Below are 144,179 nucleotides of genomic sequence, written 5' to 3'. Positions count from 1 at the left end.
TGCGAGCACAGGTACAGTCCTTATAGTCAACGAGCACTGGTGCAGTCCTTATAGTCAACGAGCACTGGTGCAGTCCTTATAGTCAGTGAGCACTGGTAGTTCTTATGGTCAGCGAGCACTGGTGCAGTCCTTATAGTCAACGAGCACTGGTGCAGTGCTTATAGTCAGTGAGCACTGGTGCAGTCCTTATAGTCAGTGAGCACTGGTGCAGCCCTTATAGACAGCGAGCACTGGTACAGTCCTTATAGTCTGCGAGCACAGGTACAGTCCTTATAGTCTGCGAGCACAGGTACAGTCCTAATAGTCAACGAGCACTGGTGCAGTCCTTATAGTCAGTGAGCACTGTTGCAGTCCTTATAGACAGCGAGCACTGGTACAGTCCTTATAGTCAATGAGCACTGGTACAGTCCTTATAGTCTGCGAGCACTGGTGCAGTCCTTATAGTCAGTGAGCACTGGTGCAGTCCTTATAGTCTGCGAGCACTGGTACAGTCCTTATAGTCTGCGAGCACTGGTGCAGTCCTTATAGACAGCGAGCACTGGTACAGTCCTTATAGTCAGTGAGCACTGGTACAGTCCTTATAGTCTGCGAGCACTGGTACAGTCCTTATAGTCAGTGAGCACTGGTGCAGTCCTTATAGTCAGTGAGCACTGGTGCAGTCCTTATAGTCTGCGAGCACTGGTACAGTCCTTATAGTCTGCGAGCACTGGTGCAGTCCTTATAGTCAGTGAGCACTGGTGCAGCCCTTATAGTCTGCGAGCACTGGTGCAGTCCTTATAGTCAGTGAGCACTGGTACAGTACTTATAGTCTGCGAGCACTGGTGCAGTCTTTATAGTCATTGAGCACTGGTGCAGTCCTTATAGACAGCGAGCACTGGTGCAGTCCTTATAGTCTGCAAGCACTGGTGCAGTCCTTATAGTCAGTGAGCACTGGCGCAGTCCTTATAGTCAGCGAGCACTGGTACAGTTCTTATGGTCAGCGAGCACAGGTACAGTCCTTATAGTCAGCGAGCACTGGTACAGTTCTTATAGTCAGTGAGCACTGGTACAGTCCTTATAGACAGCGAGCACTGGTAAAGTCCTTATAGTCAGCGAGCACTGGCACAGTTCTTATGGTCAGCGAGCACAGGTACAGTCCTTATAGTCAGCGAGCACTGGTACAGTCCTTATAGACAGCGAGCACTGGTAAAGTCCTTATAGTCAGCGAGCACTGGCGCAGTCCTTATAGTTAGCGAGCACTGGCACAGTCCTTATAGTCAGCGAGCACTGGTACAGTCCTTATAGTCAGTGAGCACTGGTACAGTCCTTATAGACAGCGAGCACTGGTGCAGTCCTTATAGTCAGTGAGCACTGGTAGAGTCCTTATAGTCAGCGAGCACTGGCGCAGTCCTTATAGTTAGCGAGCACTGGCACAGTCCTTATAGTCAGCGAGCACTGGCACAGTCCTTATAGTCAGCGAGCACTTGTGCAGCCCTTATAGACTGCGAGCACTGGTGCAGTCCTTATAGACAGTGAGCACTGGTACAGTCCTTATAGTAAGCGAGCACTGGTGCAGTCCTTATAGTCAGTGAGCACTGGTACAGTCCTTATAGTCTGCAAGCACTGGTGCAGTCCTTATAGTCAGTGAGCACTGGTGCAGTCCTTATAGTCTGCGAGCACTGGTGCAGTCCTTATAGTCAGTGAGCACCTGCGCAGTCCTTATAGTCAGCAAGCACTGGTAGTTCTTATGGTCAGCGAGCACAGGTACAGTCCTTATAGTCAGCGAGCACTGGTGCAGTCCTTATAGTCAACGAGCACTGGTGCAGTCTTTATAGTCAGTGAGCACTGGTGCAGTCCTTATAGTCAACGAGCACTGGTACAGTCCTTATTGTCAGTGAGCACTGGTACAGTCCTTATAGTCAGTGAGCACTGGTGCAGTCCTTATAGTCAGTGAGCACTGGTGCAGTCCTTAAAGTCAGTGAGCACTGGCACAGTCCTTATAGTCAGCGAGCACTGGTACAGTCCTTATAGTCAGCGAGCACTGGTACAGTCCTTATTGTCAGTGAGCACTGGTGCAGTACTTATAGTCAGCGAGCACTGGTACAGTCCTTATAGACAGTGAGCACTGGTACAGTCTTTATAGACAGCGAGCACTGGCACAGTTCTTATAGTTAGTGAGCACTGGTGCAGTACTTATAGTCAGCGAGCACTGGTACAGTCCTTATAGACAGTGAGCACTGGTACAGTCCTTATAGACAGCGAGCACTGGTGCAGTCCTTATAGTTATCGAGCACTGGTACAGTCCTTATAGTCAGTGAGCACTGGTACAGTCCTTATAGTCAGCGAGAACTGGTACAGTCCTTATAGACAGCGAGCACTGGTACAGTCCTTATAGTCAGTGAGCACTGGTACAGTCCTTATAGTCTGCGAGCACAGGTACAGTCCTTATAGTCAACGAGCACTGGTGCAGTCCTTATAGTCAACGAGCACTGGTGCAGTCCTTATAGTCAGTGAGCACTGTTGCAGTCCTTATAGACAACGAGCACTGGTACAGTCCTTATAGTCAGTGAGCACTGGTGCAGTCCTTATAGTCAGTGAGCACTGGTGCAGTCCTTATAGTCTGCGAGCACTGGTACAGTCCTTATAGTCTGCGAGCACTGGTGCAGTCCTTATAGTCAGTGAGCACTGGTGCAGTCCTTATAGTCAGTGAGCACTGGTGCAGTCCTTATAGTCTGCGAGCACTGGTACAGTCCTTATAGTCTGCGAGCACAGGTACAGTCCTAATAGTAAACGAGCACTGGTGCAGTCCTTATAGTCAGTGAGCACTGGCACAGTTCTTATAGTCAGTGAGCACTGGTACAGTCCTTATAGTCAGCGAGCACTGGTACAGTCCTTATAGTCAGCGAGCACTGGCACAGTTCTTATAGTCAGTGAGCACTGGTACAGTCCTTATAGTCAGCGAGCACTGGTACAGTCCTTATAGACAGCGAGCACTGGTAAAGTCCTTATAGTCAGCGAGCACTGGCGCAGTCCTTATAGTTAGCGAGCACTGGCACAGTCCTTATAGTCAGCGAGCACTGGTACAGTCCTTATAGTCAGCGAGCACTGGCGCAGTCCTTATAGTTAGCGAGCACTGGCACAGTCCTTATAGTCAGCGAGCACTGGCACAGTCCTTATAGTCAGCGAGCACTTGTGCAGCCCTTATAGACTGCGAGCACTGGTGCAGTCCTTATAGACAGTGAGCACTGGTACAGTCCTTATAGTAAGCGAGCACTGGTGCAGTCCTTATAGTCAGTGAGCACTGGCGCAGTCCTTATAGTCAGCAAGCACTGGTGCAGTTCTTATAGTCAGCGAGCACTGGTATAGTCCTTATAGTCAGTGAGAATTGGTACAGTCCTTATAGTCTGCGAGCACAGGTACAGTCCTTATAGTCAACGAGCACTGGTGCAGTCCTTATAGTCAACGAGCACTGGTGCAGTCCTTATAGTCAGTGAGCACTGGTAGTTCTTATGGTCAGCGAGCACTGGTGCAGTCCTTATAGTCAACGAGCACTGGTGCAGTGCTTATAGTCAGTGAGCACTGGTGCAGTCCTTATAGTCAGTGAGCACTGGTGCAGCCCTTATAGACAGCGAGCACTGGTACAGTCCTTATAGTCTGCGAGCACAGGTACAGTCCTTATAGTCTGCGAGCACAGGTACAGTCCTAATAGTCAACGAGCACTGGTGCAGTCCTTATAGTCAGTGAGCACTGTTGCAGTCCTTATAGACAGCGAGCACTGGTACAGTCCTTATAGTCAATGAGCACTGGTACAGTCCTTATAGTCTGCGAGCACTGGTGCAGTCCTTATAGTCAGTGAGCACTGGTGCAGTCCTTATAGTCTGCGAGCACTGGTACAGTCCTTATAGTCTGCGAGCACTGGTGCAGTCCTTATAGACAGCGAGCACTGGTACAGTCCTTATAGTCAGTGAGCACTGGTACAGTCCTTATAGTCTGCGAGCACTGGTACAGTCCTTATAGTCAGTGAGCACTGGTGCAGTCCTTATAGTCAGTGAGCACTGGTGCAGTCCTTATAGTCTGCGAGCACTGGTACAGTCCTTATAGTCTGCGAGCACTGGTGCAGTCCTTATAGTCAGTGAGCACTGGTGCAGCCCTTATAGTCTGCGAGCACTGGTGCAGTCCTTATAGTCAGTGAGCACTGGTACAGTACTTATAGTCTGCGAGCACTGGTGCAGTCTTTATAGTCATTGAGCACTGGTGCAGTCCTTATAGACAGCGAGCACTGGTGCAGTCCTTATAGTCTGCAAGCACTGGTGCAGTCCTTATAGTCAGTGAGCACTGGCGCAGTCCTTATAGTCAGCGAGCACTGGTACAGTTCTTATGGTCAGCGAGCACAGGTACAGTCCTTATAGTCAGCGAGCACTGGTACAGTTCTTATAGTCAGTGAGCACTGGTACAGTCCTTATAGACAGCGAGCACTGGTAAAGTCCTTATAGTCAGCGAGCACTGGCACAGTTCTTATGGTCAGCGAGCACAGGTACAGTCCTTATAGTCAGCGAGCACTGGTACAGTCCTTATAGACAGCGAGCACTGGTAAAGTCCTTATAGTCAGCGAGCACTGGCGCAGTCCTTATAGTTAGCGAGCACTGGCACAGTCCTTATAGTCAGCGAGCACTGGTACAGTCCTTATAGTCAGGGAGCACTGGTACAGTCCTTATAGACAGCGAGCACTGGTGCAGTCCTTATAGTCAGGGAGCACTGGTACAGTCCTTATAGACAGCGAGCACTGGCGCAGTCCTTATAGTTAGCGAGCACTGGCACAGTCCTTATAGTCAGCGAGCACTGGCACAGTCCTTATAGTCAGCGAGCACTTGTGCAGCCCTTATAGACTGCGAGCACTGGTGCAGTCCTTATAGACAGTGAGCACTGGTACAGTCCTTATAGTAAGCGAGCACTGGTGCAGTCCTTATAGTCAGTGAGCACTGGTACAGTCCTTATAGTCTGCAAGCACTGGTGCAGTCCTTATAGTCAGTGAGCACTGGTGCAGTCCTTATAGTCTGCGAGCACTGGTGCAGTCCTTATAGTCAGTGAGCACCTGCGCAGTCCTTATAGTCAGCAAGCACTGGTAGTTCTTATGGTCAGCGAGCACAGGTACAGTCCTTATAGTCAGCGAGCACTGGTGCAGTCCTTATAGTCAACGAGCACTGGTGCAGTCTTTATAGTCAGTGAGCAGTGGTGCAGTCCTTATAGTCAATGAGCACTGGCACAGTCCTTATTGTCAGTGAGCACTGGTACAGTCCTTATAGTCAGTGAGCACTGGTGCAGTCCTTATAGTCAGTGAGCACTGGCACAGTCCTTATAGTCAGCGAGCACTGGTACAGTCCTTATAGTCAGCGAGCACTGGTACAGTCCTTATTGTCAGTGAGCACTGGTGCAGTACTTATAGTCAGCGAGCACTGGTACAGTCCTTATAGACAGTGAGCACTGGTACAGTCTTTATAGACAGCGAGCACTGGCACAGTTCTTATAGTTAGTGAGCACTGGTGCAGTACTTATAGTCAGCGAGCACTGGTACAGTCCTTATAGACAGTGAGCACTGGTACAGTCCTTATAGACAGCGAGCACTGGTGCAGTCCTTATAGTTATCGAGCACTGGTACAGTCCTTATAGTCAGTGAGCACTGGTACAGTCCTTATAGTCAGCGAGAACTGGTACAGTCCTTATAGACAGCGAGCACTGGTACAGTCCTTATAGTCAGTGAGCACTGGTACAGTCCTTATAGTCTGCGAGCACAGGTACAGTCCTTATAGTCAACGAGCACTGGTGCAGTCCTTATAGTCAACGAGCACTGGTGCAGTCCTTATAGTCAGTGAGCACTGGTGCAGTCCTTATAGTCTGCGAGCACTGGTACAGTCCTTATAGTCTGCGAGCACTGGTGCAGTCCTTATAGTCAGTGAGCACTGGTGCAGTCCTTATAGTCAGTGAGCACTGGTGCAGTCCTTATAGTCTGCGAGCACTGGTACAGTCCTTATAGTCTGCGAGCACAGGTACAGTCCTAATAGTAAACGAGCACTGGTGCAGTCCTTATAGTCAGTGAGCACTGGCACAGTTCTTATAGTCAGTGAGCACTGGTACAGTCCTTATAGTCAGCGAGCACTGGTACAGTCCTTATAGTCAGCGAGCACTGGCACAGTTCTTATAGTCAGTGAGCACTGGTACAGTCCTTATAGTCAGCGAGCACTGGTACAGTCCTTATAGACAGCGAGCACTGGTAAAGTCCTTATAGTCAGCGAGCACTGGCGCAGTCCTTATAGTTAGCGAGCACTGGCACAGTCCTTATAGTCAGCGAGCACTGGTACAGTCCTTATAGTCAGCGAGCACTGGCGCAGTCCTTATAGTTAGCGAGCACTGGCACAGTCCTTATAGTCAGCGAGCACTGGCACAGTCCTTATAGTCAGCGAGCACTTGTGCAGCCCTTATAGACTGCGAGCACTGGTGCAGTCCTTATAGACAGTGAGCACTGGTACAGTCCTTATAGTAAGCGAGCACTGGTGCAGTCCTTATAGTCAGTGAGCACTGATACAGTCCTTATAGTCTGCAAGCACTGGTGCAGTCCTTATAGTCAGTGAGCACTGGTGCAGTCCTTATAGTCTGCGAGCACTGGTGCAGTCCTTATAGTCAGTGAGCACCTGCGCAGTCCTTATAGTCAACAAGCACTGGTAGTTCTTATGGTCAGCGAGCACAGGTACAGTCCTTATAGTCAGCGAGCACTGGTGCAGTCCTTATAGTCAATGAGCACTGGTGCAGTCTTTATAGTCAGTGAGCACTGGTGCAGTCCTTATAGTCAACGAGCACTGGTACAGTCCTTATTGTCAGTGAGCACTGGTACAGTCCTTATAGTCAGTGAGCACTGGTGCAGTCCTTATAGTCAGTGAGCACTGGTGCAGTCTTTAAAGTCAGTGAGCACTGGCACAGTCCTTATAGTCAGCGAGCACTGGTACAGTCCTTATAGTCAGCGAGCACTGGTACAGTCCTTATAGACAGTGAGCACTGGTACAGTCTTTATAGACAGCGAGCACTGGCACAGTTCTTATAGTTAGTGAGCACTGGTACAGTCCTTATAGACAGCGAGCACTGGTGCAGTCCTTATAGTTATCGAGCACTGGTACAGTCCTTATAGTCAGCGAGCACTGGTACAGTCCTTAAAGTCAGTGAGCACTGGTACAGTCCTTATTGTCAGTGAGCACTGGTGCAGTCCTTATAGTCAGCGAGCACTGGTACAGTCCTTATAGACAGTGAGCACTGGTACAGTCTTTATAGACAGCGAGCACTGGCACAGTTCTTATAGTTAGTGAGCACTGGTACAGTCCTTATAGACAGCGAGCACTGGTGCAGTCCTTATAGTTATCGAGCACTGGTACAGTCCTTATAGTCAGCGAGAACTGGTACAGTCCTTATAGACAGCGAGCACTGGTACAGTCCTTATAGTCAGTGAGCACTGGTACAGTCCTTATAGTCTGCGAGCACAGGTACAGTCCTTATAGTCAACGAGCACTGGTGCAGTCCTTATAGTCAACGAGCACTGGTGCAGTCCTTATAGTCAGTGAGCACTGTTGCAGTCCTTATAGACAACGAGCACTGGTACAGTCCTTATAGTCTGTGAGCACTGGTACAGTCCTTATAGTCAGTGAGCACTGGTAGTTCTTATGGTCAGCGAGCACAGGTACAGTCCTTATGGTCAGCGAGCACTGGTGCAGTCCTTACAGTCAACGAGCACTGGTGCAGTCCTTATAGTCAGTGAGCACTGGTGCAGTCCTTATAGACAGCGAGCACTGGTACAGTCCTTATAGTCTGCGAGCACAGGTACAGTCCTTATAGTCTGCGAGCACAGGTACAGTCCTAATAGTCAACGAGCACTGGTGCAGTCCTTATAGTCAGTGAGCACTGTTGCAGTCCTTATAGACAGCGAGCACTGGTACAGTCCTTATAGTCAATGAGCACTGGTACAGTCCTTATAGTCTGCGAGCACTGGTGCAGTCCTTATAGTCAGTGAGCACTGGTGCAGTCCTTATAGTCTGCGAGCACTGGTACAGTCCTTATAGTCAGTGAGCACTGGTGCAGTCCTTATAGTCAGTGAGCACTGGTGCAGTCCTTATAGTCTGCGAGCACTGGTACAGTCCTTATAGTCAACGAGCACTGGTGCAGTCCTTATAGTCAACGAGCACTGGTGCAGTCCTTATAGTCAGTGAGCACTGTTGCAGTCCTTATAGTCTGCGAGCACTGGTACAGTCCTTATAGTCAGTGAGCACTGTTGCAGTCCTTATAGTCAGTGAGCACTGGTACAGTCCTTATAGTCTGCGAGCACAGGTACAGTCCTTATAGTCAACGAGCACTGGTGCAGTCCTTATAGTCAACGAGCACTGGTGCAGTCCTTATAGTCAGTGAGCACTGTTGCAGTCCTTATAGACAACGAGCACTGGTACAGTCCTTATAGTCAGTGAGCACTGGTGCAGTCCTTATAGTCAGTGAGCACTGGTGCAGTCCTTATAGTCTGCGAGCACTGGTACAGTCCTTATAGTCTGCGAGCACTGGTGCAGTCCTTATAGTCAGTGAGCACTGGTGCAGTCCTTATAGTCAGTGAGCACTGGTGCAGTCCTTATAGTCTGCGAGCACTGGTACAGTCCTTATAGTCTGCGAGCACAGGTACAGTCCTAATAGTAAACGAGCACTGGTGCAGTCCTTATAGTCAGTGAGCACTGGCACAGTTCTTATAGTCAGTGAGCACTGGTACAGTCCTTATAGTCAGCGAGCACTGGTACAGTCCTTATAGTCAGCGAGCACTGGCACAGTTCTTATAGTCAGTGAGCACTGGTACAGTCCTTATAGTCAGCGAGCACTGGTACAGTCCTTATAGACAGCGAGCACTGGTAAAGTCCTTATAGTCAGCGAGCACTGGCGCAGTCCTTATAGTTAGCGAGCACTGGCACAGTCCTTATAGTCAGCGAGCACTGGTACAGTCCTTATAGTCAGCGAGCACTGGCGCAGTCCTTATAGTTAGCGAGCACTGGCACAGTCCTTATAGTCAGCGAGCACTGGCACAGTCCTTATAGTCAGCGAGCACTTGTGCAGCCCTTATAGACTGCGAGCACTGGTGCAGTCCTTATAGACAGTGAGCACTGGTACAGTCCTTATAGTAAGCGAGCACTGGTGCAGTCCTTATAGTCAGTGAGCACTGATACAGTCCTTATAGTCTGCAAGCACTGGTGCAGTCCTTATAGTCAGTGAGCACTGGTGCAGTCCTTATAGTCTGCGAGCACTGGTGCAGTCCTTATAGTCAGTGAGCACCTGCGCAGTCCTTATAGTCAACAAGCACTGGTAGTTCTTATGGTCAGCGAGCACAGGTACAGTCCTTATAGTCAGCGAGCACTGGTGCAGTCCTTATAGTCAATGAGCACTGGTGCAGTCTTTATAGTCAGTGAGCACTGGTGCAGTCCTTATAGTCAACGAGCACTGGTACAGTCCTTATTGTCAGTGAGCACTGGTACAGTCCTTATAGTCAGTGAGCACTGGTGCAGTCCTTATAGTCAGTGAGCACTGGTGCAGTCTTTAAAGTCAGTGAGCACTGGCACAGTCCTTATAGTCAGCGAGCACTGGTACAGTCCTTATAGTCAGCGAGCACTGGTACAGTACTTATAGACAGTGAGCACTGGTACAGTCTTTATAGACAGCGAGCACTGGCACAGTTCTTATAGTTAGTGAGCACTGGTACAGTCCTTATAGACAGCGAGCACTGGTGCAGTCCTTATAGTTATCGAGCACTGGTACAGTCCTTATAGTCAGCGAGCACTGGTACAGTCCTTAAAGTCAGTGAGCACTGGTACAGTCCTTATTGTCAGTGAGCACTGGTGCAGTCCTTATAGTCAGCGAGCACTGGTACAGTCCTTATAGACAGTGAGCACTGGTACAGTCTTTATAGACAGCGAGCACTGGCACAGTTCTTATAGTTATTGAGCACTGGTACAGTCCTTATAGACAGCGAGCACTGGTGCAGTCCTTATAGTTATCGAGCACTGGTACAGTCCTTATAGTCAGCGAGAACTGGTACAGTCCTTATAGACAGCGAGCACTGGTACAGTCCTTATAGTCAGTGAGCACTGGTACAGTCCTTATAGTCTGCGAGCACAGGTACAGTCCTTATAGTCAACGAGCACTGGTGCAGTCCTTATAGTCAACGAGCACTGGTGCAGTCCTTATAGTCAGTGAGCACTGTTGCAGTCCTTATAGACAACGAGCACTGGTACAGTCCTTATAGTCTGTGAGCACTGGTACAGTCCTTATAGTCAGTGAGCACTGGTAGTTCTTATGGTCAGCGAGCACAGGTACAGTCCTTATGGTCAGCGAGCACTGGTGCAGTCCTTACAGTCAACGAGCACTGGTGCAGTCCTTATAGTCAGTGAGCACTGGTGCAGTCCTTATAGTCAGTGAGCACTGGTGCAGTCCTTATAGACAGCGAGCACTGGTACAGTCCTTATAGTCTGCGAGCACAGGTACAGTCCTTATAGTCTGCGAGCACAGGTACAGTCCTAATAGTCAACGAGCACTGGTGCAGTCCTTATAGTCAGTGAGCACTGTTGCAGTCCTTATAGACAGCGAGCACTGGTACAGTCCTTATAGTCAATGAGCACTGGTACAGTCCTTATAGTCTGCGAGCACTGGTGCAGTCCTTATAGTCAGTGAGCACTGGTGCAGTCCTTATAGTCTGCGAGCACTGGTACAGTCCTTATAGTCAGTGAGCACTGGTGCAGTCCTTATAGTCAGTGAGCACTGGTGCAGTCCTTATAGTCTGCGAGCACTGGTACAGTCCTTATAGTCTGCGAGCACTGGTGCAGTCCTTATAGTCAGTGAGCACTGGTGCAGCCCTTATAGTCTGCGAGCACTGGTGCAGTCCTTAGAGTCAGTGAGCACTGGTACAGTACTTATAGTCTGCGAGCACTGGTGCAGTCTTTATAGTCATTGAGCACTGGTGCAGTCCTTATAGACAGCGAGCACTGGTGCAGTCCTTATAGTCTGCGAGCACTGGTGCAGTCCTTATAGACAGCGAGCACTGGTACAGTCCTTATAGTCAGTGAGCACTGGTACAGTCCTTATAGTCTGCGAGCACTGGTACAATCCTTATAGTCAGTGAGCACTGGTGCAGTCCTTATAGTCTGTGAGCACTGGTACAGTCCTTATAGTCTGCGAGCACTGGTGCAGTCCTTATAGACAGCGAGCACTGGTACAGTCCTTATAGTCAGTGAGCACTGGTACAGTCCTTATAGTCTGCGAGCACTGGTACAGTCCTTATAGTCAGTGAGCACTGGTGCAGTCCTTATAGTCAGTGAGCACTGGTGCAGTCCTTATAGTCTGCGAGCACTGGTGCAGTCCTTATAGTCAGTGAGCACTGATACAGTCCTTATAGTCTGCAAGCACTGGTGCAGTCCTTATAGTCAGTGAGCACTGGTGCAGTCCTTATAGTCAACGAGCACTGGTACAGTCCTTATTGTCAGTGAGCACTGGTACAGTCCTTATAGTCAGTGAGCACTGGTGCAGTCCTTATAGTCAGTGAGCACTGGTGCAGTCTTTAAAGTCAGTGAGCACTGGCACAGTCCTTATAGTCAGCGAGCACTGGTACAGTCCTTATAGTCAGCGAGCACTGGTACAGTCCTTATAGACAGTGAGCACTGGTACAGTCTTTATAGACAGCGAGCACTGGCACAGTTCTTATAGTTAGTGAGCACTGGTACAGTCCTTATAGACAGCGAGCACTGGTGCAGTCCTTATAGTTATCGAGCACTGGTACAGTCCTTATAGTCAGCGAGCACTGGTACAGTCCTTAAAGTCAGTGAGCACTGGTACAGTCCTTATTGTCAGTGAGCACTGGTGCAGTCCTTATAGTCAGCGAGCACTGGTACAGTCATTATAGACAGTGAGCACTGGTACAGTCTTTATAGACAGCGAGCACTGGCACAGTTCTTATAGTTAGTGAGCACTGGTACAGTCCTTATAGACAGCGAGCACTGGTGCAGTCCTTATAGTTATCGAGCACTGGTACAGTCCTTATAGTCAGCGAGAACTGGTACAGTCCTTATAGACAGCGAGCACTGGTACAGTCCTTATAGTCAGTGAGCACTGGTACAGTCCTTATAGTCTGCGAGCACAGGTACAGTCCTTATAGTCAACGAGCACTGGTGCAGTCCTTATAGTCAACGAGCACTGGTGCAGTCCTTATAGTCAGTGAGCACTGTTGCAGTCCTTATAGACAACGAGCACTGGTACAGTCCTTATAGTCTGTGAGCACTGGTACAGTCCTTATAGTCAGTGAGCACTGGTAGTTCTTATGGTCAGCGAGCACAGGTACAGTCCTTATGGTCAGCGAGCACTGGTGCAGTCCTTACAGTCAACGAGCACTGGTGCAGTCCTTATAGTCAGTGAGCACTGGTGCAGTCCTTATAGTCAGTGAGCATTGGTGCAGTCCTTATAGACAGCGAGCACTGGTACAGTCCTTATAGTCTGCGAGCACAGGTACAGTCCTTATAGTCTGCGAGCACAGGTACAGTCCTAATAGTCAACGAGCACTGGTGCAGTCCTTATAGTCAGTGAGCACTGTTGCAGTCCTTATAGACAGCGAGCACTGGTACAGTCCTTATAGTCAATGAGCACTGGTACAGTCCTTATAGTCTGCGAGCACTGGTGCAGTCCTTATAGTCAGTGAGCACTGGTGCAGTCCTTATAGTCTGCGAGCACTGGTACAGTCCTTATAGTCAGTGAGCACTGGTGCAGTCCTTATAGTCAGTGAGCACTGGTGCAGTCCTTATAGTCTGCGAGCACTGGTACAGTCCTTATAGTCTGCGAGCACTGGTGCAGTCCTTATAGTCAGTGAGCACTGGTGCAGCCCTTATAGTCTGCGAGCACTGGTGCAGTCCTTAGAGTCAGTGAGCACTGGTACAGTACTTATAGTCTGCGAGCACTGGTGCAGTCTTTATAGTCATTGAGCACTGGTGCAGTCCTTATAGACAGCGAGCACTGGTGCAGTCCTTATAGTCTGCGAGCACTGGTGCAGTCCTTATAGACAGCGAGCACTGGTACAGTCCTTATAGTCAGTGAGCACTGGTACAGTCCTTATAGTCTGCGAGCACTGGTACAATCCTTATAGTCAGTGAGCACTGGTACAGTCCTTATAGTCTGCGAGCACTGGTGCAGTCCTTATAGACAGCGAGCACTGGTACAGTCCTTATAGTCTGCGAGCACTGATACAGTCCTTATAGTCAGTGAGCACTGGTGCAGTCCTTATAGTCAGTGAGCACTGGTGCAGTCCTTATAGTCTGCGAGCACTGGTACAGTCCTTATAGTCTGCGAGCACTGGTGCAGTCCTTATAGTTAGTGAGCACTGGTGCAGCCCTTATAGTCTGCGAGCACTGGTGCAGTCCTTATAGTCAGTGAGCACTGGTACAGTACTTATAGTCTGCGAGCACTGGTGCAGTCTTTATAGTCATTGAGCACTGGTGCAGTCCTTATAGACAGCGAGCACTGGTGCAGTCCTTATAGTCTGCAAGCACTGGTGCAGTCCTTATAGTGAGTGAGCACTGGCGCAGTCCTTATAGTCAGCGAGCACTGGCAGTTCTTATGGTCAGCGAGCACAGGTACAGTCCTTATAGTCAGCGAGCACTGGTGCAGTCCTTATAGTCAGTGAGCACTGGTGCAGTCCTTATAGTCAACGAGCACTGGTGCAGTCCTTTTAGTCAGTGAGCACTGGTGCAGTCCTTATAGTCAGCGAGCACTGGTACAGTCCTTATAGACAGCGAGCACTGGTGCAGTCCTTATAGACAGCGAGCACTGGCACAGTCCTTATAGTCAGCGAGCACTGGCACAGTTCTTATAGTTAGTGAGCACTGGTACAGTCCTTATAGTCAGCAAGCACTGGTGCAGTCCTTATAGTCAGTGAGCACTGGTAGAGTCCTTATAGTCAGCGAGCACTGGCGCAGTCCTTATAGTTAGCGAGCACTGGCACAGTCCTTATAGTCAGCGAGCACTGGCACAGTCCTTATAGACAGCGAGCAGTGGTACAGTCCTTATAGTCAGCGAGCACTTGTGCAGCCCTTATAGTCTGCGAGCACTGGTGCAGTCCTTATAGTCTGCGAGCACTGGTACAGTACTTATAGTCAGCGAGCACTGGTAGAGTCCTTATAGTCAGCGAGCACTGGTACAGTCCTTATAGTCAGCGAGCACTTGTGCAGCCCTTATAGTCTGCGAGCACTGGTGCAGTCCTTATAGTCTGCGAGCACTGGTACAGTCCTTATAGTCAGCGAGCACTGGTAGAGTCCTTATAGTCAGCGAGCACTGGTACAGTCCTTATAGACAGCGAGCACTGGTAAAGTCCTTATAGTCAGCGAGCACTGGCGCAGTCCTTATAGTTAGCGAGCAGTGGTACAGTCCTTATAGTCAGCGAGCACTTGTGCAGCCCTTATAGTCTGCGAGCACTGGTGCAGTCCTTATAGTCAGTGAGCACTGGTACAGTCCTTATAGTCAGCGAGCACAGGTACAGTCCTTATAGTCAGCGAGCTCTGGTACAGTCCATATAGTCAGTGAGCACTGGTACAGTCCTTATAGTCAGTGAGCACTGGTGCAGTCCTTATAGTCAGTGAGCACTGGTACAGTCCTTATAGTCAGCGAGCACTGGTACAGTCCATATAGTCAGCGAGCACTGGTACAGTCCTTATAGTCAGTGAGCACTGGTGCAGTCCTTATAGTCAGTGAGCACTGGTACAGTCCTTATAGTCAGCGAGCACAGGTGCAGTCCTTATAGTCAGTGAGCACTGGTACAGTCCTTATAGTCAGCGAGCACTGGTGCAGTCCTTATAGTCTGCGAGCACTGGTGCAGTCCTTATAGTCAGTGAGCACTGGTGCAGCCCTTATAGTCTGCGAGCACTGGTGCAGTCCTTAGAGTCAGTGAGCACTGGTACAGTACTTATAGTCTGCGAGCACTGGTGCAGTCTTTATAGTCTGCGAGCACTGGTGCAGTCCTTATAGACAGCGAGCACTGGTGCAGTCCTTATAGTCTGCGAGCACTGGTGCAGTCCTTATAGACAGCGAGCACTGCTACAGTCCTTATAGTCAGTGAGCACTGGTACAGTCCTTATAGTCTGCGAGCACTGGTACAATCCTTATAGTCAGTGAGCACTGGTGCAGTCCTTATAGTCTGTGAGCACTGGTACAGTCCTTATAGTCTGCGAGCACTGGTGCAGTCCTTATAGACAGCGAGCACTGGTACAGTCCTTATAGTCAGTGAGCACTGGTACAGTCCTTATAGTCTGCGAGCACTGGTACAGTCCTTATAGTCAGTGAGCACTGGTGCAGTCCTTATAGTCAGTGAGCACTGGTGCAGTCCTTATAGTCTGCGAGCACTGGTACAGTCCTTATAGTCTGCGAGCACTGGTGCAGCCCTTATAGTCAGTGAGCACTGGTGCAGCCCTTATAGTCTGCGAGCACTGGTGCAGTCCTTATAGTCAGTGAGCACTGGTACAGTACTTGTAGTCTGCGAGCACTGGTGCAGTCTTTATAGTCATTGAGCACTGGTGCAGTCCTTATAGACAGCGAGCACTGGTGCAGTCCTTATAGTCTGCAAGCACTGGTGCAGTCCTTATAGTGAGTGAGCACTGGCGCAGTCCTTATAGTCAGCGAGCACTGGCAGTTCTTATGGTCAGCGAGCACAGGTACAGTCCTTATAGTCAGCGAGCACTGGTGCAGTCCTTATAGTTAGTGAGCACTGGTGCAGTCCTTATAGTCAACGAGCACTGGTGCAGTCCTTTTAGTCAGTGAGCACTGGTGCAGTCCTTATAGTCAGCGAGCACTGGTACAGTCCTTATAGACAGCGAGCACTGGTGCAGTCCTTATAGACAGCGAGCACTGGCACAGTCCTTATAGTCAGCGAGCACTGGCACAGTTCTTATAGTCAGTGAGCACTGGTACAGTCCTTATAGTCAGCGAGCACTGGTGCAGTCCTTATAGTCAGTGAGCACTGGTAGAGTCCTTATAGTCAGCGAGCACTGGCGCAGTCCTTATAGTTAGCGAGCACTGGCACAGTCCTTATAGTCAGCGAGCACTGGCACAGTCCTTATAGACAGCGAGCAGTGGTACAGTCCTTATAGTCAGCGAGCACTTGTGCAGCCCTTATAGTCTGCGAGCACTGGTGCAGTCCTTATAGTCTGCGAGCACTGGTACAGTACTTATAGTCAGCGAGCACTGGTAGAGTCCTTATAGTCAGCGAGCACTGGTACAGTCCTTATAGTCAGCGAGCACTTGTGCAGCCCTTATAGTCTGCGAGCACTGGTGCAGTCCTTATAGTCTGCGAGCACTGGTACAGTCCTTATAGTCAGCGAGCACTGGTAGAGTCCTTATAGTCAGCGAGCACTGGTACAGTCCTTATAGACAGCGAGCACTGGTAAAGTCCTTATAGTCAGCGAGCACTGGCGCAGTCCTTATAGTTAGCGAGCAGTGGTACAGTCCTTATAGTCAGCGAGCACTTGTGCAGCCCTTATAGTCTGCGAGCACTGGTGCAGTCCTTATAGTCAGTGAGCACTGGTACAGTCCTTATAGTCAGCGAGCACAGGTACAGTCCTTATAGTCAGCGAGCACTGGTACAGTCCTTATAGTCAGTGAGCACTGGTGCAGTCCTTATAGTCAGTGAGCACTGGTACAGTCCTTATAGTCAGCGAGCACTGGTACAGTCCATATAGTCAGCGAGCACTGGTACAGTCCTTATAGTCAGTGAGCACTGGTGCAGTCCTTATAGTCAGTGAGCACTGGTACAGTCCTTATAGTCAGCGAGCACAGGTGCAGTCCTTATAGTCAGCGAGCACTGGTGCAGTCCTTATAGTCAGTGAGCACTGGTACAGTCCTTATAGTCTGCAAGCACTGGTGCAGTCCTTATAGTTAGTGAGCACTGGTGCAGTCCTTATAGTCTGCGAGCACTGGTGCAGTCCTTATAGTCAGTGAGCACCTGCGCAGTCCTTATAGTCAGCAAGCACTGGTAGTTCTTATGGTCAGCGAGCACAGGTACAGTCCTTATAGTCAGCGAGCACTGGTGCAGTCCTTATAGTCAACGAGCACTGGTGCAGTCTTTATAGTCAGTGAGCACTGGTGCAGTCCTTATAGTCAACGAGCACTGGTACAGTCCTTATTGTCAGTGAGCACTGGTACAGCCCTTATAGTCAGTGAGCACTGGTGCAGTCCTTATAGTCAGTGAGCACTGGTGCAGTCCTTATAGTCAGTGAGCACTGGTGCAGTCCTTATAGTCAGTGAGCACTGGCACAGTCCTTATAGTCAGCGAGCACTGGTACAGTCCTTATAGTCAGCGAGCACTGGTACAGTCCTTATTGTCAGTGAGCACTGGTGCAGTCCTTATAGTCAGCGAGCACTGGTACAGTCCTTATAGACAGCGAGCACTGGCACAGTTCTTATAGTTAGTGAGCACTGGTACAGTCCTTATAGTCAGCGAGAACTGGTACAGTCCATATAGACAGCGAGCACTGGTAAAGTCCTTATAGTCTGCAAGCACTGGTGCAGTCATTATAGTCAGTGAGCACTGGTGCAGTCCTTATAGTCTGCGAGCACTGGTGCAGTCCTTATAGTCAGTGAGCACCTGCGCAGTCCTTATAGTCAACAAGCACTGGTAGTTCTTATGGTCAGCGAGCACAGGTACAGTCCTTATAGTCAGCGAGCACTGGTGCAGTCCTTATAGTCAACGAGCACTGGTGCAGTCTTTATAGTCAGTGAGCACTGGTGCAGTCCTTATAGTCAACGAGCACTGGTACAGTCCTTATTGTCAGTGAGCACTGGTACAGTCCTTATAGTCAGTGAGCACTGGTGCAGTCCTTATAGTCAGTGAGCACTGGTGCAGTCTTTAAAGTCAGTGAGCACTGGCACAGTCCTTATAGTCAGCGAGCACTGGTACAGTCCTTATAGTCAGCGAGCACTGGTACAGTCCTTATAGACAGTGAGCACTGGTACAGTCTTTATAGACAGCGAGCACTGGCACAGTTCTTATAGTTAGTGAGCACTGGTACAGTCCTTATAGACAGCGAGCACTGGTGCAGTCCTTATAGTTATCGAGCACTGGTACAGTCCTTATAGTCAGCGAGCACTGGTACAGTCCTTAAAGTCAGTGAGCACTGGTACAGTCCTTATTGTCAGTGAGCACTGGTGCAGTCCTTATAGTCAGCGAGCACTGGTACAGTCCTTATAGACAGTGAGCACTGGTACAGTCTTTATAGACAGCGAGCACTGGCACAGTTCTTATAGTTAGTGAGCACTGGTACAGTCCTTATAGACAGCGAGCACTGGTGCAGTCCTTATAGTTATCGAGCACTGGTACAGTCCTTATAGTCAGCGAGAACTGGTACAGTCCTTATAGACAGCGAGCACTGGTACAGTCCTTATAGTCAGTGAGCACTGGTACAGTCCTTATAGTCTGCGAGCACAGGTACAGTCCTTATAGTCAACGAGCACTGGTGCAGTCCTTATAGTCAACGAGCACTGGTGCAGTCCTTATAGTCAGTGAGCACTGTTGCAGTCCTTATAGACAACGAGCACTGGTACAGTCCTTATAGTCAGTGAGCACTGGTACAGTCCTTATAGTCAGTGAGCACTGGTAGTTCTTATGGTCAGCGAGCACAGGTACAGTCCTTATGGTCAGCGAGCACTGGTGCAGTCCTTATAGTCAACGAGCACTGGTGCAGTCCTTATAGTCAGTGAGCACTGGTGCAGTCCTTATAGTCAGTGAGCACTGGTGCAGTCCTTATAGACAGCGAGCACTGGTACAGTCCTTATAGTCTGCGAGCACAGGTACAGTCCTTATAGTCTGCGAGCACAGGTACAGTCCTAATAGTCAACGAGCACTGGTGCAGTCCTTATAGTCAGTGAGCACTGTTGCAGTCCTTATAGACAGCGAGCACTGGTACAGTCCTTATAGTCAATGAGCACTGGTACAGTCCTTATAGTCTGCGAGCACTGGTGCAGTCCTTATAGTCAGTGAGCACTGGTGCAGTCCTTATAGTCTGCGAGCACTGGTACAGTCCTTATAGTCAGTGAGCACTGGTGCAGTCCTTATAGTCAGTGAGCACTGGTGCAGTCCTTATAGTCTGCGAGCACTGGTACAGTCCTTATAGTCTGCGAGCACTGGTGCAGTCCTTATAGTCAGTGAGCACTGGTGCAGCCCTTATAGTCTGCGAGCACTGGTGCAGTCCTTAGAGTCAGTGAGCACTGGTACAGTACTTATAGTCTGCGAGCACTGGTGCAGTCTTTATTGTCATTGAGCACTGGTGCAGTCCTTATAGACAGCGAGCACTGGTGCAGTCCTTATAGTCTGCGAGCACTGGTGCAGTCCTTATAGACAGCGTGCACTGGTACAGTCCTTATAGTCAGTGAGCACTGGTACAGTCCTTATAGTCTGCGAGCACTGGTACAATCCTTATAGTCAGTGAGCACTGGTGCAGTCCTTATAGTCTGTGAGCACTGGTACAGTCCTTATAGTCTGCGAGCACTGGTGCAGTCCTTATAGACAGCGAGCACTGGTACAGTCCTTATAGTCAGTGAGCACTGGTACAGTCCTTATAGTCTGCGAGCACTGGTACAGTCCTTATAGTCAGTGAGCACTGGTGCAGTCCTTATAGTCAGTGAGCACTGGTGCAGTCCTTATAGTCTGCGAGCACTGGTACAGTCCTTATAGTCTGCGAGCACTGGTGCAGTCCTTATAGTCAGTGAGCACTGGTGCAGCCCTTATAGTCTGCGAGCACTGGTGCAGTCCTTATAGTCAGTGAGCACTGGTACAGTATTTATAGTCTGCGAGCACTGGTGCAGTCTTTATAGTCATTGAGCACTGGTGCAGTCCTTATAGACAGCGAGCACTGGTGCAGTCCTTATAGTCTGCAAGCACTGGTGCAGTCCTTATAGTGAGTGAGCACTGGCGCAGTCCTTATAGTCAGCGAGCACTGGCAGTTCTTATGGTCAGCGAGCACAGGTACAGTCCTTATAGTCAGCGAGCACTGGTGCAGTCCTTATAGTCAGTGAGCACTGGTGCAGTCCTTATAGTCAACGAGCACTGGTGCAGTCCTTTTAGTCAGTGAGCACTGGTGCAGTCCTTATAGTCAGCAAGCACTGGTGCAGTCCTTATAGTCAGTGAGCACTGGTAGAGTCCTTATAGTCAGCGAGCACTGGCGCAGTCCTTATAGTTAGCGAGCACTGGCACAGTCCTTATAGTCAGCGAGCACTGGCACAGTCCTTATAGACAGCGAGCAGTGGTACAGTCCTTATAGTCAGCGAGCACTTGTGCAGCCCTTATAGTCTGCGAGCACTGGTGCAGTCCTTATAGTCTGCGAGCACTGGTACAGTACTTATAGTCAGCGAGCACTGGTAGAGTCCTTATAGTCAGCGAGCACTGGTACAGTCCTTATAGTCAGCGAGCACTTGTGCAGCCCTTATAGTCTGCGAGCACTGGTGCAGTCCTTATAGTCTGCGAGCACTGGTACAGTCCTTATAGTCAGCGAGCACTGGTAGAGTCCTTATAGTCAGCGAGCACTGGTACAGTCCTTATAGACAGCGAGCACTGGTAAAGTCCTTATAGTCAGCGAGCACTGGCGCAGTCCTTATAGTTAGCGAGCAGTGGTACAGTCCTTATAGTCAGCGAGCACTTGTGCAGCCCTTATAGTCTGCGAGCACTGGTGCAGTCCTTATAGTCAGTGAGCACTGGTACAGTCCTTATAGTCAGCGAGCACAGGTACAGTCCTTATAGTCAGCGAGCTCTGGTACAGTCCATATAGTCAGCGAGCACTGGTACAGTCCTTATAGTCAGTGAGCACTGGTGCAGTCCTTATAGTCAGTGAGCACTGGTACAGTCCTTATAGTCAACGAGCACTGGTACAGTCCATATAGTCAGCGAGCACTGGTACAGTCCTTATAGTCAGTGAGCACTGGTGCAGTCCTTATAGTCAGTGAGCACTGGTACAGTCCTTATAGTCAGCGAGCACAGGTGCAGTCCTTATAGTCAGTGAGCACTGGTACAGTCCTTATAGTCAGCGAGCACTGGTGCAGTCCTTATAGTCTGCGAGCACTGGTGCAGTCCTTATAGTCAGTGAGCACTGGTGCAGCCCTTATAGTCTGCGAGCACTGGTGCAGTCCAGAGAGTCAGTGAGCACTGGTACAGTACTTATAGTCTGCGAGCACTGGTGCAGTCTTTATAGTCATTGAGCACTGGTGCAGTCCTTATAGACAGCGAGCACTGGTGCAGTCCTTATAGTCTGCAAGCACTGGTGCAGTCCTTATAGACAGCGAGCACTGGTACAGTCCTTATAGTCAGTGAGCACTGGTACAGTCCTTATAGTCTGCGAGCACTGGTACAATCCTTATAGTCAGTGAGCACTGGTGCAGTCCTTATAGTCTGTGAGCACTGGTACAGTCCTTATAGTCTGCGAGCACTGGTGCAGTCCTTATAGACAGCGAGCACTGGTACAGTCCTTATAGTCAGTGAGCACTGGTACAGTCCTTATAGTCTGCGAGCACTGGTACAGTCCTTATAGTCAGTGAGCACTGGTGCAGTCCTTATAGTCAGTGAGCACTGGTGCAGTCCTTATAGTCTGCGAGCACTGCTACAGTCCTTATAGTCTGCGAGCACTGGTGCAGTCCTTATAGTTAGTGAGCACTGGTGCAGCCCTTATAGTCTGCGAGCACTGGTGCAGTCCTTATAGTCAGTGAGCACTGGTACAGTACTTGTAGTCTGCGAGCACTGGTGCAGTCTTTATAGTCATTGAGCACTGGTGCAGTCCTTATAGACAGCGAGCACTGGTGCAGTCCTTATAGTCTGCAAGCACTGGTGCAGTCCTTATAGTGAGTGAGCACTGGCGCAGTCCTTATAGTCAGCGAGCACTGGCAGTTCTTATGGTCAGCGAGCACAGGTACAGTCCTTATAGTCAGCGAGCACTGGTGCAGTCCTTATAGTCAGTGAGCACTGGTGCAGTCCTTATAGTCAACGAGCACTGGTGCAGTCCTTTTAGTCAGTGAGCACTGGTGCAGTCCTTATAGTCAGCGAGCACTGGTACAGTCCTTATAGACAGCGAGCACTGGTGCAGTCCTTATAGACAGCGAGCACTGGCACAGTCCTTATAGTCAGCGAGCACTGGCACAGTTCTTATAGTCAGTGAGCACTGGTACAGTCCTTATAGTCAGCGAGCACTGGTGCAGTCCTTATAGTCAGTGAGCACTGGTAGAGTCCTTATAGTCAGCGAGCACTGGCGCAGTCCTTATAGTTAGCGAGCACTGGCACAGTCCTTATAGTCAGCGAGCACTGGCACAGTCCTTATAGACAGCGAGCAGTGGTACAGTCCTTATAGTCAGCGAGCACTTGTGCAGCCCTTATAGTCTGCGAGCACTGGTGCAGTGCTTATAGTCTGCGAGCACTGGTACAGTACTTATAGTCAGCGAGCACTGGTAGAGTCCTTATAGTCAGCGAGCACTGGTACAGTCCTTATAGTCAGCGAGCACTTGTGCAGCCCTTATAGTCTGCGAGCACTGGTGCAGTCCTTATAGTCTGCGAGCACTGGTACAGTCCTTATAGTCAGCGAGCACTGGTAGAGTCCTTATAGTCAGCGAGCACTGGTACAGTCCTTATAGACAGCGAGCACTGGTAAAGTCCTTATAGTCAGCGAGCACTGGCGCAGTCCTTATAGTTAGCGAGCAGTGGTACAGTCCTTATAGCCAGCGAGCACTTGTGCAGCCCTTATAGTCTGCGAGCACTGGTGCAGTCCTTATAGTCAGTGAGCACTGGTACAGTCCTTATAGTCAGTGAGCACTGGTACAGTCCTTATAGTCAGCGAGCACTGGTACAGTCCATATAGTCAGCGAGCACTGGTACAGTCCTTATAGTCAGTGAGCACTGGTGCAGTCCTTATAGTCAGTGAGCACTGGTACAGTCCTTATAGTCAGCGAGCACAGGTGCAGTCCTTATAGTCAGTGAGCACTGGTACAGTCCTTATAGTCAGCGAGCACTGGTGCAGTCCTTATAGTCAGTGAGCACTGGTGCAGTCCTTATAGACTGCGAGCACTGGTGCAGTCCTTATAGTCAGTGAGAACCTGCGCAGTCCTTATAGTCAGCAAGCACTGGTAGTTCTTATGGTCAGCGAGCACAGGTACAGTCCTTATAGTCAGCGAGCACTGGTGCAGTCCTTATAGTCAACGAGCACTGGTGCAGTCTTTATAGTCAGTGAGCACTGGTGCAGTCCTTATAGTCAACGAGCACTGGTACAGTCCTTATTGTCAGTGAGCACTGGTACAGCCCTTATAGTCAGTGAGCATTGGTGCAGTCCTTATAGTCAGTGAGCACTGGTGCAGTCCTTATAGTCAGTGAGCACTGGCACAGTCCTTATAGTCAGCGAGCACTGGTACAGTCCTTATAGTCAGCGAGCACTGGTACAGTCCTTATTGTCAGTGAGCACTGGTGCAGTCCTTATAGTCAGCGAGCACTGGTACAGTCCTTATAGACAGCGAGCACTGGCACAGTTCTTATAGTTAGTGAGCACTGGTACAGTCCTTATAGTCAGCGAGAACTGGTACAGTCCATATAGACAGCGAGCACTGGTAAAGTCCTTATAGTCAGTGAGCACTGGTACAGTCCTTATAGTCAGTGAGCACTGGTGCAGTCCTTATAGTTAGCGAGCACTGGTACAGTCCTTATAGTCAGTGAGCACTGGTGCAGTCCTTATAGTCAGCGAGCACTGGTAAAGTCCTTATAGTCAGCGAGCACTGGTGCAGTTCTTATAGTCAGTGAGCACTGGTACAGTCCTTTTAGTCAGCGAGCACTGGTACAGTCCTTATAGTCAGCAAGCACTGGTGCAGTCCTTATAGTTAGCGAGCACTGGCACAGTCCTTATAGTCATCGAGCACTGGTAAAGTCCTTATAGTCAGCGAGCACTGGTAAAGTCCTTATAGTCAGCGAGCACTGGTGCATTCCATATAGTTATCGAGCACTGGTACAGTCCTTATAGTCTGCGAGCTCTGGTACAGTCGTTATAGTCAGCGAGCACTGGTACAGTCCTTATAGTCAGCGAGCACTGATGCAGTCCTTATAGTCAGCGAGCACTGGTACAGTCCTTATAGTCAGTGAGCACTGGCACAGTCCTTATAGTCAGCGAGCACTGGTACAGTCCTTACAGTCAGCGAGCACTGGTGCAGTCCTTATAGTCAGTGAGCACTGGTGCAGTCCTTATAGTCAGTGAGCACTGGTACAGTCCTTATAGTCTGCGAGCACTGGTGCAGTCCTTATAGTCATTGAGCACTGGTGCAGTCCTTATAGTCAGCGAGCACTGATGCAGTCCTTATAGTCAGCGAGCACTGGTACAGTCCTTATAGTCAGTGTGCACTGGCACAGTCCTTATAGTCAGCGAGCACTGGTACAGTCCTTACAGTCAGCGAGCACTGGTGCAGTCCTTATAGTCAGTGAGCACTGGTACAGTCCTTATAGTCTGCGAGCACTGGTGCAGTCCTTATAGTCATTGAGCACTGGTGCAGTCCTTATAGACAGCGAGCACTGGTGCAGTCCTTATAGTCTGCAAGCACTGGTGCAGTCCTTATAGTCAGTGAGCACTGGCACAGTCCTTATAGTCAGCAAGCACTGGCAGTTCTTATGGTCAGCGAGCACAGGTACAGTCCTTATAGTCAGCGAGCACTGGTGCAGTCCTTATAGTCAGTGAGCACTGGTGCAGTCCTTATAGTCAACGAGCACTGGTGCAGTCCTTTTAGTCAATGAGCACTGGTGCAGTCCTTATAGTCAACGAGCACTGGTACAGTCCTTATAGACAGCGAGCACTGGTGCAGTCCTTATAGACAGCGAGCACTGGCACAGTCCTTATAGTCAGCGAGCACTGGCACAGTCCTTATAGTCAGTGACCACTGGTACAGTCCTTATAGTCAGCGAGCACTGGTACAGTCCTTATAGACAGCGAGCACTGGTAAAGTCCTTATAGTCAGCGAGCACTGGCGCAGTCCTTATAGTTAGCGAGTACTGGCACAGTCCTTATAGTCAGCGAGCACTTGTGCAGCCCTTATAGTCTGCGAGCACTGGTACAGTCCTTATAGTAAGCGAGCACTGGTGCAGTCCTTATAGTCAGTGAGCACTGGTACAGTCCTTATAGTCTGCGAGCACTGGTGCAGTCCTTATAGTCAGTGAGCACTGGTGCAGTCCTTATAGACAGCGAGCACTGGTGCAGTCCTTATAGTCTGTGAGCACTGGTGCAGTCCTTATAGTCAGTGAGCACCTGCGCAGTCCTTATAGTCAGCAAGCACTGGTAGTTCTTATGGTCAGCGAGCACAGGTACAGTCCTTATAGTCAGCGAGCACTGGTGCAGTCCTTATAGTCAACGAGCACTGGTGCTGTCTTTATAGTCAGTGAGCACTGGTGCAGTCCTTATATTCAACGAGCACTGGTACAGTCCTTATTGTCAGTGAGCACTGGTACAGTCCTTATAGTCAGTGAGCACTGGTGCAGTCCTTATAGTCAGTGAGCACTGGTGCAGTCCTTATAGTCAGTGAGCACTGGCACAGTCCTTACAGTCAGAGAGCACTGGTACAGTCCTTATAGTCAGCGAGCACTGGTACAGTCCTTATAGTCAGTGAGCACTGGCACAGTCCTTACAGTCAGAGAGCACTGGTACAGTCCTTATAGTCAGCGAGCACTGTTACAGTTCTTATAGTTAGTGAGCACTGGTACAGTCCTTATAGTTATCGAGCACTGGTACAGTCCTTATAGTCAGCGAGCACTGGTACAGTCCTTATAGTCAGTGAGCACTGGTACACTCCTTATAGTCAGCGAGCACTGGTACACTCCTTATAGTCAGCGAGCACTGGTACAGTCCTTATAGTCAGTGAGCACTGGTACACTCCTTATAGTCAGCGAGCACTGGTACAGTCCTTATAGTCAGTGAGCACTGGTACACTCCTTATAGTCAGCGAGCACTGGTACAGTCCTTATAGTCAGCGAGCACTGGTACACTCCTTATAGTCAGTGAGCACTGGTACAGTCCTTATAGTCAGTGAGCACTGGTAAAGTCCTTATAGTCAGTGAGCACTGGTACAGTCCTTATAGTCTGCGAGCACTGGTGCAGTCCTTATAGTCAGTGAGCACTGGTGCAGTCCTTATAGTCAGTGAGCACTGGTAAAGTCCTTATAGTTAGCGAGCACTGGTTCAGTCCTTATAGTCAGTGAGCACTGGTACAGTCCTTATAGTTAGCGAGCACTGGTTCAGTCCTTATAGTCAGTGAGCACTGGTACAGTCCTTATAGTTAGCGAGCACTGGTACAGTCCTTATAGTCAGTGAGCACTGGTAAAGTTCTTATAGTCAGCGAGCACTGGTAAAGTCCTTATAGTCAGCGAGCACTGGTGCAGTCCTTATAGTTATCGAGCACTGGTACAGTCCTTATAGTCAGCGAGCACTGGTACAGTCCTTATAGTCAGCGAGCACTGGCACAGTCCTTATAGTCAGCGAGCACTGGTGCAGTCCTTATAGTCAGCGAGCACTGGTACAGTCCTTATAGTCAGTGAGCACTGGCACAGTCCTTATAGTCAGCGAGCACTGGTGCAGTCCTTATAGTCAGCGAGCACTGGTACAGTCCTTATAGTCAGTGAGCACTGGCACAGTCCTTATAGTCAGCGAGCACTGGCACAGTCCTTATAGTTAGCGAGCACTGGTGCAGTCCTTATAGTCAGCGAGCACTGGCACAGTCCTTATAGTCAGCGAGCACTGGTGCAGTCCTTATAGTCAGCGAGCACTGGTACAGTCCTTATAGTCAGTGAGCACTGGCACAGTCCTTATAGTCAGTGAGCACTGGTACAGTCCTTACTGTCAGCGAGCACTGGCACAGTCCTTATAGTTAGCGAGCACTGGTGCAGTCCTTATAGTCAGTGAGCACTGGTACAGTCCTTATAGTCAGCGAGCACTGGTGCAGTCCTTATAGTCAGCGATCACTGGTACAGTCCTTACAGTCAGTGAGCACTGGTACTGTCCTTATAGGCAGCGAGCACTGGTACAGTCCTTATAGTCAGTGAGCACTGGTACAGTCCTTATAGTCAGTGAGCACTGGTACAGTCCTTATAGTCAGTGAGCACTGGTGCAGTCCTTATAGTCAGTGAGCACTGGTGCAGTCCTTATAGTCAGCGAGCACTGGTACAGTCCTTATAGTCAGTGAGCACTGGTACAGTCCTTATAGTCAGTGAGCACTGGTACAGTCCTTATAGTCAGTGAGCACTGGTGCAGTCCTTATAGTCAGTGAGCACTGGTGCAGTCCTTATAGTCAGCGAGCACTGCAGTCCTTATAGTCAGTGAGCACTGGTACAGTCCTTATAGTCAGTGAGCACTGGTAAAGTCCTTATAGTTAGCGAGCACTGGTTCAGTCCTTATAGTCAGTGAGCACTGGTACAGTCCTTATAGTCAGCGAGCACTGGTACAGTCCTTATAGTCAGTGAGCACTGGTAAAGTCCTTATAGTCAGCGAGCACTGGTAAAGTCCTTATAGTCAGCGAGCACTGGTAAAGTCCTTATAGTCAGCGAGCACTGGTGCAGTCCTTATAGTTATCGAGCACTGGTACAGTCCTTATAGTCAGCGAGCACTGGTACAGTCCTTATAGTCAGCGAGCACTGGTACAGTCCTTATAGTCAGTGAGCACTGGTACAGTCCTTATAGTCAGCGAGCACTGGTACAGTCCTTATAGTCAGTGAGCACTGGTAAAGTCCTTATAGTTAGCGAGCACTGGTGCAGTCCTTATAGTCAGTGAGCACTGGTACAGTCCTTATAGTCAGCGAGCACTGGTACAGTCCTTATAGTCAGTGACCACTGGTAAAGTCCTTATAGTTATCGAGCACTGGTACAGTCCTTATAGTCAGTGAGCACTGGTACAGTCCTTATAGTCAGCGAGCACTGGTACAGTCCTTATAGTCAGTGAGCACTGGTACAGTCCTTATAGTCAGCGAGCACTGGTGCAGTCCTTATAGTCAGCGAGCACTGGTACAGTCCTTATAGTCAGTGAGCACTGGTACAGTCCTTATAGTCAGCGAGCACTGGTACAGTCCTTATAGTCAGCGAGCACTGGCACAGTCCTTATAGTCAGCGAGCACTGGTGCAGTCCTTATAGTCAGCCAGCACTGGTACAGTCCTTATAGTCAGTGAGCACTGGCACAGTCCTTATAGTCAGCGAGCACTGGTGCAGTCCTTATAGTCAGTGAGCACTGGCACAGTCCTTATAGTCAGCGAGCACTGGCACAGTCCTTATAGTCAGCGAGCACTGGTGCAGTCCTTATAGTCAGCGAGCACTGGTACAGTCCTTATAGTCAGTGAGCACTGGTACAGTCCTTATAGTCAGTGAGCACTGGTACAGTCCTTATAGTCAGCGAGCACTGGTGCAGTCCTTATAGTCAGCGATCACTGGTACAGTCCTTACAGTCAGGGAGCACTGGTACTGTCCTTATAGGCAGCGAGCACTGGTACAGTCCTTATAGTCAGTAAGCACTGGTACAGTCCTTATAGTCAGTGAGCACTGGTACAGTCCTTATAGTCAGTGAGCACTGGTGCAGTCCTTATAGTCAGTGAGCACTGGTGCAGTCCTTATAGTCAGTGAGCACTGGTACAGTCCTTATAGTCAGTGAGCACTGGTACAGTCCTTATAGTCAGTGAGCACTGGTGCAGTCCTTATAGTCAGCGAGCACTGCAGTCCTTATAGTCAGCGAGCACTGGTACAGTCCTTATAGTCAGCGAGCACTGGTACAGTCCTTATACTCAGCGAGCACTGGCGCAGTCCTTATAGTCAGCGAGCACTGGCGCAGTCCTTATAGTCAGCGAGCACTGGCGCAGTCCTTATAGTCAGCGAGCACTGGCACAGTCCTTATAGTCAGCGAGCACTCGCACAGTCCTTATAGTCAGCGAGCACTGTCACAGTCCTTATAGTCAGCGAGCACTGGCACAGTCCTTATAGTCAGCGAGCACTGGTACAGTCCTTATAGTCAGCGAGCACTGGCACAGTCCTTACAGTCAGTGAGCACTGGTACAGTCCTTATAGTCAGCGAGCACTGGTACAGTCCTTATAGTCAGCGAGCACTGGTACAGTCCTTATAGTCAGCGAGCACTGGTGCAGTCCTTATAGTCAGCGAGCACTGGTACAGTCCTTATAGTCAGCGAGCACTGGCACAGTCCTTATAGTCAGCGAGCACTGGTACCGTCCTTATAGTCAGTGAGCACTGGCACAGTCCTTATAGTCAGCGAGCACTGGCACAGTCCTTATAGTCAGCGAGCACTGGTACAGTCCTTATACTCAGTGAGCAATGGTACAGTCCTTATAGTCAGCGAGCACTGGCACAGTCCTTATAGTCAGTGAGCACTGGTACAGTCCTTATAGTCAGCGAGCACTGGTACAGTCCTTATAGTCAGCGAGCACTGGGACAGTCCTTATAGTCAGCGAGCACTGGCACAGTCCTTATAGTCAGCGAGCACTGGCACAGTCCTTATAGTCAGCGAGCACTGGCACAGTCCTTATAGTCAGCGAGCACTGGTGCAGTCCTTATAGTCAGCGAGCACTGGTGCAGTCCTTATAGTCAGTGAGCACTGGTACAGTCCTTATAGTCAGCGAGCACTGGCACAGTCCTTATAGTCAGTGAGCACTGGTACAGTCCTTATAGTCAGCGAGCACTGGTACAGTCCTTATAGTCAGCGAGCACTGGCACAGTCCTTATAGTCAGCGAGCACTGGCACAGTCCTTATAGTCAGTGAGCACTGGTGCAGTCCTTATAGTCAGCGAGCACTGGTACAGTCCTTATAGTCAGCGAGCACTGGTACAGTCCTTATAGTCAGTGAGCACTGGTACAGTCCTTATAGTCAGCGAGCACTGGTGCAGTCCTTATAGTCAGTGAGCTCTGGTGCAGTCCTTATAGTCAGTGAGCACTGGTACAGTCCTTATAGTCAGTGAGCACTGGTACAGTCCTTATAGTCAGCGAGCACTGGTACAGTCCTTATAGTCAGCGAGCACTGGTACAGTCCTTATAGTCAGTGAGCACTGGTACAGTCCTTATAGTAAGCGAGCACTGGTACTATCCTTATAGTCAGCGAGCACTGGTACAGTCCTTATAGTCAGCGAGCACTGGTACAGTCCTTATAGTCAGTGAGCACTGGTACAGTCCTTATAGTAAGCGAGCACTGGTACTGTCCTTATAGTCAGTGAGCACTGGCGCAGTCCTTATAGTCAGCGAGCACTGGTACAGTCCTTATAGTCAGCGAGCACTGGTGCAGTCCTTATAGTCAGTGAGCACTGGTGCAGTCCTTATAGTCAGTGAGAACTTACACCTGCCCTGTACTAGGTGCAAAATAAACTCATCCACATGCTCATGCCCAGGTCTACACGCATATGTACTTACATGCCCTATGTTAGGATGCCGTATTGTAAACTTGCACCCCATTTCCGCCTTTTTGTTGGTGAGTGTTCCCCCATTGTCATCCCCATCCTGCCCAGACTCACCCTCTAATACTGCAGTAACATTCCGTTACTAATTGCACCTCAGCCTGATGTCAGGCCCGGCCAGGTTCAGGGATAGGACTAGAAGACATGGGTGATGGGACTTTAAGACATGGGTGATAGGACTATGAGAAGACATGGGTGATAGGACTATAAGAAGACATGGGTGATAGGACTATAAGAAGACATGGGTGATAAGACTATAAGAAGACATGGGTGACAGGACTATAAGAAGACATGGGTGACAGGACTATAAGAAGACATGGGTGATAGTACTATAAGAAGACATGGGTGATAGGACTATAAGAAGACATGGGTGATAGGACTATAAGAAGACATGGGTGATAGGACTATAAGAAGACATGTGTGATAGGACTATAAGAAGACATGGCTGATAGGACTATAAGAAGACATGGGTGACAGGACTATAAGAAGACATGGCTGATAGGACTTTAAGAAGACATGGATGATAGGACTATGAGAAGACATGGCTGATAGGACCATAAGAAGACATGGGTGATAGGACTATGAGATGACATGGCTGATAGGACTATGAGAAGACATGTGTGATAGGACTATAAGAAGACATGGCTGATAGGACTATGAGAAGACATGGGTGATAGGACTATAAGAAGACATGGGTGATAGGACTATAAGAAGACATGAGTGATAGGACTATAAGAAGACATGGCTGATAGGACTATGAGAAGACATGGCTGATAGGACTATAAGAAGACATGGGTGATAGGACTATAAGAAGACATGAGTGATAGGACTATAAGAAGACATGGGTGATAGGACTATAAGAGGACATGGGTGATAGGACTATGAGAGGACATGGGTGATAGTACTATAAGACACGGCTGATAGGACTATAAGAAAACATGGGTGATAGGACTATAAGAAGACATGGCTGATAGAACTATAAGAAGACATGGGTGATAGGACTATAAGAGGACATGGGTGATAGGACTATAAGAAGACATGGGTGATAGGACTATAAGAAGACATGGGTGATAGGACTATAAGAGGACATGGGTGATAGTACTATAAGACACGGCTGATAGGACTATAAGAAGACATGGGTGATAGGACTATAAGAGGATATGGCTGATAGGACTTTAAGAAGACATGAGTGATAGGACTATAAGAAGACATGGGTGATAGGACTATAAGAGGACATGGGTGATAGGACTATGAGAGGACATGGGTGATAGTACTATAAGACACGGCTGATAGGACTATAAGAAGACATGGGTGATAGGACTATAAGAAGACATGGCTGATAGAACTATAAGAAGACATGGGTGATAGGACTATAAGAAGACATGGGTGATAGGACTATAAGAAGACATGGGTGATAGGACTATAAGAAGACATGGGTGATAGGACTATAAGAGGACATGGGTGATAGTACTATAAGACACGGCTGATAGGACTATAAGAAGACATGGGTGATAGGACTATAAGAAGACATGGCTGATAGAACTATAAGAAGACATGGGTGATAGGACTATAAGACACGGCTGATAGGACTATGAGAAGACATGGTTGATAGGACTATAAGAAGACACGGCTGATAGAACTATAAGAAGACATCGGTGATAGGACTATAAGAGGACATGGGTGATAGTACTATAAGACATGGGTGATAGGACTATAAGAAGACACGGCTGATAGAACTATAAGAAGACATGAGTGATAGGACTATAAGAAGACACGGCTGATAGAACTATAAGAAGACATGGGTGATAGGACTATAAGAGGACATGGGTGATAGTACTATAAGACATGGGTGACAGGACTATAAGAGGATATGGGTGATAGGACCATAAGAAGACATGAGTGATAGGACCATAAGAAGACATGAGTGATAGGACCATAAGAAGACATGAGTGATAGGACTATAAGAAGACATGGGTGACAGGACTATAAGAAGACACGGCTGATAGGACTATAAGAAGACATGGCTGATAGTACTATAAGACATGGGTGACAGGACTATAAGAGGATATGGGTGATAGGACCATAAGAAGACATGAGTGATAGGACCATAAGAAGACATGAGTGATAGGACTATGAGAAGACATGAGTGATAGTACTATAAGACATGGGTGATAGGACTATAAGACATGGGTGACAGGACTATAAGAGGATATGGGTGATAGGACCATAAGAAGACATGAGTGATAGGATCATAAGAAGACATGAGTGATAGGACTATAAGAAGACACGGCTGATAGGACTATAAGAAGACATGGGTGATAGGACCATAAGAAGACATGGGTGACAGGACTATAAGAAGACATGGGTGATAGGACCATAAGAAGACATGGGTGACAGGACTATAAGAAGACATGGGTGATAGGACCATAAGAAGACATGGGTGACAGGACTATAAGAAGACATGGGTGACAGGACTATAAGAAGACATGGGTGATAGGACTATAAGAAGACATGGGTGATAGGACTATAAGAAGACATGGCTGATAGGACTATAAGAAGACATGGGTGACAGGACTATAAGAAGACATGGCTGATAGGACTATAAGAAGACATGGGTGATAGGACTATAAGAAGACATGGCTGATAGGACTATAAGAAGACATGGGTGACAGGACTATAAGAGGATATGGGTGATAGGACCGGACTATAAGAAGACATGGGTGATAGGACTATAAGAAGACATGGCTGAGAGGACTATAAGAAGACATGGGTGATAGGACTATAAGAAGACATGGGTGACAGGACTATAAGAAGACATGAGTGATAGGACTATAAGAAGACATGAGTGATAAGACTATAAGAAGACATGGGTGATAGGACTATAAGAAGACATGGGTGATAGGACTATAAGAAGACATGGCTGATAGGACTATAAGAAGACATGGGTGATAGGACTATAAGAAGACATGGGTGATAGGACTATAAGAAGACATGGGTGACAGGACTATAAGAGGATATGGGTGATAGGACCATAAGAAGACATGAGTGATAGGACTATAAGAAGAAGACATGGGTGATAGGAGTATAAGAAGACATGGCTGACAGGACTATAAGAAGACATGGGTGATAGGACTATAAGAAGACATGGGTGACAGGACTATAAGAAGACATGAGTGATAGGACTATAAGAAGACATGTGTGATAGGACTATAAGAAGACATGGGTGATAGGACTATAAGAAGACATGGGTGACAGGATTATAAGAAGACATGGGTGACAGGACTATAAGAAGACATGGCTGATAGGACTATAAGAAGACATGGGTGATAGGACTATAAGATGACATGGGTGATAGGACTATAAGAAGACATGGGTGATAGGACTATAAGAGGACATGGGTGATAGGACTATAAGAAGACATGGGTGACAGGACTATAAGAAGACATGGCTGATAGGACTATAAGAAGACATGGGTGATAGTACTATAAGAGGACATGGCTGATAGGACTATAAGAAGACATGGGTGACAGGACTATAAGAAGACATGGGTGACAGGACTATAAGAAGACATGGCTGACAGTACTATAAGAGGACATGGCTGATAGGACTATAAGAAGACATGGGTGACAGGACTATAAGAAGACATGGGTGACAGGACTATAAGAAGACATGGCTGATAGGACTATAAGAAGACATGGGTGATTGCACTGTGTATTGCAGATCTATCCGGCGGTCCTGCAGTCGGTAGCCCCTTTGTCTGCCGGCTGGACCCGGGCTCAGATCGCTGGCTCTGATAGGATTGTTTCCGTCTGTTTGCTGGGAAGTGGCGTAATGGCCTCAGGAGACAGTCATCAGCAGGAAGACAGTGACTGTCAGAACGGCTGGGAATTCTGTCCTGAGACATCACATCGTCTTTCCCCGGCTTTCCTTTCATGTTGTAAACAAGACGGGTGAGTAAGCATTTACTGCAGCAGCTCCCAGCCGCAGGCTGTCTCTGGTCCTCATCCAGGCCTGCTTGTTGTTGCTAATTATGCTGCAACGTACTGATTATCGGCAAGTTGTGCACACGTGAGCGGGTCCTGTAATGTAGGAAGCAGGATGGCAGCAGACTGGCGTTTGTGGGGTGACGATGGCCTCAGTTTCCCAAAATGAAGGCATGCCACCGCTGTTTAGGTGGGGGAGAGAAGCCAGGGATCTCTGTCATTGGATGAAGATTTCCTGGTCTCTGCGACGGGCGGTTTGCGTGTCCCCATGGGTGCCGCAAGCAGCCCAATGGTGAGTGAGGGATTCGATGCCTGCATCCTAAGGGGATGTAGTCACAATGCCAGCATTCGGGTTCCCGACGGTCTACATGCTGGCGCTGGAATCGTGACACCTTTGGAATGCCAGCGCCGGAATACCAACCACCAGGATCCAGAACTTAAGTATGCTGGGGTTAAGGTTAGGCTGCAGGGGGAGGGTTAGGGTTAGGCTGCGGGGAGGATTAGGGTTAGACTGCGGGGGGAGGGTTAGGGTGCAGGGAGGATTAGGGTTAGGCTGCTGGGGGGAGGATTAGGGTTACGATGCGGGGAGGATTAGGGTTAGGCTGCGGGGGAGGGAGGATTAGGGTTAGGATGCGGGAAAGTAAGATTAGGTTTAGGCTGCGGGGAGAGGAGGGAGGGTTAGGCTGCAGGAAGGGAGGCTTAGGATAAGGCTGCAGGAGGTTAAGGTTAGGGTGTGGGGAGGGAGGGTTAGGCTGCGGGGAGGAAAAATTAGGATTAGGCTGCCGGGAGGGAGGATTAAGGTTAGGCTGCAGAAGCAGAGGCAGAACTCTGGGAGGCAACGGAGTCAGCTGCCGCCGGGCTCCTGCTTTGAAGGGGGGCACCTCTCCTCCTGTTCCGTGTGTTCAGCGACATTAATCAATTAAGTTAATTGACCGCAGCCGGTATCTCTTCCGTAGCCGACTTCCCCGCTAGTCACTGCACCTTACAAATCACACGCTCTTTATTATAGACACACTGGTAGCAGACACCTTACTGATGAAGCTATTTGCTCCTTTAAAGGAAGCATGAGAATTCTAACTATATGAAGTTATTTCTCTGACGATTACACGTAACTTTAAATAGTTAGAATTCTCATACTTCCTATGCAAGAGCAGATATGTCCACCAGTAAGGTGCATGCTTCCAGTGTAATAGGTTGTGGGTTCTTATCCTGGGTATGTCACTTGCAAATTAATTGTCAGAGAAATAATCAGCATTGGGAGTGACTGAGCAGATCTATGTTGTGTGTGGCTGGACCCCTGCATAGATCTGCCTAGTTGCAACGGTTTTGTAGTAGCTTCATATAGTTAGAATTAGAGATTAGCGAGTTCGGTTTTACTCTGTGTTACTCGGATCTCAAAATGGCATCTTATTCGCTCACGGATGATATATAGGGGGGGTGCGCCAATATTTTTCTTGCCTCCGGGCAACTGGGATAAATTTACGCCACTGTGCAGGAGGCGGGGTTAGGGTTAGGCTGCGGGGAGGATAGATTAGGTTTAGGCTGCGGGGAGGGAGGATAGGGTTAGGCTGCAGGAGGGGAGGCTTAGGCTGCAGGGAGGAAAGATTAGGTTTAGGCTGCAGGGAAGGGAGGGTTAGCCTGTGGGGAGGGTTAGGCTGCAGGAGGGGAGGGTTAGGCTGTGGGAGGGAAGGTTAGGGTTAGGCTGCAGGAGGGGAGGGTTAGGCTGCGGGGAGGATTAGGGTTATGCTGCGGGGAGGAAAGATTAGGTTTAGACTGCCAAGGGGGAGGGGAGGATTATGGTTAGGCTGCGGGAGGGGAGGGTTAGGCTGTGGGGAGGATTAGGGTTAGCCTGCGGGGAGGGTTAGGCTGTGGGAGGGGAGGATTAGGGTTAGGCTGCGGGGAGGAAAGATTAGGTTTAGGCTGCAGGGAAGGGAGGGTTAGCCTGCGGGGAGGATTAGGCTGCAGGAGTGGAGGGTTAGGCTGCAGGAGGTTAGGGTAGGGCTGCGGGGAGGATTAGGGTTAGGCTGCGGGAGGGGAGGATTAGGATTAGGCTGCCGGAGGGGAGGGTTAGGCTGTGGGGAGAGAGGGTTAGGCTGCGGAAGGGTTAGGGTTAGGCTGCAGGGAGGAAAGATTAGGTTTAGGCTGCAGGGAAGGGAGGGTTAGCCTGCGGGGAGGGTTAGGCTGCGGGAGTGGAGGGTTAGGGTTAGGCTGCGGGAGGGGAGGATTAGGGTTAGGCTGCGGGAGGGGAGGGTTAGGCTGTGGGGATGGAGGGTTAGGCTGCAGGAGGGGAGGGTTAGGCTGCAGGGAGGAAAGATTAGGTTTAGGCTGTAGGGAAGGGAGGGTTAGCCTGCGGGGAGGGTTAGGCTGCAGGAGGGGAGGATTAGGGTTAGCCTGCGGGGAGGGTTAGGCTGCGGGAGGGGAGGATTAGGGTTAGGCTGTAGGGAGGAAAGATTAGGTTTAGGCTGCAGGGAAGGGAGGGTTAGCCTGCGGGGAGGGTTAGGCTGCAGGAGGGCAGGATTAGGGTTAGCCTGCGGGGAGGGTTAGGCTGCGGGAGGGGAGGATTAGGGTTAGGCTGCGGGGAGGAAAGATTAGGTTTAGGCTGCAGGGAAGGGAGGGTTAGCCTGCTGGGAGGGTTAGGCTGCAGGAGTGGAGGGTTAGCCTGCGGGGAGGGTTAGGCTGCAGGAGTGGAGGGTTAGGCTGCAGGAGGTTAGGGTTAGGCTGCGGGAAGTATTAGGGTTAGGCTGCGGGAGGGGAGGATTAGGATTAGGGTGCGGGAGGGGAGGGTTAGGCTGTGGGGAGAGAAGGTTAGGCTGCGGAAGGGTTAGGGTTAGGCTGCAGGGAGGAAAGATTAGGTGTAGGCTGCAGGGTTAGGGAGGGTTAGCCTGCGGGGAAGGTTAGGCTGCGGGAGTGGAGGGTTAGGGTTAGGCTGCGGGAGGGGAGGATTAGGGTTAGGCTGCGGGAGGGGAGGATTAGGGTTAGGCTGTGGGGATGGAGGGTTAGGGTGCAGGAGGGGAGGGTTAGGCTGCAGGGAGGAAAGATTAGGTTTAGGCTGCGGGGAGGGAGGGTTAGGCTGCAGAAGGAGAGGATTAGTTTGCGGGAGGATTAGGGTTTGGCTGCGGGGAGGAAAGATTAGGTTTAGGCTGCAGGGAAGGGAGGGTTAGGTTGTGGGGAGGGAGGGTTAGGCTGGGGGAGGATTAGGGTTAGGCTGTGGGAGGGAGGATTAGGATTAGACTGCGGGAGGGGAGGGTTAGGGTTAGGCTGCGGGAGGGGAGGGTTAGGCTGTGGGGAGGATTAGGGTTAGGATGCGGGGAGGAAAGATTAGGATTAGGCTGCAGGGAAGGGAGGGTTAGCCTGCGGGGAGGGTTAGGCTGCAGGAGGGGAGGGCTAGGGTTAGGCTGCGGGAGGGCAGGATTAGGGTTAGACTGCGGGAGGGCAGGATTAGGGTTAGGCTGCGGGGAGGATTAGGGTTATGCTGCGGGGAGGAAAGAATAGGTTTAGGTTGCGGAGAGGGAGGGTTAGGCTGTGGGAGGGGAGGGTTAGGCTGCGGGGAGGACTAGGGTTAGGCTGCGGGGAGGATTAGGGATATGCTGCGGGAGGAAAGAATAGGTTTAGGTTGCGGAGAGGGAGGGTTAGGGTTAGGCTGCGGGAGGGGAGGATTAGGGTTAGGCTGCAGGAGAGAAGGGTTAGGCTGTGGAGAGGTAGGATTAGGCTGCGGGAGGGGAGGGTTAGGGTTAGGCTGCGTAAGGGGAGGGTTAGGCTACGGGGAGGATTAGGGTTAGGCTGCAGGGAGGATTAGGGTTAGCCTGCGGGGAGGATTAGGGTTAGGCTGCGGGAGGGGAGGGTTAGGCTGTGGGGAGGGAGGGTTAGGCTGCGGGAGGGGAGGGTTAGGGTTAGGCTGCGTGGAGGATTAGAGTTTGGCTGCGGGGAGGGAGGGTTAGGCTGCGGGAGTGGAGGGATAGGCTGCGGGAAGGATTAGGGTTATGCTACGGGGAGTAAAGATTAGGTTTAGGCTGGGGGGAGGGAGGGTTAGGCTGCAGGGGGGAGAGTTAGGCTGCGGGAGTGGAGGGTTAGGGTTAGGCTGCGGGAGGGGAGGGTTAGGGTTAGGCTGCGGGGAGGGAGGGTTAGGCTGCGGGAGGGTTAGGCTGCGGGAGTGGAGGGTTAGGGTTAGGCTGCGGGAGGGGAGGGTTAGGGTTAGGCTGCGGGAGGGGAGGGTTAGGGTTAGGCTGCGGGAGGGGAGGGTTAGGGTTAGGCTGCGGGGAGGGAGGGTTAGGCTGCGGGAGGGTTAGGCTGCGGGAGTGGAGGGTTAGGGTTAGGCTGCGGGAGGGGAGGGTTAGGGTTAGGCTGTGGGAGGGGAGTGTTAGGCTGCGGGAGGGGAGGGTTAGGGTTAGGCTGCGGGGAGGGAGGGTTAGGCTGCGGGAGGGTTAGGCTGCGGGAGTGGAGGGTTAGGGTTAGGCTGCGGGAGGGGAGGGTTAGGGTTAGGCTGCGGGAGGGTTAGGCTGCGGGAGTGGAGGGTTAGGGTTAGGCTGCGGGAGGGGAGGGTTAGGGTTAGGCTGCGGGAGTGGAGGGTTAGGGTTAGGCTGCGGGAGTGGAGGGTTAGGGTTAGGCTGCGGGAGGGGAGGGTTAGGGTTAGGCTGCGGGAGGGGAGGGTTAGGGTTAGGATGCGGTAAGGAGGGTTAGGGTCAGGGAGAGGGTTAGGGTTCCTTTCCTGCTGAGCCCCTGTCGGCATTAAGACCTGTTGGGATGCTACTGTCGGGATTTAGACCAGCAGGATTGAATACCAACCAGTCCTAGGACACAGGTGGGATCACTACAGCAGCAGGAGGTGTCTACATGTATCACCATACAGCGCTATTACTGCTGCTTCCAGGGACGGGACAGGAATTCCCACCGCATCTAAATCAGGCCCCGTTCTTCTTATCCCATCCTGAGTTCTGCGCAGGAACGAGGCGCCATGCTCATCCGCCCGACCTCAAAAACACCGCCAAACACCAGAAAATAGATTTATTTCACTTAAAAAGATAAATACACAGAAATCTTTACAGTTTTGTTTTTTTTAACTTAATATCAAATATAAAATATCTTGACAGCGTTTTGACCTCTTTGGTTTTTTTTCTTTTTCCCATTAATGAGACACAAGCATGGAAAGGCGCGGAACTGTCCGGCGGCACGGTGCGGGTGATCTCAGTCTCTGCTGCGTGGAGTGGAGTAACGGTGACTGGGCCGCGCTCGCCTCATTTGCGCTGAGCCCTCTTGCATTCGGACAAGAGAAGAGTTTTGTATTTCCCTTGTAAAAAGTTTCTGTAAACAGTGTAGAATTGCTGGGAAGTGTGTACAGCGAGCGTCCGGGCTTCTCGCTGCGCCATGTGCGCTCCAGCCTGGAGGAAGTGGGGGAGGAAGACAGGTTACACACTGGAGATCAGTGCAGCGGTATATATATATATATATATCGTATTGTAGTTGTGTGCTATAAATAGGCCGTACAGGGGATGTTCTGTCCTCTATAATAATCCTACAAGATTCCTGTGCACCAGAAAACCTGAATGGATGTAATGTTTTATGCGGACGTCTGTAGTCGCACGTTCACTACATGCACTATTGTTCTCCTGGTCCCAGAATGTCTTCCTGTCATACACGTTTATTTCATCGTTCTTTAAAGATTATTACGCTTGCCTTCCTCACCGATGCCCGGTCCCTAGTTCCAGGGGCCGGGATTAGCTGGAACTGTCTTACACCCCTTTCACACTGCACAAATAACTCGGTAGTGACCTGGTATATTGCCGGGTCGACGCGGGTCGCTGTGCGATGTGAAAGGGGTCATTGCCGAATTCCAACAGCGTTGTGCCTAGGCGTGGCCTGCAACCATCGCAAATCTCATTCATCCGTAGCGGGGCCACACTTAGATCTCTAATAGACAGGAGCTCCAAGTGAATAGGAGATTTGCAATGGATCGCCATGGTTAGGCAGTGGCGGCTGCAGCACAGTCCAAAATTCAAATAGAGGAGCCGCCCCAGCTCTCATCAATACTATATGTAGCCTTTGGATATTTCAGACCCAAGTGCATGATTTTGCATTTTTGGCATTAAACTGTAATTGCCACACTCCTGACCATTCCTATAGTCTACCTAGATCCTCAATCATTTGATGAATCCCTCCTGGTATGTCTAACCTGTGTCATCTGCAAAAAGGCACACTTTCCCTTTAATGCCATTTGCAATGTCACCAACAAAGGTATTAAAGAGCAATGTCTAGATAAGCTACATCTACGCCCCCTCCCCCCGATCTAGTCACTGAGTCAAAAAAGTCAATAAGGTTTGTTTGACATGATCGCCCACCAGTAAAAATCCATGCTGTTTGGGATCCTGTAAGTTGTTTGATTTAAATTATTCCACAACTCTTTCTTTTAAGAGTGTTTCCGTTATTTTCCCGACTACTGATGTATGGCTGACTAGACTGTAGTTACTTGCTTCTACCTTGCTTCCACTTTTGTGCAGTGGGACTACATTCACTTTTTTCAGGTTCTCTGGAATTACTCCTGTAGCTGGTGAATAATTATGTTAATGGTACTACAGCATATCTTTAATATCTTTTAGTATCCTTGAATGTATCCCATCTGGCCCCATTGATTTACCTACTTTCAGTTTTGAGAGTTCTATTATTTTATTATGAATGTCCCTGCAACTAAACTGTGGCCCCTTTCCCTCTCCTTCTGCAGTCAACACTGAGCAAAAAGAATTATTTAGATGATCTGCTATTGCCTCGTCTCCCTCCACCAAATTCTCACTCTGTTCGCATATTCATTATAAAGATAAATTGTGAAATGAGAATATTTCGTTTTCAATTCTCACCCTTTCATTTCACAATTTTATCACTATTCACCATGCCTCTCTAATAAAAATAGTTTTTCGGAAAAGTGATATTTTTCCCCTGCAGCTGAGGTGTTTTTCTCACACTGCTCGTGCACATTTATCTATTTATGTTTTTATCCCCTGCTGGTCTTGCGGCGGCCGGGAATCAGCATAAACCATTGCACAGTTAAGCCCGGCCCCCGGCCAATAGAAGTCTGGGGGCAGACTTAAAACTGTAATGGTTTATGCTGATTCCCGGGCACCATGCAATCAGTGTGGCGGTCCCCAGGGAATCTAGAAGTGGTGTAGCCCGGAAATCTTCTGGGGTTGCCAGCGCCTGCAGTGCAGCTGGCCCAGAAGATTTCCAGGCATGCCACTTAAGCGGTTAAAGCAATTTTAGGGATGTCCAGCAATACGTTCCTGTCCAAATCCTGTCCCTGGCCTGGTGGTCTATAGATGAGAATAGTGTCCTTCTCCCCCATTTCTATGGTCACCCAGAGGGCCTCAGTTTTCTCTTCAATATTTTGTATTAAAGTAGCATTTCTGGGGGGGGGGGGGGTTCACATACCTTGCTACCCCTCCTCCGATTCTTCCCATTCTGTCCTTCCTAAATAAATTGTATCCTGGTATAGCTATGTCCCAGTCATGATTCTAAATGACTTTGTAATAGCCACAATATCAAGGACATGAGAACCCAGCTCCACCCCTCAAAGTGTCCAGCAGCATCTCCTCTCCGGAAACAAAAAAAAGTTGTCAAGTATGCCCCATGGAACCCGCAGGGGTGTACAGGTGCCCCCCATTGCCTCTGTAGGCGTGCACAGGTCTTCCCTTTGCCTTTTCAGGGGTATATAGGTCCCTATTGCCTCCTGCAGGGGTATACAGGTGCCCCCCTTAGCCCCTGCAAGAGTAAACAGGTGCCTCTACCCCTGGACACCTTTGACCTTCCCTTACATGTTAAATATTTGACAGCACTGCCCATATGCTGGCGTGCTAGGGTAAAGCACACTAGGATCAATGAGTGCCAGCTCACCTGCGTCTGGAACCTCTCTAGTACGTTTTTCAGTGTCCGCGTGTTGCTGGAGAATATATGTGATGACCAGTCCAGTCTGCACTTGGAGAGGAACGTCTTTACCTTGGGCGCCGAGGCGAGGAGAAGGGCGAGCCCTTGCTGGACCTCATCCGCCTGCTGCGGTGTCTGCGGGGGAAGCAAACGCAGGTATTAGGAATAAAGGAAACTGAATTAAAATACAATGAATGAGTACATGTGGTTTCCACCCTAGTGTACAGCGTGTATGGCCTAATGTACGGAAGCCGGATGCTCCGGCAGATCTCCGGTGTATGCGGAGGAGACGCACTCCCCCCTATTATTAACCTTTACGTCTATAGATAGTATACAGTGATCTGCAGAGAATAATCACACAGGCAGTGATATAACGTTACGTTGTTTTTCTATGGAAAGCTGGTAGTTGACTGTCTGCTGGTCTTTGATGTGGTGACGTCGAATGTCTTCCTGTCCCCATGTCACTGTCATCAGGGGAAGTAACGCCATTGTGGTAATTATCTCCAGCCGACCGTCACCTTCAGCTGCTTTTCTTACGTAAAGTCCTCCATTCACGCCAAGGAGCCCCAGCAGCTTTCCTGGGGAGGGCTGAGGGCACCTATCGCTTGTTTTCCCCTAATGTCCGCTGTGAGAACCTGATCTTATAAGTTCCACGTCACTAGTGGAGCTGTATACCCCACAGTCGTGTCCCCGGTGCGCAGTCATTGCGTGTTCTAAACGGGGTACAAAGCTATGTAAAGGGGTCTCATACCTGCAGCTTACGCCATTCCGCGTTCATATTCGGCTCCGGCACACTGACGCCTTCGTCGAAGTCACACGGGATGTTCTATATAGGAGAATAAGGAGGAGCCTATAACAATGAATTGAAAGCAGCGTAATATGAAATTTATTCTATACAGTTACTGAATGCACCTATCTCTATGGACCAGTCTTATAATGTACAGTACCTGTGCTGCAGGGGCTATTACACCAGGTCTATAGGATCAGTCTTATAATGTACAGTACCTGTGCTGCAGGGGCTATTACACCAGGTCTATAGGATCAGTCTCATAATATACAGTACCTGTGCTGCAGGGGATATTACACCAGGTCTGTAGGATCAGTCTTATAATGTACAGTACCTGTGCTGCAGGGGGATATTACACCAGGTCTGTAGGATCAGTCTTATAATGTACAGTATCTGTGCTGCAGGGGCTATTAAACCAGGTCTATAGGATCAGTCTTATAATGTACAGTACCCGTGCTGCAGGGGCTATTACACCAGTTCTATAGGATCAGTCTTATAATGTACAGTACCTGTGTTGCAGGGGGATATTACACCAGGTCTATAGGATCAGTCTTATAATGTACAGTACCTGTGCTGCAGGGGCTATTACACCAGGTCTGTAGGATCAGTCTTATAATGTACAGTACCTGTGCTGCAGGGGGATATTATACCAGGTCTATAGGATCAGTCTTATAATGTACAGTACCTGTGCTGCAGGGGCTATTACACCAGGTCTATAGGATCAGTCTTATAATGTACAGTACCTGTGCTGCAGGGGCTATTACACCAGGTCTATAGGATCGGTCTTATAATGTACAGTACCTGTGCTGCAGGGGGATATTACACCAGGTCTATAGGATCAGTCTTATAATGTATAGTACCTGTGCTGCAGGGGCTATTACACCAGGTCTATAGGATCAGTCTTATAATGTATAGTACCTGTGCTGCAGGGGGATATTACACCAGGTCTATAGGATCAGTCTTATAATGTATAGTACCTGTGCTGCAGGGGGATATTACACCAGGTCTATAGGATCAGTCTTATAATGTATAGTACCTGTGCTGCAGGGGATATTATACCAGGTCTATAGGATCAGTCTTATAATGTACAGTACCTGTGCTGCAGGGGCTATTACACCAGGTCTGTAGGATCAGTCTTATAATGTACAGTACCTGTGCTGCAGGGGCTATTACACCAGGTCTATAGGATCAGTCTTATAATGTATAGTACCTGTGCTGCAGGGGCTATTATACCAGGTCTATAGGATCAGTCTTATAATGTATAGTACCTGTGCTGCAGGGGCTATTACACCAGGTCTATAGGATCAGTCTTATAATGTATAGTACCTGTGCTGCAGGGGCTATTACACCAGGTCTATAGGATCAGTCTTATAATGTACAGTACCTGTGCTGCAGGGGCTATTACACCAGGTCTATAGGATCAGTCTTATAATGTACAGTACCTGTGCTGCAGGGGCTATTACACCAGGTCTATGGATCAGTCTTATAATGTATAGTACCTGTGCTGCAGGGGATATTACACCAGGTCTATAGGATCAGTCTTATAATGTATAGTACCTGTGCTGCAGGGGCTATTACACCAGGTCTATAGGATCAGTCTTATAATGTACAGTACCTGTGCTGCAGGGGCTATTACACCAGGTCTATAGGATCAGTCTTATAATGTATAGTACCTGTGCTGCAGGGGGATATTACACCAGGTCTATAGGATCAGTCTTATAATGTACAGTACCTGTGCTGCAGGGGCTATTACACCAGGTCTATAGGATCAGTCTTATAATGTATAGTACCTGTGCTGCAGGGGGATATTATACCAGGTCTATAGGATCAGTCTTATAATGTACAGTACCTGTGCTGCAGGGGATATTACACCAGGTCTATAGGATCAGTCTTATAATGTACAGTACCTGTGCTGCAGGGGGATATTACACCAGGTCTATAGGATCAGTCTTATAATGTACAGTACCTGTGCTGCAGGGGCTGTTACACCAGGTATATAGGATCAGTCTTATAATGTATAGTACCTGTGCTGCAGGGGATATTACACCAGGTCTATAGGATCAGTCTTATAATGTATAGTACCTGTGCTGCAGGGGCTATTACACCAGGTCTCTAGGATCAACTTATAATGTATAGTACCTGTGCTGCAGGGGATATTACACCAGTTCTATAGGATCAGTCTTATAATGTACAGTACCTGTGTTGCAGGGGGATATTACACCAGGTCTATAGGATCAGTCTTATAATGTACAGTACCTGTGCTGCAGGGGCTATTACACCAGGTCTATAGGATCAGTCTTATAATGTATAGTACCTGTGCTGCAGGGGATATTACACCAGGTCTATAGGATCAGTCTTATAATGTATAGTACCTGTGCTGCAGGGGATATTATACCAGGTCTATAGGATCAGTCTTATAATGTACAGTACCTGTGCTGCAGGGGATATCACACCAGGTCTATAGGATCAGTCTTATAATGTACAGTACCTGTGCTGCAGGGGGATATTACACCAGGTCTATAGGATCAGTCTTATAATGTACAGTACCTGTGCTGCAGGGGCTATTACACCAGGTCTATAGGATCAGTCTTATAATGTACAGTACCTGTGCTGCAGGGGGATATTACACCAGGTCTGTAGGATCAGTCTTATAATGTACAGTACCTGTGCTGCAGGGGATATAACACCAGGTCTGTAGGATCAGTCTTATAATGTACAGTACCTGTGCTGCAGGGGCTATTACACCAGGTCTATAGGATCAGTCTTATAATGTACAGTACCTGTGCTGCAGGGGGATATTACACCAGGTCTGTAGGATCAGTCTTATAATGTATAGTACCTGTGCTGCAGGGGCTATTACACCAGGTCTATAGGATCAGTATTATAATGTACAGTACCTGTGCTGCAGGGGGATATTACACCAGGTCTGTAGGATCAGTCTTATAATGTACAGTACCTGTGCTGCAGGTGCTATTACACCAGGTCTATAGGATCAGTCTTATAATGTACAGTACCTGTGCTGCAGGGGATATTACACCAGGTCTATAGGATCAGTCTTATAATGTACAGTACCTGTGCTGCAGGGGGATATTACACCAGGTCTGTAGGATCAGTCTTATAATGTACAGTACCTGTGCTGCAGGGGGATATTACACCAGGTCTGTAGGGTCAGTCTTATAATGTACAGTACCTGTGCTGCAGGGGGATATTACACCAGGTCTGTAGGGTCAGTCTTATAATGTACAGTACCTGTGCTGCAGGGGCTATTACACCAGGTCTATAGGATCAGTCTTATAATGTATAGTACCTGTGCTGCAGGGGGATATTACACCAGGTCTGTAGGATCAGTCTTATAATGTACAGTACCTGTGCTGCAGGGGGATATTACACCAGGTCTGTAGGATCAGTCTTATAATGTACAGTACCTGTGCTGCAGGGGATATTACACCAGGTCTATAGGATCAGTCTTATAATGTACAGTACCTGTGCTGCAGGGGCTATTACACCAGGTCTATAGGATCAGTCTTATAATGTATAGTACCTGTGTTGCAGGGGGATATTACATCAGGTCTATAGGATCAGTCTTATAATGTACAGTACCTGTGCTGCAGGGGCTATTACACCAGGTCTATAGGATCAGTCTTATAATGTATAGTACCTGTGCTGCAGGGAGATATTACACCAGGTCTATAGGATCAGTCTTATAATGTACAGTACCTGTGCTGCAGGGGGATATTACACCAGGTCTATAGGATCAGTCTTATAATGTACAGTACCTGTGCTGCAGGGGCTATTACACCAGGTCTATAGGATCAGTCTTATAATGTATATTACCTGTGCTGCAGGGAGATATTACACCAGGTCTATAGGATCAGTCTTATAATGAACAGTACCTGTGTTGCAGGGGGATATTACACCAGGTCTATAGGATCAGTTTTATAATGTACAGTACCTGTGCTGCAGGGGCTATTACACCAGGTCTATAGGATCAGTCTTATAATGTACAGTACCTGTGCTGCAGGGGGATATTACACCAGGTCTGTAGGATCAGTCTTATAATGTACAGTACCTGTGCTGCAGGGGGATATTACACCAGGTCTGTAGGATCAGTCTTATAATGTACAGTACCTGTGCTGCAGGAGATATTACACCAGGTATATAGGAACAGTCTTATAATGTATAGTACCTGTGCTGCAGGGGATATTACACCAGGTCTATAGGATCAGTCTTATAATGTACAGTACCTGTGCTGCAGGGGCTATTACACCAGGTCTATAGGATCTGTCTTATAATTTATAGTACCTGTGCTGCAGGGGCTATTACACCAGGTCTATAGGATCAACTTATAATGTATAGTACCTGTGCTGCAGGGGATATTACACCAGGTCTATAGGATCAGTCTTATAATGTATAGTACCTGTGCTGCAGGGGATATTACACCAGTTCTATAGGATCAGTCTTATAATGTACAGTACCTGTGTTGCAGGGGGATATTACACCAGGTCTATAGGATCAGTCTTATAATGTACAGTACTTGTGCTGCAGGGGGATATTACACCAGGTCTGTAGGATCAGTCTTATAATGTACAGTACCTGTGCTGCAGGGGCTATTACACCAGGTCTATAGGATCAGTCTTATAATGTACAGTACCTGTGCTGCAGGGGGATATTACACCAAGTCTGTAGGATCAGTCTTATAATGTATAGTACCTGTGCTGCAGGGGCTATTACACCAGGTCTATAGGATCAGTCTTATAATGTACAGTACTTGTGCTGCAGGGGGATATTACACCAGGTCTGTAGGATCAGTCTTATAATGTACAGTACCTGTGCTGCAGGAGATATTACACCAGGTATATAGGATCAGTCTTATAATGTATAGTACCTGTGCTGCAGGGGATATTACACCAGGTCTATAGGATCAGTCTTATAATGTACAGTACCTGTGCTGCAGGGGCTATTACACCAGGTCTATAGGATCAGTCTTATAATGTACAGTACCTGTGTTGCAGGGGCTATTACACCAGGTCTATAGGATCAGTCTTATAATGTATAGTACCTGTGCTGCAGGGAGATATTACACCAGGTCTATAGGATCAGTCTTATAATGTACAGTACCTGTGCTGCAGGGGGATATTACACCAGGTCTGTAGGATCAGTCTTATAATGTACAGTACCTGTGCTGCAGGGGGATATTACACCAGGTCTGTAGGGTCAGTCTTATAATGTACAGTACCTGTGCTGCAGGGGGATATTACACCAGGTCTGTAGGGTCAGTCTTATAATGTACAGTACCTGTGCTGCAGGGGCTATTACACCAGGTCTATAGGATCAGTCTTATAATGTATAGTACCTGTGCTGCAGGGGGATATTACACCAGGTCTGTAGGATCAGTCTTATAATGTACAGTACCTGTGCTGCAGGGGGATATTACACCAGGTCTGTAGGATCAGTCTTATAATGTACAGTACCTGTGCTGCAGGGGATATTACACCAGGTCTATAGGATCAGTCTTATAATGTACAGTACCTGTGCTGCAGGGGCTATTACACCAGGTCTATAGGATCAGTCTTATAATGTATAGTACCTGTGTTGCAGGGGGATATTACATCTGGTCTATAGGATCAGTCTTATAATGTACAGTACCTGTGCTGCAGGGGCTATCACACCAGGTCTATAGGATCAGTCTTATAATGTATAGTACCTGTGCTGCAGGGAGATATTACACCAGGTCTATAGGATCAGTCTTATAATGTACAGTACCTGTGCTGCAGGGGGATATTACACCAGGTCTATAGGATCAGTCTTATAATGTACAGTACCTGTGCTGCAGGGGCTATTACACCAGGTCTATAGGATCAGTCTTATAATGTATAGTACCTGTGCTGCAGGGAGATATTACACCAGGTCTATAGGATCAGTCTTATAATGAACAGTACATGTGTTGCAGGGGGATATTACACCAGGTCTATAGGATCAGTTTTATAATGTACAGTACCTGTGCTGCAGGGGCTATTACACCAGGTCTATAGGATCAGTCTTATAATGTACAGTACCTGTGCTGCAGGGGGATATTACACCAGGTCTGTAGGATCAGTCTTATAATGTACAGTACCTGTGCTGCAGGGGGATATTACACCAGGTCTGTAGGATCAGTCTTATAATGTACAGTACCTGTGCTGCAGGAGATATTACACCAGGTATATAGGATCAGTCTTATAATGTATAGTACCTGTGCTGCAGGGGATATTACACCAGGTCTATAGGATCAGTCTTATAATGTACAGTACCTGTGCTGCAGGGGCTATTACACCAGGTCTATAGGATCTGTCTTATAATTTATAGTACCTGTGCTGCAGGGGCTATTACACCAGGTCTATAGGATCAACTTATAATGTATAGTACCTGTGCTGCAGGGGATATTACACCAGGTCTATAGGATCAGTCTTATAATGTATAGCACCTGTGCTGCAGGGGATATTACACCAGTTCTATAGGATCAGTCTTATAATGTACAGTACCTGTGTTGCAGGGGGATATTACACCAGGTCTATAGGATCAGTCTTATAATGTACAGTACCTGTGCTGCAGGGGCTATTACACCAGGTCTATAGGATCAGTCTTATAATGTATAGTACCTGTGCTGCAGGGGATATTACACCAGGTCTATAGTGAAGTCTTATAATGTACAGTACCTGTGCTGCAGGGGGATATTACACCAGGTCTATAGGATCAGTCTTATAATGTACAGTACCTGTGCTGCAGGGGCTATTACACCAGGTCTATAGGATCAGTCTTATAATGTACAGTACCTGTGCTGCAGGGGGATATTACACCAAGTCTGTAGGATCAGTCTTATAATGTATAGTACCTGTGCTGCAGGGGCTATTACACCAGGTCTATAGGATCAGTCTTATAATGTACAGTACTTGTGCTGCAGGGGGATATTACACCAGGTCTGTAGGATCAGTCTTATAATGTACAGTACCTGTGCTGCAGGAGATATTACACCAGGTATATAGGATCAGTCTTATAATGTATAGTACCTGTGCTGCAGGGGATATTACACCAGGTCTATAGGATCAGTCTTATAATGTACAGTACCTGTGCTGCAGGGGCTATTACACCAGGTCTATAGGATCAGTCTTATAATGTACAGTACCTGTGTTGCAGGGGCTATTACACCAGGTCTATAGGATCAGTCTTATAATGTATAGTACCTGTGCTGCAGGGAGATATTACACCAGGTCTATAGGATCAGTCTTATAATGTACAGTACCTGTGCTGCAGGGGCTATTACACCAGGTCTATAGGATCAGTCTTATAATGTATAGTACCTGTGCTGCAGGGGCTATTACACCAGGTCTATAGGATCAGTCTTATAATGTATAGTACCTGTGCTGCAGGGGGATATTACACCAGGTCTATAGGATCAGTCTTATAATGTATAGTACCTGTGCTGCAGGGGCTATTACACCAGGTCTATAGGATCAACTTATAATGTATAGTACCTGTGCTGCAGGGGATATTACACCAGGTCTATAGGATCAGTCTTATAATGTATAGTACCTGTGCTGCAGGGGATATTACACCAGTTCTATAGGATCAGTCTTATAATGTACAGTACCTGTGTTGCAGGGGGATATTACACCAGGTATATAGGATCAGTCTTATAATGTACAGTACCTGTGCTGCAGGGGGTATTACACCAGGTCTATAGGATCAGTCTTATAATGTATAGTACCTGTGCTGCAGGGGATATTACACCAGGTCTATAGTGAAGTCTTATAATGTACAGTACCTGTGCTGCAGGGGGATATTACACCAGGTCTATAGGATCAGTCTTATAATGTACAGTACCTGTGCTGCAGGGGATATTACACCAGGTCTATAGGATCAGTCTTATAATGTACAGTACCTGTGCTGCAGGGGATATTACACCATGTCTATAGGATCAGTCTTATAATGTACAGTACCTGTGCTGCAGGGGGATATTACACCAGGTCTGTAGGACCAGTCTTATAATGTATAGTACCTGTGTTGCAGGGGATATTACACCAGGTCTATAGGATCAGTCTTATAATGTATAGTACCTGTGCTGCAGGGGATATTACACCAGGTCTATTGGATCAGTCTTATAATGTACAGTACCTGTGCTGCAGGGGATATTACACCAGGTCTATAGGATCAGTCTTATAATGTACAGTACCTGTGCTGCAGAGGATATTACACCAGGTCTGTAGGATCAGTCTTATAATGTACAGTACCTGTGCTGCAGGGGCTATTACACCAGGTCTGTAGGATCAGTCTTATAATGTACAGTACCTGTGCTGCAGGGGATATTACACCAGGTCTATAGGATCAGTCTTATAATGTACAGTACCTGTGCTGCAGGGGCTATTACACCAGGTCTGTAGGATCAGTCTTATAATGTACAGTACCTGTGCTGCAGGGGCTATTACACCAGGTCTATAGGATCAGTCTTATAATGTACAGTACCTGTGCTGCAGGGGCTATTACCCCAGGTCTATAGGATCAGTCTTATAATGTACAGTACCTGTGCTGCAGGGGCTATTACACCAGGTCTATAGGATCAGTCTTATAATGTACAGTAACTGTGCTGCAGGGGATATTACACCAGGTCTATAGGATCAGTCTTATAATGTATAGTACCCAGAGCCGGATTAAGGCTTCGGGGGGCCCGGGGTACGTAAAACAAGGGGGCCCTAAAGTCTAAAATTAAAATCATAACACACACACACACACACACACACACACACACACACACACACACATACATACATACATATATATATATATATATATATATGTGTGTGTGTGTTCCGATCAGCTGGCATTCCCAATCACAGATCCATCTGCCACGGTGCCTATTAGCATATGTAGCATACACAAACCGAACAAATGGCACTCAATGGTCTCACTATCCGCTAATAAAAGACAGCAGTCATGGCAATTTGCAACATTTTGGGCGTTTCATGCCGTCTTCGGGCAACCACTACTGGTTGCCTAACGACGGGTATTAAATGCCCGAAACGTTGCAAAATGCCATGACTGCTGTCTTTTATTAGCGGATTGTGAGACACACACACACTATATATATATATATATATATATATATATATATAAACATACATATATATATATAAACATACTGTACATATATAAATATATTAACACACAAATATATATATATATATATATATATATATATATAATAGACCCAGCTCATTAACTTAAACTGTAAGTAGCATAAAAGAAAGTTCAGACAGCCTTTCTTACTTTTGCACTGCTGTGCTGACGACGTGAACAGGAGGAGAGCCCGTTCCTCTCTCTCCTCCACCAGGTACTTCAACCTCCGTCCTCTACCCGCGCCGAGGCACGTCCAGGACCCCTCCTCCTTCCCCTGCAGCCTGCGCTCCATCCAGTCACGGAACCGCAGACTGCAGAATCACTTCTCATTGAACAGCTGAGCCGTCTGCAGTGCTGGCGGCTGCTTGACGGCTGTCAGTGGGGTGAGCAGCGTCGCAGATCGGATCGGTAATAGAGATCCGATCTGCGGCGGGTGGCCCTCTCACAGCGTGGGGCCCAGGGGTACTTACCCCCGGAGCTCCCCCCTTAATCCGGCTCTGATAGTACCTGTGCTGCAGGGGCTATTACACCAGGTCTATAGGATCAGTCTTATAATGTACACAGGGCCGTCTTTTCGTATGGGCTCAATGGGCTCTTGCCCAAGGGCCCCAGGAGTGTAAGGGCCCTAGGCTGATAGCTTAGGGTCCCCTCTTTCCAGAGGTACCAGATTTTTGAAAATCGGCCATAGGGAACCAGAGATATCAGACTTCAAAGCAGTGGTCCCCATCCAAGCCTGTTAATTGCTCTTCCCAGCCAGATATCTCAGGTTTTGTATGACTTAGAGTTTTTCTGAGGATACAGTTCAAAAGCTGGGACTCTTCACTTTCGGTGGACATTGGCAGCTTTTCTCTACTATGCCCAGATCCAGAGATATCAGCCTTCAAGCAGCTGGTCCCTACTCAAGCTCCACATGCCTAATATGCAGTTTTATATATTCGTTGGTGGATTGCTCTGGCTCCTGAACTCTGATCCCCAAGTCCCCAGTACCTCCTGACAGGTGAGACACTCTAATTTTTTTATCCCATTCAAAGCTAAGAAATCTTTTTCCAGGAACTTGAGATATCTGCAGTCAAGTAAGCTGCTCTCTCACCAGAAAATTATGAATATTAAGCCCACTCCACTATCCACCCCTCCCCTACGTATTAAACACCCCCTACCACCCTGGAAGTCATGTACCGGGGCCCCTTCATTCATCCCAATGCCACCTTCTACAGTTTAGTGTTCTCCCTCCCACCCCATCTCCCACCATCTGTGCAGTAAAGGAGTAATTAGCAGAAATTACAGCTCCAGGTCCTTCATGCTGAGCGGAAGATAGAACACCCCCTTTCCGCCCGCGGGACATCAAAGCTGCCGCTGATAGCACCCCCCCTGGAGGATGGGTAGGGGCCCCAGTGCATTGCTGTGCCCAGGGGCCCACACTGCTGTTAAGATGGCCCTGAATGTACAGTACCTGTGCTGCAGGGGGATATTACACCAGGTCTGTAGGATCAGTCTTATAATGTATAGTACCTGTGCTGCAGGGGCTATTATACCAGGTCTATAGGATCAGTCTTATAATGTACAGTACCTGTGCTGCAGGGGGATATTACACCAGGTCTATAGGATCAGTCTTATAATGTATAGTACCTGTGCTGCAGGGGGATATTATACCAGGTCTATAGGATCGGTCTTATAATGTACAGTACCTGTGCTGCAGAGGATATTACACCAGGTCTATAGGATCAGTCTTATAATGTATAGTACCTGTGCTGCAGGGGCTATTACACCAGGTCTATAGGATCAGTCTTATAATGTACAGTACCTGTGCTGCAGGGGGATATTACACCAGGTCTATAGGATCAGTCTTATAATGTATAGTACCTGTGCTGCAGGGGGATATTATACCAGGTCTATATGATCAGTCTTATAATGTATAGTACCTGTGCTGCAGGGGATATTACACCAGGTCTATAGGATCAGTCATGTAATGTACAGTACCTGTGCTGCAGGGGCTATTACACCAGGTCTATATGATCAGTCTTATAATATACAGTACCTGTGCTGCAGGGGATATTACACCAGGTCTGTAGGATCAGTCTTATAATGTACAGTACCTGTGCTGCAGGGGATATTACACCAGGTCTATAGGATCAGTCTTATAATGTACAGTACCTGTGCTGCAGGGGATATTACACCAGGTCTATAGGATCAGTCTTATAATGTATAGTACCTGTGCTGCAGGGATATTGCACCAGGTCCATAGGATCAGTCTTATAATGTATAGTACCTGTGCTGCAGGGGATATTACACCAGGTCTATAGGATCAGTCTTATAATGTATAGTACCTGTGCTGCAGGGGATATTACACCAGGTCTGTAGGATCAGTCTTATAATGTATAGTACCTGTGCTGCAGGGGTTATTACACCAGGTCTATAGGATCAGTCTTATAATGTACAGTACCTGTGCTGCAGGGGATATTACACCAGGTCTATAGGATCAGTCTTATAATGTACAGTACCTGTGCTGCAGGGGGATATTACACCAGGTCTGTAGGATCAGTCTTATAATGTATAGTACCTGTGCTGCAGGGGGATATTACACCAGGTCTGTAGGATCAGTCTTATAATGTACAGTACCTGTGCTGCAGGGGATATTACACCAGGTCTATAAGATCAGTCTTATAATGTACAGTACCTGTGCTGCAGGGGCTATTACACCAGGTCTATAGGATCAGTCTTATAATGTACAGTACCTGTGCTGCAGGGGCTATTACACCAGGTCTATAGGATCAGTCATATAATGTATAGTACCTGTGCTGCAGGGGCTATTACACCAGGTCTATAGGATCAGTCATATAATGTACAGTACCTGTGCTGCAGGGGATATTACACCAGGTCTGTAGGATCAGTCTTATAATGTATAGTACCTGTGCTGCAGGGGCTACTACACCAGGTCTGTAGGATCAGTCTTATAATGTACAGTACCTGTGCTGCAGGGGCTATTACACCAGGTCTATAGGATCAGTCTTATAATGTACAGTACCTGTGCTGCAGGGGGATATTACACCAGGTCTGTAGGATCAGTCTTATAATGTACAGTACCTGTGCTGCAGGGGCTATTACACCAGGTCTATAAGATCAGTCTTATAATGTACAGTACCTGTGCTGCAGGGGCTATTACACCAGGTCTATAGGATCAGTCTTATAATGTACAGTACCTGTGCTGCAGGGGCTATTACACCAGGTCTATAGGATCAGTCATATAATGTATAGTACCTGTGCTGCAGGGGATATTACACCAGGTCTATAGGATCAGTCTTATAATGTACAGTACCTGTGCTGCAGGGTCCATTACACCAGGTCTGTAGGATCATGCTTATAATGTACAGTACCTGTGCTGCAGGGGATATTACACCAGGTCTATAGGATCAGTCTTATAATGTACAGTACCTGTGCTGCAGGGGATATTACACCAGGTCTATAGGATCAGTCTTATAATGTATAGTACCTGTGCTGCAGGGGCTATTACACCAGGTATATAGGATCAGTCTTATAATGTACAGTACCTGTGCTGCAGGGGCTATTACACCAGGTCTATAGGATCAGTCTTATAATGTACAGTAACTGTGCTGCAGGGGATATTACACCAGGTCTATAGGATCAGTCTTATAATGTATAGTACCCAGAGCCGGATTAAGGCTTCGGGGGGCCCGGGGTACGTAAAACAAGGGGGCCCTAAAGTCTAAAATTAAAATCATAACACACACACACACACACACACACACATACATACATACATACATACATACATACATATATATATATATGTGTGTGTGTGTTCCGATCAGCTGGCATTCCCAATCACAGATCCATCTGCCACGGTGCCTATTAGCATATGTAGCATACACAAACCGAACAAATGGCACTCAATGGTCTCACTATCCGCTAATAAAAGACAGCAGTCATGGCAATTTGCAACATTTTGGGCGTTTCATGCCGTCTTCGGGCAACCACTACTGGTTGCCTAACGACGGGTATTAAATGCCCGAAACGTTGCAAAATGCCATGACTGCTGTCTTTTATTAGCGGATTGTGAGACACACACACACTATATATATATATATATATATATATATATATATAAACATACATATATATATAAACATACTGTACATATATAAATATATTAACACACAAATATATATATATATATATATATATATATAATAGACCCAGCTCATTAACTTAAACTGTAAGTAGCATAAAAAAAAGTTCAGACAGCCTTTCTTACTTTTGCACTGCTGTGCTGACGACGTGAACAGGAGGAGAGCCCGTTCCTCTCTCTCCTCCACCAGGTACTTCAACCTCCGTCCTCTACCCGCGCCGAGGCACGTCCAGGACCCCTCCTCCTTCCCCTGCAGCCTGCGCTCCATCCAGTCACGGAACCGCAGACTGCAGAATCACTTCTCATTGAACAGCTGAGCCGTCTGCAGTGCTGGCGGCTGCTTGACGGCTGTCAGTGGGGTGAGCAGCGTCGCAGATCGGATCGGTAATAGAGATCCGATCTGCGGCGGGTGGCCCTCTCACAGCGTGGGGCCCAGGGGTACTTACCCCCGGAGCTCCCCCCTTAATCCGGCTCTGATAGTACCTGTGCTGCAGGGGCTATTACACCAGGTCTATAGGATCAGTCTTATAATGTACACAGGGCCGTCTTTTCGTATGGGCTCAATGGGCTCTTGCCCAAGGGCCCCAGGAGTGTAAGGGCCCTAGGCTGATAGCTTAGGGTCCCCTCTTTCCAGAGGTACCAGATTTTTGAAAATCGGCCATAGGGAACCAGAGATATCAGACTTCAAAGCAGTGGTCCCCATCCAAGCCTGTTAATTGCTCTTCCCAGCCAGATATCTCAGGTTTTGTATGACTTAGAGTTTTTCTGAGGATACAGTTCAAAAGCTGGGACTCTTCACTTTCGGTGGACATTGGCAGCTTTTCTCTACTATGCCCAGATCCAGAGATATCAGCCTTCAAGCAGCTGGTCCCTACTCAAGCTCCACATGCCTAATATGCAGTTTTATATATTCGTTGGTGGATTGCTCTGGCTCCTGAACTCTGATCCCCAAGTCCCCAGTACCTCCTGACAGGTGAGACACTCTAATTTTTTATCCCATTCAAAGCTAAGAAATCTTTTTCCAGGAACTTGAGATATCTGCAGTCAAGTAAGCTGCTCTCTCACCAGAAAATTATGAATATTAAGCCCACTCCACTATCCACCCCTCCCCTACGTATTAAACACCCCCTACCACCCTGGAAGTCATGTACCGGGGCCCCTTCATTCATCCCAATGCCACCTTCTACAGTTTAGTGTTCTCCCTCCCACCCCATCTCCCACCATCTGTGCAGTAAAGGAGTAATTAGCAGAAATTACAGCTCCAGGTCCTTCATGCTGAGCGGAAGATAGAACACCCCCTTTCCGCCCGCGGGACATCAAAGCTGCCGCTGATAGCACCCCCCTGGAGGATGGGTAGGGGCCCCAGTGCATTGCTGTGCCCAGGGGCCCACACTGCTGTTAAGATGGCCCTGAATGTACAGTACCTGTGCTGCAGGGGGATATTACACCAGGTCTGTAGGATCAGTCTTATAATGTATAGTACCTGTGCTGCAGGGGCTATTACACCAGGTCTATAGGATCAGTCTTATAATGTACAGTACCTGTGCTGCAGAGGATATTACACCAGGTCTATAGGATCAGTCTTATAATGTATAGTACCTGTGCTGCAGGGGCTATTACACCAGGTCTATAGGATCAGTCTTATAATGTACAGTACCTGTGCTGCAGGGGGATATTACACCAGGTCTATAGGATCAGTCTTATAATGTATAGTACCTGTGCTGCAGGGGGATATTATACCAGGTCTATATGATCAGTCTTATAATGTATAGTACCTGTGCTGCAGGGGATATTACACCAGGTCTATAGGATCAGTCATGTAATGTACAGTACCTGTGCTGCAGGGGCTATTACACCAGGTCTATATGATCAGTCTTATAATATACAGTACCTGTGCTGCAGGGGATATTACACCAGGTCTGTAGGATCAGTCTTATAATGTACAGTACCTGTGCTGCAGGGGATATTACACCAGGTCTATAGGATCAGTCTTATAATGTACAGTACCTGTGCTGCAGGGGATATTACACCAGGTCTATAGGATCAGTCTTATAATGTATAGTACCTGTGCTGCAGGGATATTGCACCAGGTCCATAGGATCAGTCTTATAATGTATAGTACCTGTGCTGCAGGGGATATTACACCAGGTCTATAGGATCAGTCTTATAATGTATAGTACCTGTGCTGCAGGGGATATTACACCAGGTCTGTAGGATCAGTCTTATAATGTATAGTACCTGTGCTGCAGGGGCTATTACACCAGGTCTATAGGATCAGTCTTATAATGTACAGTACCTGTGCTGCAGGGGATATTACACCAGGTCTATAGGATTAGTCTTATAATGTACAGTACCTGTGCTGCAGGGGGATATTACACCAGGTCTGTAGGATCAGTCTTATAATGTATAGTACCTGTGCTGCAGGGGCTACTACACCAGGTCTGTAGGATCAGTCTTATAATGTACAGTACCTGTGCTGCAGGGGGATATTACACCAGGTCTGTAGGATCAGTCTTATAATGTACAGTACCTGTGCTGCAGGGGATATTACACCAGGTCTATAAGATCAGTCTTATAATGTACAGTACCTGTGCTGCAGGGGCTATTACACCAGGTCTATAGGATCAGTCTTATAATGTACAGTACCTGTGCTGCAGGGGCTATTACACCAGGTCTATAGGATCAGTCATATAATGTATAGTACCTGTGCTGCAGGGGCTATTACACCAGGTCTATAGGATCAGTCATATAATGTACAGTACCTGTGCTGCAGGGGATATTACACCAGGTCTGTAGGATCAGTCTTATAATGTATAGTACCTGTGCTGCAGGGGCTACTACACCAGGTCTGTAGGATCAGTCTTATAATGTACAGTACCTGTGCTGCAGGGGCTATTACACCAGGTCTATAGGATCAGTCTTATAATGTACAGTACCTGTGCTGCAGGGGGATATTACACCAGGTCTGTAGGATCAGTCTTATAATGTACAGTACCTGTGCTGCAGGGGCTATTACACCAGGTCTATAAGATCAGTCTTATAATGTACAGTACCTGTGCTGCAGGGGCTATTACACCAGGTCTATAGGATCAGTCTTATAATGTACAGTACCTGTGCTGCAGGGGCTATTACACCAGGTCTATAGGATCAGTCATATAATGTATACTACCTGTGCTGCAGGGGATATTACACCAGGTCTATAGGATCAGTCTTATAATGTACAGTACCTGTGCTGCAGGGTCCATTACACCAGGTCTGTAGGATCATGCTTATAATGTACAGTACCTGTGCTGCAGGGGATATTACACCAGGTCTATAGGATCAGTCTTACAATGTACAGTACCTGTGCTGCAGGGGATATTACACCAGGTCTATAGGATCAGTCTTATAATGTATAGTACCTGTGCTGCAGGGGCTATTACACCAGGTATATAGGATCAGTCTTATAATGTACAGTACCTGTGCTGCAGGGGCTATTACACCAGGTCTATAGGATCAGTCTTATAATGTACAGTACCTGTGCTGCAGGGGCTATTACACCTGGTCTATAGGATCAGTCTTATAATGTACAGTACCTGTGCTGCAGGGGGATATTATACCAGGTCTGTAGGATCAGTCTTATAATGTATAGTACCTGTGCTGCAGGGGCTATTACACCAGATCTATAGGATCAGTCTTATAATGTACAGTACCTGTCCTGCAGGGGATATTACACCAGGTCTATGGATCAGTCTTATAATGTACAGTACCTGTGCTGCAGGGGGATATTACACCAGGTCTGTAGGATCAGTCTTATAATGTACAGTACCTATGCTGCAGGGAATATTACACCAGGTCTATAGGATCAGTCTTATAATGTACAGTACCTGTCCTGCAGGGGCTATTACACCAGGTCTATAGGATCAGTCTTATAATGTACAGTACCTGTGCTGCAGGGGCTATTACACCAGGTCTGTAGGATCAGTCTTATAATGTACAGTACCTGTGCTGCAGGGGGATATTATACCAGGTCTATAGGATCAGTCTTATAATGTACAGTACCTGTGCTGCAGGGGGATATTATACCAGGTCTGTAGGATCAGTCTTATAATGTATAGTACCTGTGCTGCAGGGGCTATTACACCAGGTCTATAGGATCAGTCTTATAATGTACAGTACCTGTGCTGCAGGGGATATTACACCAGGTATATAGGATCAGTCTTATAATGTATAGTACCTGTGCTGCAGGGGGATATTATACCAGGTCTATAGGATCGGTCTTATAATGTACAGTACCTGTGCTGCAGGGGATATTACACCAGGTCTATAGGATCAGTCATGTAATGTACAGTACCTGTGCTACAGGGGCTATTACACCAGGTCTATATGATCAGTCTTATAATGTACAGTACCTGTGCTGCAGGGGATATTACACCAGGTCTGTAGGATCAGTCTTATAATGTACAGTACCTGTGCTGCAGGGGATATTACACCAGGTCTATAGGATCAGTCTTATAATGTACAGTACCTGTGCTGCAGGGGCTATTACACCAGGTCTATAGGATCAGTCTTATAATGTACAGTACCTGTGCTGCAGGGGCTATTACACCAGGTCTATAGGATCAGTCTTATAATGTACAGTACCTGTGCTGCAGGGGATATTACACCAGGTCTATAGGATAAGTCTTATAATGTACAGTACCTGTGCTGCAGGGGCTATTACACCAGGTCTATAGGATCAGTCTTATAATGTACAGTACCTGTGCTGCAGGGGCTATTACACCAGGTCTATAGGATCAGTCTTATAATGTACAGTACCTGTGCTGCAGGGGATATTACACCATGTCTATAGGATCAGTCTTATAATGTATAGTACCTGTGCTGCAGGGGGATTTTACACCAGGTCTGTAGGATCAGTCTTATAATGTATAGTACCTGTGCTGCAGGGGCTATTACACCAGGTCTATAGGATCAGTCTTATAATGTATAGTACCTGTGCTGCAGGGGCTATTACACCAGGTCTATAGGATCAGTCTTATAATGTATAGTACCTGTGCTGCAGGGGATATTACACCAGGTCTATAGGATCAGTCTTATAATGTACAGTACCTGTGCTGCAGGGGCTATTACACCAGGTCTATAGGATCAGTCTTATAATGTACAGTACCTGTGCTGCAGGGGATATTACACATGGTCTATAGGATAAGTCTTATAATGTACAGTACCTGTGCTGCAGGGGCTATTACACCAGGTCTATAGGATCAGTCTTATAATGTACAATACCTGTGCTGCAGGGGCTATTACACCAGGTCTATAGGATCAGTCTTATAATGTACAGTACCTGTGCTGCAGGGGATATTACACCAGGTCTATGGATCAGTCTTATAATGTACAGTACCTGTGCTGCAGGGGCTATTACACCAGGTCTATAGGATCAGTCTTATAATGTACAATACCTGTGCTGCAGGGGCTATTACACCAGGTCTATAGGATCAGTCTTATAATGTACAGTACCTGTGCTGCAGGGGCTATTACACCAGGTATATAGGATCAGTCTTATAATGTATAGTACCTGTGCTGCAGGGGCTATTACACCAGGTCTATAGGATCAGTCTTATAATGTATAGTGTGTGAGTATCGGCGCCAGGTGTGTGATATATACAATGACACATTCCCATCCCCGGCCTCTGGAGATATATTCCCTAACCTCTGACATTATAGGAAGTGGTGTGAGTGCCCGTACCCCCTGTGCCCCCCTGTGCCGCTGTAGGTTCTGCTCTATGGGCACTCCTGCCACTCACCATTAGCTTTTCCTGTTCTAGGGCAGCTCGGATTAGAGGATCCACGATATTGCAGGTAGTCGGGGCGGCGGACAGAAGCTTCACAGTAACAAGCAACATTTGTAGCAGGATAAGTAAACCTGTAACACAGAACACAGAGGAGCAATGTCACATGTAATCACGTGTGGCGTGTGTAATGACGTGTGATGTGTGTAACAACATGTGCAATGACAAGTAACGTGTGTAATGACGCATGACACGTGTAATCATGTGTGACGTGTGTAATGATACATGGCATATGTAATCATGTGTGATGTGTGTATTCACTAGGGATGAGCGGGTTCGGTTCCTCGGAATCCGAACCTGCCCGAACTTCATGTTTTTTTACACGGGGCCGAGCGACTCGGATCTTCCCGCCTTGCTTGGTTAACCCGAGCGCGCCCGAACGTCATCATCCCGCTGTCGGATTCTCGCGAGGCTCGGATTCTATCGCGAGACTCGGATTCTATATAAGGAGCCGCGCGTCGCCGCCATTTTCACACGTGCATTGAGATTCATAGGGAGAGGACGTGGCTGGCGTCCTCTCCGTTTATAGAGAAGAGAGTGAGACAGTAGAGAGAGACACAGTAGTAATTTTGGGGAGCATTAGGAGGAGTACTAGTTACTTGCTGAAGTGATAGATAGTGTGACTGTATATTATCTGACTTGTGGGGGAGACACTGACAGTGGGGAGCAGTTAGAGTCTGAGAGCAGGACTCAGGAGTACATATAACGTACAGTGCACACTTTTGCTGCCAGAGTGCCACACTGCCATTGTGACCACACTGACCACCAGTATAATATATATTGTGATTGTCTGCTTAGGAGTACTACTTGCAAGTTGCTGATAGTGTGACCAGTGACCTGACCACCAGTCACCACCAGTTTAATATATATATATATATATATATATATATATATATATAATTGTATATAATATATATATAATATTGTATACCACCTACCCGTGGTTTTTTTTTTTTCTTTCTTCTTTATACATACTACTATAGTAGCTTACTGTAGCAGTCTGCGGTGCTGCTGAGCTGACTGTGTCCAGCAGGTCCGTCATCAGTCATTACATAATAAATATATATACCTGTCCGGCTGCAGTACTAGTGATATTATATATATATATATATTGATTTCATCTCATTATCATCCAGTCTATATTAGCAGCAGACACAGTACGGTAGTCCACGGCTGTAGCTACCTCTGTGTCGGCAGTCGCTCGTCCATCCATAATTGTATACCACCTACCCGTGGTTTTTTTTTTTACTTGCTTCTTTATACATACTACTATAGTAGCTTACTGTAGCAGTCTGCGGTGCTGCTGAGCTGACAGTGTCCAGCAGGTCCGTCATCAGTCATTACATAATAAATATATATACCTGTCCGGCTGCAGTACTAGTGATATTATATATATATATATATATATATTGATTTCATCTCATTATCATCCAGTCTATATTAGCAGCAGACACAGTACGGTAGTCCACGGCTGTAGCTACCTCTGTGTCGGCAGTCGCTCGTCCATCCATAATTGTATACCACCTACCCGTGGTTTGTTTTTTTTTTCTTCATTATACATACTACTATAGTAGCTTACTGTAGCAGTCTGCGGTGCTGCTGAGCTGACAGTGTCCAGCAGGTCCGTCATCAGTCATTACATAATAAATATATATACCTGTCCGGCTGCAGTACTAGTGATATTATATATATATATATATATATATTAATTTCATCTCCTTATCATCCAGTCTATATTAGCAGCAGACACAGTACGGTAGTCCACGGCTGTAGCTACCTCTGTGTCGGCAGTCGCTCGTCCATCCATAATTGTATACCACCTACCCGTGTTTTTTTTTTTCTTTCTTCTTTATACATACTACTATAGTAGCTTACTGTAGCAGTCTGCGGTGCTGCTGAGCTGACAGTGTCCAGCAGGTCCGTCATCAGTCATTACATAATAAATATATATACCTGTCCGGCTGCAGTACTAGTGATATTATATATATATATATATATATATATATTAATTTCATCTCCTTATCATCCAGTCTATATTAGCAGCAGACACAGTACGGTAGTCCACGGCTGTAGCTACCTCTGTGTCGGCAGTCGCTCGTCCATCCATAAGTATACTAGTATCCATCCATCTCCATTGTTTACCTGAGGTGCCTTTTAGTTGTGCCTATTAAAATATGGAGAACAAAAATGTTGAGGTTCCAAAATTAGGGAAAGATCAAGATCCACTTCCACCTCGTGCTGAAGCTGCTGCCACTAGTCATGGCCGAGACGATGAAATGCCAGCAACGTCGTCTGCCAAGGCCGATGCCCAATGTCATAGTACAGAGCATGTAAAATCCAAAACACCAAATATCAGTAAAAAAAGGACTCCAAAATCTAAAATAAAATTGTCGGAGAAGAAGCGTAAACTTGCCAATATGCCATTTACCACACGGAGTGGCAAGGAACGGCTGAGGCCCTGGCCTATGTTCATGGCTAGTGGTTCAGCTTCACATGAGGATGGAAGCACTCAGCCTCTCGCTAGAAAACTGAAAAGACTCAAGCTGGCAAAAGCACCGCAAAGAACTGTGCGTTCTTCGAAATCCCAAATCCACAAGGAGAGTCCAATTGTGTCGGTTGTGATGCCTGACCTTCCCAACACTGGACGTGAAGAGCATGCGCCTTCCACCATTTGCACGCCCCCTGCAAGTGCTGGAAGGAGCAACCGCAGTCCAGTTCCTGATAGTTAGATTGAAGATGTCAGTGTTGAAGTACACCAGGATGAGGAGGATATGGGTGTTGCTGGCGCTGGGGAGGAAATTGACAAGGAGGATTCTGATGGTGAGGTGGTTTGTTTAAGTCAGGCACCCGGGGAGACACCTGTTGTCCGTGGGAGGAATAGGGCCGTTGACATGCCTGGTGAAAATACCAAAAAAATCAGCTCTTCGGTGTGGAAGTATTTCACCAGAAATGCGGACAACATTTGTCAAGCCGTGTGTTGCCTTTGTCAAGCTGTAATAAGTAGGGGTAAGGACGTTAACCACCTCGGAACATCCTCCCTTATACGTCACCTGCAGCGCATTCATAATAAGTCAGTGACAAGTTCAAAAACTTTGGGCGACAGCGGAAGCAGTCCACTGACCAGTAAATCCCTTCCTCTTGTAACCAAGCTCACGCAAACCACCCCACCAACTCCCTCAGTGTCAATTTCCTCCTTCCCCAGGAATGCCAATAGTCCTGCATGCCATGTCACTGGCAATTCTGACGAGTCCTCTCCTGCCTGGGATTCCTCCGATGCATCCTTGCGTGTAACGCCTACTGCTGCTGGCGCTGCTGTTGTTGCTGCTGGGAGTCGATGGTCATCCCAGAGGGGAAGTCGTAAGCCCACTTTTACTACTTCCACCAAGCAATTGACTGTCCAACAGTCCTTTGCGAGGAAGATGAAATATCACAGCAGTCATCCTGTTGCAAAGCGGATAACTGAGGCCTTGACAACTATGTTGGTGTTAGACGTGCGTCCGGTATCCGCCGTTAGTTCACAGGGAACTAGACAATTTCTTGAGGCAGTGTGCCCCCATTACCAAATACCATCTAGGTTCCACTTCTCTAGGCAGGCGATACCGAGAATGTACACGGACGTCAGAAAAAGACTCACCAGTGTCCTAAAAAATGCAGTTGTACCCAATGTCCACTTAACCACGGACATGTGGACAAGTGGAGCAGGGCAGGGTCAGGACTATATGACTGTGACAGCCCACTGGGTAGATGTATGGACTCCCGCCGCAAGAACAGCAGCGGCGGCACCAGTAGCAGCATCTCGCAAACGCCAACTCTTTCCTAGGCAGGCTACGCTTTGTATCACCGGTTTCCAGAATACGCACACAGCTGAAAACCTCTTACGGCAACTGAGGAAGATCATCGCGGAATGGCTTACCCCAATTGGACTCTCCTGTGGATTTGTGGCATCGGACAACGCCAGCAATATTGTGTGTGCATTAAATATGGGCAAATTCCAGCACGTCCCATGTTTTGCACATACCTTGAATTTGGTGGTGCAGAATTTTTAAAAAAACGACAGGGGCGTGCAAGAGATGCTGTCGGTGGCCAGAAGAATTGCGGGACACTTTCGGCGTACAGGCACCACGTACAGAAGACTGGAGCACCACCAAAAACGCCTGAACCTGCCCTGCCATCATCTGAAGCAAGAAGTGGTAACGAGGTGGAATTCAACCCTATATATGCTTCAGAGGTTGGAGGAGCAGCAAAAGGCCATTCAAGCCTATACAATTGAGCACGATATAGGAGGTGGAATGTACCTGTCTCAAGCGCAGTGGAGAATGATTTCAACGTTGTGCAAGGTTCTGCAACCTTTTGAACTTGCCACACGTGAAGTCAGTTCAGACACTGCCAGCCTGAGTCAGGTCATTCCCCTCATCAGGCTTTTGCAGAAGAAGCTGGAGGCATTGAAGGAGGAGCTAAAAGGGAGCGATTCCGCTAGGCATGTGAGACTTGTGGATGGAGCCCTTAATTCGCTTAACAAGGATTCACGGGTGGTCAATCTGTTGAAATCAGAGCACTACATTTTGGCCACGGTGCTCGATCCTAGATTTAAAACCTACCTTGGATCTCTCTTTCCGGCAGACACAAGTCTGCTGGGGTTCAAAGACCTGCTGGTGACAAAATTGTCAAGTCAAGCGGAACGCGACCTGTCAACATCTCCTCCTTCACATTCTCCCGCAACTGGGGGTGCGAGGAAAAGGCTCAGAATTCCGAGCCCACCCGCTGGCGGTGATGCAGGGCAGTCTGGAGCGACTGCTGATGCTGACATCTGGTCCGGACTGAAGGACCTGACAACGATTACGGACATGTCGTCTACTGTCACTGCATATGATTCTCTCCCCATTGAAAGAATGGTGGAGGATTATATAAGTGACCGCATCCAAGTAGGCACGTCAGAAAGTCCGTACTTATACTGGCAGGAAAAAGAGGCAATTTGGAGGCCCTTGCACAAACTGGCTTTATTCTACCTAAGTTGCCCTCCCACAAGTGTGTACTCCGAAAGAGTGTTTAGTGCCGCCGCTCACCTTGTCAGCAATCGGCGTACGAGGTTACATCCAGAAAATGTGGAGAAGATGATGTTCATTAAAATGAATTATAATCAATTCCTCCGTGGAGACATTGACCAGCAGCAATTGCCTCCACAAAGTATACAGGGAGCTGAGATGGTGGATTCCAGTGGGGACGAATTGATAATCTGTGAGGAGGGGGATGTACACGGTGATATATCGGAGGATGATGATGAGGTGGACATCTTGCCTCTGTAGAGCCAGTTTGTGCAAGGAGAGATTAATTGCTTCTTTTTTGGTGGGGGTCCAAACCAACCCGTCATTTCAGTCACAGTCGTGTGGCAGACCCTGTCACTGAAATGATGGGTTGGTTAAAGTGTGCATGTCCTGTTTATACAACATAAGGGTGGGTGGGAGGGCCCAAGGACAATTCCATCTTGCACCTCTTTTTTCTTTAATTTTTCTTTGCATCATGTGCTGTTTGGGGAGTAGTTTTTTGAAGGGCCATCCTGCGTGACACTGCAGTGCCACTCCTAGATGGGCCAGGTGTTTGTGTCGGCCACTAGGGTCGCTTAGCTTACTCACACAGCTACCTCATTGCGCCTCTTTTTTTCTTTGCGTCATGTGCTGTTTGGGGAGTAGTTTTTTGAAGGGCCATCCTGCGTGACACTGCAGTGCCACTCCTAGATGGGCCAGGTGTTTGTGTCGGCCACTTGGGTCGCTTATCTTAGTCACAGAGCTACCTCATTGCGCCTCTTTTTTTCTTTGCGTCATGTGCTGTTTGGTGAGTAGTTTTTTGAAGGGCCAGCCTGCGTGACACTGCAGTGCCACTCCTAGATGGGCCAGGTGTTTGTGTCGGCCACTTGGGTCGCTTAGCTTACTCACACAGCTACCTCATTGCTCCTCTTTTTTTCTTTGCGTCATGTGCTGTTTGGGGAGTAGTGTTTTGAAGGGCCAGCCTGCGTGACACTGCAGTGCCACTCCTAGATGGGCCAGGTGTTTGTGTCGGCCACTAGGGTCGCTTAGCTTACTCACACAGCTACCTCATTGCGCCTCTTTTTTTCTTTGCGTCATGTGCTGTTTGGGGGGTGTTTTTTGGAAGGGCCATCCTGCGTGACACTGCAGTGCCACTCCTAGATGGGCCAGGTGTTTGTGTCGGCCACTTGGGTCGCTTAGCTTAGCCATCCAGCGACCTCGGTGCAAATTTTAGGACTAAAAATAATATTGTGAGGTGTGAGGTGTTCAGAATAGACTGAAAATGAGTGGAAATAATGTTTTTTGAGGTTAATAATACTTTGGGATCAAAATGACCCCCAAATTCTATGATTTAAGCTGTTTTTTAGGGTTTTTTGAAAAAAAACACTCGAATCCAAAACACACCCGAATCCGACAAAAAATATTCGGTGAGGTTTTGCCAAAACGCGTTCGAACCCAAAACACGGCCGCGGAACCGAACCCAAAACCAAAACACAAAACCCGAAAAATTTCCGGCGCTCATCACTAGCATCTACATGTACAAGCCCTTCCCTGGAGCACATCCATGCGTCCACATGTACAAGCCCTTCCCTGGTGCACATCCATGCGTCTACATGTACAAGCCCTTCCCTGGTGCACATCCATGCGTCTTCATGTACAAGCCCTTCCCTGGTGCACATCCATGCGTCTACATGTACAAGCCTTTCCTTGGCGCACATCCACGCATCTACATGTAGAAGCCCTTCCCTGGCGCACATCCATGCGTCTTCATGTACTAGCCCTTCCCTGGTGCACATCCATGCATCCACATGTACAAGCCCTTCCCTGGAGCACATCCATGCGTCTACATGTACAAGCCCTTCCTTGGCGCACATCCATGCATCTACATGTAGAAGCCCTTCCTTGGCGCACATCCACGCGTTCACATGTACTAGCCCTTCCCTGGTGTACATACATGCGTCTACATGTACAAGTCCTTCCCTGGTACACATCCATGCGTCTACATGTACAAGCCCTTCCCTGGTGCACATCCACGCGTTCACATGTACAAGCCCTTCTCTAGCGCACATCCGTGTACAAGCCATTCCCCAGGGCAAATCTACGTGTCCACATGTACAAGACCTTACCCGGCGCACATCCATGCGTCTACATGTACAAGCCCTTCCCTGGTGCACATCCATGAGTCCATATGTACAAGACCTTCCCTAGCGCACATCCACATGCACAAGCCCCTCCCTGGCGCACATCCATGCATCTACATGTACAAGCACTACCTCGGTGCACAGCCATGCATCTACATGTACAAGCCCTTCCCTGGTGCACACCCACGCATCCACATGTACAAGCCCTTCCCTGGAGCACATCCATGCGTCCATATGTACAAGCACGTCCCCGGTGCACAGCCATGCATCTACATGTACAAGCCCTTCCCTGGTGCACATCCACGCATCCACATGTACAAGCCCTTCCCTGGTGCACATCCACGCATCTACATGTACAGGCCCTTCCCTGGCGCACATCCATGCGTCTACATGTACAAGCCCTTTCCTGGCGCACATCCATGCGTCTACATGTACAAGCCCTTCCCTGTTGCACACCCACGCATCCACATGTACAAGCCCTTCCCTGGAGCACATCCATGCGTCCATATGTACAAGCACGTCCCCGGTGCACAGCCATGCATCTACATGTACAAGTCCTTCCCTGGTGCACAGCCATGCATCTACATGTACAAGCCCTTCCCTGGTGCACACCCATGCATCCACATGTACAAGCCCTTCCCTGGTGCACACCCACGCATCTACATGTACTAGCCCTTCCCTGGTGCACATCCATGCGTCTACATGTACAAGCCCTTCCCTGGTGCACATCCATGCGTCTACATGTACAAGCCCTTCCTTGGCGCGCATCCACGCATCTACATGTACAAGCCCTTCCCTGGCGCACATCCATGCGTCTTCATGTACTAGCCCTTCCCTGGTGCACATCCACGCATCCACATGTACAAGCCCTTCCCCGGTGCACATCCATGCATCCACATGTACAAGCCCTTCCCTGGTGCACATCCACGCGTCTACATGTACAAACCCTTCCCTGGCGCACATCCATGCGTCTATATGTACAAGCCCTTCCCTTGTGCACACTCACGCATCCACATGTACAAGCCCTTCCCTGGTGCACATCCATGCGTCTACATGTACAAGCCCTTCCCTGGTGCACATCCACGCGTCTACATGTACAAGCCCTTCCCTGGACCACATCAATGCTTTCACATGTACAAGCACGTCCCCGGTGCACAGCCATGCATCTACATGTACAAGCCCTTTCCTGGAGCACATCCATGCGTCCACATGTACAAGCCCTTCCCTGGTGAACATCCATGCTTCTACATGTACAAGCCCTTCCTTGGCGCACATCCACGCATCTACATGTAGAAGCCCTTCCCTGGCGCATATCCATGCATCTACATGTACAAGCCCTTCCCTGATGCACATCCATGCATCCACATGTACAAGCCCTTCCCTTGTGCACATCCATGCGTCTACATGTACAAGCCCTTCCCTGGTGCACATCCATGCGTCTTCCTGTACAAGCCCTTCCCTGGTGCACATCCATGCGTCTACATGTAGAAGCCCTTCCCTGGCGCACATCCATGCGTCTTCATGTACTAGCCCTTCCCTGGTGCACATCCACGCATCCACATGTACAAGCCCTTCCCTGGTGCACATCCACGCATCTACATGTACAGGCCCTTCCCTGGCGCACATCCATGCGTCTACATGTACAAGCCCTTCCCTGGCGCACATCCATGCGTCTACATGTACAAGCCCTTCCCTGTTGCACACCCACGCATCCACATGTACAAGCCCTTCCCTGGTGCACATCCATGCGTCTACATGTACAAGCCCTTCCCTGGTGCACATCCATGCGTCTACATGTACTAGCCCTTCCCTGGTGCACATCCATGCGTCTACATGTACTAGCCCTTCCCTGGTGCACATCCATGAGTCTACATGTACTAGCCCATCCCTGGTGCACATCCACGCATCTACATGTACTAGCCCTTCCCTGGTACACATCCATGCGTCTACATGTACTAGCCCTTCCCTGGTGCACATCCATGCGTCTACATGTACTAGCCCTTCCCTGGTACACATCCATGCGTCTACATGTACTAGCCCTTCCCTGGTGCACATCCATGCGTCTACATGTACTTGCCCTTCCCTGGTGCACATCCATGCGTCTACATGTACTAGCCCTTCCCTGGTGCACATCCATGCGTCTACATGTACTAGCCCTTCCCTGGTGCACAACCATGCGTCTACATGTACTAGCCCTTCCCTGGTACACATCCATGCGTCTACATGTACTAGCCCTTCCCTGGTGCACATCCATGCGTCTACATGTACTAGCCCTTCCCTGGTGCACATCCATGCGTCTAAATGTACTAGCCCTTCCCTGGTGCACATCCATGCGTCTACATGTACTAGCCCTTCCCTGGTAATCATCCATGCGTCTACATGTACTAGCCCTTCCCTGGTGCACATCCATGCGTCTACATGTACTAGCCCTTCCCTGGTGCACATCCATGCGTCTACATGTACTAGCCCTTCCCTGTTGCACATCCATGCGTCTACATGTACAAGCCCTTCCCTGGTGCACATCCATGCGTCTACATGTACTAGCCCTTCCCTGGTGCACATCCATGCGTCTACATGTACTAGCCCTTCCCTGGTACACATCCATGCGTCTAAATGTACTAGCCCTTCCCTGGTGCACATCCATGCGTCTACATGTACTAGCCCTTCCCTGGTGCACATCCATGCGTCTACATGTACAAGCCCTTCCCTGGTGCACATCCATGCGTCTACATGTACAAGCCCTTTCCTGGTGCACATCCATGCGTCTACATGTACTAGCCCTTCCCTGGTGCACATCCATGCGTCTACATGTACTAGCCCTTCCCTGGTGCACATCCATGCGTCTACATGTACTAGCCCTTCCCTGGTGCACATCCATGCGTCTACATGTACTAGCCCTTCCCTGGTACACATCCATGCGTCTACATGTACTAGCCCTTCCCTGGTGCACATCCATGCGTCTACATGTACTAGCCCTTCCCTGGTGCACATCCATGCGTCTACATGTACTAGCCCTTCCCTGGTACACATCCATGCGTCTACATGTACTAGCCCTTCCCTGGTGCACATCCATGCGTCTACATGTACTAGCCCTTCCCTGGTGCACATCCATGCGTCTACATGTACTAGCCCTTCCCTGGTGCACATCCATGCGTCTACATGTACTAGCCCTTCCCTGGTGCACATCCATGCGTCTACATGTACAAGCACCAAAATCACCACTATCAGCTTCTGGAAATGCTGAATTACAGCCCGGCGCGTCTTCAGACGCCATCATCGGTCGCACCAAAGAAATCCACAGCAACTGTATGACAGGTACAGATTCTCCGTCTGAGTATGGACTCCTGTGTGAGGGACTCTGCATCGCCTCTTCAGTATCTCCAGCAGTGTCTTCAGTTTGTCTTAATGACACCACCACCGCCACAGATGGCCTGGTAATATGCAGCGAAAGCTGAGCTACTCATTGCTTGTCTAACAAGACAGGGTACCATCTGTGGAATTGCCATGGTGACTTACCGGTGCCGGTACCGCCTCTGACCAGATGGTAATAACGCTCCCCAATCATGTGGTAATAATGCTCCCTGACCAGATGGTAATAACACTCCCCAACCAGAAAGTAATGATGCTCCCCGACCAGATGGTAATAACGCCCCCCAAGCAGATGGTAATAACGCTCCCCGACCAGATGGTAATAACGCCCTCAACCAGGTGGTAATAACGCTCCCCAACCATATGGTAATAACGCTCCCCAACCAGTTGGTAATAACGCCCCCGACCAGATGGTAATAACGCTCCCCGACCAGGTGGAAATAACACTCCCCTTCCAGATGGGAATAACGCCCCCGACCAGGTGGTAATAGCGCACCCCGACCAGATGGTAATAACGCTCCCCGACCAGATGGTAATAACGCTCCTGAACCAGGTGGAAATAACACTCCCCGTCCAGATGGGAATAACGCCCCCGACCAGATGGTAGTAACGATCCCCGACCAGGTGGTAATAACGCTCCCCGACCAGATGGGAATAACGCCCCCCGACCAGATGGTAATAACGCTCCCCGACCAGGTGGTAATAACGCTCCTCGACTAGATGGTATTAACGCTCCCCGACTAGATGGAAATAACGCCCCCAACCAGATGGTAATAACATTCCCAGACCAGATGGTAATAACGCCCCCAACCAGTAACACTCCCCGACCTGATGGTAATAACGCTCTCCAACCAGGTAGTAATAACGTTCCCCGACCAGGTGGTAATAACGCTCCCCAAACAGATGGTAATGACTCTCTCTGACCAGATAGTAATGACGCTCCCTGACCAGATGGTAATAACGCACCCTGACCAGATAGTAATAACGCTCCCTGACCAGATAGTAATGACGCTCTCTGACCAGATAGTAATGACGCTCCCTGACCAGATGGTAATAACGCTCCCTGATCAGATGGTAATAACGCTCCGTGACCAGATGGTAATAACGCTCCATGACCAGATGGCAATAACGCTCCCTGACCAGATGGTAATAACGCTCCATGACCAGATGGTAGTAACGCTCCCTGACCAGATGGTAATGACGCCCCTGACCAGATAGTAATAACGCTCCCTGACGAGATGGTAATAACGCTCCCTGACCAGATGGTAATAACGCTCCCTGACCAGATGGTAATAACGCTCCCTGACCAGATGGTAATAACGCTCCCTGACCAGATAGTAATAACGCTCCCTGACCAGATGGTAATTACGCTCCCTGACCAGGTGGAAATAACGCTCCCTTACCTGATGGTAATAACGCTCCCTGACCAGATGGTAATAACGCTCCCCGATCAGATGGTAATAACGCTCCCTGACCAGATGGTAATAACGCTCCATGACCAGATTGTAATAACGCTCCATGACCATACGGTAATAACGCTCCCTGACCAGATAGTAATGACGCTCCCTGACCAGATGGTAATAACACTCCCTGACCAGATGGTAATAACGCTCCCTGACCAGATGGTAATTATGCTCCCTAACCAGGTGGAAATAACGCTCCATGACCAGATGGTAATAACGCTCCCTGACCAGATGGTAATAACGCTCCCTGACCAGATCGTAATAACGCTCCCTGACCAGATGGTAATTATGCTCCCTGACCAGGTGGAAATAACGCTCCCTGACCAGATGGTAATAACGCTCCCTGACCAGATGGTAATAACGCTCCCTGACCAGATGGTAATAACGCTCCCTGACCAGATGGTAATAACGCTCCCTGACCAGATAGTAATAACGCTCCCTGACCAGATGGTAATAACACTCCCTGATCAGATGGTAATAACGCTCCCCACCAGGTAGTAATAACGCTCCCTGACCAGATGGTAATAACGCTCCCTGACCAGATGGTAATAACGCTCCCTGACCAGATGGCAATAAGTTTAACACTCCCTGACCAGATGGTAATAACGCTCCCTGACCAGATGGTAATAACGCTCCCTGACAGATGGTAATAACGCTCCCTGACAGATGGTAATAACGCTCCATGACCAGATGGTAATAACGCTCCATGATCAGATGGTAATAACGCTCCCTGACCAGATGGTAATAACGCTCCCTGACCAGATGGTAATGACGCCCCTGACCAGATGGTAATAATGCTTCATGACCAGATAGTAATAACGCTCCCTGACCAGATGGTAATAACGCTCCCTGACCAGATGGTAATAACGCTCCCTGACAGATGGTAATAACGCTCCCTGACCAGATGGTAATAACGCTCCCTGACCAGATGATCATAACGCTCCATGACCAGATAGTAATAACGCTCCATGATCAGATGGTAATAACACTCCCTGACCAGATGGTAATAACGCTCCCTGACCAGATGGTAATAATGCTCCATGACCAGATGGTAATGACGCCCCTGACCAGATGGTAATAATGCTCCATGACCAGATGGTAATAACGCTCCATGACCAGATGGTAATAACGCTCCCTGACCAGATGGTAATAACGCTCCCTGACCAGATGGTAATAATGCTCCATGACCAGATGGTAATGACGCCCCTGACCAGATGGTAATAATGCTCCATGACCAGATGGTAATAACGCTCCCTGACCAGATGATCATAACGCTCCATGACCAGATAGTAATAACGCTCCATGATCAGATGGTAATAACACTCCCTGACCAGATGGTAATAACGCTCCCTGACCAGATGGTAATAATGCTCCATGACCAGATGGTAATGACGCCCCTGACCAGATGGTAATAACGCTCCCTGACCAGATGGTAATAATGCTCCATGACCAGATGGTAATGACGCCCCTGACCAGATGGTAATAATGCTCCATGACCAGATGGTAATAACGCTCCCTGACCAAATGGTAATAACGCTCCCTGACCAGATGGTAATAACGCTCCCTGACCAGATGGTAATAACGCTCCCTGACCAAATGGTAATAACGCTCCCTGACCAAATGGTAATAACGCTCCCTGACCAGATGGTAATAACGCTCCATGACCAGATGGTAATAACGCTCCCTGACCAGATGGTAATAACGCTCCATGACCAGATGGTAATAACGCTCCCTGACCAAATGGTAATAACGCTCCCTGACCAGATGGTAATAACGCTCCCTGACCAGATGGTAATAACGCTCCCTGACCAGATGGTAATAGCGCTCCCTGACCAGATGGTAATAACGCTCCCTGACCAGATGGTAATAACGCTCCCTGACCAGATGGTAATAACGCTCCATGACCAGATGGTAATAACGCTCCCTGACCAGATGGTAATAACGCTCCATGACCAGATGGTAATAACGCTCCCTGACCAGATGGTAATAACGCTCCATGACCAGATGGTAATAACGCTCCCTGACCAGATGGTAATAACGCTCCATGACCAGATGGTAATAACGCTCCATGACCAGATGGTAATAACGCTCCATGACCAGATGGTAATAACGCTCCCTGACCAGATGGTAATAACGCTCCCTGACCAGATGGTAATAACGCTCCCTGACCAGATGGTAATAACGCTCCATGACCAGATGGTAATAACGCTCCCTGACCAGATGGTAATAACGCTCCATGACCAGATGGTAATAACGCTCCCTGACCAGATGGTAATAACGCTCCATGACCAGATGGTAATAACGCTCCATGACCAGATAGTAATAACGCTCCATGACCAGATGGTAATAACGCTCCCTGACCAGATGGTAATAACGCTCCCTGACCAGATGGTAATAACGCTCCCTGACCAGATGGTAATAACGCTCCCTGACCAGATGGTAATAACGCTCCCTGACCAGATGGTAATAACGCTCCATGACCAGATGGTAATAACGCTCCCTGACCAGATGGTAATAACGCTCCATGACCAGATGGTAATAACGCTCCCTGACCAGATGGTAATAACGCTCCCTGACCAGATGGTAATAACGCTCCCTGACCAAATGGTAATAACGCTCCATGAGCAGATGGTAATAACAACGCTCCATGACCAGATGGTAATAACGCTCCCTGACCAGATGGTAATAACGCTCCCTGACCAGATGGTAATAACGCTCCCTGACCAAATGGTAATAACGCTCCCTGACCAAATGGTAATAACGCTCCCTGACCAGATGGTAATAACGCTCCATGACCAGATGGTAATAACGCTCCCTGACCAGATGGTAATAACGCTCCATGACCAGATGGTAATAACGCTCCCTGACCAGATGGTAATAGCGCTCCCTGACCAGATGGTAATAACGCTCCCTGACCAGATGGTAATAACGCTCCCTGACCAGATGGTAATAACGCTCCATGACCAGATGGTAATAACGCTCCCTGACCAGATAGTAATGACGCTCCATGACCAGATGGTAATAACGCTCCCTGACCAGATGGTAATAACGCTCCCTGACCAGATAGTAATGACGCTCCATGACCAGATGGTAATAACGCTCCCTGACCAGATGGTAATAACGCTCCCTGACCAGATAGTAATGACGCTCCATGACCAGATGGTAATAACGCTCCCTGACCAGATGGTAATAACGCTCCCTGACCAGATAGTAATGACGCTCCATGACCAGATAGTAATGACGCTCCCTGACCAGATGGTATCTAATAACGCACCCTGATCAGATAGTAATAACGCTCCCTGACCAGATGGTAATAATAACGCTCCCTGACCAGATGGTAATAATAACGCTCCCTGACCAGATGGTAATAACACTCCCTGACCAGATGGTAATAATAACGCTCCCTGACCAGATGGTAATAATAACGCTCCCTGACCAGATGGTAATAACGCTCCCTGACCAGATAGTAATGATGCTCCCAGGTCTAGTCTCTCAGTCGCCACATTCTGCATTGTTGTTAATAAATACCGTTCCCTGTAAATGTAGTTTTAGCCTTATTAATAAACACGCGACTGCTGTATTATATGGCTGATTACAATTCATTCCTTGCAGGGTGGAATAATGGATCATGTGTGCCGGCTCCATGTAACTCTCCTGCATAGTGAACCTGTAAGATGTCACGTACGTCGGTGAACGTTGCACTGACCGCTCCAGCGTTCGTCCATAGTTTGTTTAACCCTTACTCTCAGTAACCTGCCGCTCAATCCCGTGTATTCCTAGAAATCTGGGAGGTCAGAGATTCCTGAGGGGAAATAAGACCACAAGACCTCATGTGCTCCGTGTATGAATGAAGAGCTGCTCCCTAGATCATCATCATGGCCATCTGTCATACGTGAGGAGGCCACAGTATCCGGATGATAGGTCCTCAGTGTCTAGTTAGACAGTCCATAGGTCCACACCATATGGGGTCAACCTATAAACTGTCTCTGCTTGGCCACCCGGCATAGAGAGGGCATGCCACGAGCCCAGACCCCGTGACTCGCAGCATGACCCCGCGATCCATGACCACACCCCCTATTCATGCGCACGCACCTTTGGCACACCCACACAAATTAAATGCCAGGGTTGTATAACAGCCCCAGTCCGTCTCTGTTACAGAGGGAGCCCTCTGCTGGTGATCTCTGCGAATTGTAGCCCATAGACTTCAACGGGCAAATGCCATCTTGAGATGGCGGTTGCTGCGGGGGCCCTGAGACTTTACATAGAGTAGAAAATGAAAAGACAGACAAGAGAAGGGTGTAAGAAAACCAAAATAGGCAGATCGTATGGGTGTGGTATGGAGGGTCGCCCACCCTTAGGTCGACAGTGTCTCGGTTGACCACTATTGGTCGATAGTAACTAGGTCAACAGGGTTTCTAGGTCGACATGTTCTAGGTCGACAGGTCAAAAGGTTGACATTAGTTTTTTATTTATTTTTTGGTGTCATTTTCTCCGGCCAGTGACCGGGAACCCCAATTCGTTCACCGCGTCGCCTCGCTTGGCTTGCTTCGCATGCCATGCTTCAGGCAAGGTGCCTCACTCCTCTATCGCTGCGCTCGGCACCGGTTACCATTCCCAATCGTAGTCCGCGTGGATCGTTAAGTATGAAAAAGTAAAACAAAAAGAGAAAAATTGTGAAAAACTCATGTCGACCTTTTGACCTGTTGACCTAAAACATGTTGACCTAGAAACCCAGTCGACCTAGTTACTGTCGACCAGTAGTGGTCGAACTAGACATTGTTGACCTAGAGAACGGACACCGATCGTACCAGGTGGACTACTCTCACTATAGGTAGCCTTACCATACTATCCCTTTAATCTGGGAAACTGTATATATTGCAGCAAAGCAATACCAGCCAATCGTAAAACAGCCTTTATGTATGCAGAGCAAGTTAGGAATGAAAGCAAGCGTCTGATTGGCTAGCTGTGTATTCACTGCAGATTTGCACCTCTCAGTAATGTTAGTGCATAACCCCTCCGTGTGTTATTTGTGTATGAACAGGAAGTGTAAAATATCCGCGTATGAAGGATTTGCTCCGTGAAGTATTGATGTGTATAATATTACGATTCCTATTGTATAGTCATCCGTTGGACGGGGGCCAGATGGCGTCGGCCCAAGGGCACTTAATAAGCGCAGTTCATAAATAGCCAGACTGCTATTTATAATCTTCAAGGACTTTCCATCCTCTGGCGCGGTGCCCTAGGACTGGCGTAAACCTGATATGCTGCCACTGTTTGCACAGAGGACACAATCTGGGTACGCTTGGCAGGGAGACACTATAAGGAATGACAGGGCTGACAAATACAGGATAATGGGTGGAAATGTCCCTCACACCTTACAGGGAGGACCCTAACGCAGACAAATCAATGACTGGAGGACAGACTCTATGGAGAAGGTTTCCAGCCTGTAACAAGGAGAGACTTATGTGTGGAGCAGGTAGTGTGTGCGTCATTGCTGTACAACCTGCGGGAACTTTATACACAAACCCTGCAGCCTCCGCACCGACGCAGACTGTGTACACTGACTGCAATGATACACATGGAAGACTGCAATACAATGATACATATGACTGCAATGATACACATGGAAGACTGCAATACAATGATACATATGACTGCAATGATACACATGGCTTATTATATACTATACAATTATCTGACAGATCTGGCTTATTATATACTATACAATTATCTGACAGATCTGGCTTATTATATACTATACAATTATCTGCCAGATAATTGTATAGTGTATGCCGGGCATAACTCATCTGTCTGTCTATCTATCTATCTATCTATCTATCTATCTATCTATCTATCTATCTATCTATCTATCTCATATCTATCTGTCTATCTATCTATCTTATATCTGTCTGTCTATCTACAGTATATCTATCTATCTCATATCTAGCTATCTATCTAGCTATCTATCTCATATCTATCTATCTATCTATCTCATATCTATCTATCTATCTATCTATCTATCTATCTGTCTGTCTGTCTGTCTGTCTGTCTGTCTGTCTGTTGCTGGGCATACAACTATACAATTTTCTCTCAGATAATCTGCCAGATAATTGTATCGTGTATGCCCAGCATAACTCATCTGTCTATCTATCTATCTATCTATCTATCTATCTATCTATCTATCTATCTATCTGTCTGTCTCATATCTATCTATCTGTCTATCTGTCTCATATCTGTCTGTCTGTCTATCTGTCTCATATCTATCTATCTATCTGTCTCATATCTATCTAGCTGTCTATCTGTCTCATATCTGTCTGTCTATCTGTCTCATATCTATCTGTCTATCTGTCTCATATCTATCTATCTATCTATCTATCTATCTATCTATCTATCTATCTATCTATCTATCTATCTATCTATCTATCTATCTATCTATCTATCTATCTATCCCCAGCATAACTCATCTATCTATCTATCTATCTATCTATCTATCTATCTATCTATCTATCTATCTATCTATCTATCTGTCTGTCTGTCTGTCTGTCTGTCTGTCTGTCTGTCTGTCTGTCTGTCTGTCTGTCTGTTGCTGTGCATGCACTATACAATTTTCTCTCAGATAATCTGCCTGATAATTGTATAGTGTATGCCCAGCATAACTCATCTATCTATCTATCTATCTATCTATCTATCTATCTATCTATCTATCTATCTATCTATCTATCTATCTATCTATCTATCTATCTATTATCTCCCGTATCTATCTATCTATCTATCTATCTATCTATCTATCTATCTATCTATCTATCTATCTATCTATCTATCTATCTGCTTTGGAGTGGTTCTTATCACTTGTTCTAGAACAGGAAAGAAATCTGTGACATCACATCAGAAGGAACACACCACATATCTGCACAATGATTCCAGCTGTGGTGCTGCTACACCGCCCTGGTTATTACACAGTTATTATACCATGTCCCGAGATTTCCACTATATATACTGTACACGGAATGTCAGTGTGCAGGGGAAGCGTGGTGACCATGAGGCAGGAACCAGCTGCTATCTGGGAGAGGGTGACGGGGTCAGGAGGAGGAAATGACATAAACACATGCTGAGAACAATTACTCAGCAATAAGGAAAGTCCTACACGTGCCGCGTTTCGCCATGTGACATCACCTACAGCGCTGGGGAACGCCATCTGCAAAAAGTATATAGTGATGATAGACAAAGGGTGGTGGTGAGAGACAGAGACGTCTGTGCCGGGGAAAGGATCCAGGAGCGTGTACTGATAGGTGACACCTAGGCTCACCCTCAAAATCCCTATTAGGGGCCATTGCCCGCACCTGCCCAGTTACTGGGAAGCGGGGGGTGATATAGAGATGGACGAATCTGCAGTATTGGCTGAGACAAAGTTGCAGATGCCACGGCATCTTTATCCCAATGCCACGGCATTTGGGCATCCTACTGAAATGGGGCGAATCCACTGCCACGTACACAAAGACGCATCGCACACACCAGACATTAGAGAAAACCTACGGCTGCTTAAAACGTCCGTCGGAACACTATCGCCCAGTCACTACCCAGAAACATCTATTAAAACTGCACAGACCGCCATGCAATTCCGATATGTGTCACCCGCCAGTAATCATCTGGACGCATGAGCAGAAGTAAAACATCAGGCGCTGGTATTGCAGATATAAATCTACTGGCTAAATGACCACATTCCTGCAACCCTCACAATTAGGTCAGGAGACCGACCAGCATCACACAGACATGGAATGCTGATCAGAGGGACCTGTGCCCACCGAAAGATCATATTATTCATTACACAGGACAAAAAGATGAAATGGTCAACCACAACATATTACTGCAGGCATCTTCTCTGTGTGAGAGCACCAATCATTCTACAGAGGGCATCATTCCTGTTTCTGTGCAGACCCAATGGTTTACTTACAAATACGATGTACAGTATGGGGTCTATGCAGGCACAAGACCCGTTCTGTGCATGTGCAGATATTGCTCACAGACCCCTGTCAGACCCATGATTGACATGCTGCAGCATTTGGGGGGCGGTACCTTCACAGTCCAATCCAAACTACAGTGAACCCTACCATCTTCATCCTTCACTGGCCAAACCCAACTACAGTGATCCCTACTATCGTCATCCTTCATTGCCCAATAACAACCACAACGATCTCTACCATCTTCATCCTTCACTGACCAATCCCAATGATCATTACCATCTTCATCCTTCCCTGCCCAACCACAACAATCTCTACCATCTTCATCCTCCACTGCCCAATCCCAACTACAGTAATCCCTACCACCTTCATCCTTCACTGTCCAGTCCCAACCATAGTGATCCCTACCACCTTCATCCTTCACTGTCCAGTCCCAACCACAGTAATCCCCACCACCTTCATCCTTCACTGCCCAGTCCCAACCATAGTGATTCCTACCACCTTCATCCTTCACTGTCCAGTCCCAACCATAGTGATCCCTACCACCTTCATCCTTCACTGTCCAGTCCCAACCACAGTAATCCCCACCACCTTCATCCTTCACTGCCCAGTCCCAACCATAGTGATTCCTACCACCTTCACTGCCCATTCCCAACCATATTAATCCCTACCACCTTCACTGCCCAAACCCAACCACAGTGATCCCTACCATCTTCATCCTTCACTGCCCAATCCCAACAACAATCTCTACCATCTTCATCCTTCCCTGCCCATTCCCAACTACAGTAATCCCTACCACCTTCATCCTTCACTGTCCAATCCCAACCCCAGTGATCCCTACCATCTTCATCCTTCACTGGCCAATCACAACTACAATGATCCCTACCACCTTCATCCATCACTGTCCAATGCCAACTACAATGATCCTGAACATCTTCATAATTTATTGCCCAACACCAGCTACAATGATCCCTACCATCTTCAACCTTCACTGCCCAAACCCACCTACACTGATCCCTACCATCTTCATCCATCACTGCCCAATCCCAACTACAGTAATCCCTACCATATTCATCCTTCATTGCCTAATCCAGTGGTTCCCAAACTTTTTTGAATCATGGCACCCTAGAGTATCAGATTTGTTTTCACAGCACCCCTAAGCTAATAGTTTCATATTGAAAAATTTAGAAAGAAATATTAAATTAAGTAAATTGTCTTTATATGTCATCCTTAGGGTAACTTATGTGGTGAGGGGTTCCGGTATGAATGGTCGACCATGTTATGGTCGACAGTCATTAGGTCTACCACTATTGGTCGACATTGGCATGGTTGACATGGACAAAAGGTTGACACATGAAAATGGTCGATACATGAAATGTCGACACATGAAAAGGTCGACACAAATTTTTAAACTTTACGTGCACCGCGTCCCCTCGCATGGCGAGCGAACTTCGGTCAAGGTGCCTTGCTGTGCTCGGCACAGATTACCATTCCCAATCGTAGTCCACGTGGATTGTAAAGTATGAAAAGGTTCCCCAAAAGAATTTTTTTTTAAAAACCCATGTCGACCTTTTCATGTGTCGACCATGTGTCCATGTCGACCGTGTCAATGTTGACCAATAGTGGTCGACCTAATGACTGTCGACCATAACATGGTCGACCATCCAAACGGATACCGTGGTGAGGGACAAGATTTGCTTCTGATTGTCTATATATTTTATAAATGTCAGCCAGTAACACTGGTTTTGCTTGTGACCATGCAGAATATGAATTGGTTCTGGACCACCCACCCGAGGCACCCCTGCAAGTGTCCCGAGGCACCCCAGGGTGCCACGGCACACAGTTTGGGAACCACTGGCCTAATCCCAACTACAGTGATCCCTACCATCTTCATCCTTCATTGCCCAATCCCAATTACACTGATCCCTACCATCTTCATCCTTCCTTGCCCAATCCCAACTACAGTGATCCCTACCATCTTCATCCTTCACTGCCCAATCCCAACTACACTGATCCCTACCATCTTCATCCTTCATGCCCAATCCCAATGATCCGTACCATCTTCATCCTTCACTGCTCAATACTAATTACAATGATCTCTACTATCTTTATACTTCACTGACCAATCCCAACTACAGCGATCCCTACCATCGTCATCTCTCACTGCCCAGTCCCAACTACAATGAGCCCTACCATCGTCATCTCTCACTGCCCAATCTCAACTACAACAATACCTACCATCTTCATCATTCACTGCCCAATCCCAAATACAATGATCCCTACCATCTTCATCCTTCACTGCCCAATCTCAACTACAAAAATACCTACCATCTTCATCATTCACTGCTCAATCCCAACTACAGTGATCCCTACCATCTTCATCCTTCACTGCCCAATCTGACTTCTGATGAAGCTAGGTGACCGAGCCTAGGGAAACGCTTTAAGTGTGAAAGCTGCCACCACCACTATCATCAGGGTAGATGCTAGAATCAAGTGGGCTAAGGGACCTTTTCCGTAAGGGGGAGGAGTTACGACGCAAGGGGGAGGAGCTAGGCCAGCGGGATAGTTCCTCTACTATCCACGCCACCAACTATTACCTTTAGTAATTAGGTGGTGAGCGAAGCGGAGCGAGCCACCGTGCCCGAAGCGTGGCGAGCGAAGCGAGCCCGCGAGGGTACTTTTCGGGTACCCTGTTCGCCCGTAGCTCCTCCCCCTGGTGACGTAGCTCCTCCCCTCAATACGTCACAAGGTCCCTTCAGCCCCTCCGATATAGAACCAACCCTATCATCAGTGCTCCACATCATTACGGATCCAGATATGGACTTATAACAATCAGTTTTGGAACACCTGCTTTGGAATCTTTCCCTGTGGGATATTTACATTACAGCACCGACTGGAGGGACCCAGCTTGAATACAAGTGATACAGCTTGCTTGCTGTTTTCTAAAGCCTCTGGAAGCCTCCGTCCTCACGGGTAACACCAGCTGTACTTTATTTCTTTTTCCCAGGGAACTTTGTCCAGTGTTCTAGTCCGGGATCCATAGTGGACACTCACTAGCAGCACATTCAAATGCTTCACAGCTCCATACATGCCCTTAAACTTTATGTATATATGTGAATTTTATTATTCATTTTATTTGATGTTTAGTAAATAAATTCAAGTGTGCTTTTACAATCATCCACAGTTTTCTAATTATTTACTATTGGAGAAACAACCAGCGCCGGCTTTAGTGCTTTTTGTTGTCAACTTCAAAGATCTCTACCATCTTCAACCTTCACTGCCCAATCCCAATTATAATGATCTCTACCATCTTCATCCTTCACTGCCCAATCCCAACTACAATGATCCCTACCATCGTCATCTTTCACTGCCCAATCTCAACTACAACGATCTCTACCATCTTCATCCTTCACTGCCCAATCCCAAATACAATGATCCCTACCATCTTCATCCTTCACTGCCCAATCCCAACTGCAACGATCTCTACCATCTTCATCCTTCACTGCCCAATCCCACCTACAATGATCCCTACCATCATCATCTTTCACTGCCCAATCCCAACTACAACGATACCTACCATCTTCATCCTTCACTGCCCAATCCCAAATACAATGATCCCTACCATCTTCATCCTTCACTGCCCAATCCCAACTGCAACGATCTCTACCATCTTCATCCTTCACTGCCCAATCCCACCTACAATGATCCCTACCATCTTCATCCTTCACTGCCCAATCCCAACTACAACGATACCCACCATTATCATCCTTCACAGCCCAATCTCTACTACAACGATCCCTACCATTTATTTCCTTCACTGCCCAATCCTAAATACAACGATCCCTACCATCTTCATCCTTCACTGCCCAATCTCAATTACAACGATCTCTACCATCTTCATCCTTCACTGCCCAATCCCAAATACAATGATCCCTACCATCATCATCTTTCACTGCCCAATCCCAACTACAACGATACCTACCATCTTCATCCTTCACTGCCCAATCCCAAATACAATGATCCCTACCATCTTCATCCTTCACTGCCCAATCTCAACTGCAACGATCTCTACCATCTTCATCCTTCACTGCCCAATCCCACCTACAATGATACCTACCATCTTCATCCTTCACTGCCCAATCCCAACTACAACGATACCTACCATCTTCATCCTTCACAGCCCAATCTCTACTACAACGATCTCTACCATCTTCATCCTTCACTTTCCAATCCCAACTACAATGATCCCTACCATCGTCATCTATCACTGCCAAATCCCAACTACAGTGATCCCTACTTTCTGCATCTTTCACTGCCCAATCCCAAATACAATGATCCCTACCATCTAAATCCTTCACTTCCCAATCCCAACTACAACAATCTCTACCATCTTCATACTTCATTGCCCAATCCCAACTACAATGATCCCTACCATCTTCATCCTTCACTGCTCAATCCCAGCTACAATGATCCCTACCATCTTCATCCTTCACTGCTCAGTCCCACCTATAAAGATCCCTACCATCTTCATCCTTCATTGCGCAATCCCAACTACAGCTATACCTACTATCCTCATCCTTCACTGGCCAATCCCAATTACAATGTTCCCTACCATCTTCATCCTTTACTGCCCAATACTAATTACAACAATCCCTACTATCTTTATCCTTCACTGCCCAATCCCAACTACAATGATCCCTACCATAATCATCCTTCACTGCCCAGTCCCAATTACAATGATCCCTACCATCTTTATCCTTCACTGCCCTATCCCAACTAAACTGATCCCTACCGTCTTCATTCTGTACTGACCAATCCCAATTACAACAATCTCTACCATCTTCATCCTTCACTGCACAATCTCAACTACAACGATCTCTACCGTCTTCATCCTTCACTGCCCAATCCCAACTACAATGATCCCTACCATCATCATCTTTCACTGCCCAATCCCAACTACAACGATACCTACCATCTTCATCCTTCACTGCCCAATCCCAAATACAATGATCCCTACCATCTTCATCCTTCACTGCCCAATCCCAACTGCAACGATCTCTACCATCTTCATCCTTCACTGCCCAATCCCACCTACAATGATCCCTACCATCTTCATCCTTCACTGCCCAATCCCAACTACAACGATACCTACCATCTTCATCCTTCACTGCCCAATCTCAACTACAACGACCTCTACCATCTTCATCCTTCACTTTCCAATCCCAACTGCAATGATCCCTACCATCATCATCTTTCACTGCCCAATCCAAACTACAATGATCTCTACCATCTTCATCCTTCACTGCCCAATCCCAAATACAACCATCTCTACCAGCTTCATCCTTCACTGCCCAATCCCAACTACAATGATCCCTACCATCGTCATCTTTCACTCTCCAATCCCAACTACAATGATACCTACCATCTTCATCCTTCACTGCCCAATCTCAACTACAACGATCCCTACCATCTTCATCCTTTACTGCTCAATCCCAATTACAACAATCCCTACCATCTTCATCCTTCACTGCCAAATCCCAACTACAGTGATCCCTACTTTCTTCATCTTTCACTGCCCAGTCCCAAATACAATGATCCCTACCATCTAAATCCTTCACTTCCCAATCCCAACTACAACAATCTCTACCATCTTCATACTTCATTGCCCAATCCCAACTACAATGATCCCTACCATCTTCATCCTTTACTGCTCAATCCCAGCTACAATGATCCCTACCATCTTCATCCTTCACTGCTCAGTCCCACCTATAAAGATCCCTACCATCTTCATCCTTCATTGCGCAATCCCAGCTACAGCTATCCCTACCATCCTCATCCTTCACTGGCCAATCCAAATTACAATGTTCCCTGCCATCTTCATCCTTCACTGCCCAATACTAATTACAACAATCCCTACTATCTTTATCCTTCACTGCCCAATCCCAACTACAATGATCCCTACCATAATCATCCTTCACTGCCCAGTCCCAATTACAATGATCCCTACCATCTTTATCCTTCACTGCCCAATCCCAACTAAACTGATCCCTACCGTCTTCATTCTGTACTGACCAATCCCAATTACAACAATCTCTACCATCTTCATCCTTCACTGCACAATCTCAACTACAACGATCTCTACCGTCTTCATCCTTCACTGCCCAATCCCAACTACAATGATCACTACCATCATCATCTTTCACTGCCCAATCCCAACTACAATGATCTCTACCATTTTCATCCTTCACTGCCCAATCCCAACTACAATGATCCCTACCATCGTCATCTTTCACTGTCCAATCCCAACTACAATGATACCTACCAACTTCATCCTTCACTGCCCAATCTCAACTACAACGATCCCTACCATCTTCATCCTTTACTGCTCAATCCCAATTACAACAATCCCTACCATCTTCATCCTTCACTGCCAAATCCCAACTACAGTGATCCCTACTTTCTCAATCTTTCACTGCCCAATCCCAAATACAATGATCCCTACCATCTAAATCCTTCACTTCCCAATCCCAACTACAACAATCTCTACCATCTTCATACTTCATTGCCCAATCCCAACTACAATGATCCCTACCATCTTCATCCTTCACTGCTCAATCCCAGCTACAATGATCCCTACCATCTTCATCCTTCACTGCTCAGTCCCACCTATACTGATCCCTACCATCTTCATCCTTCATTGCGCAATCCCAGCTACAGCTATCCCTACCATCCTCATCCTTCACTGGCCAATCCCAATTACAATGTTCCCTACCATCTTCATCCTTCACTGCCCAATACTAATTACAACAATCCCTACTATCTTTATCCTTCACTGCCCAATCCCAACTACAATGATCCCTACCATAATCATCCTTTACTGACCAATCCCAATTACAATGATCCCTACCATCTTTATCCTTCACTGCCCAATCCCAACTAAACTGATCCCTACCGTCTTCATTCTGTACTGACCAATCCCAATTACAACAATCCCTACCATCTTCATCCTTCACTGCACAATCCCAAATACAATGATCCCTACCATCTTCATCTTTCACTGCCCAATCCCAAATTCAACGATCTCTACCATCTTCATCCTTCACTGCTCAATCCCAACTACAATGTTCCCCACCATCTTCATCCTTTACTGCCCAATCCCAACTACAATGATCCCTACCATCTTCATCCTTCACTGCCCAATCCCAACTACAACAATCCCTACATCTTCATCCTTCACTGTCCAATCCCAAATACAGTGGTACCTACCATCCTTATCATTCATTGCATAATCCCAGCTACAATGATCCCTACCATCTGTATCCTTCATTGCCCAATCCCAGCTACAATGATCCCTACTATCTTCATCCTTTTCTGCCCAATCCCAACTACACTGATTCCTACCATCTTTATCCTTCATTGCCCAATCCCAACTACAACGATCCATACATCTTCATGCTTCACTGCCCAATCCCAACTACAATGATCCCTACCATCTTCATCCTTCACTGCCCAATACCAACTAAAATGATCCCTACCATCTTCATCCTTCACTTCCCAATTACAATGATCCCTACCATCTTTATCCTTCACTGCCCAATCCCAACTAAACTGATCCCTACCATCTTCATTCTGTACTGCCCAATCCCAATTACAACAATCCCTACCATCTTCATCCTTCACTGCCCAATCCCAACTACAATGATCCCTACCATCGTCATCTTTCACTGTCCAATACCAACTACAACGATACCTATCATCTTCATCCTTCACTGCCCAATCCCAAATACAATGATCCCTACCATCTTCATCATTCACTGCCCAATCCCAACTGCAACAATCTCTACCATCTTCATCCTTCACTGCCCAATCCCACCTACAATGATCCCTAGCATCTTCATCCTTCACTGCCCAATCCCAACTACAACGATACCTACCATCTTCATCCTTCACTGTCCAATCTCAACTAAAACGATCTCTACCATCTTCACCCGTCACTTTCTAATCCCAATTACAATGATCCCTACCATCGTCAACTATCACTGCCCAATCCAAACTACAATGATCTCTACCGTCTTCATCCTTCACTGCCCAATCCCAACTACAATGATCACTACCATCATCATCTTTCACTGTCCAATCCCAACTACAATGATCCCTACCATCGTCATCTTTCACTGTCCAATCCCAACTACAATGATACCTACCAACTTCATCCTTCACTGCCCAATCTCAACTACAACGATCCCTACCATCTTCATCCTTTACTGCTCAATCCCAATTACAACAATCCCTACCATCTTCATCCTTCACTGCCAAATCCCAACTACAGTGATCCCTACTTTCTCAATCTTTCACTGCCCAATCCCAAATACAATGATCCCTACCATCTAAATCCTTCACTTCCCAATCCCAACTACAACAATCTCTACCATCTTCATACTTCATTGCCCAATCCCAACTACAATGATCCCTACCATCTTCATCCTTCACTGCTCAATCCCAGCTACAAAGATCACTACCATCTTCATCCTTCACTGCTCAGTCCCACCTATACTGATCCCTACCATCTTCATCCTTCATTGCGCAATCCCAGCTACAGCTATCCCTACCATCCTCATCCTTCACTGGCCAATCCCAATTACAATGTGCCCTACCATCTTCATCCTTCACTGCCCAATACTAATTACAACAATCCCTACTATCATTATCCTTCACTGCCCAATCCCAACTACAATGATCCCTACCATAATCATCCTTTACTGACCAATCCCAATTACAATGATCCCTACCATCTTTATCCTTCACTGCCCAATCCCAACTAAACTGATCCCTACCATCTTCATTCTGTACTGACCAATCCCAATTACAACAATCCCTACCATCTTCATCCTTCACTGCACAATCCCAAATACAATGATCCCTACAATCTTCATCTTTCACTGCCCAATCCCAAATTCAACGATCTCTACCATCTTCATCCTTCACTGCTCAATCCCAACTACAATGTTCCCCACCATCTTCATCCTTTACTGCCCAATCCCAACTACAATGATCCCTACCATCTTCATCCTTCACTGCCCAATCCCAACTACAACAATCCCTACATCTTCATCCTTCACTGTCCAATCCCAAATACAGTGGTAGCTACCATCCTTATCATTCATTGCATAATCCCAGCTACAATGATCCTTACCATCTGTATCCTTCATTGCCCAATCCCAGCTACAATGATCCCTACTATCTTCATCCTTTTCTGCCCAATCCCAACTACACTGATTCCTACCATCTTTATCCTTCATTGCCCAATCCCAACTACAACGATCCATACATCTTCATGCTTCACTGCCCAATCCCAACTACAATGATCCCTACCATCTTCATCCTTCACTGCCCAATACCAACTAAAATGATCCCTACCATCTTCATCCTTCACTTCCCAATTACAATGATCCCTACCATCTTTATCCTTCACTGCCCAATCCCAACTAAACTGATCCCTACCATCTTCATTCTGTACTGCCCAATCCCAATTACAACAATCCCTACCATCTTCATCCTTCACTGCCCAATCCCAACTACAATGATCCCTACCATCGTCATCTTTCACTGTCCAATCCCAACTACAACGATACCTATCATCTTCATCCTTCACTGCCCAATCCCAAATACAATGATCCCTACCATCTTCATCATTCACTGCCCAATCCCAACTGCAACAATCTCTACCATCTTCATCCTTCACTGCCCAATCCCACCTACAATGATCCCTAGCATCTTCATCCTTCACTGCCCAATCCCAACTACAACGATACCTACCATCTTCATCCTTCACTGTCCAATCTCAACTAAAACGATCTCTACCATCTTCACCCTTCACTTTCTAATCCCAATTACAATGATCCCTACCATCGTCAACTATCACTGCCCAATCCAAACTACAATGATCTCTACCATCTTCATCCTTCACTGCCCAATCTCAACTACAACGATCTCTACCAGCTTCATCCTTCACTGCCCAATCCCAACTACAATGATCCCTACCATCTTCATCTTTCACTGTCCAATCCCAACTACAATGATACCTACCATCTTCATCCTTCACTGCCCAATCTCAACTACAACGATCCCTACCATCTTCATCCTTTACTGCTCAATCCCAATTACAACAATCCCTACCATCTTCATCCTTCACTGCCAAATCCCAACTACAGTGATCCCTACTTTCTTCATCTTTCACTGCCCAATCCCAAATATAATGATCCCTACCATCTAAATCCTTCACTTCCCAATCCCAACTACAACAATATCTACCATCTTCATACTTAATTGCCCGATCCCAACTACAATGATTCCTACCATCTTCATCTTTCACTGCCCAATCCCAGCTACAGTGATCCCTACCATCTTCATCCTTCACTGCTCAGTCCCACCTATACTGATCCCTTCCATCTTCATCCTTCATTGCGCAATCCCAGCTACAGCTATCCCTACCATCCTCATCCTTCACTGACCAATCCCAATTACAATGTTCCGTACCATCTTCATCCTTCACTGCCCAATACTAATTACAACGATCCCTATTATCTTTATCCTTCACTGCCCAATCCCAACTACAATGATCCCTACCATAATCATCCTTCACTGCCCAATCCCAATTACAATGATCCCTACCATCTTTATCCCTCACTGCCCAATCCCAAATAAACTGATCCCTACCATCTTCATTCTGTACTGACCAATCCCAATTACAACAATCCCTACCATCTTCATCCTTCACTGCACAATCCCAAATACAATGATCCCTACCATCTTCATCCTTCACTGCACAATCCTAACTACAATGTTCCCTACCATCTTCATCCTTCACTTCTCAATCCCAACTACAATGTTCCCTACCATCTTCATCCTTTACTGCCCAATCCTAACTACAATGATCCCTACCATCTTCATCCTTCACTGCCCAATCCCAACTACAATGATCCCTACATCTTCATCCTTCACTGTCCAATCCCAAATACAGTGGTCCCTACCATCCTTATCATTCATTGCATAATCCCAACTACAATGATCCCTACCATCTGTATCCTTCATTGCCCAATCCCAGCTACAATGATCCCTACCATCTTCATGCTTCACTGCCCAATCCCAACTACAATGATCCCTACCATCTTCATGCTTCACTGCCCAATCCCAACTACAATGATCCCTACCATCTTCATGCTTCACTGCCCAATACCAACTAAAATGATCTCTACCATCTTCATCCTTCACTGCCCAATCCCAATTACAACAATCCCTACCATCTACATCCTTCACTGCCCAATCCCAAATACAGTGATCCCTACCATCGTCATCATTCACTGCCCAATCCCAAATTCAACGATCTCTACCAGCTTCATCCTTCACTGCCCAATCCCAACTACAATAATCCCTACCATCTTCATCCTTCACTGCCCAATCCCAATTACAATGATCTCTACCATCTTCATCTTTCACTGACCAATACTAATTACAACAATTCCTACTATCTTTATCCTTCACTGCCCAATCCAAACTACAATGATCCCTACCATAATCATCCTTCACTGCCCAATCCCACCTACAATGATCCCTACCATCTTCATCCTTCTCTGCTCAATCCCACCTACAATGATCCCTACCATCTTCATCCTTCACTGCCCAATCCCAACTACAATGATCCCTACCATAATCATCCTTCACTGCCCAATCCCAATTACAATGATCCCTACCATCTTTATCCCTCACTGCCCAATCCCAAATAAACTGATCCCTACCATCTTCATTCTGTACTGACCAATCCAATTACAACAAACCCTACCATCTTCATCCTTCACTGCACAATCCCAAATACAATGATCCCTACCATCTTCATCCTTTACTGCCCAATCCCAACTACAATGATCCCTACATCTGCATCCTTCACTGTCCAATCCCAAATACAGTGGTCCTTACCATCCTTATCATTCATTGCATAATCCCAACTACAATGATCCCTACCATCTGTATCCTTCATTGCCCAATCCCAGCTACAATGATCCCTACCATCTTCATCCTTTACTGCCCAATCCCAACTACACTGATTCCTACCATCTTTATCCTTCATTGCCCAATCCCAACTACAACGACCCATACATCTTCATGCTTCACTGCCCAATCCCAACTACAATGATCCCTACCATCTTCATGCTTCACTGCCCAATACCAACTAAAATGATCTCTACCATCTTCATCCTTCACTGCCCAATCCGAATTACAATGATCCCTACCATCTTTATCCTTCACTGCCCAATCCCAACTAAACTGTTCCCTATCATCTTCATTCTGTACTGCCCAATCCCAATTACAACAATCCCTACCATCTTCATCCTTCACTGCCCAATCCCAAATACAGTGATCCCTACCATCGTCATCGTTCACTGCCCAATCCCAAATTCAATGATCTCTACCAGCTTCATTCTTCACTGCCCAATCCCAACTACAATAATCCCTACCATCATCATCTTTCACTGTCCAATCCCAACTACAATGATACCTACCATCTTCATCTTTCACTGTCCAATCCCAACTACAACGATACCTACCATCTTCATCCTTTACTGCTCAATCCCAATTACAACAATCCCTACCATCTTCATCATTCACTGCCCAATCCCAACTACAGTGATCCCTACTTTCTTCATCTTTCACTGCCCAATCCCAACTACAATGATCCCTACCATCTTCATCTTTCACTGACCTATACTAATTACAACAATTCCTATTATCTTTATCCTTCACTGCCCAATCCCAACTACAATGATCCCTACCATAATCATCCTTCACTGCCCAAACCCAATTACAATGATCTCTACATCTTCATCCTTCACTGCCCAATCCCAACTACACTGATCCCTACCATCTTCATCCTTCACTGCCCAATCCCAACTACACTGATCCCTACCATCTTCATCCTTCACTGCCCAATCCCAACTAGAGTGATCCCTACCATCTTCATCCTTCATTTCCCAATCCCAACTACAATGATCCCTACCATCTTCATGCTCCACTGCCCAATCCCACCTACAATTACCCTACCATCTTCTTCCTTCACTGCCCAATCCAAACTACAACGATCCCTACCAACTTCATCCTTCACTGCACAATCCTAACTACAATGATCCCTACCATCTTCATCCTTCATTGCCCAATCCCAACTACAATGATCCCTGCCATCTTCATCCTTCACTGCTCAATCCCACCTACAATGATCCCTACCATCTACATCCTTCACTGCCCAATCCCAACTAGAGTGATCCCTGCCATCTTCATCCTTCACTGCCCAATCCCAACTACACTGATCCCTACCATCTTCATCCTTCACTGCCCAATCCCAACTACACTGATCCCTACCATCTTCATCCTTCACTGCCCAATCCCAACTAGAGTGATCCCTACCATCTTCATCCTTCATTTCCCAATCCCAACTACAATGATCCCTACCATCTTCATGCTTCACTGCCCAATCCCACCTACAATTACCCTACCATCTTCTTCCTTCACTGCCCAATCCAAACTACAACGATCCCTACCACCTTCACCCTTCACTGCCCAATCCCAACTACAACGATCTCTACTATCTTTATCCTTCACTGCCCAATCCCAACTACAATGATCCCTACCATCTTCATTGTTCACTGCCCAATCCCAGCTATTACGATCCCTACCAACTTCATCCTTCACTGCCCAATCCAAACTACAATGATCCCTACCACCTTCAACCTTCATTGCCCAATCCAAACTACAACGATCCCTACCATCTTCATCCTTCACTGCACAATCCCACCTACACTGATCCCTACCATCTTCATCCTTCACTGCCCAATCCCAACTACAACGATCCCTACCATCATCATCCTTCACTGCCCAATCTCAACTAGAGTGATCCCTACCATCTTCATCCTTCATGGCTCAATCCCAACTACAACGATACCATCTTCATCCTTCACTGCCAAATCCCAACTACAGTGATCCCTGCCATCTTCATCCTTCACTGCCCAATCCCAACTACAGTGATCCCTACCATCCTTTTCCTTTGCTGCAAAATCCCAACTACAGCAATCTCTACCATCTTCGTCTTCACTGCCAATCCCAACTACAGTGATCCCTACCATCCTTATCCTTTACTTCAAAATCCCAACTACAACAATCTCTACCATCTTCATACTTCACTGTCCAGTCCCAACTACAATGATCCCTACCATCTTCATCTTCACTGCCAATCCCAACTACAGTGATCCCTACCACATTCATCCTTCATGGCCTAGAAAAACCTCCAGTCCTGATCTTCCATAATATGTTCTGCCTGATTCACTACCCAGAGAGAGAAACATTGCTTTCTTATAACATTCAAGCTTCAAAGTGTAGGCCCCGGGACGATGGGGGCACCACCAGCTAATAAATACTTTGTCAGAAGACACCTCTGTTGGGATGGTTTGCAACTCTCTTCCCGCTAATCTTAATCTTTAATCTCCTCTTCCCGCTAATTTTTATCCCTCTGTCCTCAAACTTTCTCTGCGACACCTGTACTCTCTCATTCTTACAGGGCCGGACTTGGGCCTTGCCACCTTACTTGCAGTGGCCATTCCGCCCCAAATTTCACTCTTTAGGGGCCCCACTGTGTTAAGTGCCCCGGGCCCCCTAAAGCCTTAATCCAGCTACTTACAGTCTGCTTCTGCCCTCTTGTGCAGGAGACTAATAAGGGCATGGAACTTCTTGGCTTTTCAACAAGATATAAAAGAGAAACAAATCTACACAAACACATGAAACATAAACACGCTGCTATCACATTAAACAGTAGCAATGAGGACATTAAACAAGGCAGGAGCACAGAGCAAAACATTAACCGGAGTGACAAGAATAACCGTCACAGAGTATATATAAGCGTGTAGACTGTGCAGTGAGTTCGCAAGCGTGGGATATAAGCTGAGGAATACAGAACATATAGACATAGAACAAGAGGGTCACGCACAGTCCCGGGAATGCAGCGGTCAAGTTTATAGAAGTTTATAGAAGAAATAGCATCTCCCGTGGAAGCGGGCAGTATGCAACAGTCAACAGACCCCCAATATCAGGAACAACATAGAATTCAGCACCAGGAGAGTAGTTATAAAGAGTACCAGATTCCCTGGCAATATCCAGGAGAGGATGGCAGGCCTAACACTCCAGGTAGGCCCTTACCAGGACCCTTGCCACCAATGCCATATAAGATTAAAGTTCTAGATAAGTACAAGTCTGTTTCATATGCAATAGCGGTACTGACCAGTGAGCGCTCCAGGCCGCAAGGCGTCTCATCAGCCTGCTCTGCATTCAGCCTCTAACCACTACTGTTATCACCATTAGGAGAAGCTCCACTTAAGCCACCCTCCTTAACCAAAAAGCCAACCCTAGGGTACTGGATCCGTGTCATCCAAACCCCAGTAACCTGACAACACCCAAAATAAAAAACAGGACATAAAGAGGAACATAGAAAACAAAAACAGACGTAAAACTAATAAACAAGGGTACGCCCCATAATACCCCCACCCTGTATAGCCACCCCCAACTTGGCATACTTGGATTCCCGACCTAACGAAAGCAGAGTCTAGCTAAGCCTGCCAGTTTTTTATTTTTACTGTTGTACAAGCTCCATCCATACCTTCGCCTATGGACATGCAGGGTCTGTACACACAATGTGAGACCCGTGGGGGGAGCATACATGCTGAGGACTGTCTGCCACTAGGGGGCTGTGCCCGAGGGACTCTTGTGTTCTGTAGGTTCCACCATTTCACCTATTATGAAGGTAGATACTAGAACCAAGTGGGCTAAAGGAGCTCTGACGTCATGGGGAGGATCTAGGCCGGCGGGATAGTAGTTTCACCATCCACGCCACCAACTGTTCCCTTGGTAACCTAAAGGCCCAAAGCGTTGCGAGTAAAGCGAGCCCGCAAGGGGACATTTCGGGTAGCCTGTTCAGGCCTTGCTCCTCCCACTGGTGACATCAGAGGTCCTTTCCCCAACTTGGTTTTAGCCATAACCCTAATATGAAGGGACGGGTCTCAGCACCATCTTGAGTGTCTGCTATCCTCTCACATTTATTGCAGTCTGTTGGGAAGTTACGTTGCTGCTCTTACTGTCAGTGACGTCAGATGTTATATGACTGCTCCGTAGCTTCGCAGCGTCCTTCCCAATGGCCCTTATTCTTATCTGTTATATTGCAGATGCCACAAAGTTTCTGCAGTACTGTACAGGGAATATACACAGTAACAGAGCGAGCTGCTGATATCTGGGGAAGGCAAACAGCTGATGGACTAGGTAGGATGAGGACATGGGGTGAGAGGAATAAGGCGGCTCACTATATTGTAGGGCGATTGGTGGCAGGGAGGGGAAGCAGTGCATCCTCCATAAGCTCATACTCAGAGTAAGGGTGAGAGAGAACTGGGTTACGGTATTTCTCCACCTAACCCTAACCGGCACTTTCCCAGCATCCTAACCGTCCCCCACGCACCCTAACCTCCCACTGCAGCCTAACCCCCACCCCGCAGCCTAACCTTCCCCTGCAGCCTAACCTCCCACTGCATCCTAACCCCCACCCCGCAGCCTAACCTTCCCCCGCACCCTTACCTCCCCCCGCAGCCTAACCCCCACCCCGCAGCCTAACCTTCCCCTGCAGCCTAACCTTCCCCCGCAGCCTAACCTTCTCCTGCAGCCTAACCCCCACCCCGCAGCCTAACCTTCCCCTGCAGCCTAACCTTCCCCCGCAGCCTAATCTTCTCCTGCAGCCTAACCTTCCCCCGCAGTCTAATCTTCCCCTGCAGCCTAACATTCCCCTGCAGCCTAACCATCCCCCGCAGCCTAACCTTTGCCCGCAGTTTAACCTCCCTCTGCAGCCTAACCTTCCCCCGCAGTCTAACCTTCCCCTGCAGCCTAACCTTTGCCCGCAGCTTAACCTCCCTCTGAAGCCTAACCTCTGCCCGCAGCCTAACATTCCCCCGCAGCCTAACCCTCCCCCCACAGCCTAACCTTCCGCTGCAGCCTAACCTTTCCCGCAGCCTAACCTTCCCCTACAGCCTAACCTTCCTCCGCAGCCTAAACTTCTCCTGCAGCCTACAGCCTAACCTTTTCACGCAGCCTAACCTTCCCCTGCAGCCTAACCTTTGCCCGCAGCTTAACCTCCCTCTTCAGCCTAACCTCTGCCCACAGCCTAACCTGCCCCCGCAGCCTAACCTTCCCCCCACAGCCTAACCCTCCACCCCACAGCCTAACCTTCCGCTGCAGCCTAACCTTTGCCCGCAGCTTAACCTCCCTCTGCAGCCCAACCTCTGCCCACAGCCTAACCTGCCCCCGCAGCCTAACCTTTCCCCCACAGCCTAACCTTCCCCCGCAGCCTAACCCTCCACCCCACAGCCTAACCTTCCGCTGCAGCCTAACCTTCCCCCGCAGCCTAACCTTCTCCGGCAGCCTACAGCCTAACCTTCCCCTGTACCCTAACCTCTGCCCGTAGCCTAACCTCCCTCAGCAGCCTAACACTATCCTCCCCCCACAGCCTAGCCCTATTCTCTACCAGCATTCTAACCCTCTCGCCCCAACCTAAACCTAACCTCACCCCTCAGTCTAACCTTCCCCTGCAGCCTAACCTCCCCCCCCCCCCCCTCCGCAACGCAACCCTAACCTCTTCCAGCTGTCCCCCCTCCACACACAGGCTAACTCTCACCTCCCCCCTGTAGCCCGACCCTAACCGTCGGTATACTCAGAATAACACTGAGTATACACTGATACCGGTCACACCGCTCTGTATAATAATACTGAGTATACGCTGATACCGGTCACACCGCTCTGTATAATAATAGAGATGAGCGCCTGAAATTTTTCGGGTTTTGTGTTTTGGTTTTGGGTTCGGTTCCGCGGCCGTGTTTTGGGTTCGACCGCGTTTTGGCAAAACCTCACCGAATTTTTTTTGTCGGATTCGGGTGTGTTTTGGATTCGGGTGTTTTTTTCAAAAAACACTAAAAAACAGCTTAAATCATAGAATTTGGGGGTCATTTTGATCCCAAAGTATTATTAACCTCAAAAACCATAATTTACACTCATTTTCAGTCTATTCTGAATACCTCACACCTCACAATATTATTTTTAGTCCTAAAATTTGCACCGAGGTCGCTGTGTGAGTAAGATAAGCGACCCTAGTGGCCGACACAAACACCGGGCCCATCTAGGAGTGGCACTGCAGTGTCACGCAGGATGTCCCTTCCAAAAAACCCTCCCCAAACAGCACATGACGCAAAGAAAAAAAGAGGCGCAATGAGGTAGCTGTGTGAGTAAGATTAGCGACCCTAGTGGCCGACACAAACACCGGGCCCATCTAGGAGTGGCACTGCAGTGTCACGCAGGATGGCCCTTCCAAAAAACCCTCCCCAAACAGCACATGACGCAAAGAAAAAAAGAGGCGCAATGAGGTAGCTGTGTGAGTAAGATTAGCGACCCTAGTGGCCGACACAAACACCGGGCCCATCTAGGAGTGGCACTGCAGTGTCACGCAGGATGGCCCTTCCAAAAAACCCTCCCCAAACAGCACATGACGCAAAGAAAAAAAGAGGCGCAATGAGGTAGCTGTGTGAGTAAGATTAGCGACCCTAGTGGCCGACACAAACACCGGGCCCATCTAGGAGTGGCACTGCAGTGTCACGCAGGATGTCCCTTCCAAAAAACCCTCCCCAAACAGCACATGACGCAAAGAAAAAAAGAGGCGCAATGAGGTAGCTGTGTGAGTAAGATTAGCGACCCTAGTGGCCGACACAAACACCGGGCCCATCTAGGAGTGGCACTGCAGTGTCACGCAGGATGTCCCTTCCAAAAAACCCTCCCCAAACAGCACATGACGCAAAGAAAAAAAGAGGCGCAATGAGGTAGCTGACTGTGTGAGTAAGATTAGCGACCCTAGTGGCCGACACAAACACCGGGCCCATCTAGGAGTGGCACTGCAGTGTCACGCAGGATGTCCCTTCCAAAAAACCCTCCCCAAACAGCACATGACGCAAAGAAAAAAAGAGGCGCAATGAGGTAGCTGACTGTGTGAGTAAGATTAGCGACCCTAGTGGCCGACACAAACACCGGGCCCATCTAGGAGTGGCACTGCAGTGTCACGCAGGATGTCCCTTCCAAAAAACCCTCCCCAATCAGCACATGATGCAAAGAAAAAGAAAAGAAAAAAGAGGTGCAAGATGGAATTGTCCTTGGGCCCTCCCACCCACCCTTATGTTGTGTAAACAAAACAGGACATGCACACTTTAACCAACCCATCATTTCAGTGACAGGGTCTGCCACACGACTGTGACTGATATGACGGGTTGGTTTGGACCCCCCCAAAAAAAGAAGCAATTAATCTCTCCTTGCACAAACTGGCTCTACAGAGGCAAGATGTCCACCTCATCTTCACCCTCCGATATATCACCGTGTACATCCCCCTCCTCACAGATTATCAATTCGTCCCCACTGGAATCCACCATCTCAGCTCCCTGTGTACTTTGTGGAGGCAATTGCTGCTGGTCAATGTCTCCGCGGAGGAATTGATTATAATTCATTTTAATGAACATCATCTTCTCCACATTTTCTGGATGTAACCTCGTACGCCGATTGCTGACAAGGTGAGCGGCGGCACTAAACACTCTTTCGGAGTACACACTTGTGGGAGGGCAACTTAGGTAGAATAAAGCCAGTTTGTGCAAGGGCCTCCAAATTGCCTCTTTTTCCTGCCAGTATAAGTACGGACTGTGTGACGTGCCTACTTGGATGCGGTCACTCATATAATCCTCCACCATTCTATCAATGTTGAGAGAATCATATGCAGTGACAGTAGACGACATGTCCGTAATCGTTGTCAGGTCCTTCAGTCCGGACCAGATGTCAGCATCAGCAGTCGCTCCAGACTGCCCTGCATCACCGCCAGCGGGTGGGCTCGGAATTCTGAGCCTTTTCCTCGCACCCCCAGTTGCGGGAGAATGTGAAGGAGGAGATGTTGACAGGTCGCGTTCCGCTTGACTTGACAATTTTGTCACCAGCAGGTCTTTCAACCCCAGCAGACCTGTGTCTGCCGGAAAGAGAGATCCAAGGTAGGCTTTAAATCTAGGATCGAGCACGGTGGCCAAAATGTAGTGCTCTGATTTCAACAGATTGACCACCCGTGAATCCTTGTTAAGCGAATTAAGGGCTGCATCCACAAGTCCCACATGCCTAGCGGAATCGCTCCCTTTTAGCTCCTTCTTCAATGCCTCCAGCTTCTTCTGCAAAAGCCTGATGAGGGGAATGACCTGACTCAGGCTGGCAGTGTCTGAACTGACTTCACGTGTGGCAAGTTCAAAGGGCATCAGAACCTTGCACAACGTTGAAATCATTCTCCACTGCACTTGAGACAGGTGCATTCCACCTACTATATCGTGCTCAATTGTATAGGCTTGAATGGCCTTTTGCTGCTCCTCCAACCTCTGAAGCATATAGAGGGTTGAATTCCACCTCGTTACCACTTCTTGCTTCAGATGATGGCAGGGCAGGTTCAGTAGTTTTTGGTGGTGCTCCAGTCTTCTGTACGTGGTGCCTGTACGCCGAAAGTGTCCCGCAATTTTTCTGGCCACCGACAGCATCTCTTGCACGCCCCTGTCGTTTTTTAAAAAATTCTGCACCACCAAATTCAAGGTATGTGCAAAACATGGGACGTGCTGGAATTTGCCCATATTTAATGCACACACAATATTGCTGGCGTTGTCCGATGCCACAAATCCACAGGAGAGTCCAATTGGGGTAAGCCATTCCGCGATGATCTTCCTCAGTTGCCGTAAGAGGTTTTCAGCTGTGTGCGTATTCTGGAAAGCGGTGATACAAAGCGTAGCCTGCCTAGGAAAGAGTTGGCGTTTGCGAGATGCTGCTACTGGTGCCGCCGCTGCTGTTCTTGCGGCGGGAGTCCATACATCTACCCAGTGGGCTGTCACAGTCATATAGTCCTGACCCTGCCCTGCTCCACTTGTCCACATGTCCGTGGTTAAGTGGACATTGGGTACAACTGCATTTTTTAGGACACTGGTGAGTCTTTTTCTGACGTCCGTGTACATTCTCGGTATCGCCTGCCTAGAGAAGTGGAACCTAGATGGTATTTGGTAACGGGGGCACACTGCCTCAATAAATTGTCTAGTTCCCTGTGAACTAACGGCGGATACCGGACGCACGTCTAACACCAACATAGTTGTCAAGGACTCAGTTATCCGCTTTGCAGTAGGATGACTGCTGTGATATTTCATCTTCCTCGCAAAGGACTGTTGAACAGTCAATTGCTTACTGGAAGTAGTACAAGTGGGCTTACGACTTCCCCTCTGGGATGACCATCGACTCCCAGCGGCAACAACAGCAGCGCCAGCAGCAGTAGGCGTTACACGCAAGGATGCATCGGAGGAATCCCAGGCAGGAGAGGACTCGTCAGAATTGCCAGTGACATGGCCTGCAGGACTATTGGCATTCCTGGGGAAGGAGGAAATTGACACTGAGGGAGTTGGTGGGGTGGTTTGCGTGAGCTTGGTTACAAGAGGAAGGGATTTACTAGTCAGTGGACTGCTTCCGCTGTCACCCAAAGTTTTTGAACTTGTCACTGACTTATTATGAATGCGCTGCAGGTGACGTATAAGGGAGGATGTTCCGAGGTGGTTAACGTCCTTACCCCTACTTATTACAGCTTGACAAAGGGAACACACGGCTTGACACCTGTTGTCCGCATTTCTGGTGAAATACCTCCACACCGAAGAGCTGATTTTTTTGGTATTTTCACCTGGCATGTCAACGGCCATATTCCTCCCACGGACAACAGGTGTCTCCCCGGGTGCCTGACTTAAACAAACCACCTCACCATCAGAATCCTCCTGGTCAATTTCCTCCCCAGCGCCAGCAACACCCATATCCTCCTCATCCTGGTGTACTTCAACACTGACATCTTCAATCTGACTATCAGGAACTGGACTGCGGGTGCTCCTTCCAGCACTTGCAGGGGGCGTGCAAATGGTGGAAGGCGCATGCTCTTCACGTCCAGTGTTGGGAAGGTCAGGCATCGCAACCGACACAATTGGACTCTCCTTGTGGATTTGGGATTTCAAAGAACGCACAGTTCTTTGCGGTGCTTTTGCCAGCTTGAGTCTTTTCAGTTTTCTAGCGAGAGGCTGAGTGCTTCCATCCTCATGTGAAGCTGAACCACTAGCCATGAACATAGGCCAGGGCCTCAGCCGTTCCTTGCCACTCCGTGTGGTAAATGGCATATTGGCAAGTTTACGCTTCTCCTCCGACAATTTTATTTTAGGTTTTGGAGTCCTTTTTTTACTGATATTTGGTGTTTTGGTTTTGACATGCTCTGTACTATGCCATTGGGCATCGGCCTTGGCAGACGACGTTGCTGGCATTTCATCGTCTCGGCCATGACTAGTGGCAGCAGCTTCAGCACGAGGTGGAAGTGGATCTTGATCTTTCCCTAATTTTGGAACCTCAACATTTTTGTTCTCCATATTTTAATAGGCACAACTAAAAGGCACCTCAGGTAAACAATGGAGATGGATGGATTGGATACTAGTATACAATTATGGACGGGCTGCCGAGTGCCGACACAGAGGTAGCCACAGCCGTGAACTACCGCACTGTACTGTGTCTGCTGCTAATATATAGACTGGTTGATAAAGAGATAGTATACTCGTAACTAGTATGTATGTATAAAGAAAGAAAAAAAAACCACGGTTAGGTGGTATATACAATTATGGACGGGCTGCCGAGTGCCGACACAGAGGTAGCCACAGCCGTGAACTACCGCACTGTACTGTGTCTGCTGCTAATATATAGACTGGTTGATAAAGAGATAGTATACTCGTAACTAGTATGTATGTATAAAGAAAGAAAAAAAAACCACGGTTAGGTGGTATATACAATTATGGACGGGCTGCCGAGTGCCGACACAGAGGTAGCCACAGCCGTGAACTACCGCACTGTACTGTGTCTGCTGCTAATATATAGACTGGTTGATAAAGAGATAGTATACTCGTAACTAGTATGTATGTATAAAGAAAGAAAAAAAAACCACGGTTAGGTGGTATATACAATTATGGACGGGCTGCCGAGTGCCGACACAGAGGTAGCCACAGCCGTGAACTACCGCACTGTACTGTGTCTGCTGCTAATATATAGACTGGTTGATAAAGAGATAGTATACTCGTAACTAGTATGTATGTATAAAGAAAGAAAAAAAAACCACGGTTAGGTGGTATATACAATTATGGACGGGCTGCCGAGTGCCGACACAGAGGTAGCCACAGCCGTGAACTACCGCACTGTACTGTGTCTGCTGCTAATATAGACTGGTTGATAAAGAGATAGTATACTCGTAACTAGTATGTATGTATAAAGAAAGAAAAAAAAACCACGGTTAGGTGGTATATACAATTATGGACGGGCTGCCGAGTGCCGACACAGAGGTAGCCACAGCCGTGAACTACCGCACTGTACTGTGTCTGCTGCTAATATAGACTGGTTGATAAAGAGATAGTATACTCGTAACTAGTATGTATGTATAAAGAAAGAAAAAAAAACCACGGTTAGGTGGTATATACAATTATGGACGGGCTGCCGAGTGCCGACACAGAGGTAGCCACAGCCGTGAACTACCGCACTGTACTGTGTCTGCTGCTAATATATAGACTGGTTGATAAAGAGATAGTATACTCGTAACTAGTATGTATGTATAAAGAAAGAAAAAAAAACCACGGTTAGGTGGTATATACAATTATGGACGGGCTGCCGAGTGCCGACACAGAGGTAGCCACAGCCGTGAACTACTGCACTGTACTGTGTCTGCTGCTAATATATAGACTGGTTGATAAAGAGATAGTATACTCGTAACTAGTATGTATGTATAAAGAAAGAAAAAAAAACCACGGTTAGGTGGTATATACAATTATGGACGGGCTGCCGAGTGCCGACACAGAGGTAGCCACAGCCGTGAACTACCGCACTGTACTGTGTCTGCTGCTAATATAGACTGGTTGATAAAGAGATAGTATACTCGTAACTAGTATGTATGTATAAAGAAAGAAAAAAAAACCACGGTTAGGTGGTATATACAATTATGGACGGGCTGCCGAGTGCCGACACAGAGGTAGCCACAGCCGTGAACTACCGCACTGTACTGTGTCTGCTGCTAATATATAGACTGGTTGATAAAGAGATAGTATACTCGTAACTAGTATGTATGTATAAAGAAAGAAAAAAAAACCACGGTTAGGTGGTATATACAATTATGGACGGGCTGCCGAGTGCCGACACAGAGGTAGCCACAGCCGTGAACTACCGCACTGTACTGTGTCTGCTGCTAATATATAGACTGGTTGATAAAGAGATAGTATACTCGTAACTAGTATGTATGTATAAAGAAAGAAAAAAAAACCACGGTTAGGTGGTATATACAATTATGGACGGGCTGCCGAGTGCCGACACAGAGGTAGCCACAGCCGTGAACTACCGCACTGTACTGTGTCTGCTGCTAATATATAGACTGGTTGATAAAGAGATAGTATACTCGTAACTAGTATGTATGTATAAAGAAAGAAAAAAAAACCACGGTTAGGTGGTATATACAATTATGGACGGGCTGCCGAGTGCCGACACAGAGGTAGCCACAGCCGTGAACTACCGCACTGTACTGTGTCTGCTGCTAATATAGACTGGTTGATAAAGAGATAGTATACTACTAATATTATATATACTGGTGGTCAGGTCACTGGTCACTAGTCACACTGGCAGTGGCACTCCTGCAGCAAAAGTGTGCACTGTTTAATTTTAATATAATATTATGTACTCCTGGCTCCTGCTATAACCTATAACTGGCACTGCAGTAGTGCTCCCCAGTCTCCCCCACAATTATAAGCTGTGTGAGCTGAGCAGTCAGACAGATATATAATATATATAGTAGAGATGAGCGCCTGAAATTTTTCGGGTTTTGTGTTTTGGTTTTGTGTTCGGTTCCGCGGCCGTGTTTTGGGTTCGAACGCGTTTTGGCAAAACCTCACCGAATTTTTTTTGTCGGATTCGGGTGTGTTTTGGATTCGGGTGTTTTTTTCCAAAAACACTAAAAAACAGCTTAAATCATAGAATTTGGGGGTCATTTTGATCCCAAAGTATTATTAACCTCAAAAACCATAATTTACACTCATTTTCAGTCTATTCTGAATACCTCACACCTCACAATATTATTTTTAGTCCTAAAATTTGCACCGAGGTCGCTGTGTGAGTAAGATAAGCGACCCTAGTGGCCGACACAAACACCGGGCCCATCTAGGAGTGGCACTGCAGTGTCACGCAGGATGTCCCTTCCAAAAAACCCTCCCCAAACAGCACATGACGCAAAGAAAAAAAGAGGCGCAATGAGGTAGCTGTGTGAGTAAGATTAGCGACCCTAGTGGCCGACACAAACACCGGGCCCATCTAGGAGTGGCACTGCAGTGTCACGCAGGATGGCCCTTCCAAAAAACCCTCCCCAAACAGCACATGACGCAAAGAAAAAAAGAGGCGCAATGAGGTAGCTGTGTGAGTAAGATTAGCGACCCTAGTGGCCGACACAAACACCGGGCCCATCTAGGAGTGGCACTGCAGTGTCACGCAGGATGGCCCTTCCAAAAAACCCTCCCCAAACAGCACATGACGCAAAGAAAAAAAGAGGCGCAATGAGGTAGCTGACTGTGTGAGTAAGATTAGCGACCCTAGTGGCCGACACAAACACCGGGCCCATCTAGGAGTGGCACTGCAGTGTCACGCAGGATGTCCCTTCCAAAAAACCCTCCCCAAACAGCACATGACGCAAAGAAAAAAAGAGGCGCAATGAGGTAGCTGTGTGAGTAAGATTAGCGACCCTAGTGGCCGACACAAACACCGGGCCCATCTAGGAGTGGCACTGCAGTGTCACGCAGGATGGCCCTTCCAAAAAACCCTCCCCAAACAGCACATGACGCAAAGAAAAAAAGAGGCGCAATGAGGTAGCTGTGTGAGTAAGATTAGCGACCCTAGTGGCCGACACAAACACCGGGCACATCTAGGAGTGGCACTGCAGTGTCACGCAGGATGTCCCTTCCAAAAAACCCTCCCCAAACAGCACATGACGCAAAGAAAAAAAGAGGCGCAATGAGGTAGCTGACTGTGTGAGTAAGATTAGCGACCCTAGTGGCCGACACAAACACCGGGCCCATCTAGGAGTGGCACTGCAGTGTCACGCAGGATGTCCCTTCCAAAAAACCCTCCCCAAACAGCACATGACGCAAAGAAAAAAAGAGGCGCAATGAGGTAGCTGACTGTGTGAGTAAGATTAGCGACCCTAGTGGCCGACACAAACACCGGGCCCATCTAGGAGTGGCACTGCAGTGTCACGCAGGATGTCCCTTCCAAAAAACCCTCCCCAATCAGCACATGATGCAAAGAAAAAGAAAAGAAAAAAGAGGTGCAAGATGGAATTGTCCTTGGGCCCTCCCACCCACCCTTATGTTGTATAAACAAAACAGGACATGCACACTTTAACCAACCCATCATTTCAGTGACAGGGTCTGCCACACGACTGTGACTGATATGACGGGTTGGTTTGGACCCCCCCCCAAAAAAGAAGCAATTAATCTCTCCTTGCACAAACTGGCTCTACAGAGGCAAGATGTCCACCTCATCTTCACCCTCCGATATATCACCGTGTACATCCCCCTCCTCACAGATTATCAATTCGTCCCCACTGGAATCCACCATCTCAGCTCCCTGTGTACTTTGTGGAGGCAATTGCTGCTGGTCAATGTCTCCGCGGAGGAATTGATTATAATTCATTTTAATGAACATCATCTTCTCCACATTTTCTGGATGTAACCTCGTACGCCGATTGCTGACAATTCTCCATATTCTCCATATTTTAATAGGCACAACTAAAAGGCACCTCAGGTAAACAATGGAGATGGATGGATTGGATACTAGTATACAATTATGGACGGGCTGCCGAGTGCCGACACAGAGGTAGCCACAGCCGTGAACTACCGCACTGTACTGTGTCTGCTGCTAATATATAGACTGGTTGATAAAGAGATAGTATACTCGTAACTAGTATGTATGTATAAAGAAAGAAAAAAAAACCACGGTTAGGTGGTATATACAATTATGGACGGGCTGCCGAGTGCCGACACAGAGGTAGCCACAGCCGTGAACTACCGCACTGTACTGTGTCTGCTGCTAATATATAGACTGGTTGATAAAGAGATAGTATACTCGTAACTAGTATGTATGTATAAAGAAAGAAAAAAAAACCACGGTTAGGTGGTATATACAATTATGGACGGGCTGCCGAGTGCCGACACAGAGGTAGCCACAGCCGTGAACTACCGCACTGTACTGTGTCTGCTGCTAATATAGACTGGTTGATAAAGAGATAGTATACTACTAATATTATATATACTGGTGGTCAGGTCACTGGTCACTAGTCACACTGGCAGTGGCACTCCTGCAGCAAAAGTGTGCACTGTTTAATTTTAATATAATATTATGTACTCCTGGCTCCTGCTATAACCTATAACTGGCACTGCAGTAGTGCTCCCCAGTCTCCCCCACAATTATAAGCTGTGTGAGCTGAGCAGTCAGACAGATATATAATATATATAGATGATGCAGCACACTGGCCTGAGCCTGAGCAGTGCACACAGATATGGTATGTGACTGAGTCACTGTGTGCTGTGTATCGCTTTTTTCAGGCAGAGAACGGATTATAAATAAAACTGGTGGTCACTGGTCACTATCAGCAAAACTCTGCACTGTACACTACTGAGTACTCCTAATGCTCCCCAAAATTAGTAAATCAAGTGTCTCTCTAATCTATTCTAAACGGAGAGGACGCCAGCCACGTCCTCTCCCTATCAATCTCAATGCACGTGTGAAAATGGCGGCGACGCGCGGCTCCTTATATAGAATCCGAGTCTCGCGATAGAATCCGAGCCTCACGAGAATCCGACAGCGTCATGATGACGTTCGGGCGCGCTCGGGTTAACCGAGCAAGGCGGGAAGATCCGAGTCGCTCGGACCCGTGAAAAAAAACATGAAGTTCTGGCGGGTTCGGATTCAGAGAAACCGAACCCGCTCATCTCTATATAATAATACTGAGTATACGCTGATACCGGTCACACCGCTCTGTATAATGATACTGAGTATACGCTGATACCGGTCACACCGCTCTGTATAATAATACTGAGTATACGCTGATACCGGTCACACCGCTCTGTATAATAATACTGAGTATACGCTGTTACCGGTCACACCGCTCTGTATAATAATACTGAGTATACGCTGATACCGGTCACACCGCTCTATATAATAATACTGAGTATACGCTGATACCGGTCACACCGCACTGTATAATAATACTGAGTATACGCTGATACCGGTCACACCGCACTGTATAATAATACTGAGTTTACGCTGATACCGGTCACACCGCACTGTATAATAATACTGAGTATACGCTGATACCGGTCACACCGCACTGTATGATAATACTGAGTATACGCTGATACCGGTCACACCGCACTGTATGATAATACTGAGTATACGCTGATACCGGTCACACCCCTCTGTATAATAATACTGAGTATACGCTGATACCGGTCACACCGCTCTGTATAATAATACTGAGTATACGCTGATAACGGTCACACTGCTCTGTATAATAACACTGAGTATACGCTGATGCCGGTCACACCGCTCTGTATAATAATACTGAGTATACGCTGATACCGGTCACACCGCTCTGTATAATAATAATACTGAGTATATGCTGATACCGGTCACACCGCTCTGTATAATAACACTGAGTATACGCTGATACCGGTCACACTGCTCTGTATAATAACACTGAGTATACGCTGATACCGGTCACACCGCTCTGTATAATAACACTGAGTATATACGCTGATACCGATCACACCGCTCTGTATAATAATACTGAGTATACGCTGATACCGGTCACACCGCACTGTATAATAATACTGAGTATACGCTGATACCGGTCACACCGCACTGTATAATAACACTGAGTATACGCTGATACCGGTCACACCGCTCTGTATAATAATACTGAGTATACGCTGATACCGGTCACACCGCACTATATAATAATACTGAGTATACGCTGATACCGGTCACACCACACTGTATGATAATACTGAGTATACGCTGATACCGGTCACACCGCTCTGTATAATAATACTGAGTATACGCTGGTACCGGTCACACCCCTCTGTCTAATAATACTGAGTATACGCTGATACCGGTCACACCGCTCTGTATGATAATACTGAGTATACGCTGATACCGGTCACACCGCTCTGTATAATAATACTGAGTATACGCTGGTACCGGTCACACCCCTCTGTCTAATAATACTGAGTATACGCTGATACCGGTCACACCGCACTGTATAATAACACTGAGTATACGCTGATACCGGTCACACCGCTCTGTATAATAATACTGAGTATACGCTGATACCGGTCACACCGCACTGTATAATAATACTGAGTATACGCTGATACCAGTCACACCGCTCTGTATGATAATACTGAGTATACGCTGATACCGGTCACATCGCTCTGTATAATAATACTGAGTATACGCTGATACCGGTCACACCCCTCTGTCTAATAATACTGAGTATACGCTGATACCGGTCACACCGCTCTGTATGATAATACTGAGTATACGCTGATACCGGTCACACCGCTCTGTATAATAATACTGAGTATACGCTGATACCGGTCACACTGCACTGTATAATAACACTGAGTATACGCTGATACAGGTCACACCGCTCTGTATAATATTACTGAGTATACGCTGTTACCGGTCACACCGCTCTGTATAATAACACTGAGTATACGCTGATACCGGTCACACCGCACTGTATAATAACACTGAGTATACGCTGATACCGGTCACACCGCTCTGTATAATAATACTGAGTATACGCTGATACCGGTCACACCGCTCTGTATAATAATACTGAGTATACGCTGATACCGGTCACACCGCTCTGTATAATAACACTGAGTATACGCTGATACCGATCACACCGCTCTGTATAATAATACTGAGTATACGCTGATACCGGTCACACCGCTCTGTATAATAACACTGAGTATACGCTGATACCGGTCACACCGCTCTGTATAATAACACTGAGTATACGCTGATACCGGTCACACCGCACTGTATAATAATACTGAGTATACGCTGATACCGATCACACCGCTCTGTATAATAATACTGAGTATACGCTGATACCGGTCAAACAGCTCTGTATAATAATACTGAGTATACGCTGATACTGGTCACACCGCACTGTATAATAATACTGAGTATACGCTAAAACCGGTCACACCGCACTGTATAATAATACCGAGGATACGCTGATATCGGTCACACCGCACTGTATAATAATACTGAGTATATGTTGATACCGGTCACACCGCTCTGTATAATAATACTGAGTATACGCTGATGCCGGTCACACCGCACTGTATAATAATACTGAGTATACGCTGATACCGGTCACACCGCACTGTATAATAATACTGAGTATACGCTGATACCGGTCACACCGCTCTGTATAATAATACTGAGTGAGTATACGCTGATACTGGTCACACCGCTCTGTATAATAACACTGAGTATACGGTGATACCGGTCACACCGCTCTGTATAGTAATACTGAGTATACGCTGATACCGGTCACACCGCACTGTATAATAATACTGAGTATACGCTGATACCGGTCACACCGCTCTGTATAATAACACTGAGTATACGCTGATACCGGTCACACCGCACTGTATAATAACACTGAGTATACGCTGATACCGGTCCCACCGCTCTGTATAATAATTCTGAGTATACGCTGATACCGGTCACACCGCTCTGTAGAATAACACTGAGTATACGCTGATACCAGTCACACCGCTCTGTATAATAACACTGAGTATACGCTGATACCGGTCACACCGCTCTGTATAATAATACTGAGTATACGCTGATACCGGTCACAACACTCTGTATATTAATACTGAGTATACACTGATACCGGTAACACCGCACTGTATAATAATACTGAGTATACGCTGATACCGGTCACACCGCTCTGTATAATAATACTGAGCATACGCTGATACCGATCACACCGCTCTGTATATTAATACTGAGTATACACTGATACCGGTAACACCGCTCTGTATAATAATACTGAGCATACGCTGATACCGATCACACCGCTCTGTATATTAATACTGAGTATACACTGATACCGGTAACACCGCACTGTATAATAATACTGAGTATACGCTGATACCGGTCACACCTCTCTGTATAATAATACTGAGTATACGCTGATACCGGTCACACCGCACTGTATAATAATACTGAGTATACGCTGATACCGGTCACACCGCTCTGTATAATAATACCGAGTATACGCTGATACCGGTCACACCGCTCTGTATAATAACACTGAGTATACGCTGATACCGGTCACACCGCTCTGTATAATAACACTGAGTATACGCTGATACTGGTCACACCACTCTGTATAATAATACTGAGTATACGCTGATACCGATCACACCGCTCTGTATAATAATACTGAGTATACGCTGATACCGGTCACACCGCACTGTATAATAACACTGAGTATACGCGGATACCGGTCACACCGCTCTGTATAATAATACTGAGTATACGCTGATACCAGTCACACCGCTCTGTATAATAATACTGAGTATACACTGATACCGGTCACACCGCACTGTATAATAACACTGAGTATACGCTGATACCGGTCACACCGCACTGTATAATAACACTGAGTATACGCTGATACCTGTCACACCGCACTGTATAATAACACTGAGTATACGCTGATACCGGTCATACCGCTCCGTATAATAATACTGAGTATACGCTGATACCGGTCACACCGCTCTGTATAATAACACTGAGTATACGCTGATACCGGTCACACCGCTCTGTATAATAATACTGAGTATACGCTGATACCGGTCACACCGCACTGTATGATAATACTGAGTATACGCTGATACCGGTCACACTGCTCTGTATAATAATACTGAGTATACACTGATACCGGTCACACCGCTCTGTATAACAGTACTGAGTATACGCTGATACCGGTCACTCCGCACTGTATAATAACACTGAGTATACGCTGATACCGGTCACACCGCACTGTATAATAATACTTAGTATACGCTGATACCGGTCACACTACTGTATAGTCATACTGAGCACTGTATATACTATATGGCTGTTACACCCACACGCGTTGCTCCCGGCAGTGTAAGGGCACAGTGATGTGTGAGACAGCGTATTATATATAGACGCAGGTGTCACTTGCTGTCCGTCATCTGATCCAGTGCTCGGATAATTAATGCAGACGGGTTATATATCTCAGCAGAAGCCAAAGCTGTAATAATTACCTACCAGTCACACCCATATCCAAGTCTTCATATGTAGGGGCCCCGCATTTTCCATCTCATCAGATGGAGATTTACTTTCATAAGAGAAAATCCAAAGTGCTGTCCTGGTGATTTATATCCAGAGCCGGGAATATCCAGAAAGTGAAGAAGAAACAAAAACTTTGATTTATTGGGTTCCGGTGATTGGGGTATAGTGCTGCAGGAGGCTTATTGAGGGTGCAGGATCCTGCCGTCCATGGGGGAATGTGGTGTGCAGGACAGACAGTCGCGGTTAATATTTCACCAGCAGTTGGAACTGGGAGAAAGGTGCAGAGGACAGTGATTCCCCGTCCAATTCCCAGATGTGTCTGTACGGGAGGATTTCCTGAGGAAAGGGAATTTAGCCATCCTGGAGGAAGTAGGCAATGCAGAAGTCTTCACGTCAGCACCCTCTGAGGCTTGGGGACCTATATAAACATATGCAAGTCTGTGAGAACCCTTACTCCTGCAGTGGTAGAGATGCAGCAAGTAGTTATTAATACACAGAGTACAGATGGTATCATTCCTTATACATAATCACTGTGCAGAACTTATTGCTACCTGTTATCCTGGAACTATACGCTGCAACACCAGCCGGCACACAGGTCCGGGATAATAGTGAGCTGCTTGTGCCATACTTCCGGACAGACATTCCCCAAGTTATATTACGCGTCGGCAATGGATCCATAAAGCAGGCTCCCAGCAGGGCTGACACATGGGATTAAAAGAGTCGAACTGACAATAGACCAGCCAGTGAGTTTGCCCACAAACTGGGGCCACCCACACATAGCTTCATTAGCAGCATGGGAGTCACTGTGGCATAATGTAAACTGGGGTCTCTGTGTGGCATAATGTGGATTGGGGTCTCTGCGTGGCATAATGTGAACTGGGGTCTCTGTGTGGCATAATGTGAAATGGGTCTCTGTGTGGCATAATGTGAACTGGGGTCTCTGTGTGGCATAATGTGAACTGGGGTCTCTGTGTGGCATATGTGAACTGGGTTCTCTGTGTGGCATAATGTGAAATGGGGTCTCTGTGTAGCATATGTGAACTGGGGTCTCTGTGTGGCATAATGTGAACTGGGGTCTCTGTGTGGCATGATGTGAAATTGGGTCTCTGTGTTGCATATGACAACTGGGGTCTCTGAGTGGCATAATGTGAACTGGGGCACTGTGTGGCATAATGTGAACTGGGGTCTCTGTGTGGCATATGTGAACTGGGTTCTCTGTGTGGCATAATGTGAAATGGGGTCTCTGTGTAGCATATGTGAACTGGGGTCTCTGTGTGGCATAATGTGAACTGGGGTCTCTGTGTGGCATGATGTTAAATTGGGTCTCTGTGTTGCATATGACAACTGGGGTCTCTGAGTGGCATAATGTGAACTGGGGCACTGTGTGGCATAATGTGAACTGGGGTCTCTGTATGGCATAATGTGAACTGGGGTCTCTGTATGGCATAATGTGAACTGGGTTCTCTGTATGGCATAATGTGAACTGGGGGCACTGCAGTGTGTATAACACATTTGTGGTTTCGGGAGTACTGTATTTATACATTATCATTTTTAATAACCGCCAGCATATCTTATTGACAATTTTATTGATAGGGGCCCCCACAATTAGCTGCCCTGGGGCCCCAATAAACCTTAATTTGGTCCTGGGAACAGGCTTATGGCTATTGTTGAGACTTAGATAATAAAAAAAAGTTTTAGAAAACATTTAGAAAACAAACTTAAAGTACTGCAGGGCTTAGCCTCATATAGGGGTTATTAGTTACATGGCACGCAGTGTCACTTATCTGCTGCAGCGTCACACGCAGGCGGAGGAGGGTACGGTGCGATGTAAACACTGACAGCCCTCTAGCTGGTGTGGCTACGCCACGTTCATGGCTCTGCATAAGTCCCCGCATTACAAAGGGCAGCTCTTATCAGGAGCGATGTCCTTTGTGATTTTCAGGGAACATATGTACCCAATAGGTAGCAGGACGTATCGCATGCATGATGCAATGTGTAGTGCAGAGAAGGGAACCGAGAACAGAGCCCTGAAGGCAGTGGTGGAACTACCGTGGGTGCAGGGGATGCGGCTGCTATGGGGCCCAGACTGACTCCAGAGCCAGACTCCCCCTGGAACATGTCACTGTCCCCCAGTAGAAGTGATCCGGCGGCAGCTGCAGGAATGCATACCTCCCGACTGTCCTGATTTCCGTGGGACAGTCCCATTTTTTGGGGACTGTCCTGCTGTCCCACCCTTGGGCCGCAGTGTTCCGCAGTGGGGGGAGGGGGGAGTTGGGAGGCTCCTGTCACTCGCTGCTCTGCTTAGGAGAACAGTGAATAGATATCATGGGTGACAGCAGGAACTCTGACATCAGGGGGAGGAGCCACAACACCAGGGGGAGGAGCTAGACCAGCGGGATAGTTCTTCTACTATCCACACCACCAACTACTCCATTTAGTAACCCGGCGGCAAGCGAAGCAGAGCCCGCGAGGGTACATTTCAGGTACCTTGTTTGGCCGTAGCTCCTCCCCCTGGTGATGTGGCTCCTCCACTGCTGATGTCACAGGTCCTTTCTCCAACTTCGTTTTAGCCATACCCGTAATGTAATGGGGTCCTGCTGGGGCAGCGTACTACTGCGTAATAACTCCCATCAGACTGTGCTGCGTGGTCAGAGGAGCATGTGCTGAGCTCTGATTGGAGGAGCCCGTCACATGCTCCTCTGACCGTGGAGATCAGCAGCAGCGTCATGGGGTGACTTACTCTGACGCTGTGGCTTCCAGCGGTGTGCACACAAATGAGTGAGTAATGCTCAATGTAATGTAGTATAATGGGGGTAATTCCAAGTTGATCGCAGCAGGAAATTTTTTAGCAGTTGGGCAAAACCATGTGCACTGCAGGGGGGGCAGATATAACATGTGCAGAGAGAGTTAGATTTGGGTGTGGTGAGTTCAATCTGCAATCTAAATTACAGTGTAAAAATAAAGCAGCCAGTATTTACCCTGCACAGGAACAAAATAACCCACCTAAATCTAACTCTCTCTGCACGTTATATCTGCCCCCCCTGCAGTGCACATGGTTTTGCCCAATTGCTAACAAAGGGGGTCATTCCGAGTTGTTCGCTCATTATATTTTTCTCGCAACGGAGCGATTAGTCGCTAATGCGCATGCGCAATGTCCGCAGTGCGACTGCGCCAAGTAAATTTGCTATGCAGTTAGGTATTTTACTCACGGCATTACAAGGTTTTTTCTTCGTTCTGGTGATCGTAATGTGATTGACAGGAAGTGGGTGTTTCTGGGCGGAAACTGGCCGTTTTATGGGTGTGTGCGAAAAAACGCTACCGTTTCTGGGAAAAACGCGGGAGTGGCTGGAGAAACGGAGGAGTGTCTGGGCGAACGCTGGGTGTGTTTGTGACGTCAAACCAGGAACGAAACTGACTGAACTGATCGCAGTTGCCGAGTAAGTGTGGAGCTACTCAGAAACTGCTAAGAAGTGTCTATTTGCAATTTTGCTAATCTTTCGTTCGCAATTTTGATAAGCTAAGAGTCACTCCCAGTAGGCGGCGGCTTAGCGTGTGCAATGCTGCTAAAAGCAGCTTGCGAGCGAACAACTCGGAATGAGGGCCAAAGTTCCTGCTGCGATCAACTCAGAATTACCCCCATGTGTGAGACTGCAGTGTAGTGTAATGTGTGGGCACTGCAGGGTAGTATAATGTGTGAGACTGCAATGTAGTATAATGTGTGAGACTGCAGGGTAGTATAATGTGTGAGACTGCAATGTAGTATAATGTGTGAGACTGCAGTGTGGTATAATGTGTGAGACTGCAGGGTAGTATAATGTGTGAGACTGCAATGTAGTATAATGTGTGAGACTGCAGGGTAGTATAATGTGTGAGACTGCAATGTAGTATAATGTGTGAGACTGCAGTGTGGTATAATGTGTGAACACTGCAGTGTAGTATAATGTGTGGGCACTACAGTGTAGTATAATGTATGAGACTGCAGTGTAGTGTAATGTAATGTGTAGGCACTGCAGTGTAGTATAATGTGTGAGACTGCAGTGTAGTATAATGTGTGAGACTGCAGTGAAGTGTAATGTGTGGGCACTGCAGGGTAGTATAATGTGTGAGACTGCAGTGTAGTGTAATGTAATGTGTGGTCAGTGGTCACTGCAGTGTAGTGTAATGTAATGTGTGAGACTGCAGTGTGGTATAATGTGTGGGCACTGCAGTGTAGTGTATGTGTGAGACTGCAGTGTAGTATAATGTGTGAGACTGCAGTGTAATGTAATGTGTGGGCACTGCAGTGTGGTGTAATGTGTGAGACTGCAGTGTAGTATAATGTGTGAAACTGCAGTGTAGTGTAATGTGTGGACACTGCAGTGTGGTATATGTGAGACTGCAGTGTAGTATAATGTGTGGGTAGTGCATTGTAGTATAATGTGTGAGACTGCAGTGTAGTGAAATGTGTAGGCATTGCAGTGTGGTACAATGTGTGAGACTGCAATGTAGTATAATGTGTGGGTAGTGCAATGTAGTATAATGTGTGAGATTGCAGAGTAGTGTAATGTGTGGGCACTGCAGTGTGGTACAATGTGTGAGACTGCAGTGTAGTATAATGTGTGATACTGCAGTGTAGTGTAATGTGTGGGCACTGCAGTGTAGTATAATGTGTGAGACTGCAGTGTAATATAATGTGTGGGTAGTGCAGTGTAGTATAATGTGTGAGACTGCAGTGTAGTGTAATGTGTGGACACTGCAGTGTGGTATAATGTGTGGGTACTGCAATGTAGTGTAATGTGTGGGCACTGCAGGGTAGATTAATGTGTGAGACTGCAATGTAGTATAATGTGTGAGACTGCAGTGTAGTATAATGTCTGGGCACTGCAGTGTATTGTAATGTAATGTGTGAGACTGCAGTGTAGTGTAATGTGTGTGCACTGCAGTGTAATATAATGTGTGGGCACTGCAGTGTAGTGTAATGTGTGGTCACTGAGTGCAGTATGGTGTAATGTGTGAGATTGCCATGTAGTGTAATGTGTGAAACTGCAGTGTAGTGTAATTTGTGGGCACTGCAGTGTGGTATAATGTGTGAGACTGCAGTGTAGTATAATGTGTGGGCACTGCAGTGTTGTATAATGTGTGGGCACTGCAGTGTGGTATAATGTGTGAGACTGCAGTGTAGTATAATGTGTGGGCACTGCAGTGTGGTATAATGTGTGGGGACTACAGTGTGGTATAATGTGTGGGCACTGCAGTGTGGTACAATGTTTGAGACTGCAGTGTAGTATAATGTGTGGGCACTGCAGTGTGGTATAATGTGTGAGACTGCAGTGTAGTATAATGTGTGGGCACTGCAGTGTGGTATAATGTGTGGGCACTGCAGTGTGGTATAATGTGTGAGACTGCAGTGTAGTATAATGTGTGGGCACTGCAGTGTGGTATAATGTGTGAGATTGCAGTGTAGTATAATGTGTGGGCACTGCAGTGTGGTATAATGTGTGGGGACTACAGTGTGGTATAATGTGTGGGCACTGCAGTGTGGTGTAATGTTTGAGACTGCAGTGTAGTATAATGTGTGGGCACTGCAGTGTGGTATAATGTATGAGACTTCAGTGTAGTATAATGTGTGTTGCTACTACCTGGTCTGGTGGATGCCGGTTCTACACCTTGTGGCGCCCAGTGCGAAAGTTTCTACTGGTGCCCCCCCAGTGGTAAAACAGTGCGCGCAGAAGGCGAGCGGCAAAAAATAGGGGTGTGGCTTCATAGGGGAGGAACGTGGCCACAGTTATGCCCCCAGTTGATTTGCCCCCAGTAGATTTGCCCCCTGTAGCTATGCCCCCAGTAGATTTGCCCCAGTAGTTGTGCCCCATATAGCTATGCCCCCAGTAGATTTGCCCCCTGTAGCTATGACCCCAGTAGATTTGCCCCGGTAGTTGTGCCCCCTGTCGCTGTGCCCCTTAGTAGCCATTTTCAAATACACACAAAAAAACAAAACAATACTTACCACTGTCCCGCTCCTGCTTTCCGACCGCTGCTGCTCCGTCTGGCTGCCCGCGGCTCCTCTCTATGGGAGAGACGTCTCTCCCATAACAGCGCCGCACTGACACTAGGGGTCAATAATGACCTCTAGCGTCTGACAGGTGCGCCAGCTGCAGCAGATGCCCAATCAGCCCACGGCGTCTGCTGCAGCTGGAGATGCGGGTAGGCGGCGGGCGCTTGCGGGGTGACTGAAGCCACGCCCCCAGGCCGCAGAGCCCAGGGCGCAGGCACTGCTTGCCCGCACCAAGAACCGCTCCTGCGCCCTATATTACACCACCTATTCCCTTCACCCATTACCACCCCCATTCTGCCTCTCCCAGTGTAAGCGAGCGGATGTGTCAGATCTGCATAGGGACGACGGTGCCCGCCTCTTATTCTTGCCTGCGCAGTGCAAATTGCAGATATTTTCCGATACACAAAGTGCACGTAATACGTGGGGCGCAGCATCAGCCCCTAAGATGTCGTCGTCTCCTAGCTGCAGTGACGAGGACGCCTGAATATTGCCGCATGAGACAAGCGCAGAGCAATCGCCCATACCCCGTCCCTCACCCCAATAACAAAGAACTAGGCCCTGGAATGGGGAGCCGTGAAGTGTTGCACTCTGCAGTTCCCGCTGTTGTTCATCCTCGTCCCTCTCCAGACAGTGGTGGCGTCTGTGTCCCAAGGTTTGTTTTCAGCTCCAAATACTTCTCCTTTGAATAATGTTTTTCCTGCCGGAAGTAATAACAATTAGTGAACAAGCGCTTGATACTGGCAGAAGTCACTGAGGATCTGATCCAAGCGTCTGGAGACAGACAGGCCGGGATCACAGGAGAGGTGACAAGAAGGAGAATGCGTCTCTTCTACGTGATCCACTTATTGCCATGGATATTATCTGGACATTCCGCCTAGGTTAAATAAAAATCTGACAATACAGTTATGGGTCAAGAAGGGGACACGTACAATACAGGTCAGAGTCGGGGTGAGCACGGAGCTCGTGTCTCTGGCACCTGGCACGTAAACACTAGCAGGTGACTGCGACTACGGCGTAGCCTGACGGTGCAGGGGACAATGGTTGTACTTGCCAGTTGCCACGCAGTGTGTCGGTCACGTCAGGCAGCTAGGAATGACGTAAAAGGTTATTATTACCCCCCTGCATTAATCCTTATCCAATGAGCCTGCTAGCCAATCAGGAGCACTCCAATTTCTCTTAACCATGTGTAAGAAGCTCAGGGGGCGTATTTACTAAAGTTCGATTTTGAGCTTTTAGGGATTAGGCATTCGATTTTAATTGAAGAGATTTGCTAAAGACAAAATCAAATGTCAAATCGATTCTAAAACTGAATTCAGTCCCTACGTTTGTTGCGATGCTCTAATGGCGCGGGTAACCCATTCCACATTTGGTGGCTCTGTCCTGTCATCCAACCCTATTGGAAGGAGGTTCTTTCCCTCTCTGCTATAATAATGGGGGAAGATGTCCTTACAGAACCGCTGTTTTAGCAGGCAGAGATCCGCATAGGCTCGAAGCCACATAAACTCCCTGAATTTTTCTGACATGTGTTGAGGATAGGCAGGGCTAGCCTTAGTGATTGACAGTGGTGGTCAGGTGACAGATGGGTGCCTATTAGGGATAGGTAGGAGGAGTTTGCACAGGGGTATATAGTTCAGGGTTTTGGCAGCCATCTTCCTCTTGCCAGTTTTTCTTGGATGAGGGTAAGGCATACTGTCAGCATTTTGTCAGTTATTTCCCCTCTTTTAAATACTGCATATACTACTGCTCCCTCCCTTTATATTACAGTCAGTGTACGCTTTAGGTGTTATCCACACTGTTCTGCTGCAGCATGCCCCGTCCCAGAAGATCAGCGCCCCCCCCCGCCGCCTGGCTGAGGCCTCCCGACCGCTCGCGGCAGCGGGCTATCGCCGGCCGCGGGTGCGCGCGGTCCCCCCCTCCGCTTCGCCGCCCGCCGGAGACAGGGTCCTGCTCTCCACGGGCGGCGGTGCTTCCCCAGCGTCGGCCGTTCCTGGAGCCCGGCGCAGCGGCAGAGCCGCGCGCGCCGGGGCTCCGGCCTCCACAGGCGTTAGTACGCCTCTCCACACGGCCGCGATTGGCGGGTCACGTGACCTGGCGGGTGGGTGCCGCGAATCAGCGGTGAGGAGGGGAATGACGGGGCTTTCACCGGCCAGCTCCCCTGCGGGTGCCTGGCTGGTGCAGGATGTAGTGTCCCTGCCTTCTGGTCCAGGGACAACGGGGGGTGCGGGGCCTGCGTTTGAGCATGCGCAGGCTCTGTTTCCCCCCACCGTTTCCATAGGTGCCAATATCGTGGGGGGCAGCGGGGTGTCGGGCGTCAGCGGGCAGACATCTGGGATTTACCCCGGGGCGCTCCCGGTGTCCCAGATACTGCTGCCGCCTGTGAGTGGCCTGTGGCCCAGCAAGCCGACGCCGTCTGCTGGCCAGCTCCTGGTGCACCAGATGGGGTCAGGACCAAGTTCCTTGGCCGCTCCATTCGCGTACCGGGGCGGCACGTATACGGCTTCGCCCGCGGGTTTCCTTCCGGCGGTTTCGGTGTCAGTGGCCTGGTCGGGGTCATTGCAGCTCCCGGTCATGACTTCCGGGGCGGCACCCGCATTCCGCGGGGTTCCTGCCCCCTTTTCGTCCACTTATTTGCCGGCGGCGTTTACGCACGCGCAGGGATCGGTGACCTCATGTCGCCGTTTTCACAGGCTCCGTCCACTTGGCACGCTGGTTTTACTTCCCCGGGCACAGTGCCTCCAGCGTCTGGCGCTGCGTTTGAAATGACGGGCGTCGCAACATCGGGCTTGCCCGCACTCGGTTCGCGGCCCCCACTTGCGGCTCCCCCTCCCCCGCTACCTCCGGTTCCCCCCCCGGAGGTGGCTGCTTTTGTGCCTCCCCCCCCCCCCCCCCCTTCTGTTTCCCCAACAGGTGCAAGTACGGCGAGGGGGGTCTCTCCCCCGGCCGGATTGTCGGGGGCCACGACGACAGCAACATCCAGCGAGGCACAGACAGGAGCGGCGAAGCAGGCTGAACATGTGGAGACGGGGGGATCTCGGGTCCCTGAAGAGGTTCCATCCGGCCCCGCCATCGCAGCAGTGGACGCGGGGGGTCCTCCGGGAACGGGTGAGACAGTTAATCCTTCTTCTGATAGCTCTTCTTCCAGCTCCTCTTCTGATACTGGGTCTTCCGGGTCCCCCAGGCGCCCGCGTAAGTTAGCTAGGCTCATTGCGCATCGCTTGCACAAGAAAGAGAGGAAGGCTAAGGGCTCAGCTGCGGCAGCCACGCCTGACCCTCCGCATTTTAAGGAAATGGTGCACTGCGCTAACACTGCGGTCACCAGGGGTTTACGTAAACGGATGAGGGAGAAGATTAAGAAAGGTAAATACGTCGACATGTTCACCCTTACGGATGACATGCGGAAGGCTTTCGATAAGGCCAAGAAGGTTGGTGGCATTGGCGAGAATGCATTTCGCAATTTTCACCAGTGGCTCCGGGGGTTTTTAGTGTTCACGGCGTGCTACGCCGAGACGAGGCCTAAGGAATATCACAACACGGTCAAGTATTTGTACCTGGTGCATGAAATGTACTTGACATCCAAGGGTTACGCGTGGAGGGATTACGATGAGAAATTCCGTCGTAACCAAGACTGTAACCCGACACTACCCTTGGTTTTCAAGGACGTGGAAGTTTGGTTAGAGGTCACTCATCAGAATAGGCCCCTTTATGAAGCCCAGGGCGGTAAGCCGGGTTTAAATGTCCGGCCGAGCCCACCCACGGGGAATAAAGGGAAATGCTTTGCCTTCAACGAGGGTAAGTGTTCCCGGGGGGCTAACTGCCGTTTTCGCCACTCCTGTAAGGCGTGCGGCGGGGGGCACCCGGCCAAAGATTGCCAGTCCCCTTCCGGGTCCAGGCCCTCTGATGCTGCCGAGGTGCCCGGAAGTGGAAAGTAAGGCGTTTTCCCCCATCAACGTCCCCGAATTGGCTAAATGGTTGGGCAGTTACCCCGACGTCACTTCGGGGTTGTTTTTGTTGGAAGGTTTTCGTAGCGGTTTCAGGCTTCCCATCCCGGATTCGGTCCTCGTGGTCTCCAGGCGCAATTTAAAATCCGCACGGGATTTCCCCTCCGTGGTCGCCCGTAAGGTTCGGGCGGAAATCGATTTGGGGCGCAGGTGCGGCCCTTTCCCGTCCCCTCCCCTGCCCCGGCTGTGCATTTCACCGTTAGGGGTGGTCCCCAAGAAAGCTCAAGGTTAATTCCGCCTCATCCAGCATTTGTCACACCCCCGTGGCGGCTCGGTCAACGACTCCATCCCGGAGGAAGCTTGCAGGGTGTGATATCAATCGTTTGATGAGGCCCTGCGGTTAGTCCAAAGGGCGGGTCCCGGCGCCCTCATGGCCAAGCTGGACATTGAGTCCGCTTTCCGCCTCCTGCCCATCCACCCCGACTCCCTGCGTTTCCTTGGTTTCAGGTTAGGGGGTGGGTATTATGTAGACAGGTGCTTGCCCATGGGGTGTTCCATTTCTTGTGCCTATTTTGAGAAATTCAGCTCATTTCTCTAACGTCCTAGTGGATGCTGGGGACTCCGTCAGGACCATGGGGAATAGCGGAATAGCGGCTCCGCAGGAGACAGGGCACAAAAAGTAAGCTTTTAGGATCACATGGTGTGTACTGGCTCCTCCCCCTATGACCCTCCTCCAAGCCTCAGTTAGGTTTTTGTGCCCGTCCGAGCAGGGTGCAATCTAGGTGGCTCTCATAAAGAGCTGCTTAGAAAAAGTTTTTTAGGTTTCTTATTTTCAGTGAGTCCTGCTGGCAACAGGCTCACTGCTACGAGGGACTTAGGGGAGAAGAAGTGAACTCACCTGCGTGCAGGATGGATTTGCTTCTTAGGCTACTGGACACCATTAGCTCCAGAGGGATCGAACACAGGCCCAGCCATGGAGTCCGGTCCCGGAGCCGTGCCGCCGACCCCCCTTGCAGATGCCGAAGTTGAAGAGGTCCAGAGGTCCGGAAACAGGCGGCAGAAGACTTTCAGTCTTCATAAGGTAGCGCACAGCACTGCAGCTGTGCGCCATTGTTGTCGGCACACTTCACACCAGCGGTCACTGAGGGTGCAGGGCGCTGGGGGGGGCGCCCTGGGCAGCAATGTATAATACCTTTTTCTATGGCTAAAATACATCACATATAGCCCTTGAGGCTATATGGATGTATTTAACCCCTGCCATATATCGCAAACTCCGGGAGAAGAGCCCGCCGTTTTAGGGGGCGGGGCCTATTCTCCTCAGCACACAGCGCCATTTTCCTGCTCAGCTCCGCTGTGAGGAAGGCTCCCAGGACTCTCCCCTGCACTGCACTACAGAAACAGGGTAAAACAGAGAAGGGGGGCATATTTTGGCGATATTTTTATATATTAAGCGCATATAACAGAAACAACACCTTTTAGGGTTGTTTATATACATTTTTATAGCGCTTTGGTGTGTGCTGGCAAACTCTCCCTCTGTCTCCCCAAAGGGCTAGTGGGGTCCTGTCTTCGATAAGAGCATTCCCTGTGTGTCGGTACGTGTGTGTCGACATGTATGAGGACGATGTTGGTGTGGAGGCGGAGCAATTGCCGGTAATGGTGATGTCACCCCCTAGGGAGTCGACACCGGAATGGATGGCTTTAATTATGGAATTACGTGATAATGTTAGCACGCTGCAAAAGTCAGTTGACGACATGAGACGGCCGGAAAACCAGTTAGTACCTGTCCAGGCGTCTCAGGCACCGTCAGGGGCTGTAAAACGTCCCTTACCTCAGTCAGTCGACACAGGTACCGACACAGATGAATCTAGTGTCGACGGTGAAGAAAGAAACGTATTTTCCAATAGGGCCACACGTTATATGATCACGGCAATGAAGGAGGCTTTGCATATCTCTGATACTGCAGGTACCTCAAAGGGGGGTATTATGTGGGGTGTGAAAAAACTACCTGTAGCTTTTCCAGAATCAGAGGAATTGAATGACGTGTGTGATGAAGCGTGGGTTAACCCCGATAGAAAACTGCTAATTTCAAAGAAGTTATTGGCATTATACCCTTTCCCACCAGAGGTTAGGGCGCGCTGGGAAACACCCCCTAGGGTGGATAAGGCGCTCACACGCTTATCAAAACAAGTGGCGTTACCGTCTCCTGATACGGCCGCCCTCAAGGATCCAGCTGATAGGAGGCTGGAAACTACCCTGAAGAGTATATACACACATACTGGTGTTATACTGCGACCAGCAATAGCCTCAGCCTGGATGTGCAGTGCTGGGGTGGTGTGGTCGGATTCCCTGACTGAAAATATTGATACCCTGGATAGGGACAGTATTTTATTGACTATAGAGCAATTAAAGGATGCTTTTCTTTATATGCGAGATGCTCAGAGAGATATTTGCACTCTGGCATCGAGAGTAAGTGCGATGTCCATATCTGCCAGAAGAAGTTTATGGACGCGACAGTGGTCAGGTGATGCGGATTCCAAACGGCATATGGAAGTATTGCCGTATAAAGGAGAGGAATTATTTGGGGTCGGTCTATCGGATCTGGTGGCCACGGCAACAGCCGGAAAATCCACTTTTTTACCTCAGGTCACCTCCCGACAGAAAAAGACACCGTCTTTTCAGCCGCAGTCCTTTCGTTCCTATAAGAACAAGCGGGCAAAAGGACAGTCATATTTGCCCAGAGGCAAAGGAAGGGGTAAGAGGGTGCAGCAAGCAACTACTTCCCACGAACAGAAGCCCTCCCCGGCTTCTACAAAGCCCTCAGCATGACGCTGGGGCTGTGCAAGCGGACTCAGGGGCGGTGGGGGGGTCGACTAAAGATTTTCAGCACACAGTGGGCGCGCTCACAGGTGGACCCTTGGATCCTGCAGGTAGTATCTCAGGGTTACAAGTTGGAATTCGAAAAGTCTCCCCCTCGCCGGTTCCTAAAGTCTGCTTTACCAACGTCTCCCTCAGAAAGGGCGACGGTATTGGAAGCCATTCACAAGCTGTATTCTCAGCAGGTGATAGTCAAGGTACCCCTCCTACAACAGGGAAAGGGGTATTATTCCACACTATTTGTGGTACCGAAGCCGGACGGTTCGGTAAGACCTATTCTAAATCTGAAATCCTTGAACCTGTACATACAGAAATTCAAGTTCAAGATGGAGTCACTCAGAGCAGTGATAGCGAATCTGGAAGAAGGGGACTTCATGGTGTCCCTGGACATAAAAGATGCTTATCTGCATGTCCCAATTTACCCTTCACACCAAGGGTATCTCAGGTTCGTGATACAAAACTGTCATTATCAGTTTCAAACGCTGCCGTTTGGTTTGTCCACGGCACCTCGGGTCTTTACCAAGGTAATGGCCGAAATGATGGTTCTTCTACGAAGAAAAGGCGTATTAATTATCCCTTACTTGGACGATCTCCTGATAAGGGCAAGGTCCAGAGAACAGCTGGAAGTCGGAGTAGCACTAACCCAAGTAGTGCTTCAACAACACGGGTGGATTCTGAATCTTCCAAAATCTCAATTGACCCCGACGACACGTCTGCTGTTCCTGGGAATGATTCTGGACACTGTTCAGAAAAAGGTGTTTCTCCCGGAGGAGAAAGCAAGGGAGTTATCCGAACTTGTCAGGAACCTCCTAAAACCAGGAAATGTGTCAGTACATCAATGCACAAGAGTCCTGGGAAAGATGGTGGCTTCTTACGAAGCAATTCCATTCGGCAGATTCCACGCACGAATATTTCAGTGGGATCTGCTGGACAAATGGTCCGGATCGCATCTGCACATGCATCAGCGGATAACACTGTCACCAAGAACAAGGGTGTCTCTTCTGTGGTGGTTGCAGAGTGCCCATCTGTTAGAGGGCCGCAGATTCGGCATACAGGACTGGGTCCTGGTGACTACGGATGCCAGCCTACGAGGCTGGGGAGCAGTCACACAGGGAAGAAACTTCCAGGGCGTGTGGTCAAACCTGGAGACGTCTCTTCACATAAATATACTGGAGCTAAGAGCGATTTACAATGCTCTAAGCCTGGCAAAACCGCTGCTTCAGGGTCAGCCGGTGTTGATCCAGTCGGACAACATCACGGCAGTCGCCCACGTAAACAGACAGGGCGGCACGAGAAGCAGAAGAGCAATGACAGAAGCTGCAAGGATTCTTCGCTGGGCGGAAAATCATGTCATAGCACTGTCAGCAGTGTTCATTCCGGGAGTGGACAACTGGGAAGCAGACTTCCTCAGCAGACACGACCTCCACCCGGGAGTGTGGGGACTTCATCCAGAAGTCTTCCACATGATTGTGAACCGTTGGGAAAAACCAAGGTGGACATGATGGCGTCCCGCCTCAACAAGAAACTGGACAGATATTGCGCCAGGTCAAGAGACCCTCAGGCAATAGCTGTGGACGCTCTGGTAACACCGTGGGTGTACCAGTCCGTGTATGTGTTTCCTCCTCTGCCTCTCATACCCAAAGTACTGAGAATTATACGGCAAAGGGGAGTAAGAACAATACTAGTGGCTCCGGATTGGCCGAGAAGGACTTGGTACCCGGAACTTCAAGAGATGCTCACGGAAGAGCCGTGGCCTCTACCGTTAAGAAGGGATCTGCTTCAGCAGGGACCTTGTATGTTCCAAGACTTACCGCGACTGCGTTTGACGGCATGGCGGTTGAACGCCGGATTCTAAAAGAAAAGCATTCCAGAGGAAGTTATTCCTACCTTGATTAAAGCCAGGAAGGAAGTGACCGCACAACATTATCACCGCATTTGGAGAAAATATGTTGCGTGGTGTGAGGCCAAGAAGGCCCCAACGGAGGAATTTCAATTGGGTCGATTCCTACATTTCCTGCAGGCAGGATTGTCTATGGGCCTCAAATTGGGGTCTATTAAGGTTCAAATTTCGGCCTTATCGATTTTCTTCCAGAAAGAATTGGCTTCAGTGCCTGAAGTACAAACCTTTGTCAAAGGTGTACTACATATACAGCCCCCGATTGTGCCTCCAGTGGCACCGTGGGATCTCAACGTAGTTTTGGATTTTCTCAAATCCCATTGGTTTGAGCCGCTCAAATCGGTAGATTTGAAGTATCTTACATGGAAAGTAACCATGCTACTGGCCCTGGCTTCAGCCAGGAGAGTATCAGAGTTGGCGGCTTTATCGTACAAAAGCCCATATCTGATTTTCCATTCGGACAGGGCAGAACTGCGGACGCGTCCTCAGTTTCTGCCTAAGGTGGTTTCGGCTTTTCACTTGAACCAGCCTATTGTGGTGCCTGCGGCTACTAGCGACTTGGAGGACTCCAAGTTGCTGGACGTTGTCAGAGCATTGAAAATATATATTTCAAGGACGGCTGGAGTCAGAAAATCTGACTCGCTGTTTATCCTGTATGCACCCAACAAGATGGGTGCTCCTGCGTCTAAGCAGACGATTGCTCGTTGGATCTGTAGCACAATCCAACTTGCACATTCTGTGGCAGGCCTGCCACAGCCTAAATCTGTAAATGCCCACTCCACAAGGAAGGTGGGCTCATCTTGGGCGGCTGCCCGAGGGGTCTCGGCATTACAACTTTGCCGAGCAGCTACGTGGTCAGGGGAGAACACGTTTGTAAAATTTTACAAATTTGATACTCTGGCTAAGGAGGACCTGGAGTTCTCTCATTCGGTGCTGCAGAGTCATCCGCACTCTCCCGCCCGTTTGGGAGCTTTGGTATAATCCCCATGGTCCTGACGGAGTCCCCAGCATCCACTAGGACGTTAGAGAAAATAAGAATTTACTTACCGATAATTCTATTTCTCATAGTCCGTAGTGGATGCTGGGCGCCCATCCCAAGTGCGGATTGTCTGCAATACTTGTACATAGTTATTGTTACAAAAATCGGGTTATTATTGTTGTGAGCCATCTTTTCAGAGGCTTCTTCGTTGTTATCATACTGTTAACTGGGTTCAAATCACAAGTTGTACGGTGTGATTGGTGTGGCTGGTATGAGTCTTACCCGGGATTCAAGATCCTTCCTTATTGTGTACGCTCGTCCGGGCACAGTACCTAACTGAGGCTTGGAGGAGGGTCATAGGGGGAGGAGCCAGTACACACCATGTGATCCTAAAAGCTTACTTTTTGTGCCCTGTCTCCTGCGGAGCCGCTATTCCGCTATTCCCCATGGTCCTGACGGAGTCCCCAGCATCCACTACGGACTATGAGAAATAGAATTATCGGTAAGTAAATTCTTATTTTTTGCATTGGTGCATAGTGTCGGCCTCCGGCCACCCGGGGGTCGCCCACTACCTAGACGATTTTCTCTTTGTGGGTCCAAGGGTGGGGTCGGCGTGCGGGGATGTACCGGGTTTAGCTCAGAGTTTATTCGGTCGCCTGGGCGTTCCCGTGGCCTCGGATAAGACCGAGGGGCCCACGGCATGCCTCAGTTACTTGGGCATTGAAATCGATTCGGAAGCCGGCTGTTGCCGGCTTCCGGCCGATAAGGTGCTCAAATTGTTGGGTCTCATAGAGCAGTGCCTCCTCTCGCGCAGGGTCAGACTACAACGGGTTCAGTCGTTGCTCGGGTCATTTAATTTTGCGTGCAGGATCATACCCATGGGCCGGGTTTTCTGCCGTAAACTTGAGAGATCCATAGCGGGGGTACGAAAACCTCACCATACGGTTTATATTTCGCGCGAGGTCAGGGAGGACTTGAGAACCTGTTCCACTTTCTTGGTTTCTTTTAACCGGGAGGTGTTGTGGCCAGCGAAACGCTGTTCCAACGCTGCGTTACAACTTTTCACCGACGCCGCTGGTGGTTCGGGCTTTGGGGCTTTTTTCAGAACACAGTGGTGCGCCGCGCCTTGGCCCACAGCATGGGTGACCCGAGGGTTTACAAAGAACTTGCTCCTGCTGGAGTTATTCCCCTTGATAGTGGCGGTTGAGTTGTGGGCACCCAGCTTGTCGGATCGGAGTATTGTATTTCGCTGCGACAATCTGGGCGTCGTGCACGCCGTTAATAACCAGCGCTCGTCCTCTCCTGAGGCTCTGCGCTTGTTGCGTTATCTTGTGCTCAAGTGCTTGAGGCATAACATTCATTTCACGGCTGCGCATGTCCCAGGGGTTGACAACAGAATTGCTGACGCACTGTCGCATTTTGAGTTCGACAAGTTTAGGGAGCTGGTACCTGATGCGGAGGTTGGGGGTCTATTGGTGCCGCCCTTCCTGTGGAGAATCGTTGACTAAGGCCCTCCCCGGTGAGTGGGTCTTGCCCCTGCGGGCGGGATACCGTTTGGGTTTGGGCAACCGGTATTCAGTTGGCTAGGCTTGCGCCTAGTATAAGGATCTGTTAAGTATTGTTGTTATTGCGCCTGTTGCGCAAACCCGGAAACGTGTTTTACTCGTCGGTTTCTGAACGGCTAGCGTTCAGAAATGGAGGGTGTGAAGTGAATTTTTAAATTTTCCTCCGAGGGGACCGAATTACAATTGGCATTCACACACGGTTCACGGGAGGTTTTTTGAGTTTTCTCCTTCACTCGGGTTCTTACTTGCATGTTTAAGTTAATTTGTTTTGATCTTTATAATGTCTGACGGTAAGGAATTTTCTTTTTGCAGCTACTTTGGACATCTCGGATCAGATTTGGCTCATTGGCCATCCTTTTATTTTTTGGGCGGAGAGGCATCCAATGGCAGGACGAACGGGCGAACTATTTGGGGACAAGGTAGTTAGATGGTTAGGAGTTAGAGGTTTACGTTGGATGGGTTTACTTCGCTTGCTGTTTCGCCATGAGCGGAGGTGGGGGCGGCCCGGCTGGGTTGTCATTCACCTCGGGGGGAATGATATGGGGAGGGTCAAAGGCATTGATCTCGTCTTGAGTATCAAAGCGGACTTAGTGGCGTTACGGGCATCTTGGCCACGGGTGATAGTGGTGTGGTCCGACATAGTGCCCCGTTTCCATTGGCGGGGTGCCATTCGTTTCTCCGCTATAGAAAAAGCTAGGAAGAAAGTTAATTCCGCAGTGTCAGTATACGTGCAGGCGATAGGAGGTTTAGTGGTTAGGCATCCGCTTTTGGTGCTGCACAATGTGCAGTTTTATAGGGAAGATGGTATTCACCTTTCCCCTGTGGGTATTGGTGTGTTCTTGGACAGTATTTTTAGAGTACTGTCCGGTTGAATCTCTTCTCCTGTTGTTGGTGGATGGCGGTCTGCGTTTTTTTGTTAAAATCCTTGTTGTGGCGGAAAGTCGCTACCAGCCAGCGGTCAAATAGTTACATAAGTGGTCACTGTGGGGCACCCCCTTTTGAATGAACAGCGAGTATGCCCTCCCCTTGTGGGTGGACTACGGATATTCCCGTGCGGGTTCGTCCACGGCTCTGCTAAAGTAAGGGGGGTGAGCCTGCGCAGTGCAGGTTATGTTAAGGAGGCGGTTGTGAGGCCCCTCCTATTTTATGGTTTATTATAGTTGACTGGTGCTGGTGAGTTGGTAGCGCCTTTTTCTTGCCATCCTCCAATATTCTTAGTTTAAACGACAGGTCACCAAACAATAAATATCTGTTTGACCTTTTAAATCTAGCAGTTGGTGTCCGTGTGGTTATTTCTTAGTGATAAGCTAGCTAGTTATAAATGTTAAGTTCGTCGGAATAAAGTCATGGGTGATTTAGGCTTTTTCATTTCTCTTCTGGGTCCATCTCAAGCTAAAATCATTATTATGTCACCTAAACAATGCGGCAAAAGCGGTTATTCCTGTTCGCTGGCGTTCTCCCTCTCCTCCAACGGTGTTAGACTGGTTCCATAGGATTGAGCTTTACATGGAAATGGACGACATAATGGGGGGTCATTCAGACCTGATCACTCCCTAGCAGTTTTTTGTAGCACTACGATCAGATAGTCGCCGCCTATAGGGGAGTGTATTTTAGCTTTGCAAGTGTGCGATCGCATGTGCAGCCGAGCGCTACAAAAAAGTTTTGTGCAGTTTCTGAGTAGCTCAGAACTTACTCAGCCGCTGCGATCACTTCAGCCTGTCTGGGCCCGGAATTGACGTCAGACACCCTGCAAACGCTTGGACGCGCCTGTGTTTTTCCAACCACTCCCAAAAAACGGTCAGATGACACCCACAAACCCTTCTTCCTGTCACTCTCCTTGCGATCGTATGTGGAATGGATTCTTTGTTAAATCCATCACTCAGCAACGATCCGCTTTGTACCCGTATGACGCGCCTGCGCATTGTGGTGCATACACATGCGCTGTTCTGACCTGATCGTAGCGCAGCGAAAAATCCTAGCGTGCGATCAGGTCCTCTGTAGACAATGGCTACACACATTTTAGAGATGCTTGGTTTAGATGGTTGACCTTCACAGATTCTTCTGCATTTAGGGAGATCCTTGCTAATAGCCGTCATCAGTCCCCCTAAGTGTACCCCTACTTGGCATTTTTTGTATAAGATTGAATCTCACAATTATTTTTTTTTTTTTTGGGGGGGGGGGTTTCCTCAAGTTTTGGACCAGCTCTATTATTTCCCCCCTCTCCTCTCTTCTCTTTCTCATTTCTTTTTGCTTTACTTGTACTTCTCATACTATTTGAGAATTTGGTTAATTGATTCTAATTGTTTTTTTCTGCTGCGGGGTACACTGGGCTCCACAAGGAATGGACAATGGGGTGTAGAGTAGGATCTTGATCCGAGGCACCAACAGGCTGAAAAGCTTGACTGTTCCCAGAATGCATAGCACCGCCTCCTATATCACCCCGCCTCCCTGCACAGGATCTCAGTTTTGTAGTTGGTGCTGCAGTAAGCAGGCACTTAACAGAGGGGCTGCTCCAGGCAACCCTGAGAAGAGCTTTTTTTTCTGAGGTAAAAAGTGAAGACTTCAAGGGCAGCAGCGGTGTTACATGTCAGTGGACATTCACGGCTGCAGCTCCGGCTCTCCCCAGCGGCGCTGTACACTCCCGAGCCCTGGTTGCCGGGTAACTACAGCAGGAGGCTCCGGTTTTCTTCTTGTCAGGCACACACGACGGGGGCTCTCCGGGATCGCGTGGCCGCGCTTCGGGAGGTGGTAAGTGGGTCTCGCTTGCGGGACCCGGTCTTTTTCGCGATCCGGCGCGGTCAGTGGGAGGCGGGCCGCGCACGCTGGCAGTGGACACTGTGGCAGTACAGACGATCCCACTAGATCACCAGGATCCCACCCTCCCTCCTCGAGTCACGTTTTCCCCACCCGTTTTTCTTTTTCTTTGCCGGTTGGGGTTTGTCAACCACTCTCTGTGGCGGGAAAGAATGGCAGTTACATTGGCTATTGCGCCGCTGTTTGTGGGTGCGCTCTTTGCCCAATACATCGTATACTCTGGCCCTCCTTACCGGGGGTCATTGGGGCTCGGCTGTCTGGCCGGCTCTATTATGGTGTATTGGTGAGAGAGTTGGAAACTCAGCACTTATTGGCGTAAGCCAATGAGATAAAGAAGTCATGTCGTGGACATGCGTAGCAGCAATAAGTCGTAATGTCACTGTTGGTCTGGCCGTTCTTTGTTATTGCCACCATACTTAGCTTAAATATATCATAATAAATAACGGTTGACCGATTTTAATGGCATTTCAGTGGTCTGTGTCGTTATTTCTCTGTGTCATTTATTTCTAGATAAGTTAAGTTAGTTCACAGTTATTTGTAAGGTTATTGTGTAATGATGTCATGCGGTCCGATATCAGATGATAGAAGGTTTAAGCCGCCTGGTTACATGACACATAAATATTCTACCTGCCTTTTTTAGTCAGTGTTAGTAAGAAAGAGTGCATTTAGTCAGGGTTTATAGTACAATTACCCTGTGATATACATCCAGTTCTTACTGTGTACTGTTATAGCTATTGTTATATAGCTGTGTAAGCTAGTCCAGTGCAGTATTATTGTTAGTAATAACCTCTGCATTGTACAGACTGTGACTATCTGTGTGTGCATTGATAGCTGAGTGGTGTCCATCTCGTGTCTTTCACTCAACTTGCTATCCCTATATTCTATAACCTGAGGGGGCTTGGTGCGTTAGGTTTTATCAAATATAGGATTTTCACAAAGATATACTGTATTACGTATTTTTCTCTGTGATTTAGTCACCATATCTCTCCTTTATCTCTGCTGGTGCTGACTACACTGCGCAGGGGTTTGGGTAAGAGGTATTGTGCTGCTGACAAATTGTACTGTGTTACCTGATACTGCAAGTTATATCATGTCTGCTTCTGAGGGTAACGGTTCTGGGGCTGAACACACTGCCGGTGTTGCTGAAGCCGCAGATACCTATGAGGAGAATATAGCAGCTGTGGGCTCTGGTTCTGGGGGCTCCTTGCCCCCCAGTGGGACGGTGGCAACGGAGGCACATACTGACCCACCGTGGGCCGCTTTTTCCACGCTTCTGCATACGCTAGTTCATAAACTAACACCCCCTATGGGACCCCCAATGCCGTTACAACCGTTTGTGGTCCCTGCAGCTAACCCGCCGTGGGCGGACGATTTATCTGCTCAAATAAAGAAGTTGAACCAGTCCCTGACTACTAAAAAGTCTGACTGTTGCTCGCCTACGTCCAAGGGTCCTCTAAGCGAGCGCTTGTCTCCTCACAATCCACTGCTGTCACTGACACCTCGTCGGATGAAGACGGCACTTACACTGACCCCACAGGTGGCTGATGGGGAGGGTGGTTCACATGTGGGGGTGTAGTACGGCTGACCGGCGGTCTCCTGACCGCCGGTCAGCTTACCGACGCCGGGATCCCGGCAGCACACCGACGCCGGGATCCCGGCGGGAAGGGGCGAGTGCAGCAAGCCCCTTGCGGGCTCGCTGCGCTCGCCACGCTGCGGGAACGGTGGCGACCTGCGGTCGCCACGGGTTCTATTCCCACTCTATGGGTGTCGTGGACACCCACGAGTGGAAATAGTCCCTGTTGGTCGGCATGCCGACCATCGGGACAGTGACCCGTCGGGCTTGTGGAGGAGGTCATGTGACTGTCGGTCAGCTGACCGGCGGTCACATGAATACCACCCCACATGTGGATGTTCCTGATCTTTTGGAGGCTATTAAGTTAATTTTACAGATTACGGATGATCCCGAGCCATCCACCCCTCCTAAGAAACCAGATAGGTTCAAGCGTCAGAAGGTGATTAAACAAGTTTTACCTCACTCTGACCACCTAATTGATATATGTCAGGAACCATGGGAAAACCCGGGTACGAAGTTTGTGCCTCAAAAAAAGATGCTGGCTCGCTATCCCCTCGCGCCGGAGCTGTCTAAGAATTGGGAAACGCCTCCTCCAGTAGACTCACATGTGGCTAGGATGGTGGTTTCCTCAGCTCTACCGGTCACCACCGTCACGTCTCTAAAAGAGCCTACGGATAAACGTGTGGAGGGTTGTCTAAAAGCGATTTACACCCTCACGGGTGCTGCACAAAGGCCCACTATTACAGCAACATGGGCTGTAGAGGCTATTGAAGCATGGGCCTTGGAGTTAGAAGCTGAAATCTCCTCTGACAATGCTAGACAATGCTTGTCATATATTGTCACGGCTTCTCGCTATATTAAAGAGGCGGCTTCTGATGCCGGTATCCTAGCAGCTAAGACCTCTACTACATCAGTCCTGGCTCGCGGGATATTGTGGCTGAGATCCTGGTCTGTGGATCTGGACTCTAGAAAAACCCTGGAGGTACTCCCTTTTAAGGGAGATATTCTGTTTGGAGAGGATTTAAATAAGATTGTGGCTGACTTGGCTACTGCCAAAACTGCCTGTCTGCCAAGTACTGCTCCTTCTGTGTCGAAGGCTAAAGGTACTTAATTTCGCCCCTTTCGTCCTTCAGGTAAAGCAAAAGGTCTGGCGTACAACAAACAGGCCCGCACTTCCAAACCTGGTAAGCCTAAGCCCAAAAGAGCCCGGGCTGCCCGTCAGCCAGCTTCCAAGACAGATAAGTCTGCCGCGTGACGGGGCGGGCCTCCTTCTGGGGGATCCCAGGGTGGGGGGCCGGCTTCTAGGGTATACCCAGGAATGGTTGAAGACCACTTCAGATGCCTGGGTACGGGAAGTCGTCACTCGTGGTTACGCCATAGCCTTCAAAAACCGCCCCCCTCATCGATTTTGCCAGACAGACGTCCCGTTGGACCAGACAAAGGCAAAAACTCTACACTCGGTGGTACAGACTCTCCTGGATACAGGATTCGTAGTACAGGTGCCTCTTGCTCAGAGGGGCCGGGGGTACTATTCTCCGCTGTTTCTAGTCCCGAAACCAAATGGGTCCTCCCGGCCCATTCTCAACCTCAAGGCATTGAACAAGTTTGTGAAGGTTTCCAAGTTCCGGATGGAAACCCTTCGCTCTATAGTTCTACCTTGGAACCTGGGGACTTCATGGTCTCCCTGGATATACAGGATGCTTACCTGCATATTCCTATAGCAGTGTCTCATCAGCTATACCTGAGATTTGCGATTGGCAACTGCCATTATCAGTTTCGGGCGTTACCATTTAGGTTTAACAATGGCTCCGCAAGTCTTTACAAAAGTCATGGCGGTGATGACGGTGGTACTCCGCCGTCAAGGGGTCAGGATACTGCCGTATTTGGACGACTTGTTAATACTGGCAAATTCCCCAGAACTTCTCCTGCATCATCTAGATGTGACGGTCCGGTTTCTGCAAGCCCACGGGTGGCTCATCAACTGGAAGAAGTCATCCCTGATCCCTGCTCAGAGCATGGTGCATCTGGGAGCACTATTGGACACTCACAACCAGCGGTTGTTCCTGTCTCAGGAGAAAGTCCTGAAACTTCAGGACAGGATTCGTTGCTTCCTATCTCATCCGCAAGTGTCGATACATTCGGCGATGCAGGTGCTGGGCCTCATGGTGTCAGCATTCGACATGGTGGAGTACGTTCAATTTCACTCTCGCCCTCTCCAGAGGCTGATTCTAGCCAAATGGGATGGCCTGCCTCACCGGATCCGGTTTCAAATGATCTCATTGACTCCGGAGGTCCGTCTGTCGCTGCTCTGGTGGCTCCGGGACCAACAACTGTGCAGGGGCCGTCTGTTCTGGCTATCCAACTGGGTCCTGTTGACGACAGATACCAGTCTAAGAGGTTGGGGTGCGGTGCTGGAGCAACACTCCCTTCAGGGGCGGTGGACCAAGGAGGAGTCCCTCCTATCGATCAATATTCTGGAGTTCCGGGCGGTCTTCAATGCCTTGAACCTAGCCCAGCATTTAATTCAGAACCGTCCTGTTCAAGTACAGTCGGACAATGCCACCACAGTGGCTTACATAAATCATCAAGGCAGCACTCGAAGCCATTTGGCAGTGAAGGAAGTCTCACGGATTCTACAGTGGGCAGAACGCCATCTACCGGCCATATCGGCAATATTCATTCCGGGAGTCCTGAATTGGGAAGCGGACTTTCTCAGTCGTCAGGACGTACATGCCGGCGAGTGGGGCCTCCATCCAGAAGTGTTTCAACTCCTAGTGGAAAGGTGGGACCTTCCAGACGTAGATCTGATGGCATCTCGACACAATCACAAGGTTCCGGTCTTCGGAGCAAGGACAAGGGATCCTCAAGCAGCATTCGTGGATGCGCTGGCGGTACTGTGGAGGTTTCGGCTGCCGTACGTGTTCCCTCCGGTGTCACTCCTGCCCAGGGTAATTCGGAAGTTCAAGCAAGAAAAAGGAATTCTGCTCCTCATAGCTCCAGCGTGGCCCAGACGGCACTGGTTCTCAGACTTGCAAGGCCTATCGTCAGAGCGTCCAATTCTACTTCCACAACGCCCAGACCTCCTCGTACAGGGCCCCTGTGTCTACCAGGACCTAGCCCGGCTGTCTTTGACGGCGTGGCTCTTGAAGCTTCCGTCTTAAGGGCTAAAGGGTTTTCTGAGGCGGTCATTCAAACAATGATGCGGGCCCGGAAACCGGCTTCGGCTCGGATTTACTATAGGGTTTGGCATTCTTACTTTGTTTGGTGCGCAGCTAACAATTATGACATTTCCAAATTTAGTATAGCCAAGTTGTTGGCCTTTCTTCAGCAGGGCCTGGAATTAGGCCTGCGTCTGGCCTCCCTCAAGGTTCAAATATCTGCCTTGTCGGTGTGGTTTCAGAGAAAAATTGCGACCTTACCTGATGTGCATACCTTTACTCAGAGTGTGTTGCGTATCTAACCTCCCTATGTCCCGCCTGTGGCTCCTTGGGACTTGTAGGTGGTTTTGGAGGCGTTACAAGAGTCTCCGTTTGAACCTCTTGGTTCAGCTGATCTTAAGTAGCTTTCCCTTAAGGTGGTGTTTCTGCTGGCTATTGCTTCAGCTAGACGTGTCGGATTTGGGTGCTTTGTCCTGTAGCTCCCCATATCTGATTTTTCACCGTGACCGGGCGGTTCTTAGGACTCGTCCCGACTATCTACCTAAGGTGGTTTCTTTGTTCCACCTTAACCAGGAGATTGCCGGCACTTGTTTCTCCTGATCTGTCTCCCAAAGAGCGGTCTTTGGATGTGGTACGGGCTCTCCGTATCTCTGTGAAGAGAACTGCTTCTATTAGGAGATCTGATTCTCTTTTTGTTGTGTTTGGGTTTCACAAACGTGGCTGGCCTGCTCACAAGCAAACTCTGGCCAGATGGATTAGAATGGTGATTGTACATGCTTATGTGAAGGCTGGCTCTCTGCTCCTGATCACATTAAGGCCCATTCTACTCGGTCTGTTGGACCTTCTTGGGCGGCCCAACGTGGTGCGACCCTTGAACAATTGTGCAAGGCGGCTACGTGGTCTTCTGTGAACACGTTCATAAGGTTCTATGCCTTCGATACTGTCGCTTCCCAGGATGCTTCCTTTGGACGCCGGGTTCTAGTGCCCGCTACAGTGCGTCCCCTCCCATAAGGAACTGCTTTAGGACATCCCCATTGTCCCTTGTGGAGCCCAGTGTACCCCGCAGCAGAAAACGAGTTTTATGGTAAGAACTTACCTTTGTTAAAACTCTTTCTGCGAGGTACACAGGGCTCCACAAGGCGCCCACCCTGTCGCACTTAGCTTCTTTGGGTTGGTATGGCATTAGCCGCTGACACGTCTCCTGTCGTGAGAATGCGGTGTGGTGGCTACTAACCGTTGTCGTCTCTTTTCCTGCTACTGCATTGGACTTGTTAACTAAAAACTGAGATACTGTGCAGGGAGGCGGGGTGATATAGGAGGCGGCGCTATGCATTCTGGGAACAGTCAAAGCTTTGAGCCTGTTGGTGCCTCGGATCAAGATCCTACTCTACACCCCATTGTCCATTCCTTGTGGAGCCCAGTGTACTTCGCAGAAAGAGTTTTAACAACGGTAAGTTCTTACCATAAAACTCGTTTTTTATTATATCTTTGAAGTCAGTTCTGTTTATATTTCTGTTCTCTCTATGGGATATCATTAATGTCTAATTAGTTGTTCTGGTGTATTATCTGCGGGTATCCAGACCATTAAGCAAGCCTCTAACATGATTAATGTTTCTGACGTTAGTACTGAGTATCGTTGCTATATGTATTAACTTTGTTATGCAAAACATTTTTTCAATAAAAACTTAATTTGCACTAAACTGAATTCAACTCAAATGCCACTCAAAATCGAATTTCTGAAAAACATTAATCTTTTCCTATAGTCGAATATAGGATCCCCTCATTTACTAAAATTCGATTAGCAAATTGATTTGAAATCAAACTCTAAATCGAACTTCAAATCCCCAAATAAATTGAATGATTCGATTTGTGCGTCTAAACACCATTCTGTAGGAAATTGATTGTGATGACTTTTAAAGTACACAAAATCATGTGGAGCAGTGTGGCTGGAGGAATAATAGCTGTCCAAGGTTATGGTATGTTGTGCACCTACCTGCAGTATGCAAATCACCACCTGACTGAGAGAACCCAGGAGCATTAATCAGAGCAACATCAGCCGCTTCATAAGTTGAATACTGCACATGTTTATACAAATGGGAATCAAAACTAGTCAATGAATGTGCAATAGACAGCAGTGTAGCACAATATCTATAATAAAACTCAAATTCATGAGTGTTGTAACTGGCTTTCCTGGTTCGTGCAATGACACCTACATCCTCAGCAAATCATCCCTGTCTGCAAAATGTGAGGTGACTCAAATGCCAGAGGGATGGTTGTTGGGTAAGTTACCTGTATGTGTTAATGTAGCTGCTAATAGTACTTGTTACTATATTGTACAAATCTTTCCCACCCCGAACAACAGCTGATTCAGGCTATGGCTGTTGCTCCTGGCTTCTGATTCCATTATCAAATCATAACACTTATAGCCAACCAATCCATGACAGAATGCACCTTTGGTCCATTAAAAACAAGGTTGATAATTTGGGGGGCATATTATTATATCATTTGGCAAAAGTGTCAGATATTGTGCTCTGCTGTTGTCTATTGCATAATTGCGTATTAAATAAACCACTACCCTCAGATTATGCAATAAAAAGGGAGTAGGCAGACGTTTTGTTACCAATAACTGACTATGGGGGTCATTCTGACCCGATTGCACGCTGCAGTTTAGCGCAGCAGTGCGATCGGAGTTTATCGCAGCAGTGCGATCGGGCGTCGGTGCTGCAGTGCGCCGGAGCATGCCAGACGGCCGAAGGCCGTTGCTGCGCTACGATCGCCTCTGCCTCATTGACAGGTAGAGGCGGCGGGGGGGCAGAACAGCGGCATTTGGTCGCCGTTTCATGGGTGCGGTCCGGCCAGCGCAGGTGTGGCTGGACCATGCGGGGGGCGGGCCGCAGTGGCTGTGTGATGTCACATGCAGCCGCTGCGGGCCAGGGAGCGATGAGTAGCTCCCGGCCAGCACGCTAAAGCTGCGCTGGCCGGGAGCTACTCCTAAAGTGCAACAGCATCGCCGCTGTGTGATGCTTTTGCACTTCTGTGGGGGGGGGGGGCAGCACTGACATGCGGGGAGGGATAGCCCTGTGCTGGACGTCCCCCCGCATGTCTATGGTCATGATTGTAGCCCTGCAAAATTTTGCAGGGCTACGATCAACTCGGAATCACCCCCCATGTGAGCACAGGAAGTGGATGGCAGATTAGGGCTAAGCTTATTGCCAACTATTTCAGGTGTAAGTGTTTTTTTATATATTTTTTATTAAAAAAAGCACAAAAATATAATCATCAGTTAGGTTTTCATGTATGAAACAGTGTAAAGAGAGCGTTTCCCTTTAGTGTGCATTTGATACATCTGGGACAACCTTTAGTGTGCATTTGATACATCTGGGACAACAGGAAGCAATGAGGGAGTTCTGTTCAATTTTGCATTCGATTTTGCTGGGTATTTTCAGGTTTGATTTTGGAAGGGATTTCATAAACTGAACACAAAATCACCTCTAAAAATTGATCAAAATTGAATTCGATTTGAAAATCGAATGCAAAATCGATTTTTAGTAAATAGGGGATTTTGGGGGGGATTTTTTTTAGTTTCAATAGATTAAAGTTCAGTTGATTTTTAAGATTCATAAAAATGAATCCCAAATCGAACTTTAGTACATATACCCCCAGGTGAGTCTCGGCATAGGAAACAGTGATCCCTTTGCGTGGAGAGGGAATGCAGAATAAGGTTTGGAGCCATCCAGGATAATAGTGTACTGGGGGGTGATGGTGACCCGACCAACCTTCCGGTCATTCCTGGAGCCTGGAGAGCAGAGATTACTGGAACGCTGCTAATGTAATATTCTACAGCAAATGCATCTAATCTGGAACTTTTCTCAAGAACCTGGGTGACCGACCCCACGTCTCTGCATATGATGTAACCAGCGCACTGGGCAATGTACCGGGAATACGTGTTGTAGCCTCCTATGTATTATTATCAGGATAGTAATGGAGACCTCCCTCTCTTGCTGAGAGCAGGACGTGCTGCAGCAGACACGCAGGGACTGGCTCCCATTACAGAGCTTAGGAAGGCTGCTGAAGTGGCTCTGTCACTGGGGCCTATGGCACATCAATGCTCTTTGTCCTATAATATTAACAAAGCTTTTATCTCTGACTATTCATATTCTTGTTATTTCCTACAGCCCTGGGTATGAGCCTGCATTCTGCATGTGTCACGTTCAGGAGAATTCTGCTTTGCGTACTGACCGTGGCATCATCATTTAAAAACAATAAATACAATAAATAAATATATATAAATATATATATATATATATATATATATATATATACACAAACATATAACAGAATGGAAAAAATGTTTCTCTCTTCTTTTTTACGTCTTTGTACCTAGTATCCCTCATCAATATATGGCTTCTATTCTGTGTTTATGTGTCACTGCTGGCTGCATATGGCAGACTGTGCAGCTATTACTGTCTGCATCCTGGCCGG

The 144,179-nt window shown here is 48.0% G+C and overlaps 1 protein-coding gene across 1 annotated transcript; it reads right to left on the bottom strand.

The window, feature by feature from the left end:
- Positions 1-39,511: 39,511 nt before the first annotated feature.
- EPO (erythropoietin) lies at positions 39,512-115,398 on the bottom strand. Its single transcript, XM_063954593.1, has 5 exons — positions 114,845-115,398; positions 62,244-62,362; positions 43,134-43,208; positions 42,353-42,517; positions 39,512-39,852 (listed from the first exon to the last, which is right to left on the bottom strand). Exons 1-5 carry the CDS (start codon positions 114,855-114,857, stop codon positions 39,709-39,711), a joined length of 516 nt encoding a protein of 171 aa, XP_063810663.1. The 5' UTR covers positions 114,858-115,398; the 3' UTR covers positions 39,512-39,708.
- Positions 115,399-144,179: the final 28,781 nt, after the last annotated feature.

Source organism: Pseudophryne corroboree, unplaced genomic scaffold (assembly GCF_028390025.1).
Source record: "Pseudophryne corroboree isolate aPseCor3 unplaced genomic scaffold, aPseCor3.hap2 scaffold_686, whole genome shotgun sequence".
Classification (NCBI taxonomy): Eukaryota; Metazoa; Chordata; class Amphibia; order Anura; family Myobatrachidae; genus Pseudophryne; species Pseudophryne corroboree.
This window is presented reverse-complemented; position numbering and strand designations above follow the sequence as displayed.

Bases quoted from the DNA above. Each gene is read 5' to 3' on its own strand.
- EPO (XM_063954593.1), bottom strand. The intron at 43,209-62,243 runs GTGAGTGGCAGG...TCTCCTATATAG, and splicing joins TAGAACAGGAAAAGCTAATG to AACATCCCGTGTGACTTCGA. The intron at 39,853-42,352 runs GTGAGCTGGCAC...CACTTCCTCCAG, and splicing joins TAGAGAGGTTCCAGACGCAG to GCTGGAGCGCACATGGCGCA.